At 38.5% G+C, this 141,908-nt stretch overlaps 10 protein-coding genes and 1 long non-coding RNA gene across 15 annotated transcripts in view; 5 read left to right on the top strand and 6 right to left on the bottom strand.

The window, feature by feature from the left end:
• LOC122828494 (procathepsin L-like) overlaps positions 1–4,531 on the top strand; it is a 7,349-nt gene extending 2,818 nt beyond the window's left edge. The window contains exons 4-8 of the mRNA XM_044112106.1: positions 86–238; positions 1,509–1,733; positions 1,821–1,986; positions 2,301–2,418; positions 3,524–4,531. Of these exons, the coding sequence (XP_043968041.1) occupies positions 86–238; positions 1,509–1,733; positions 1,821–1,986; positions 2,301–2,418; positions 3,524–3,623 (762 nt within the window). The 3' untranslated portion in view covers positions 3,624–4,531. The remainder of the gene's footprint in view (positions 1–85; positions 239–1,508; positions 1,734–1,820; positions 1,987–2,300; positions 2,419–3,523) is intronic.
• A 3-nt stretch (positions 4,532–4,534) lies between these two features.
• On the bottom strand, positions 4,535–14,418 carry fbp2 (fructose-1,6-bisphosphatase 2). The gene is made up of 7 exons (XM_044112104.1): positions 13,716–14,418; positions 12,190–12,352; positions 11,097–11,189; positions 9,503–9,643; positions 8,792–8,929; positions 5,230–5,349; positions 4,535–4,917 (listed from the first exon to the last, which is right to left on the bottom strand). Exons 1-7 carry the CDS (start codon positions 13,886–13,888, stop codon positions 4,732–4,734), a joined length of 1,014 nt encoding a protein of 337 aa, XP_043968039.1. The 5' UTR covers positions 13,889–14,418; the 3' UTR covers positions 4,535–4,731.
• A 959-nt stretch (positions 14,419–15,377) lies between these two features.
• LOC122828490 (E3 ubiquitin-protein ligase TRIM35-like) lies at positions 15,378–17,086 on the bottom strand. The gene has a single exon (XM_044112103.1). It carries the CDS (start codon positions 16,965–16,967, stop codon positions 15,762–15,764), a length of 1,206 nt encoding a protein of 401 aa, XP_043968038.1. The 5' UTR covers positions 16,968–17,086; the 3' UTR covers positions 15,378–15,761.
• Positions 17,087–24,427: 7,341 nt separating this feature from the next.
• LOC122828484 (zinc-binding protein A33-like) lies at positions 24,428–26,886 on the bottom strand. 2 transcript variants are annotated; one of them, XM_044112085.1, is made up of 2 exons: positions 26,585–26,886; positions 24,428–26,347 (listed from the first exon to the last, which is right to left on the bottom strand). In XM_044112085.1, exon 2 carries the CDS (start codon positions 26,273–26,275, stop codon positions 25,130–25,132), a length of 1,146 nt encoding a protein of 381 aa, XP_043968020.1. In that variant the 5' UTR covers positions 26,276–26,347; positions 26,585–26,886; the 3' UTR covers positions 24,428–25,129. The 2 variants fall into 2 exon arrangements, with proteins under 2 accessions (XP_043968020.1, XP_043968019.1); XM_044112084.1 differs by having other exon boundaries at positions 24,428–26,886.
• A 2,558-nt stretch (positions 26,887–29,444) lies between these two features.
• LOC122828483 (fructose-1,6-bisphosphatase 1-like) lies at positions 29,445–35,440 on the bottom strand. Its single transcript, XM_044112083.1, has 7 exons — positions 35,208–35,440; positions 33,768–33,930; positions 33,128–33,220; positions 32,019–32,159; positions 31,806–31,943; positions 31,614–31,733; positions 29,445–29,946 (listed from the first exon to the last, which is right to left on the bottom strand). Exons 1-7 carry the CDS (start codon positions 35,375–35,377, stop codon positions 29,755–29,757), a joined length of 1,017 nt encoding a protein of 338 aa, XP_043968018.1. The 5' UTR covers positions 35,378–35,440; the 3' UTR covers positions 29,445–29,754.
• Positions 35,441–38,114: 2,674 nt separating this feature from the next.
• Positions 38,115–84,926, top strand: kank1a (KN motif and ankyrin repeat domains 1a). Of its 3 annotated transcripts, XM_044112075.1 has the most exons (12): positions 38,115–38,714; positions 64,363–64,492; positions 73,425–75,983; positions 79,169–79,294; positions 80,088–80,196; positions 80,519–80,722; positions 81,420–81,507; positions 81,953–82,172; positions 82,871–83,013; positions 83,343–83,543; positions 84,129–84,227; positions 84,304–84,926. In XM_044112075.1, exons 2-12 carry the CDS (start codon positions 64,456–64,458, stop codon positions 84,364–84,366), a joined length of 3,849 nt encoding a protein of 1,282 aa, XP_043968010.1. In that variant the 5' UTR covers positions 38,115–38,714; positions 64,363–64,455; the 3' UTR covers positions 84,367–84,926. The 3 variants fall into 3 exon arrangements, with proteins under 3 accessions (XP_043968010.1, XP_043968011.1, XP_043968012.1); XM_044112076.1 differs by lacking the exons at positions 38,115–38,714; positions 64,363–64,492 and adding an exon at positions 61,947–61,987; XM_044112077.1 differs by lacking the exons at positions 38,115–38,714; positions 64,363–64,492 and adding an exon at positions 71,590–71,737.
• A 308-nt stretch (positions 84,927–85,234) lies between these two features.
• cfap157 (cilia and flagella associated protein 157) lies at positions 85,235–93,080 on the bottom strand. The gene is made up of 9 exons (XM_044112080.1): positions 92,892–93,080; positions 91,520–91,779; positions 90,086–90,239; positions 88,877–89,144; positions 88,688–88,809; positions 87,278–87,428; positions 86,979–87,109; positions 86,086–86,229; positions 85,235–85,937 (listed from the first exon to the last, which is right to left on the bottom strand). Exons 1-9 carry the CDS (start codon positions 93,032–93,034, stop codon positions 85,784–85,786), a joined length of 1,527 nt encoding a protein of 508 aa, XP_043968015.1. The 5' UTR covers positions 93,035–93,080; the 3' UTR covers positions 85,235–85,783.
• Positions 93,081–94,466: 1,386 nt separating this feature from the next.
• dmrt1 (doublesex and mab-3 related transcription factor 1) lies at positions 94,467–124,073 on the top strand. Of its 2 annotated transcripts, none has more exons than XM_044112082.1 (5): positions 94,467–94,754; positions 96,785–96,959; positions 101,432–101,592; positions 107,546–107,717; positions 122,895–124,073. In XM_044112082.1, exons 1-5 carry the CDS (start codon positions 94,530–94,532, stop codon positions 123,038–123,040), a joined length of 879 nt encoding a protein of 292 aa, XP_043968017.1. In that variant the 5' UTR covers positions 94,467–94,529; the 3' UTR covers positions 123,041–124,073. The 2 variants fall into 2 exon arrangements, with proteins under 2 accessions (XP_043968017.1, XP_043968016.1); XM_044112081.1 differs by having other exon boundaries at positions 107,543–107,717.
• Positions 124,074–132,418: 8,345 nt separating this feature from the next.
• Positions 132,419–135,889, top strand: dmrt3a (doublesex and mab-3 related transcription factor 3a). Its single transcript, XM_044112079.1, has 2 exons — positions 132,419–132,965; positions 134,635–135,889. The coding sequence occupies exons 1-2, from the start codon at positions 132,422–132,424 to the stop codon at positions 135,645–135,647; spliced, it is 1,557 nt and encodes a 518-aa protein (XP_043968014.1). The 5' UTR covers positions 132,419–132,421; the 3' UTR covers positions 135,648–135,889.
• Positions 135,890–137,567: 1,678 nt separating this feature from the next.
• On the bottom strand, positions 137,568–141,682 carry LOC122828478. Its single transcript, XR_006370237.1, has 3 exons — positions 141,628–141,682; positions 140,025–140,227; positions 137,568–138,144 (listed from the first exon to the last, which is right to left on the bottom strand). It is a non-coding gene; the product is annotated as an uncharacterized LOC122828478 (long non-coding RNA).
• Positions 140,488–141,908, top strand: part of dmrt2a (doublesex and mab-3 related transcription factor 2a) — a 13,096-nt gene continuing 11,675 nt past the window's right edge. The window contains exons 1-2 of the mRNA XM_044112074.1: positions 140,488–140,611; positions 141,670–141,908. The exon at positions 141,670–141,908 is cut by the window's right edge and continues 86 nt beyond it. The gene's annotated coding sequence lies outside the window, so the exon portion shown is untranslated. The remainder of the gene's footprint in view (positions 140,612–141,669) is intronic.

Below are 141,908 nucleotides of genomic sequence, written 5' to 3'. Positions count from 1 at the left end.
ATCTGAGCACACGTCCTTGAGGAACTCCAGGATAAAACTGCTTTCATGTGAAGATTGAACTGATCTGATGAAATGTTCTTCACAGACTAACGAGGAGTTCAGGCAGATGATGAACGGCTACAAACCCAGAGCAGAGAAAAAGGTCAAGGGGTCATTGTTCATGAAGCCCAACTTCCTGAATGTCCCATCTTCTGTGGACTGGAGGGAGTACGGCTACGTCACACCTGTCAAGTACCAGGTGACAGGATTTTCCCCTTTTCACTCCTCCAACGTTGGTAAAGTCAAAATATTTAGGGACTGGAAGTTCTGCCTTGATGACTGAGGGGTTTGTGTTTTATTTATTTAACACCCGTCTCAAGAACAAATTCATTTGAGTCTTTAACCAAATACAGTCAGAAAACACACAGGTTGTTTTAAAGATCTGAGAGTCATGAATTCCTCCTCCTTTCATCACATTGTATAACTTTTCTCTCCTTCCCCCATCGATGTACATCATCAGTAAGCTGAAAACCAGTTCAACCAGCTCTAAGGTAGAGTTAGAACACAGTAAACAACATCATATACCGTCATGGTGAAAGGAAACTGTTTCACAGGATCATAACACAAGAAGGAGAGTGGAAACCGTTTAAGATTCCTGCCATGCGTGGAGAGTGGAGGTTACAGCAAATTCAGCCCCAGATCAGTGGATGCAAAGAGCCGAAAGTCAAGATGAGCTCCTTCTGGAGGTTAAACGTCCAGAGACAAAGAAAGTGCTGCAATGGAAAAGCTTAGATTTAATTTAGTTTTATTTACATAGCGCCAACTCACAACACGTCATCTAAAGGTAGAAAAACAGTCTCTTCAATCCAATCATTGGGACTGAAATGGATTTGGGTTCAAGTTGACGACCCTCGTCATCCAAAAATGCAGTTAATAATTTAAAGGGTCAGTATTATGTCCCTATATATGAGCTTCCCATCATGTTAGAATCATTCCCTCCTCAGAAACAGACATGGAGTGTTGCTTTTATTCTTCCATTTATGTTTGAGAAATTATTTAATCTCCATTCAGCTGTACAAAACGCCGTGGTGGACCTAGCTCCGCCTTCGAGGCGCAGCTCCTCCCCCACTCAGCTCCTTCAGACTAGCCAGCTGCAATTAGCAAACACCTGATGGAACTACTTAACTCATTACAGGAGCTACATGAAAACTGTTGGTAAAGGGTTAATAGAGGAGCCGTGTTGTGGTGACTTCCTGAAAGCAAAGCTTCAGAAAGAGCAGGAGCTTCTTAAAGAGACAGATGTCCAATTTCAAGACATTAAATTAGGGAGTCCAATGTCTTTTTACTCATATTTGATTTATATACAGCATTTTTATGACAACCGAACCTTTGTGCCTGTAAAACACAGAATACCATCCCTTTAAGTTGGTTAGAAAGGGTTTTTTTATTTTATTTTTATCCTCTATCTCAAGAAGATGGAGTAAATGTCCAAGTTGCATTTCCTCAGTCCAGCTTTGTGGTGTCCTCAGGGCAGCTGTGGCTCCTGCTGGGCTTTCAGTGCCACCGGGGCCATGGAGGGCCAGCTCTACAGAATGACCGGCAGACTCGTGTCTCTGAGTGAGCAGAACCTGGTGGACTGTTCTCGACCTGAGGGGAACGAAGGCTGCAACGGTGGCTGGATGTACCAAGCCTTTCAGTACGTTATGGACAACGGAGGTCTCGACTCAGAGTCTTCCTACCCGTACATGGGAGAGGTGAGTTGGAAAAGTTACGATTAAAGCCTCCAAACTGCTTCTGTGCTTCAAAACAAGTTAACTGCTTTTCCTGTTTCCTAATTTTAGGACATGCAATGCCGCTATGATCCAAGTTACAGCGCCATCAGCCTCACCGGATACGCTGACGTTGTCAGTGGCAGCGAGGTGTCTCTGATGGAGGCCGTGGGCTCTGTGGGGCCAGTTTCCGTTGCCATTGACGCCGGTCATGCGTCTTTCCAGTTTTACCAGTCAGGTAGGTGTTGTTCTATAAAATATTAATATTTGTTTCAACTGTCAAGGTTAAACATGCAATACATAGTTCCCACAAGTCTGAACCAGAAGTGATCCACCGCCATCTTGGTAGGCAAGTGCAGTGCAAAGCACAGATCAAGCATGGCTTTGAGACCAGCTAAAAGAAAGTGTATGGACACTGTTGACCAAAGTGCAAGAGAAAGATACGTTAACAAAATGGCTGCTGTCGGGATCGACCCGTATGAGGCAGATAATGGAAACATGTCCAATCTCCTGAAGACTGCCAATAGTAAAATGACTGGATGTGTGTTTTAGGCATCTACAGTGAACCGGACTGCAGCAGTGTGGACCTGGACCACGGCGTGCTGGTGGTGGGCTACGGCACAGCGCAAAGTCGTCTTTCTGATGTAAATTACTGGATCGTCAAGAACAGGTAAAAGTTAACGGGATCCATAGCTTCGATTTCTGTCATTTAGAAAATACCAGTCAGTTTTTAAGTGATGACATATTCAATTGCATTTTATTTTATTTTGATTTAAACGATGTTCAACAAGCTGAACGGGGAATCCACACTGTGACGTCACACATCACAGCATATAACAATCTAGAGTCAGCACACAGCTTCAGTTGTTACAGCCAGAAACTAGCAGTCGGGCTTGAAATCACTCTGACCTGAACATGCAGAGCCACATAAAGACAGTTATGAAGTCAGCCTTCTATCACCTGATGAACATCTCCAGGATTAGAGGACTAATGTCCCAGTAAGATCTAGAGAAATTCATCCATGTGTTTATCTTTAGTCACAGGTTTGAATAAAAATCAAACCTGCAGCTGATCCAGAGCGCTGCTGCTGGCGTTCTGACTAAAACCAGGAAGTTACAGCACATCTCTCAGTTCTACATCACTCAGTTCTACATTACTCAGTTCTACATTACTCAGTTCTACAGTCCTTGCACTGAGAGAGCAGACTTTTAAACACTTTTGGAAGTTTATGAATCACTTAAAGACCTGCTGTAGTTGTATCCCTTCCAGGTCTTCTGGTTCTGCTCTACATCCAGAACCAGAACCAAAAATAGAGAAACAGCATTCAGCTTCTATGAACCACAAATCTGGAACAAACTTTCTGAGAACTGCAGAACAGCCGAAACACTGAGTTTCTTTAAATCTACACTTAAAGTCCAGCTGTATAAAGCTGCCATGGAATCCTAATAAATGAAACATTAATCAACATTTTTTATGTGTGCTGATAATTTTATCAATACACACCTGCTCCTGGTTTTCACAAGTGTCGACTAGATGATGCTTTTATGATGTAAAGCACTTTGAACTGTCTTGGTATTGAAATGTGCTTTACAGATAAACTTGATCGATTGATATAAACAATGAAATGAAATGCTCTTAATTCATCTTAATAATGAGATTCTGCTGAAGCTCATATTTAATCAAACGTGTGGTTCTGAAAACCTCAGAACATTAATAAGATAGTGTCACTGAAAAAGAGAAAGTGTTGAAACAAATCTGTGGATTTGTCTCTGCAGCTGGGGCACAAGCTGGGGTGACAACGGCTACATCTACATGTCTAAAGACAACGACAACAACTGCGGCATCGCCACCGCTGCCAGCTACCCTCTGGTCTGACGAGCATCCTCACATCGGAGCACGTTGCACTGCTGGTCTGTTTTCATGGCCTGAAAGTGGAAAATAAGTTCATAAAATCTTTAATACTTGATGATTGGGATTTTATTTGGTTTTACTGATATTTCTTTATTTGTTTTCAAAGTTATTAATTAGAAATTTGAGCGTGATTCTTTCTTTTCTCACCGACTTCTTTCCATCTATTTAATGTAATCAATAAAAGTTGTAAACCAACATAAGTCCAGACTGATGTTTCTTGATTGTTTTTATTAATAAAGCCATATCAGCTTTGTTCATCATGACAACATTAATTTATCCTGGTCAGAAACACATCAGTTTCTCATTGTTCTGGTTTGATTTGTAGATCTATGATCTAATTTTGAAACAGCTTCCTGAAGTCCAACAAGCCTTGGCACCAACTTTTACTAACAGATATGCATTTCTTTTAAAGCTGTAAGTGACACAGCAAAATGGAAAATTAAACAGAAAACAAAACTAAAGCAGGAGATTAATAACAAGAGGCATCATGTGACCAGGTAACAAAGTGACTGTCAATGATTTTTCTGTGCAGTTCAAAAGGCAGGTATGGTTTGTTTTTTGGGGGTTATACTTGTTAAAAAGCAAAAACCAACTCAGTTGAGAAACAGAAGTTAAAGAATTATTTTCAAACTTGAATGAAAACTGAGCTAACTGTCTCAATAACAGTACATTACAATGTTTGAGTACTTTATCCACCTCTGGGTAACACTAAGATAAATTTCAGTGATATTTATTGTAGTATTTGCTGCGGAACTATTAAAATTAGCTTAGCTAATGTAGCTATAAGAGAACAGAGTGTTTTATATAAAATAAAAAGAAAATAATCTTCAGAGAAATGCCTCATGGCAAAAAAAAAAAAAAAAAAAAAGCACCTAAACATGTAAAACCCAATTTTACTATTTAACATTGAGAACAATTAAATAATTGGAGTTTATCACAAGTCAGATTTAAAATATTGTTTACAAACATTTAATTTTATCCAAAAAGGGAAAAACAGTTTGAATCTTTCCAGTTATAAACCATCAGTTGATGGAAAACATCAAATCCAACACATTCAGCTCGGCTGCAGCTTTTATGAGAACTTCTTGACAAACGACAGGAATTCGTTGACGTCATCCGGCGAGCCGACCACGAAGGGAACCCGCTGGTGGAGCGACTCGGGCTGAACGTCCAGAATCCTCTGGGTGCCGGTGGTGGCGAGGCCGCCCGCCTGCTCCACCAGGAAGGCGATGGGGTTGCATTCATACAGCAGCCGCAGCTATAAGACAACACTTTTTATTTTTTAAAAAAGGTAAATACATCAACTCAGAAAGCTCTGAACAAAATACTAACAGGCAGCTCCTGTAAATTTTGTTTCATCGACAAATAAACAGAGTTATTAAAAACATTTCATGTATTTAATCGTTTAAGTGACAAACTATTTAAAAGCAGATTTGGGTGAACTAAAGTCTGCTTTTGAGTAAAAGTCAATGAACAGATCTTCTATTTTACTGAGTTAAAACAAAAGCATGGTAATTGAAATTCAGATTTTAACATTCATGATCTGTTGGTCATAAAGCTCAAATGTTACCTTTCCTTTGGGGCTCTTCTCGTTTGCAGGATACATGAAGATCCCTCCGTAGGTGATGGTTCGATGAACGTCTGACACCATGGATCCCACGTAACGGGCCCCATACGGGGAGCCTCCATCCTGCAGGAGCGACAGACACTCACTTCTGTTGTTAACCGATTTTTAAATAAATGGTTTGATGTAATTTATTGGAAAACAGGGTTGTTATGTGAAACAGTTTAATGCTAAAACTGTTTAAATTAGCCTGAAGTTTCATCTTGATTATCGAACTTCTATCAGATTGAAATTTATAAGATGTTTTATTTGCTTTTAAAGGAAACCTGTTAAGTAAAAACTACATTTTGAAAGTTTTATGTTTTATGTTAACACTTATCTAAACAAAAACAATCCAGTTTTTACAAGAAAAAAACTTTTGATTGATAAAGCGCCACTTTACACTAAATCGTCCAGTTGTTTTGTTTTCTCATGTTTGATCTTTTTGCTGTAACTTTAAAGGATAATCAGTAACCAGCAGAGGGGTCAGAGTTCACCTGCAGCCGATCTGGGTCACATTGAGCAAACAAACTCCACAGGGTCGGAGTGGAAACTCGTTTTTGTGGCTCTGCATGTTTCTGTTTTTCTCTGCAGAATGAAGCTGGCAGGCGATAAGTTTTCCTTTCATGTTCATGCGTTTGCTGACTCACCACAACACACACTCGTCACACACTCAGAGTGTGTGTTGACAACTCGGAGTGTGTGTTCGCAACTCGGAGTGTGTGTTCGCAACTCGGAGTGTGTGTTCGCAACTCGGAGTGTGTGTTCGCAACTCGGAGTGTGTGTTCGCAACTCGGAGTGTGTGTTCGCAACTCGGAGTGTGTGTTCGCAACTCGGAGTGTGTGTTCGCAACTCGGAGTGTGTGTTCGCAACTCGGAGTGTGTGTTCGCAACTCGGAGTGTGTGTTCGCAACTCGGAGTGTGTGTTCGCCACTCGGAGTGTGTGTTCACAACTCGGAGTGTGTGTTCCTCAATCCACACCTGAATGTACACAAAACTCACAAACACACTCTTATCTTTCGCTCTACACAACAAATAATCATAATCTGGCTTCTTGTGATTTTTATCCACCATTTTTTTATTTCTCCAGATAAAATTTGCAGCTACAGCTGAAACTTTCATCCTCCAACTTGTTTTAAACAAGTCAGGCAGGTGGAGAGCAGGAAGTAAAAGCTGTGGCGCTGCATTCGGTTTAATCCCCTGTGGCATCTGAGGCATGTTTACGTTGCTCCATAACCTCGTGATTTAAGTTTCAGTGAGGAGGGGGGGCTGCGGTTGAGGCTCCCAGCTGCTGTGTCACTGTTACGATCACGAGCGTTCAAACCTGTCGCACAACGTTTTCCTTTTATGCTCTAAAAATAACCCGAAGCAGGAAGAAACAAAACTTTCAGGCATCTAAAATAGTGAAATAGTGGCAGATTAAGAAAATAATCAGGCTGCTGTTTATTAAAATGTTTTTTATTTTTATCCTCAAGGCTGGAAACCTTCGCCAGAGTACGAGAAAAAATAAATAAAGTCGTAAAATTAGGAGAATTAAAAAATATGAGAATAAATTCATACGATTCCTGTTTTTATGCCTGTGCAGTGAGAAATATTATATTACATTAATATTAGAATAATAATTTGTTATTTCTCATATTATTGTGATTTATTTATAAAACCGACACTAAATACATAATATTAAAATAAAATGAAGAATTTTGATAATTTTTGTTTTCATTAATAAATATGAGAATAAACAGCAAAATATTAATAAAATATTAATATAATAGAAGAATACTTCACCCTAAAAAGCAGCATCACAGGTCACAACATGCGATGGCCATCATAACTGTTCAGAACTGATAATAAATAACATTTTATGACTTGATAATTATTTATACTCTGATATGTTTTGCGCTATGAGCATAAAAAAAGTCAAAAATCCCATAAAAACATTTTCATCTGCAGCAGTGTGATTATTTCCTTCATCTCTGCTCATCATGTTCAGTTTGAATCGTCCAGGTTTGTTTCTGCACGGCTGAATGGTTGCCATGGAGATTAGAGGATTTCTCAAACATGCATGAAATAGTCAAAGCAACACTGAAGATGTTAAAATGACTTGACAATGCATAAAATAAAACGCAGCAGGATTCACAGGACGATGAATCACATAGGAAATAAAAAATGAAGATTCAATCTTTTCCTCTCTGATTTATCAGTGATGAGCGTCACTGAAACGGACTCTGTCATCGTGTCTTTAACCCGGAGTGCTGAATAGACACCAGAGTTCCTGCAGCTTCCTGACCAAACGTCGCAGCAGCTGATGGTCACATGCTGACGCCCGGCTGGAATCTGTGATCGCTTGGTTTGGCCTGCGGCGCCCGACTAAACGCAGCAACTAACCCTGCAAAAACACCAAATATTATCAACTTACTGCTAAGTTTGTTTTGTCTCATTTCAGGTATATTTAGATATTTGCAGTAGAGACTAAAAATACTTGTTAAGATTTTGTATTTTGAAGTTTGTCCGTTAACGTGTCATAAAAACAAATTTCTCTGGACGATAAATTGTCCCAGAAGTTATTGCCATAAATGATAAAATTAGTTTTTTTTTAGACAATTTTCAATGAATATACATTTTAAAGAACACATTCTCCAAGATCAATAAACTTTAAATATTAATGAACATTTAACACTTTAGCTGGAAGACATTTTAAATATCCTAAATAAATAAATAGTTTTTGTAAACAAATTTGTCCTTTAAATAAAGTGATAGTTGAGACCAAAACAACAGACTGAAGATTTTTATCATCCAGTTTTTGATAGAAAGAGAGAAAATAGAAAAACAATAAATCATGAATTAATCAAACTAGAAATTATTGATCTAGTTTTAATTTATTATGTAATTAATTTATTTGTACTGCATGTTGTGACAGACCTATTTGTTGGACTTTCATGTCTCTAATTGCCAAAGTATAAATAAAGATTTTTGCTCTAGATGGTGTGAAGCTGTAATTATTCCTTTTCCCCTCTGGGTGTTTCTCTGCAGTCAGCTCTCTGTAAACTCATCCAGGCAGATCAAACGCTGCTCACATGATGAGCTTCTGATAAACTCTCAAGTTTTCCTTCTACTTTACAGCCTCATCAGAAGGAATCAGATTAAATCTGATGCATTATCTCAGGTTTCTGGCTCCGCTGCAAAAACACTAAATATTACCAAATACTGTCCGTTTAGTTTGGAAAGTCCAACAAGTCAAAAGTAACTCACAAGTAGCTTTTCAGCAAGAAATAAAATAATAAAAAAGTTCTAGTTTCACTGCCAGATTATTTCACTGCCAGATTATTTCATGATAATTTAATTTGTCATCAATATAAAGGATTTATTACTTAAAACAAACTCAGATTTCCTGCTGAAAAGTTACTTTTAAGTTAGTTTTGTGTTATTTTAAGTGAACCAAGATGTTTACAACAGAATAACCAGAAATACTTGGTGATATTTTGTGTTTTACAGATTATCAGAGGCTGCAGCTTTGAGAGGAAGCGTCTGACCTCGGGGTGTTTCTTGTGTTTGAGGTATTCGTTGATGGAGGGGTGGAAGTATTTGGCGTAGCCTTCGTTCAGACTGTAGATCTTTCCCTTCTGCTTGATCCGAACGTTCCTGTCAACCAGGATGAACTCACCGATGGCCTTCAAAGAGGAAAATGCTTAAACTCACTGAAATGTTCTGAAAAGATTTGATTTCTAAGATTAAAGCAAAAATATCTGTGTGGATTTCAAATTGTTGGTGTACACTGTAAAAACACAAAGTCTTACAAAGTAATTTTAGTGTAGTTTCTAGGGCAGATATCTTAAAACACTAGAAAAAGACAAAACTAACTTACAAAAGAACCTTTTATCCAACATGCTGGGGTTTATTTTGTTATAAGAGAAATAATCTGCCGGAGGAACTAATTATTTTTTCATGAATATTAAGGAATTATTTACTTAAATAAAACTCCTATTTGCAGAAAAGTTACTTGTAAGTTAGTTTAGTCTTATTTTAAGTGTACTAAGATGTTTGCATTAAAAACTACATCAAAAATACTCAGTCTAAACAAACAAGTGTTTTATTTGTCTTTTCCATCTTTCAACAGAGTTTGTTTGATGCCACTTTATAACAAATATTCCCAGTTGGAGATAAAAAAACACCAATTAGCTCAGGTCAAAGTTCAGGAGTTAACGGTGTCTGTTGGCAGCGGGGAGGAAAGTCGGCGGACTCACCGGGTCGAGCATGAAGAAGTTGAGGCCGGCGCCGGTGCTGAGGGCGACGAGCGTGGCGCTGCCGTAGAGCGCGTAGCCAGCGCACACGATGCTGTTCCCCTGCTGCAGGGCGTCCTGCTCTGTGGGCTCGCCTTCTGACGTCTGAGGAAAACAGAGTTCGCTACATTCAGCAACGAAGCTGAAACAATTAATCACGACTAATCGTTTACCAAAATAATCAACTATTTTAGTAATCAAGTAATTGATAACTGAACTGCAAAAACAAAAAATCTTATTTAGCAGTTTTGTTCTAGTTTCTAGTGTATTTGTCTTATTACACTTGAAATAAGACAAACTGACTTACAAGTGACTCTTAAGGAAGATATAAGAACTTTTTAGTACATAATTTATTAATATTGATGAAAATGTTTTGGTTTCACTGGAAGATTATTTTACTTCTAACATGGGGAAGTGAAATAATCTGAGAGTGGAAATAAACAGTTTGGTAAGATTTTCTGTTTTTGCAGTGTAAATAAATCCTGATGCTGATTGGACGGATTTTACATCCTTAGGTATAAAATAAAACAATTTAACTGATATTACATTGATTCTTCTCTTTCTTGTTGGATTAATTAATTAAAACACTAAAAAAACTAACTTAAAGGTTTGTTTTTAGTCAATTAGTTTTTCATATTGATAAAAAACTGGAAGATAATTTAACTTGGGGAAAATGTTATGTTCTCAGTGTTTTTGTTTAATAATTATTGACTAAAAACAAACTCACATATCTTCCTGAAAAGTAATTTGTAAGTTAGTTTTGTCTTTTTTCAAGTACATTAAGATATTTGCACAAGAAATAAAACAAAAATACTAGTTAAGATTTTTACAGTGTGGAGTATAAAGACTCACAAAAGGCTGTTTTCTTCCTCACTGAGCAGGAATTAAATGAAAACTATAGAAAAAATATTTTATTTAATTTTGTCTGCAAACATGTTCTACCCAGAACTCGTAAAGTGTCGTAGTTTTAGCTTCACTTTCTGTAATAAATTCTCCCATTAAGCACCTTTTCTATCTAATTATTAATCTGTTAATCCTATAAATAATCAATAGATCAGCCCTGCACTGTGTTCATGTTAATCAGGCACAAAGGAAGACATTTGTTTTAGCTGCAGATGCATCTTCTGCTACCAATAATCAAACGATCACAAAAGGAATCCTGTGCTGCTGCATTTCATTTGTTTACTTTCTTATTTTAAAATATTTTTTATTTTCGTGTTTTAATGTATTTCTGATAAAGCATTAAGTGAAAAATCAGGAGAATGCACCACTCAATTGATTGTTTAATCAATCAATTGTCTGAATAATCAATATCCAAAACAATTACCAGTTTGGTTTGAATAGTCAATCTTTAATTATTAATGTTTCCTTTTTAATCATTTAGACAATTTTTGATCCAGTGTTTCTTCTGCAGGGATTGTCAGATTAAAATGTTTCTCCTAACTTCAGATTAGTTAAACAGCACCGCCCTCTTGTGGCTGCAGCGTGTTACTGCAGTTTGTTATGGAATCAGTTTTCGATGAACTGATTTGTAGTTTTGGTAAACAGTGAGACTCACCCGTTTGTAGATGGCGAATATGGTGCCAATGGAGGCCAGGCAGTCGATGTTACTGGAGCCGTCCAGAGGGTCAAAGCAGACCACGTACTTTCCCTGAGTTCAAATGAATAAAACAGTTTTATCTTCAGGGTCTGAATGACCATCCTGAGAGAAATCCTTCAAACTGATGACCAGGATCAACTGCGGTGATGCTAATCGCTCATTCTCAGCTCGTTTCAGATGCTGGTCTAGTTCTGACGGTCCTGATCCGAAACTCGGGACCAAAGGTGAGGAATGGCACCTGGAAGAACCAGCCAATCACCAGCCTGACCTTCCAGCTGAAAATAAGCTTTCAAGCTCGAATATAGATAAGGCCACAAAAATATAAAAACAATAAAAACAAAACAATATTAATTTCTGCCAACAAATCAACATTTTCTGAAAATTTCCCACTTTTGTTCTACAAAGTTTTCTGAGTTTAACCTCAAAATGTCCTCATTTTTTCTAGCATATTTTCAACTTTTGAAAATCAGAAATTTCCTTGATTCTTTTCCTTGACATTTTCTTTAGGTCTTAAAATAAACTCTGACATTTCCAAGCTATTTTTCAAGAGGATTTCTGAGTTTAATCTCAAAATTTCAGATTTTTTTCTTGCAAATTCCAACTTCTGTAATTCAGAACTTTATAAATTTTTTATAAAACATTTTGAAGACCAACCACAGAATTTCAGATTTTTTTGGCAAATTTTCAACTCTTCAAACTGAAATAAAAATAAAAAAAATTCTAGAAGATTTTTTCAGATTAATCTCAGAAACATCTGAGTTTGTTTTTTTATTTTTGCAGAAATTTACTCCTTATTTTTTCATGTAAATTGGCCTTAATACATTGTCGTAGTCTGCAGTTCTAAAATAAAAATAAAAAACAATATTCACTTATGAAAAACATGTAAATAATGTTTCTGAGGTATTGCAAACAATGCCTCAGTGGAACATAAATTTCTCCTCATTGGTAAAACTTAAACTATTTATCTACGTTTTTAAATGTTATAAAAACTTTCAGTTTCAGGATTCCCAGCGGTTTAAAAGTGCGCTAGCCCTTTAAGAGCTTTGGTTACCCGTTTGTCCTTGGGGGTGACGATGAGCTCCTTGTTCTCCTCGGACACCATGCAGCAGGTGCTGTAGGACGCCTGCAGCATGTTGATGACCAGGTCGTTGGACAGGACGTCCAGCTTCTTCACGTCGTCGCCCGTCACGTTCACGGAGCCGGCCAGGCCCTGCCTGGAGCCGGCAGAGAAACAACAGAACCTTCAGACCAACGTCTCCTCCAACAAATCCACCTCTACGGTTTAGTCAGAGGACAGAGAAAAACAATAAGAGGAGAACATTCACACCAAAAACCTCAGAGGTTTTCTAGAGAAAGACAGGGACATTTCTGAGTTTTAAAAGACAAAAAATAAAAAATTTTTGAAACTTCAAATTTTTATTAGACAATTTCTGAAATTAATCTCAAAATTTCAGAAGTTTTTCTCAAAATTTTAAACTTTTCAAACTTTCAAATTTCTAGATTAACCTCAAATTGCTGAGATTTTTGGCTATTTTTCTAATCAAATATTACATAAAAACTTTTTGTGTTGCTTCTGCATTATATTTTATATTTTAATAAATGTTTTTATTGTTTTAGTGATTCCGTTTTGGAAAGGAGGAAAAATGGAGAATGAGGAAGAAAAAGAAGAAACTGCACAAAATCATACAAATTTAAAAAGAACTGGAGAAACATTGTTAAATCAGAAGAACATCTCAGCTGGAGGAAAATCAACCAAATGACTGAACTTCTTAATGTTAGAAGATTTAAAGAGGACCAAGCAACTGGCCTGGTATATTTTAGGTAAGTTAATCTTGAATTTCTGCACCATCCTAAACATTTGGTCAGGCTGACATTTTGAAAACGCTGTAAAACTTCCACTACTGAAAACCTGGCTGTGTCTCCATCAGTCCCCAAACAAAGAAGATTGAAAAGTTATTGCATCAATTTTTAGCAACTCAGAACGTTGACCAGTGGTGCGTAATGTTTTATTTCTCCAAGATAACGCAGATAAAGCCAATCCTAACCAAACAGGTTCTGCTCCACCGTGTTCCATCAGAACTGCTTAGGAAACGTTAAACCAGGAGGAGAGTCAGAGTTCGACTCCTGAATCGACTGGCAGGAAAATAAAATAAAACATTTGGTCCTTTAGAGGAATCAGCTCTGACTTTTTTACATATTTGTGGAAACTATCAGCCTGTCGTGACAAATAATCTGTAAAACTATTTAGTTCCTCTGCCTTCTCAGTGCTAATTAGAAATATCCAATCAGAGCCAGGGGGCGGGCCTTAGCGCTGTCAATCACTCCCTTTGCTGCTCACCTCTCTACAGTTTCTCCCGTCAGCAGAGCCTGTTCTGAATGCTAAAGCTAGTTAGCATTGCAGGTAAACAGTTTTCCTGAAAGTATCTAAACATTTTCCTGTTTTTCAAAGCAAGTTTAAAAATTTTCAAGCTCAGAAATTTCCTCTTTTTTACAGAAAATTTCTGAGCTTAATCTGAATATTTCTGAGTTTTTTGTCCTGGATTTACTCCTCGTTTTTCCAGACAGGTGTGAACTCACAGGTGGGCGAGGCCGGCCTTCCGCACCGCCGAGGAAATGGCTTTGATGGCGGTCAGCATGGCGGTGAGCAGCTGGGTCAGCTCCCCGGTGGCTCCTTTCGCCTGCCGGCCCGTTTCGATGATGAACCGGGTCAGGGTCCAGACGTCCGTATCGAAGGCAGACTGGTCCGACATGCTGGGTTCTGATCCGGTCCTGGGTTCTGATCCGGTCCTGGGTTCTGGTCCGGTCCTGGGTTCTGGTCCGGTCCTGGGTTCTGGTCCGGCGCTGGGTTCTGGTCCGGCGCTGGGTTCTGGTCCGGTCCTGGGTTCTGATCCGGTCCTGGGTTCTGGGTTCAGACAGAAGGTTCAGACGGAACCTTGGCAGGTCAGGCTGCGACTGGACCGCCTGGTCTGGCACCGCGTCGTCCTCATTCCGGGCCAGCGGTTCTATTTGTGAGCTCGGCCCGGCCCGGCGGTGTCGGGTGTCGGCTGCACAGCTTCAGGATATCTGAGAGAAACGGCAGGAAACCCGCTGCCTCCTGATTTATAAAACAATCTAACTGGTGATTTTATTTTACTTTAAATGTTTATTTTGATAAAACAATAAGAGCAGCTTTGCTCATCAATAAACTTTGCAGAATGTTGGATCATAAAACTGATATTTTCTTGGGTCCATAAAGGAGCAGAAACTGCGGCTCCTTTCAGCTTAAAGGTCAGAGAGCGTGAAGAACTCCAGATGACCTTTCAGCTAAAGGTCATCTGGAGCCTTTAGCATAAAGGTCGACGCCTCCTGCAGGATAAAGTATCATTTAACCTTCATGCATCATTTATTTATTTCAGAAATAAATCTTTATATGATGTTTTGTTGTTTCTATTGTGTAAAGTTAGTCAAAACTTAGCAGCAATAATTTGGGTTGTTTAGCCTGACATATGATAAAAAATATTTTCACAAAATATAACCTTGAAAAATAAACATCCATGTTTTTCTCTTTTTGATAAATAATCTAAATTACTGCTTTAATTTTTGATGGTGTAATTTCACTGTTACAGTTTTAAGCTCAGTGTTTTCTTCACTTCCTGTTTTATTTTGAAATTCTGAACTCTTTATAATTGTATAGATCAGCTAAGTGTTTTTACTTAACATTTTGTTTATTATATTCATCTGAGGCTCATTTTTCAATACAACAAAAAGTACAAGGATGTCTTAATAAACTTGAAATAAGAAAATAAATCAGATTATTTCACTTACAGGAAACATTTTCCCGGTTTGTGAAATTATTTACTACTTGAACTGGTATTTTTCCCTCTGATATTAAGAAATTGTTTATTTTAAAAAAGCTCCTATATCTTCCTGAAAAGTTGTTTCTCAGATAGTTTTATCTTATTTCAGGTTAACTGAGATTTGCACTAGAAACTGGACCAGAGATACCAGTACCTGGTTTTGTTTTTTGCTGAATGTCAGATTTTTGAGGGGAAAAGTGAAAACAAAAAAAGAAGAGTTGGATCATTTATTGATTATTATTGGTTATTGAAATAAATTAAATATTAGCATGAATTTCATTAACTTTAATAAAATATGGAACGATGAAAAGATTATTGAACAGAAAACTTCAATGACTTTTGAATATTATTTTATTGTCATATGAATATTTTCTGGTAATATTACAACTTCATTCTCATAATACTGTGACTTTAAAGATCCATTTAAGTAATCTGGCCTCTTTGTTTCCTTTCTGAATTTCTGCCAACAGTTTTTATAAGGAAGAGTTTGAAACATATTAAAAATAATCATCATTGGACTTTGCCATATTGATCAGAACAATTCCTGCAGGAGTTTGATGATCCAGAGATCAGAACATCGAGTCAGTGGACCGAGTTCTTCACTTTACTTTGTGATGTTTCACAGGAACCATGAACAGAGCTAGAGGTCCAAACTGAAGGATCCGGGCTGCAACAGAACCAGGAGACTCTGGAAGAGACTCAGAAGTCAAGAGCAGAATCAGGAGGTTTGTCTGCTATTCTCTTGACTCTGAACTCTTTCTTTGTGTCCTAACAAAACCCTTAACCTTCAAACATTTAAATCCTGATTGTTCAAAGTTCTTTCTTCCCATCTCTTCATCCTGATATAACAGTTACTGCTGTTGGAGTTCTGATGAACATCGATTTCTGATTCGATAATCCAGTCAGGATAATCTCCCACCTCCACCTCCCAGCTGTGTTTCCCTGAGCTGAAGCCCTCAGAACCAAAAACACTGGCATACATCATGTTTCTCTCTGGATTATCAGGAAGCTGCTGCCATGTTTCTCCACATCTCACTCTGGTCAGATCATCAGACAGGTAGAGAAATCCACTTGCAGTGTTTGGGTCCAGAATGACGGGACTGAACTTCACCTGGTCCTTCATCTTCTCCCAGACTCTGAAGGACAGGTTGCCCAGGTGTTTGGCCACATCTATCAGAGCTCCTGAGACCAGCTGTGGATCTGGCAGTGACCTCTGACCTCTGGCTCTGCTCTGAGTGGCTTTATAACTGCTGAGGAACGACACCTTGTCTTTCTGCAGCTCTTCTTCAACAGCAGAGATGCTGTCTGACAGAGAGGAGATCTGCTCCTCAATCCTCTTCATCTCTCTGCTGATAGTCTTCCTCTTCTGCTCCTCTTCCTCCCTCAGAGCTGCCAGTCTGGACTCCTCTTCCTCTCTCAGGAACTGGTGCAGCTTGTTGAACTCTGCTCTGATCCGTCTCTCTGTGGACAGCAGCTGCTTCTTGGAGTGTTGAATCACATCATGGTATGTTTTCTCCACTTGTTTGTGTTTGTTCCTCTTGTCCTGCAGAGACTCTAAGTCAGATTTCAGCTGCTGCTTCAGATCTCTGACTGCTTGTTCAACAGGAACCACTTTGTGACTCTGGTGGAGAGAAAACTCACAGACAGGACACACAGCTCTCTGCTCGTCTTCACAGAACAGTTTAGGGTCTTCTTGGTGTTTACTGCAGACCATCAGCCGCTTTTCTCCTGTTTCTGTCTCTGAAGATCCAGATTTCTGTCTTCCAGTAAAAGAATCAGCCAGTTCCTTCAGAGTGAAATGTATTCCTACATTATCCTTAGAAGATTTTCTTTTACAGATGGGACAGTTCTTGTTTCCAGTTTGTTCCCAGAATTTCTGCAGGCAGTTTGAACAGAAGCTGTGGTTGCAGCTCAGAGACACAGGATCTCTGAAAGTCTCTGAACAAACATGGCAGCTCAGGAAACGTTCAATCAGAGCAGTGTTTTCTGCCATTTTCTACAGAACCACTCCAGAACCAGAACTCACCAAGTCAAAGTTTCTGCAGCTTTTTCTTTAAGATCCAGTAAACCTTCGTGTTTCAGCTCAGATCTCCTCCCTGTAATGGCGTCTCAGCTACGTTCAACTCAGTTAAAATACTTTTATTTTGTCTCCATGACGTTTCCAGGTTGTTGTGTAACTCTTCCAGGTGAACTTTGTGCTTTTGTTTTACTGCAGTATAATTATATACTGCAATAATTATACTGCAGTAAAACAAAAGCACAAAGTTTGACACCTTGTTCTCCTTGTTCTGTTGATAAAAAGCTGCCTTACATTTTAATAAACAAAATGTTTTATAACTCGATAAGGAGCACAAATCATTTTCTGAATCACTACAAACAATAACCATAGAGTTGTTCTGTTCATGAATATTCAGCATAAAATATTTGAACACTTTTTATCTTCAGCTGTAAGTGAAAAGTTTAATTTTGGTAAAAAACTAAACAAGTTTTCATGTTTATTTTCAACAAAACTGTAAATAATTTAAAAATCATTTGTTGCTGATTTCATTCAGATCTGAAGCTGGTAGTTTGTCTAATTATCTCTTTTATTAAATCAATCTGATTCTCCCCTCCTGTTTTCTACATTCAGTCAGTTAAATATGTGAGCAGTGAACAAAGTTACATTCATGCTTTTATTGTTAATATTTAATACTGAATACTAACTTTTATTATCTACCAAAAGGTAAAGAAACAAAGTGAGTTTTAAAGCTTGTTATTTCAGTTTCCTATTTTATCTGATGATTTTTCTGCCAATCAGAGAAAATCTTTCATCCTTTCAGTTCTTATGATTTTATTATTTTTGTTAAAACTCCATAAAGTTTTTCTGATTGTCATCCAGAGATCTCACTGACTGACTTCAGTTTTGTTCATTGATTGGATTTTCCAGTCTGCTGGATCAGTGAAGTTTCGTTCAATAAAGTGATGAAAATTAGATTAATATCTGCAGTGACTGTTTGTCTCAGGCAGGTGGCGCTGTGAGGACATTGTTGATTCTTTTATTCCAATATCTTTGAGTTCAGGGAAATAAATAACTTCTATGAGACTTAATGGATTTAATTACATTAATATTAAACATTCAAATGAAGAAAGAATCTAAATAACTTTTTATCCTGAACATGTTCTGCTGACACTGAACTGGATGTTTAAATCTTTGGACTTTAAAAGATATCAGTTTTCATAAATAGATGAATAAAAGAAGTAACCGTCTTTCTGCTGTGAACCGTAACAGAAATCTTCCAATGTTTTTATAAAATGACATTTCAAAGTCTTTTCTTTCTATTCCTTATTAGATTCTGCTGCTCTAATAAGGACATATCTTCTGTATCTATATTTGCAGCTCTATATTAGTTATGAAAGTAACAGCAGATAAATTTAATCTAAAATAAGCAGAACTTTCTCAACTTATTCAGTAAATTAAATTATTACTGATTTTAGTTAAGTGAATTTAAGGTTTTATATTTTCAGATACAGACGACTGTAGAAGATATATTTTATTTGAGGATTCACATTAAAAATGACCCTGTTTAAAGGCTGGTACACATCTCCAAGGGTCAAAGGGCAAGAGGAAGGTCACTGGACAGGTCACCAATCCCTCACTTGGCTGATTTGTTTTTCTTGTTTGTTTTTTAGCCAAAATCACTTCTGGTATGCCCTAAATAATATTTTTACCAAAAGTGATTTTGGCTAAAATAAATAAATAAATAAATAAATAATAATTAAAAAAATAAAATCAGCCAAGTGAGGGATTGGTGACCTGTCCAGTGTGTCCCCTTTCTCTTATTTAATGAAAACAGGCATAAAAACTTGTAAATTGGAGGCCAAAATTTAAATTTAGATTTTATTTGTTTATTTCTTTTAAAATGTTTGACACAATTTTTAATAGACAGAAATATTAAATAACTATCAGAAACTGAAAGCTGAGGTTGTTCTGGAAAAAAGAGCAAAAATACAAACTCCATGCACATTTTTTGAGAATTTTACAGCCATAAAAATAAAAATAAAAATACCAAGTGGCCTTGTTATAATTATGGTCAAAAAGGGGTTATCAGAAAGATTTTCCAAAAAGAAAAATTTCCGTTTAACAGGAAGACTTCCAAACAAAGCCAACACTGAACCATTTATTTACATTTGATAATAGTTAGTTTAAGCAATGCCTCCTATTGGGGATCAATGTGGTGACAGTGATGAGGAAAATGTTCCCTTTAACAGAAAAACTTTCCAAAAAAGCTTGTGCAGAAGAAATGAAATCAAGATTAAATTTCAAGAGGCAAAAGCAGTTTCTGCATTTAAATTTAAATTGTTGAAGGTAAATTACATTTGTTTCAGTTATTGACTTATTAAAGTGTGGACCCCGTCTTTGAAATATGTAGATTAAATTTAAAACTAAATATGAAGTAGATACAAAAATAAAAAAGGTATGCATTTTCAAAAATAAATAAAAAAAACTATTTTCAACCAAAAGCATTTAATATACATCCAAAATATATTTATCTTAATGCTGCTCTGCTATGTCAACATAGCCACATTCAATTATCACTAAGACTATATAGGTATGCCATGAAGTTTTATTATAGTAATTTACTAATCTGAGTCCCTTCCTGCAGTCTGAATTGTATTTGCCAAATCCTTGGCAGCCATTTTTCTCTTACATCGCAACTGATTTTCAACCATAAATACCACAGCACAAAAAAAAACCCTAAATACAAAATGATCTACAATAACAGAATCCTTCTCAGCTCATTGACTCTCAGCAGAAAATCAAACCAAACCAGCAACGCTTGGGCCAAACGCTCAGGCCTTCTTCAGGGTTAGCATCAAACAGCGTTAGCATCAAACAGCGTTAGCATCATACAGCGTTAGCATCATACAGCGTTAGCATCATACAGCGTTAGCATCATACAGCGTTAGCATGGCATTAAACCCGCAGAACACATGGCGGGTCGAACAGAACCTTGACTTAACTTACCTTTGATGGGTCGGGCGGATCCCCCAGGCAGCTTGAAGCGGTCCTCAGCTTCATTATCGATCAGCTGCTAGTTCCAGACGCCATTTTCTCCCTCCTCAGATATTTCAGGGACGCCAGCAGCCAAACAAACTAACCGCCGCTGAAGCCCCACGGTCTCTCGGTCGCTCCTCCTCTGCTGCTCTGTTTAAACACAAAAAATGGCTTCAATAACTTAATCAGGGACAAAACAAACAACTTTGAATAAAGTTTCCGAAAAATAACTTACCAAATAACCAGCGCAGCTAATTCAAACATGGCGCTTCCGCTTCCTACTCGCCCTTAGTAGCTATGGACCTTACCAGAGGGGCCGCTTTTCATTGGCTGATGCTCATTCTACGTGGTCACGTGGGTGGCCGTCTCACAAACACACGCTTCTCGTTAGCTAAGTACAGCATAATAGCAGTTCTGATACAACTTCTACACCTTGAAGCCTGTCTGCTACACAGTCTTATGTTAGCTAAACAGATCAATATGCAATGTGTACTGTATCTGACACACACTAAAGATTTTATTTTAGCAGAAAAGGCTTTGGACTAAACTGTTACTCGTGTTAGCCACTCTAGCGCCAAGTACAGCTAGCCAATCAACCATCGCTGTGTTCAGGGAAGCGCTGATTAATAATCCAGAAATAAATATCAAGCCTGGAAACTTGATATTGTAACGGAGTGAATGTTTTGTTTTTAACGTAATCTTTGCTCGCCTTGCGGGGGCGCAGGCGGTTGCCACGGTAACAGGTGTGCTTAAACCACAAAGAGAGAGAGAGAGTAAAAAGGTACGAGTGGTTTTGAGTTTATCACCTGTTCGGGTTATTTTACTTTTGTTTACCTTTGCTGTGGCGCATTACAGCCGCTGTAGTTTCTAAACGTTGGACTAATTACGTCGTTCGTTTGTGACGGTCGCATCGTCATTCATAACAAACATCAAATAGAAAAAATAGATTTCATAAAATGTTAACAAACAAATGGCTTCTTTACCGTAACAGAGCTCTTTGGTTCCTCTTAACAGTCTGTAGCTTCTCATATTGAGGTCATCAAACCAAATTTCAGATCTACCGTAACTGACCGACTGACACCTGCTAACCTCAGGTTTGCAACCAGCTTGTGACTGAGAAACCAGTAACCTCCTCCCAGATGATGCCATGAACTTGTTATTTCCTCTGTCCATTGTAGTAGCTGATATATTGTGAAAATCAGGTAGAAATTATGCACTAATGGAGTCATGTTTACATAGAAATAATGCGCTACGAGGCTTTGCTTGTGAGACTTGCGGTCACGTGGGTCGGTTGTGGGCGGAGCTTGGTAAGGTCCATTCTCAGCAGGTCAAGTACATGGCGTCATATCACTTGGCCTCGATAACGGAGACGATTTCAGGCAGAGCCCCAAAAGTTTGGAGTCAATTAGGCTGGGTGTCCAAGAGAACTCGGCTTCTTAGGCGATTAGAAAAGATCATTTTCAATCCGGGTTCCAGAGTTTATGAATATCAGACCGCTGGTTTGATGACTCCCTGTAACTGGCGTCCTGTTTTTAAAAAATGATGACGTGGATGCCCCACCAAATTTCTATCAGGCATGACGCATGCGCCATAAATAAAAAAATTACAAATATAGAGCCATTCGGCTTGGTTACCAGATTTGACATTTTCCAGCCCAAGCACAATTTAAAACCCGTAAAACCTGCCCACAGATCAACCCCTAATAAAGCTAATGTAAATAGCACTATTCCTTGTTTATTCCCAAAATACTTTTAGAATAATTTAGTATTTAATCTTGTATATATATGTTACAGTGTATGATTGAAGAAAATAATTCTAAGTTTTTAAGATCTACACTTTTCAAAGAACAAGCCAGTTTATCTCTAATATAGTTTTAGAATAATTTAGAGAAACGGTGGTTTTATATATGTGCATATATAGGCTATAATTTATTTATTTTATTCCCTTAGGGACAAACTGGCTCATTCTTAGAAAAATGTACATTTTCCAAACTCCAGTTCTGACTCTTATGGAGAGTGAAGAATGCCAAATGACAAGTAAATTCTGAAATAATTATTTAAATGTATAATTAATTTATTCAAACTCTTCACTCTACATATATTCTGGATCGTTTGATCCACAAAGTTATGTTTATGGATAAAATAAGTTTATCCATAAACTGCTTATTAAAAAAAAAGTACAATCAGTCCTTCTGAAGTAGATTTTTCTTTATTTGTAATTAGTTTATAGAAATATGTCAGCAAATCTTAATTAAATGTTCAGTTTGGTTTTAGTTTCAATGCAAATCATGAACTTCCTGTCGTTTTGATGTTTGTGAACTAACTAAACTTTATTTCCTGGTCAGGATTTAGCGCTTTGCTGATCTTTTCCCACTTCAGCTGTGAAACAAAGACGCTGGGCCTCCAGTGAAACCAGTCAGATCCATTTTTCTGTCGACAGCAGCTCTGCATCCTGTGACGATTACAGTCCATTTATATCCGAGGGGTTGAGGTGTATCTGGTGAGACGGGCAGCAGCAAATGGTGTTGCAGTTTCTCAGAAAGTGGGAGCTGACAAAGATTAAACCTATTTTATTAAATACATTTCAAAATGTGTATTTGAAAGCTATATAAATATTTTTCTGGTGAATTAAATATTTAGTTTGGAAATCTTACCTTCATAAATTTTGACAGGTATGATGGGCCAAATTAAATCAAATTATTGCTGTATATTGTTTTACTGTGTAATTTTAGAAATGGCACCTCTAGCATACGATAAAGACATTTATGTGTGGAAAAAACATTCAGTTCAGTGTTTCTTGGTCAGCTGACATGTTCTCACTAAAATACCAGGGAGAGTCCAGGAAGCTGCACATTGAGGGTTTTGTCTTCGTATTTACATTTTTATTTGTGTTTGAAAGATAAACCACAGATTTTTGATGTTATTCCTGGTATCCTGTCTGATGTCAAATAATGTAAAACAGGCAGATATAAAAAAAACAATTTTCAACTGTTTCACACATTTAAGGGATGAATCTTTTTCTGGAGAAAGTTTCCTAGTTATTGAGAAACAACAAAACTGCCATTAGAAAAAATTTGAAAAAAATCTGCCTTTATCTGAAAACCACTGGTGAAAAGAAACAATTCAGAGGAATATTTCAGAAAATTAAACATTCATGACCATGTTTTATTTAGATGAATTAAACAACACTTTGTGAATTGAAGCGTTGGCTCAACATAAATTATATCTGGATTAATAAACTGCCTGCTGCGAATCATAACAAATAAAATCAAAGATCCATTTAAGTAATCTGGCCTCTTTGTTTCCTTTCTGAATTTCTGCCAACAGTTTTTATAAGGAAGAGTTTGAAACATACTAAAAATAATCATCATTGGACTTTGCCATATTGATCAGAACAATTCCTGCAGGAGTTTGATGATCCAGAGATCAGAACATCGAGTCAGTGGACCGAGTTGTTCACTTTACTTTGTGATGTTTCACAGGAACCATGAACAGGGCTAGAGGTCCAAACTGAAGGATCCGGGCTGCAGCAGAACCAGGAGACTCTGGAAGAGACTCAGAAGTCAAGAGCAGAATCAGGAGGTTTGTCTGCTCTTCTCTTGACTCTGAACTCTTTCTTTGTGTCCTAACAAAACCCTTAACCTTCAAACATTTAAATCCTGATTGTTCAAAGTTCTTTCTTCCCATCTCTTCATCCTGATATAACAGTTACTGCTGTTGGACTTTTGATGAACATCGATTTCTGATTCTGTGGTTTTGCTGACTGATCAGTGAGAGAAATAATAGATCAATCTCTGCAGTGTGCATCTGTCTCCAGCAGGTGGAGCTGTGAGGACATCATAACGTTTTCCTGCTCTTGTTTATCACAAAATCTTTCAAAGGGAATAATTTCTCCAAAACGTTGTTAGCAGAATAACAAGTTCAAATAATTTATACAAAGGAAATACCTGAAGACTGAAGGTTTTCCATCCTGCAGCAGGAAACAGTTCAGTTCAGTTCAGTGACTCTTTATCATCAGACATTTTCTCACTGAAATAAGAAGCAGAGCAGGAAGCTGCATATTGAGGGTTTAGTCTCAGTTTTTATATCTGTGTGAAAGATGAACCAGGTTTTTGATGTTATTCTCTGAATCCTGTCTGTGTGATATAATGAGAACAGGAAGATATCAGAAAAACGTTGTTAGCAACTGCTTCACACATTTAGATGGTGGATCTGTTCAGCAGAAAGTTTCTAGTGGCTCAGAAACAGCAGAACTTCTGTTAGGAAAAGTTCTGCATTTATCCAACATCTGGAATCAGAAATAAACTGAATCTGATAAATGTTTAGGAAATAAAACCTTTTGACAGTCAAAGCTTTTGATCAGCATAAATATCTGGACTAATATATCTAGATGTGTTCATAATGAAACATGAAACTCAGTGAAGCTCAGAGTTTTATTCAACATCCAAATTAAAATAAACATGTTAAAGCAAAGAATGAACTTTTAAAGTTAACAAAATGATTTTCAGCAACTGTTTGAATTTTATAGAAATCAGTTTTAGATTGAAGAACAGAAAAATTATAACAGAAAACAGAGAGAAAAGTAAATCTGAATATTTATTAATAAATGTTTTCCTGCAAAATAAATCATTAAACAATTAAAAAAAGACTAGAAAACCCAGTTAACAACTTGTAAAAATATTTGATCCTTTTTCTGAACTTCTAATAACATTTTTTTACAAAACACAGAAACAAACTAAAAATAATCATCTTTGTTGGAATTAAACAGAATAAGAAGAAATATTAAATGGTTGTGAGAATTTTGGATAAAGATTAATTAAATATTGTTAATAGTCTGAACATTAATTAACATTTTTTTATATTTTTCCATTCAATTGAAAAGAAAAATTGAAGACAGAAAAATCATAAAATTAACAATTTTCTACTAATTTCAGACAACAGAAAAATTTAAGATCAAGATATTTTATTGATTTATTTTTGTTAATTTCAAATAAAAGTTAAAAACCTTAAAATGATCAAGGATATTTATTAAAGATTAAAAAGGAAAGTTTGTTTGACTGCAAATAGAAACTTTGATTTTAAAATACAAAATGATTCAGAGAATTAAAACAACTTTGAACTTTAAACAGAAAAATCAGTTTCATAGATTTTGATCTCAGTTGTTTTGGCATCAGCAGCTTTTCCAACACTGAAATAAGCAAAGAGTTTCTCAGTGAAAGTGTCTCTGTGAGTGTAGATGTGACTCTTGTCTTCAGAGTCGTAGAAGGAAACCTCCCCTCTGTCATAATCCAGCTGGACTCTGAACCTCTGGAGACTTTTATTCACTGTCACAGTTTTACCAACACCATTAGTGTATTTTCCATCACCATGCCATAAACACCAGATTCCATATTTTGGTGAAGCATATCTCTTTCCCTTCCTGTCAACAGACTCTTTAACCAAACCAATATTCCAGACAGGATGATCTCCCACCTCCACCTCCCAGCTGTGTTTCCCTGAGCTGAAGCCCTCAGAACCAAAAACATTGGGGTACATCATGTTTCTCTCTGGATTATCAGGAAGCTGCTGCCATGTGTCTCCATTTCTCACTCTGGTCAGATCATCAGACAGGTGGATCCATCCATCTGCAGTGTTTGGGTCCAGAATGACGGGACTGAACTTCACCTGGTCCTTCATCTTCTCCCAGACTCTGAAGGACAGGTTGCCCAGGTGTTTGGCCACATCTATCAGAGCTCCTGAGACCAGCTGTGGATCTGGCAGTGACCTCTGACCTCTGGCTCTGCTCTGAGTGGCTTTATAACTGCTGAGGAACGACACCTTGTCTTTCTGCAGCTCTTCTTCAACAGCAGAGATGCTGTCTGACAGAGAGGAGATCTGCTCCTCAATCCTCTTCATCTCTCTGCTGATAGTCTTCCTCTTCTGCTCCTCTTCCTCCCTCAGAGCTGCCAGTCTGGACTCCTCTTCCTCTCTCAGGAACTGGTGCAGCTTGTTGAACTCTGCTCTGATCTGTCTCTCTGTGGACAGCAGCTGCTTCTTGGAGTGTTGAATCACATCATGGTATGTTTTCTCCACTTGTTTGTGTTTGTTCCTCTTGTCCTGCAGAGACTCTAAGTCAGATTTCAGCTGCTGCTTCAGATCTCTGACTGCTTGTTCAACAGGAACCACTTTGTGACTCTGGTGGAGAGAAAACTCACAGACAGGACACACAGCTCTCTGCTCGTCTTCACAGAACAGTTTAGGGTCTTCTTGGTGTTTACTGCAGACCATCAGCTGCTTTTCTCCTGTTTCTGTCTCTGAAGATCCAGATTTCTGTCTTCCAGTAAAAGAATCAGCCAGGTCCTTCAGAGAGAAATTTATTCCTATATTCGCCTTAGAAGATTTTCTTTTACAGATGGGACAGTTCTTGTTTCCAGTTTGTTCCCAGAATTTCTGCAGGCAGTTTGAACAGAAGCTGTGGTTGCAGCTCAGAGACACAGGATCTCTGAAAGTCTCTGAACAAATATGGCAGCTCAGGAAATGTTCAATCAGAGCTCTCTCTGCCATTTTCTACAGAACCACTCCAGAACCAGAACTCACCAAGTCAAAGTTTCTGCAGCTTTTTCTTTAAGATCCAGTAAACCTTCGTGTTTCAGCTCAGATCTCCTCCCTGTAATGGAGTCTCAGCTCCGTTCAACTCAGTTAAAATACTTTCATTTTCTCTCAGTGACGTTTCACAATTACCTGTTTGACCAGTCAAACAGGTAATTGTGTTCCAGGTGAACTTTGTGCTTTTGTTTTACTGCAGTTTAATTTCCTTGTTCTGCTGATAAAAAGCTGCCTTACATTTTAATAAAGAAAATTTTTTATAACTCTATTAGGAGCACTTCAATGTTTTTATAAAATGACATTTCAAAGTTTTTTCTTTCTAAAACATTTAATGTTGCAGTGAGAAACAAATGTCAACAAATAAATGACAACCTGGATGTAGGAACTTAAATAATCAGCTGACATTTGTCCTAATAAATCAAAACTTTATCAAGTCCTTATTAGACTCTGCTGGTCTAATAAAGACATATCTTCTGTATCTATATTTGCAGCTCTATATTAGTTATGAAAGTAACAGCAGATAAATTTAATCTAAAATAAGCAGAACTTTCTCATCTTCCATCTGACATCATGCTTTATAAAGATCTTTAATATTTTGTTGATATAAAATGCATTTTGTGGAAACATTTGCACATAATTGTGTTGAAACTTTTCCACAAATTGAATTCAATTATTTAATATAATTAAATTTAATTATTACTGATTTAGTTAAGTGAATTTAAGGTTTTATACTTTCAGATACGACTGATACATTTTATCTGAGGATTCACATTAAAAATTATCCTGTTTAAAGGTTTAGAGTTTCAAAATGCGACAGAAGTATTTATTGTGTCTGCAGTAAATATTTCAAAGACTAATCAAAAACTACCAATATATTTTCAAACTTCAGTATAAACTCTTTAATCTGCTGTAGTGATTTGAATAAAAGGAAGAAATTCACAACATTTAAGGCTGAATGAGTCTTCAGAGCTGCAGGTGTTTTATCAAGGAGGAAATTATTCCCCGACTTCTTAAAAACATTTCTGTTTCCTGGATTGGAGCATCTTCATGTAGAACCACGTTCCCCAAAATGAAAATGAAAAAATTGGAAACATTTTTTATTGGGGTGTGCATCAAATCCACCTGCATACAAAGAGAGAAACCTGTAAAACCTATTATTGATGAGCTGGAGTCGGGAGAGTTTCTATTGTGGTGAGGTTCTATTCTAACTTGGACAAAGAAAATTGACTGGCCAAGGCCAGAGATCACTTCAGTGAAATTTATTATGCTTTTCTTCAGGTGAACAAAGAGGAGAAGTGCAGAATATGTACACATGACGTTCAAGGCAGATTAAAACAGACAAACTGCAGTAGCTTCAGTGTAAGAGTCCGTCACCTTCAGTGTAACTTGTCAGGAGTCTAACTACAGACCGACTCCCTGCGGTGCAGAGCCCTGCATTTACTCTGGCTCCACCCACAGGAAGAACCAAACGGGAAAAAGAAACTAAATTACTTCAAACTCAACTAAACTCTTAGAGTATACACAGTAATTATAATAATTAATACTGAGGGGGAAAAAATTAGAAATAAACTTGTGATCAGAAATACAATACTAAATTTAACAGAAGACATTCAATACTTTCTCATGACGTCACTTTGTCAGATTAAAATGTTTCTCCCAACTTCAGATTAGTTAAACAGCACCGCCCTCTTGTGGCAGCAGCGTGTTACTGCAGTTTGTCATGGAATCAGAACTGATTTGTAGTTTTGGTAAACAGTGAGACTCACCCGTTTGTAGATGGTAAATATGGTGCCAATGGAGGCCAGGCAGTCGATGTTACTGGAGCCGTGCAGATCAGCCAAGTGAGCGATGGGTGACCTGTCCAGTGACCTTCCTCTTGCCCTTTGACCCCTGGAAATGTGTACCAGCACTCCTCTGAACCTGAAGTGTGCTAGATAAAGTAGGGATGGAAATTAAAATCACTTTTGGTAAAAAGTGATTTACACTTACTCTACTGCCAGCTGAATTCCTGGTATTGATCATTATTATATACATAAATGTTTAACCAAATTATTGGGACATTATCAACTTGTAAAACTCAGCCTAACCAATGTCCATCCTTTTCTGCTTTCTCACTCAAAATCTTACTGGGACACCTGAAAAAGCAGATGGCGACTCCAGCAGAGCGATTTGTCCCATGACTGAAGAGAATTTTATCTCCCCTTTGCTGCGACCAGAACTTCACATCAGATGCATCAGAATGAGTTTCCTGTAAAAAGGTGCAATGTGCTTGTTGTCCTTTACAAAACAAAAAAATGCTTTCTGTTTAAGTGAGTCTTTTAGTCGCCTTGTGTTAAAAGAAACTAAAGAAAAATCGTTTTTTTATCTGAAAAATAGAACACATGAACCCATGCACAAACGGTTTAGGAGAGTGAAAAAAAAACCTTGAGTGAGAGAACAGTCCTCTACCTTTTCATGTTCATTTCAGCTGCATCTCAGTTCTCAGCTGTAGAAGCATCCATGATGCGTTTGTCTTCGATGAAACCAAACGGGCCCCTGAAACCTGCAGCTTTGCCTTCTTTTCTTGCCTTTTCAATTTTTGGCCACAGTGATTGTCTTGCTTTCCAATCTGCTGGTGTCAAATCTTCAGAGAAGCAAACTCCTTCTTCTTTGCAAATGGGAGAAGTTTTAGTCATTGAAATAAGGCAAAACTTCCCACTGAGGGTCAAATTTGTAATATTCTGGAACTGCAGTCAGGAGCTGCATAAAAGTTGCTCCAAGGGCCATAAATGGCCCCTGCGCCACAGTTTGGACACCCCTGATCTTATGAAACTTGAATCTGCAAATGATGACAACACTGATTACATCTTCATATAATCAGTTTGGTTTATTTAAAATATTTTTTCCAAACATTTTTTATTTCACAAGATAACATCATCACTTTTGGTTCATCTGTTATATTTGGTCATTTGCATAATTAAAATGTATATTTTGGTTGATTAAGGCAGTTCTATGTAAAGTCTTCATTTCTGGTTTATTTTCCTGAAGCTTATGAACAACTCAAACATTGTGAGTTTGACTCATTAAAACCCGTTTTCACAGAGAAAATCTCCCGAATCTTTTTGGTCACAAAGAAAGGCACCACAGGTTTCTGTGCATGCAGCGCGTCGCCGCCGCCCGCCTCACTTCGCCGCGTGTTTCTTGCAGATGGCGATAAACTCCCGGACGTCGTCGGGGGAGCCCATGGCCACGGGGGCGCGCTGATGGATGCCGTCGGGCTGGATGTCCAGGATGTTCTCGAAGCCGGTGGTCGCCATGCCGCCCGCCTGCTCCATGATGAACGCCATCGGGTTTCCCTCGTACAGCAGCCGCAGCTTCGAGAAAACGGAAAGTTTAGCTTCCTGATGCTAAGAGATCAACGCTTCCCATTCAATACTGACGCACTGCAAAAACACAAAATCTGAGTATTTCTGTCTAGTCTCGAATATTACACCTGAAATAAGAAAAACTTGACTCAAGTAACTTTTCAGCAATAAACAGAAGTTTGTTTTAAGTTAAGAAAACCTTTATATTGATGAAAATGTACTTGTTACACTGACAGATTATTTCACTTATAACTAGAACGTTTTCATCAATATTAAGGAATTAATGATTTAAAATAAGCTCTTATTTATTTCTGAAATCTTACTTGTACGTTTTTGTCTTATTTCAAGAACCAAAATATTTACAAAAGAAAATAGAGCAAAAATAATTGTTAAATTCAAAGTTTAAAATAACTTTGAATGGTAAAATATGAAAAATATTTTTAAAAGTTCTGCTTTTTATGCTTTCTTATGAAAAGCATAAAAAAACCAAAAAAAAATTAAAATCCTTTAATTTTTTTAAAATTAAAGGATCGTTTTAAAAAAAAAGTTTATTGAAACACTGCAAAAATAAAATGTTGCCAAGTATCTTTAGTCTTTTTTCTAGTGCAAAAACCAGAGTACACTTGAATTAAAACAAAATTAACTTACAAGTTTTAAGTTAATAATTCCTTAATATTGATGAAAAAGTAGAATCTCCACTGGCAGTTTATTTCACTTATAGATGTTTTTTATGATTATTAAGTAATTATTGACTTAAAACAAGCTCCTATTTAATCACACATTAGTTTTGTCTTATTTCAAGTGAACTGAGATATTTGCATTAGTTTAAACCGGTACAAACATCTGGATCGTTTTCATTCTTTGAGTTTGGAAATACACACAAAGAAGATTTTTATTTCATTGATGTATGAAGAAAAAAAAAAGTCATTTTATATCTAATATTGTAACATCCATCAAATCAGCATCAGGATTTATTTACGCTGCAAAAACAAAATCTTACCAAGTATTTTTAGTCTACTTTCCATGAAAATACTTCTGTAAACATCAAATAAGACAAAACTAACTCAATTAACTTTTCAGTAAGTAAAATGAGTTTTACTTGCTGAAAAGTAAAACAATAATGAAAAAGTGCTAAATATAAGTGAAGTAATCTTATTTTGAAGGTACAGAATGTGTGCAACATCCAGCTTAGAGCAGAAATGTTGAAGTTCCTCCGCCGTTGCTGCAGCGTTTTAAAAAATGAAGAAGGAAGTTCAGAGTGAAGAAACAACGTTGTTCTGCTTGACATGTTGCTCAAGTCAGAGTCCAGACAAATTGTGCAAAAACTAATTGTTGTTGCCTACAAACCAAAGGTCTGGGTTGTTGTTCAAATGCGTATGAAAGTGCAAACGGACCGGAGACCGCTCCAAAGGCAGGAAGTGGACTACAGCGCAGGGCATTCTGGGTAACTACAACCAAACCAAAGTTCATATCACCCGACCCTGCTGGCAACAATATAAAATGATTAAAATATAGAAATCAACTGAACCTCAGAGAAACAAGGCAGGATGAAGTTAAAGAAAATCCTCAGTTGCTGCAGTAACAAAGACGTCATTCTAAGGCTTTTGCGTCGTCTTTAAAAGAGTTGTAACTCGTTTCATCAGGTCCAAATCTCTGAGTTTAATGCTGGATCTCACCTTTCCTTTGGGGCTTTTCACATTTCCTGGGTATAAAAAGATTCCTCCGTACATCAGCGTCCGGTGGACGTCGGCCACCATCGATCCGATGTAGCGCGCGCCGTACGGCTCACTGCCGTCCTACAAGGACATGAAGCGTTCACGGGTCACAGGAGGAAAATATAAATATTTCCTAAAAAACCTTCATGTTACCTCAGGGAACTTCTTCCTCTGCAGGTACTCTGTGACAGCCGGATCGAAATACTTAGCATAGCCTTCATTCAGACTGTAAATCTTCCCCCGTTTCTTGATTTTCACGTCGTGCTCAACGAGGATGAATTCACCGATGGCCTGAAGAAACGTGAAGAAGGCCGTCAGTGATTATAAACAGTGGACCTAAATGAGAGATCCTAAAGGAGTACCGACTGGGTCGAGCATGAAGCAGTTGACTCCCTGTCCGGTGGACAGAACGATCATGGTGGCGCTGCCGTAGAGCGCGTAGCCCGCCGCCACCAGGTTCCTGCCCGGCTGCAGAGCGTCCTTCTCAGACGGCTCCTCCTCTGTGGTCTGGGAATCACATTGTTTCAGTAACTTAAATTTAAATTATTAATATTATATGTTTTTGTTGCTTATATTTAAAGAGGACCTGTTGTGAAAAAATCACTTTGCAGGTTTTTATGCTTCCAACTGTTTCTAAAAAGAGCCCAAATGTTTAAAAATTTACTTGACAATAAGCTAATGTTTTTTTGGTGTCTGGAAAATGAGTTACCTAGCAACCCCAGCAGAGTTCTGCCCGTTACCTAGCAACCCCATCAGAGTTCTGCCCGTTACCTAGCAACCCCAGCAGAGTTCTGCCCGTTACCTAGCAACCCCAGCAGAGTTCTGCCCGTTACCTAGCAACCCCAGCAGAGTTCCGCCCGTTACCTAGCAACACCAGCAGAGTTCTGCCCGTTACCTAGCAACACCAGCAGAGTTCTGCCCGTTACCTAGCAACACCAGCAGAGTTCTGCCCGTTACCTAGCAACCCCAGCAGAGTTCCAGTGCATTTGGTCAGCTGGTTTTACCGCTGTATAATGTTTATTATTAACTTTCCATCCAGAAACTACTTGCTTCATTCTGCTGGTTGTCCAGGAGGCTCCACCTCTGCTGTTCAAAGATGTACGGTTGTTTGCAGCCTTTTTCACGTGCCAGTGTAAAATGTTGAGATTATTTTTTATTTAAAGAGACAAGAGGCCTTATAACAGCTTATTCAGAACTGAGCAGACTAAAATCTCATTATCTAATAATGATTGTGTCAAAAATGTGATGAATCTGTCTTGTATCGTCCATAGACCTATCCAAACCTGTTCAAGGAAACATAGCAGGCCACCTTTAAGATTACAAAACAAATATGTTAACTTAAATCCTTGCTTATATAGTAACTTATTTTTAGCTTGGCTCATAATTTAAACTAATCAAATGGAAGTTTGTTCTCTTCAGTTGATCTTTTTCTGAAAGAAGTGCATCAATGCAAGAGTTTAACGTTTTGCTGTTACCTTTCTGTAAATGCCAAATATCGTTCCAATGGAGACGAGACAGTCGATGTTTGAGGATCCATCCAGAGGATCAAAACAAACAATGTATTTCCCCTGAAAAAGAACCAGAAAAAACATTAAATGAATAGAATTAATTGTTTACTGCAGGATGATTTTATTTTATAGACCACATCTCAAATAGTTTCTTTTATTACGTCATAGTAAAAGCCGATTGTCATTGATCATCAATGTTCATAATAATATTTACTGAGATTTCAAAACCAAAGACAAGAAGTCAGAGGTTATTGTAAGTAAATAATTTCTAAATATTTATGAAAACTTTCTAGTTCCACTGGCAGATTATTTCACTTATACATAGTAAAAATGTTTAGTAATCAAGATTAAGGAATATCTGACTTAAAACAAGCTCTGATATCTTTCTGAAAAGTGACTTACTAGTTAGTTTTGTCTTATTTCACGTGGACTAAGATATTTGCTCTAGAAACTAGACCAAAAGTACTTTTGTGTTTTTGCAGTGCAGTTCTTCATTTTATATTTGCTTATTTTCTAAATGTAGTGAGAAGTAGTGATATTTGTTGCCTTTCTGCATTAATCAACAGTTAGTTTGTGTTAATATGTTTTATTGTACATAAATTCTTACCCGTTGTTCGGGCTCCACGATGATGGCCTCTTCGTTCTCTTCGGACACCAGAACGCAGGAGGTGAAAGACGACTTGAGCATGTTGATGACCAGGTCATTGGACAGGATGTCCAGCTTCTTCACCTGGTCACCCGTCACGTTGGTGCTACCTGCAATCCCATAACTGATAAAGACACACAGAGAACAGAAACAGTGAGCAGAGCTGGAGGAAACGGTTACTTCACATCCTTTGCTGCAATTATTACTGCTGAACGTCTCACAATCTGCAGTAAACTGAATACAGTCATAGATTTCAGTGTCTTAGACTGAAACATAAAAATAATCATGGTGCACCACAAGGTTTGGTGTTGGGACTTTTGCTTATTTATTAATGATTTACCAGAATATTTTCCAGCAAAGCTAACCTGCCAGATGTATGCAGATGATGTTTTGTGAAAAAAACAAAAACTAAAAACAATACAATTCAAATATCTAGGGATGATCTGCTGTCGTTTTAAACAAGTGATGCAAATTATGAAAAGAACAAAATTTAACATTTACTTAAGTACCTTTTTTGGAGAAAAAAAAACAACTTAGTTTACTTTTTTCTTTACTACACTGCAGTTTTTACTTTTACTTGAGTAATTCTTTAATAAAGTATCTCTAGTCTTAGTTGAATAAAATTTCTGGATTTTCTACCCACTGAATGAAAAACAAACATGTTTTAACCGAACAGACGCAGACAATCACCAGCAGCTTTTGTTAAAGTTTCATAAGTGTTTATTAAAAAAAACTAATTTATTTTGCCTGTTTTGTTTTTACTTATATGAATTATTGTCACTTTGGTCCTTGAAATACCAAAATTTCCACTTAAATTTATATTTTGGTCCATCAGATGAAGCAATTTTTAAATATTACATGATTGATCATGTGAAGTTACTACTGGAGTAGACTTTTTTAACCACATACTCTTCTACTCTTACTTAATGTCTTGCACAGGTTTTTACTGTCACTTTAGTAGAAACATGTTGAACTATTGCGACTCTTACTTGTGTGCATTTTCTGTGTACTCCGCCCACCTCCATTAAGAGTTTTTGTCCCATTTTTTAAAATAAAACTGAACTTGCAACAGAACAGGAGGTTCTTTGTTTCTTTCAAATAGAAGAAAATTAAATGTTTGTGGCTGAAGTTTCATTTCTAGCTCGTTACTGAGGAAAATATTTTCATATGCATGGATTTGGTGTCTTGAAAAAGGCAGATTGGAGCCGTGAATGTGTGTGCGGGTTGCCTGGAGGTACGCGCTTTCTGATTGGTGCATAAACAACCTGAATCTCCTGCTCAGCCAGTGTGTCAACGTGGATGTGAATGCAGCAAACAAAAGCAGACAAAAAAGCTGCACAAGGCGCAAAATGTGCGGTAGTTTTTACAGATGAAACTGCGCGTTTGACTCGGTGAACTCACAGATGGGCGATCCCAGCTTTGCGCACCGCGGTGGAGATGGCCTTCACCGCCGTGCCCAGCGAGTTGAGCAGCGTGGTCAGCTCCCCGGTGCCCTTCGCCTTCCTGCCCTCCTCCATCACGAAGCGGGTCATGGTGACCACGTTGGTGTCGAAGGTTCCCCGGTCAGACATGGTGGCAGGCGGTCCTCCTGTGGTCCGGGAGCAGAAGTTGGAGGAAATGCTCCAGGACTTAAATGCGCTGCGAGGCGGAACCAGGCGGAGGGAGTGAGAGATGCGGGGCCAATCCGGGGCTGCGTGAGAGGTGTGGCCGCGGTGGGAACACTAACCCGCATTGTGCAAAACTTTCTGGAAGTCACAAACCGATAAACTATCAGCAGAGGAGTGTGACTGGAACAAAAGAAGCGGCGCAAGTTTGGCTGCAAGAGTCTTTTGCAAGAGACCTAAAATTTATACAAAAATGTGTGTGTGTGTGTGTGTGTGTGTGTGTGTGTGTGTGTGTGTGTGTGTGTGTGTGTGTGTGTGTGTGTGTGTGTGTGTGTGTGTGTGTGTGTGTGTGTGTGTTTGTTTGTTTCTGATACCTTGAGGGGACACACATGTTTGCGCATCTATCTTTGTGGGGACTTTCCATTGACTTCCATTCATTTCTACAGCCTAAACCTTATCCTAACTCTATCCATTACATACCTAACTCTAACCAAAACTCAATTCACACCTTAGTCCTAAATCTGATCCCTGACCCAAAAACAGTGTTTCCCCTTGTGGGAACCAGGCTTCGGTCCCCACAAGGAGCCGTGGGTCCCCAACGTAGGATATGTCAGGAAAATTGTGTGTGTGCGTGTGTGTGTGTGTGTGTGTGTGTGTGTGTATCTTTTTCCTTTTATGTATTTGTTAAAATTGTCAGTATAATACCAGACAGATAATTTATGAAAAGCTCGATCTCCTCCATCCTGTGCTACTATTGCCATCTAAAACAACCAATCAGAGCCAGGAGGAGGGCCTTAGCGCTGTCAGTCATCCTAGTGTACACTGCTAAATGTGCTGCAGGGAGAAACAATTTAACATTACAGGAAAAGCGTTCATCTGTGGCCAGAGTTGGGTAACCAGTTAAATGTACTGTTAGAAATATTTTACTACAATGTACTTTTTACTTTTACCTGAGTAATCTTATTATGAAATATCTCTACTTTTACTAGAGTAAAACGTCGGGATTTTTAAACATGTTTTAACCAGAAATTCACCAGAAACAGACACACACCTGCAGTTTTTGTTAAAGTTTCCTAAGTTTTGTACTAGAAGAAACTGATTTGGAAAAATGTCTTTTGAATGAACAGCAGAGGAAATAGTAAAACAATCCCAATTTATTGAGCCAATAATTCAAATTTCTTATTTTGCTAAAAAGTTTATTATGATAAATGATAAACGATACGATAAATGCCCACTGCTAAGCTCTTCAGACTTTCCGTGACGGCTCTTGATAAGTTTGGTTAAAAATGGTAAAGAGTCAATAAATGTTTTTAGATATAAATATTTTAAAATAGTAGGAGTTTTTCAGCTTATTTCATGGAATAATTGCACAAGATTTCATTACAGGACAGCCGTAAAAGTGCCAGAAATATTATTTAAATCAGGGATCTGTCACATAATTTTTATGTGACAGAATGTGATAAAACTACTCATTAACAAACTGTTAAAATATTATTAAATAATTGTCTCTACATTCAATGAGTATTTCTTAAAGTTGATCATATTTTCACATTGATGTACGTTGCTATTACACAGATTGTAGCATCCAGTCAATTTTGAGAATGCCAACTGATGGTTGAATTATGATTTATTAAAGTCATAATAAATCATAATTTTCATGAACATAAAAGCTAGACAAGAACAATTAATAGTAATTACGATCGTTTTCACTGTTATTATGCATCCATTATATAAATTTTTTCAATTAATACAAGCAGTCAGATTTTTCTGTCACCATTTCAAGTTACTCAAATAAACTTCAATCCCAGTTACTCACCTTGTCCTCTTATTGCCTGAAGCTATAATTGAGTTGCTTCTTGTCCTTTTTAATGATTATTGCAGTTAACCTTTGCAGACAGAACTGCATTCCATTACCATAATTACCTTAAGGAAGTTACCAAATTAAAAGCATATAACAATAAACAAAAATAACTTTACTCGGTTGGCCTTTACAAGTCTATAGGGCCATGTAAAAACACATGGAGGACCGGATTTGGCCCCTGGGCCATAAATTTGACACGTGATCAAACAAATTTTAAAATCCAACCTTAGAAAATTCAAAATGCAGTGTTTTTATAACAATTTTAGTGAAAAAACATCCATACATCCCAATCAACCCAGCCTTTCTGTAAATGTTATTTCCGTCCCCCAACCAGTTAAACAATTTAATTTGAACAAAAAAACTTAAATACAAACACGATGTGATTTTTGACGTTAGTACAAAATCAAAACTTAAAATGTTGGGGAAAGGATCAATATCATTGTGTTTTTAAGTTTTACCTTCGTCAAACGAAGGTGAAATAAAATCTACACAAGATGGCGCCCTTCATCCAGTTCACTTCAGTTCGGAACCATCTGCTTTCGAGGCTTTAGTAGTCTGGATTCAGAATTTATCTCTAATATAACCAGCATATAATGTTTAATGTATGTGAACCTAAACAACATTTACTTGAATGGGATGTTTTTATTATTTTTATTTTTTATTTTTATGGGATAATGGGGAAAAAACATAAAAATTAGTTTCAGGAGGGAATTTAGTCCCGGTCAGTAAAATCTATTAACATTGATATCAATCCGCCAAAACTGATCCGTTCGAACTTGGAAATAAGTTTAACGTTTTGGGAACTATATTACATTGCGGAGGAGAAACGTATCCTACGTTGGCCTTGTTGCCAGGTAATCGAAAGTAGTGAAAAGTCATTTTCTTTGGGTTGTTCAATTCAGTTGTGTTTTTGTTTCACAAAATGTATTAGATCGTCTGTTAAACAACAATATCTTGCACAGGAGTTAATTTAGCTTAAACGTTACAAGTTATCGAAAGGAACGCATCACTTGGTTGACGCGGAGTTATTTAGCAGTTAAACCGGGGGGATATTAAATAGTCCAGTTAAGCTCTTCATTACTTCAGGGCCAGTCAGTAAAAGTAGGCCATGCTGTCGACAGGTAAGCTACACCTGCGTTACTGACTGACTGACCTTCATTACGCCCATCGTACTCAGCCGAGCAGCCACTGCGCATGAGCGTGGCTCACCTCGCTTCTGAGCCGACCGACCCACCGACCGGAGCGGACAGTACAAAGAAGCTGCTGGTTCTGCTGCAGACGGGATCCAGACCCACCGGGATAAACTTTAACTTTGGGTCGAGTTTGTGGGAATTTATTGTTCCACTGATTGAGGAGCTGGTGATTATAAACGGCCGGAGGAGTTAGCGAGGAGTTGAATTCAATCCGAAGAAGAAGAGCAGCCTGGGAGACACTTGGCGTCTGGTGAGTTGGAAGTCGATTTATTTTGGTGAATGCATGTTAATTTTTAAAATTTAAGGCAGTGTTGTCGTGTTTTAGTCTGCGACTAATTTGGTTTAATTACATTAAAGTTCAATTTCTGGTCAACGTGGTCGTGCTGCGAGCAGAGCAGACAATCTCATGAAGCGCTGCTGCGGGTAAAGCAGGATTATGTTTAAAGTCATATGGTGTTTGTCGCTGATTGAACAAATTATCCTGCAGGTGCCATGCAAATGTTTTCCAGCTACGGCTCAATGGGCTGAACTTTGAGCTGCAAAGGCAGGAAACTCGTCTTTACTCCTTGGAGAGACAAGTTTTTGGATTTTCTCTCTAGAGATGCACCGATCGGTTTTTTTCTGGTACCGATTTTCTGTCTAACCAACTAAAACCGATAGTGAATTTTTTTCTCTCCATTTTAATTATTTTGTTAACAAATGAAAGTGGCATCAGTTTCTTACAGTGTGTTAGCATTTAGTTAATGAATGTATGGAGAGTGAAAAGGGACAAAATTCTTATAAATACACCTTTTAAATCATTCATTAAAAGTACCAACTAACATGTGTTTAGTTGCTTATAATAGCTAGTACAGATAATTAATTAACTCGGCCATCAAAGTCAACTTTGACAGATGATTTCATGGTGGAACAGGAACTACAAAATATTTAAATGCATATTTTATTAATTATAATGGTTTCCAAAAAGTATTAAAACATTTATTTTATAGTACATTTAATGAATGATATATTTATGTAATTTTGCCCCTTCTGGGCTTCCATAGTGGTTAAACAGAAAAGCAGCTAAATTGACAGAACATTTTTATTTTTTTTGGTTCTTGTATATTGAAATAAGCAAAAAATGTCAAACACCAACTAAATATGTAGTTATTTGAGCTCTTTTTGTTCCAAATACCATAGATTTTGTTTAACTTGAATTTTATTGCACAGTAAAATATTTCTACTATATGATACATATTTTGTCAATTGTAAACCAAAAATGTGTTCGCTTTGCATCGTTTCTAAAGGAAATGTTTGTACGTAAATCCTAAATTTAAGGTATGAACAACTTTATATGTTTCTGTATGAAATCAGTTTATATTTATCTACTTACCTTTAAGTCCAAGTGAAAATGAAGGAACTTGAATAAATGGATCAAAGTGCTGTTTGTTGTTTTGTAGACTGAAAATGGAAAGTTTTTAGTTTTGATGCATCTGGACATTTTGATCTCTGGCTTATTGATTCTCTGCTCTTAAGTACACAGAGCTCCTCTAATTTAATCAGCTTGATAGTAACTATTTACATTTACTCTATTACATTTACTTGAATATCCTTTTTGGAAAAAAAAGATTATTTCTACTACGCTGTAGTTTTTGCTTTTACTTCAGTAATTTTATTAAGTATTTCTGCTCTTGTTTGAGTAAAAGTTTAGGATTTTCTGCCCACTGAGTGAAAAACAAACATGTTTTAACCAAAAACCCACCAGAGATGCACCTGAAGTTTTTGTTTTTGTTTTAAAATACGAAAATTTCCACTGAACTATATATTTTGGTTTGTGTGATGATGTAAATTTTAAATATCCAATGACTGATTGGTACTTGAGTAGATTTATTATTTTTTTTTACCAAATACTTTTTTACTTTTACTTGAGTACAAATATGTTGAAGTAGTGCTACTCTTACTTATTATGTATAATTTGTGGGTTCTCTACCGCTAGTGATTTAATGTTGTCATCTTTAATCCTGAATGTCTTGAAAACCACAATCAGTTCTCACCTGAATCCCAAAGAATGCCAAAGTTTCTTTTCTTTCGGCGCCCTCGTTTTCTCTGCCTCCTCCTCACATTCTTTAATACAGTGCAGGGATTGACCCTCGTACAAAAGCTCCTTTATGGGGCGCTGAAGGCGACTGTCATCGACTTTAAAATGTTGCACATGGCTGTAAAGGAAGCTGCGGCTGCTGGTATCTCTCCAGCGAACTGCTCCGTCTCTCTGACAGCGGTTGTGACGCAGACCTTGATGGTGGTCTCCATTGTTCTGCTGGACCACTGGGGTCAACCAAAGGGCTCCTCATCTCCTCTCCAGCTCAGAAGCTTTCCCACTTTTCTCCTTCAGGGATGATCCTCTGAATTGATATGGGAGCGGGGGAGAATATGAGCATTGTGAAAGCGGACTAAAGGAATTCTGCGGCTTTCAGTGTGCCGCTGTTGGCATCTACCTGAACTCGATTCTCTACACCAGAGAATAAGAAGCACAGATTTCCAGCAGAGCTTTTATCTCCGAGGCTGAAAGCATTCTTCCAGCATAAAAGTGGCTTCGGTTACTGAGCTGACATTTTGTCTGTTTTCATCATCCACTTCTGTTCTTGTGTTAAATTGATCTGCAGTCAAATTTGGGAAACAAAATCTTAACTTTATGAGTATTAATTTTTATGCTGGAAGCTGCAGGATGTAACTCTTATAAAAATGTTTTTGTGATGTTGTGACAGGAGGGTGTGTTAGAAAATTGAGCTCCTCTGTCGTCTTCCTGAAACAACCAGTCAGAGCCAGGGGGCGTGTCTTAGCGCTGTCAATCACCTCCTTGCTTTTTGCTATGCTGCAGCTAGCCTAGCCTGTTGTTAACTCCCACCTGCAGGTGGCAGTATGTCTGTCAGTTTAATGGTTTTTATCAACACTTTCTGCAACAACCGACCCAAAATGAAACTGAGCTTCACACGCTGCTTTAGATGATCAAATCATATGTTGGATTTGGAAGTTCGTGAGAGATGTTTCACTCTTTTTGTTTGTAGCATTCATCGTGTCTGTAGTGGAGCCAGTTTAGGGCCAAATGTTGAGCCTGGCGTCGGCGTTTGCATCAGGCTTGGTGGCGTTTGGAGTCGACCTCTCCAGCTGACATATGGCCGCCTCTCTTTTCTCACTTCAGTGAGACGACCCTCCTGTCCACAGCTTCAAAGCCGAGTCTCCCCCTCCTCCCATCGCCTCCCTGTGATTAGTCTCCCATTCCTCCGGTTTCTGGTTTGGACTAAATGACTTCCCTCCACACAGCTCCTGTTGCTTTGCCTTTCTCACTTGTTTTGGAGTTTTTAAAGAACCCTCTCTGCTGAACTGCTTCTAATTTTAGTCTCTGGGTTTGCTTTGTAATCCCAGTTTTGGTTGAACATCTGCTCATACCTCTGCCATGTTTTTGTTCTTGTTGCATATTTTTGTGCTGAAAATTCTATTTTTGCTTTTTTGTGCAACTTAAGCATGTTGTTTCTTGCAACCTTGTATTTCTCCCCACTGGAAGCACACTTACTGGTTTGACTGGAGGTGAAGGGAGTTGTTGCAGCTGCGTTGGTTTGAAAGTGTGGGATGAAAACCCACATGAGCCTCGAGGACTGCCCTGTTATTACATGATCGTGTTAGAAGTTAACCCACAAATATAAAATGTTGTTGTTTGGAGCAGCGCGAATAGGAAATGGCATTAAGTAGCCTCTCGGCTTGAACTGTAGAGAACCTCGGATATCGGTATGCACAAAACAGATTTAAAATGGAGAACTTGCTGCATTCAACACAAAAAGAGAAGTCAAGCTTGTGGGAATCCTCCTAAGAGATTTCCAGTAGCCTGGGCCAGCTGCCAGCGCGGCACCACACTGTTCGCTAATTTGAAAGGAAGTCATTACTGGGGCGATCAAAGCTCTGGCTGAACTGTTTACAAAATCTCTTGAGTCAGTTTTTTTTTTTTTTCTGGACTTATAAGTTTAACAGAATCACACCAGAACAACGAATGAACTAGAAGGATCTGTTAAGTGGATTTGTCTTTAATTACAAACTTCATATAGATTGCTTTAGCCGAAGCTGCAATCAGACATGATTGTAACCAATCAGCAACTTGGCACATGAGCTAAGTTTAGCCCTTTAGCCTTTTGTTTGGGTTGCAAAATGCTGCTGGTTCTCTTCAAGAAATTGTTTTACTTTATCGTTGATTGTTTGCAACTGATTTGCATTTTAAGTTTAGAATAATTCACTAAAACCACAAAAAATGAACTTCCATTTATAAGAATTGTTGAATAATTATCTAAATGTTTCATTAGTTTATTGAAAGTGAAAAATAAATACAAAACATTTTTTCTTTTAGATATAAAATTAATTTTGACCCTGATGTCTGATTGGTTGCTTCAAACAGGAAGTCAGGACAACTTCTTCTAAGCTAGCGATGACAGGGAAGTTGATATTTTCACTGGAAGAGTGATTATAATTTTAATAAATTGTTTTTCGGGTGAGTAATTCCAGCGTCTGTATCTGTAATTTGGTCTGAAAGTGCTAATCAGTTCGCCAGAGAGAGTCAGTCGGCGTTAGCTAGTTAGCTAGTGGGTGGAGCTAACGTTGATCCTGTGATCTGTGGCAGCTTCCTCCATGTTATTAAAGGTAAATAGTGAAATGGAGGCTGGAGTTGCTCACCTGGAGTTTGTAGCAATTAAATTACAACAATTTATGGAAGTTATTTCCACACATCCAGTGAAAATATAAACCTCAGAGTTCCTGCGGACTTGGAGAAATTGTCTCGATTTACTGTTTGAAGCAGCCAATCAGACGTCAGGGTCGGCGCTAAGCCCGCCCACTGAGTTTGATGGGTGAAGTTGACAGTTTAATTTAATTCATGATGCATATAATTATATATTTATTAAATTATTTGTATGTTTTTCATCAACAACATCTAAATAATTCAGAAGTTATTTATTTATCGTCTGATTCATTCCTGAGTGCTGCAGTTTGCGTGAGGAGAAAAACTGTTGCGGTGAACATGAATGAGTCGAGGGAATCGCTCTCTGCAGCTCGGATTAACCCCGATTAAACCTTGAAGTGTGTTTCAAAAAGATGTTTTGTTTCCTGGTATGTTAATCTCTTTTCTTTCAGTAATTCTTCCGCTTAGTGTTTGTGCATTCTTCTTTTCCCTCTGTAATAAGGACGATTATCACAGTTCACTGAAATTTGAATTTTCAACTTATTTGGAGGATCATGGGTCTTGGCAAGTTTTGATTTATTTATTATTACACCAACTATGAAAATGACTGTTTGTAGAGAATGTTATGCTTTCACTTACATTGGAGTCGAGAAAATACAGAAAAGGACTCTAGGTGGCACTAGAGTATCTGCCCTTTGTCTACGGAGAAAAAAACGTGCCCTTCTGAGATTTTTATTTTTTTTTTAATAATGTGTAGCAAATTAAAGGCTGGTTGCGATTTACTGTTTTCATCACTCTATAATATTTTTTATTTTTGTTAATCCTAAGAATTTCATAAAACGCACAAAAGTGCATACTTGTTTTGAGATTTGTAATGTTTTTGTTCACTAATGCATATTGGTGTCATCTTTTGCAATCAGCAGATGTTGGAAAGTAAACTTAAAGTTTTATCACAATATTTTTGTTATTTAGGTCTGTCACAATAAAAAATTTGCTGGACGATAAATTGTGGAAGAATTTATTGTGATAAACGATTATTATTGTTTTGAGACCATTTTCAAAGTAAAGGTAAAACATGCCATTTATAATGCGCTTCTTTCAGAGAAAACGGTAAAAACTAACAATCCCAACAGCATGGACAGTCTTGATTAATTGGAGTTTATGGTAATAATCATAAATCAACATTCTTATTATGATAAATTTATCATGATAAATGATACGATAAATCTAGGCTTCAAATGAATGAAATTGTTGTGTTTTGTTTGGACAATCTCTTCCAATGAAAGACAACAAGGACAAAGTTTCTTTTGTTGTTGTTTGTGTTTGTTTGTTTTTTCAGTGAATTGTCTGTCATTATCAAATTGTGTTGGAGGTTCAGTCAAAAATCCGGTGCCTTTACTTCCTACTTGAGCACCTGCCCCAAAAATGTGTGTGAAGGTAATTACCTGGTGGAAAGACGACTTAATGCTGGATGAGGCTTGATGGGACGGATTGTTTTGACATTTTCAGGAGAATGGGAGGAGTGGAAGAAAAACTGTGGTCAAACAGGGAGCTGAAAGGTGCTCAATTATCTACTTTACACAGATTTCAGGTGGAGACCTTAGACTTTCCCAAGTCTAAGGTTTGACTATGTTTACATTTGTTACAAATTACAAGCATCATTATTTAAGGGAGGTGCCAAAAGAAAACAAAAAAATTAAAAACAAAAATCCAAATGATCCATCTTTTGGTGCTACAGTAGAAATATTTGCTAGAAATGTAAAGATATTTGTGCTATTATGACGATAAATACAGTTTTTGGTCGTATTTTTGATCAAATTTCAGTAAACTCAGAGTTACTCATAAAAAATGGAGGAATCTGTTTGTGTGAATTTTCCCGATTGCAGAGTTGTGAAAACTGGAGGGACTGTCTGGGCATCAGAGCCATTTGGTTTTGTGGCGCCACATGGCTCTTTGGCCTTGTTCCTGTTCATCTACTGTCGATTAAAGGCCACAGAAACCTGTAATAAATGCCTCTGGAGGTTCAGGCATGTGCTGCACATGTTAACCAGAAAACACCACAAAGTTATGGACAAAACAAACCAGCTAAACATTCCCCCGTATCTTTTCTAAACAGCAGCTGGCATGCACGGTGTGTCAGTTTATGGAAACATCTCATTTGTCACAGTTCCCTCACAAATATGGCTGTGAGTTTCAGGCATGCTGTCTGAAATGTAACTGTTTTTAAACAGGAATCCAGCTTGTTTCCTGCAGGTCAAACAGAACGAGGCCAGTCTAGAGTGAACTTGGTGCTGAAATGATGGTGATAATCCTCCAGGTATGCAGACATGCACAGACTTTGCTTGTCAAGTTTAGGCATTGCACAGAACGGCTCGGCGTCTTTCAGGCCAAACGCTGCAGTCTGTTTCAGAAGAGCTAAAAATCTTCACTTGGTGTGACAGTTTTTTTCCACTTTGTTTACTTTGTGAGGTGTAAACTGCAGCACGTCTATGTAGAGCCAAAACTACTGTGTGTGAAGATTCTTGGTGATTTATGGGGCATAAAGTTGTAACTTGGTGTCCTGTAGAGCTCCGTAAACACAAAGTCTGTCACTTTCAGAGCAAACGGCTTTTGGGAGTTTTTACACCTGATAGTCTGGTAGATTGGGTTTGATTGGGCACCAAAGTTGAAACATTTTCAACTGGTGAGGTTCACTTTCACACTGCACTGTTAAATGAACCAAAATCTTTAATAACCTGTTCCCCTCCTCACCTGTGGGGGCGCTGCATCAAGAACAACCGAAGGAAACAAAAACCTCTGAAGACTCTGAGCACAACTTTCTTCTTCACAAAAACAAAAATGCAGTAGAGTCAGATTTTAACGGTTGTAGAAAATCTTTTGTCTTTGGTTAAAAAAAAAAAACAAGCCATTTTTTCCACTAGTGCTGAATTCATGTGTTTGTTTTGGTTTTGTTAACCCAGAATGCTTTGCATTGTAGTCCTCTTCCTGCTTTTGGAGCGGTCTCTGGTCCGTTTATGGTTCTCGTGCATTGAATCCGCCCCGAGTTCATTTCAACCGAGTCAGGACTTCAGAGTTCACTTTTTGATCCGCATCAGTTTGATTATCTGTTCACACCAAAACAACAAACCCAAAATTACCAACTTTAAATGCCAATTGAGAGTTTATCTGTGAAAACATTATTTGGGGTTTAGTTACTCTTTAAAGTAGGACTTTTAATAATTTTTTCAGTTTTTATCCATGAAAGGCTCATTAATGCAGTCGTATTGGAGCTGTGTCATCTGTGCTCTGCACTGTTTACGGTACAGAAAGCCTCACAGCCGTGTGGCCCATAGTTACCCGCCTCCTCATGTTACAGCCTCCCTCTCTTGCACGCTGGTATTGTCAGGTTACTGCGTGTTTCTGTGAGGTTCGTGTCAGGAGGCGCTCCGGCGTCCCCCACGTTAATCCCTCGTCCCGTCAGTCAGAGTGAGACGCAGACTCAAAGCTTTGAGCTCTTCACACCTGAGGGAGGTGAGTCTGAATTGTTTTAGGCTACTTTTTACCAAAGATGTCCTTTAGGTTAATGTTCTAGATTCCCCATCAATGAGACCAATTATACCAGTACTCTATTTTTAACTGAATACATATAAATAATGTTTTCAGCATAATAACCTCGAGTTGTAATAGAAGTGCAGGAAATAATGTAAGTGTAAAGGAGTGTTTGATTCCAATATGTCTGATTTATTATGCATTCATCATCTGCATCTATATAGCATACTAGGGTTGTGTGCAAAACTTTGTCAATAATCCACCAATAGTGAAAAAACTATTTTGCAGTTGTGGTTTTTCCATTAAATAAGAAACTTACAACATTTTAGGGCCATTGTAGACAGAAAAAAAGAGAAGGTGGAAAAATGATCAAATTCTGTCAAAAAAACTCAGCAGTTCAAGCTGCTTGGTGTTAAAATAGGTGTAGTTATGGTTTTTAGGTGGAGTCTCAAGTATTTGTTGATTTTTAAATATTCATGGTCCCTAAAACTTCACACTTTTTAAAGTTTTAGGATGTAAAATCATTTCAAAAATTGAACAGGATTCTTTTACTGCTGACTGAATTTTAAAAAAAGGTTTTATTTCTTGATCTTGGTTGAATTGGACCTAAAATGCATCAAACTTTACAACCTGATTCTGTACCGAGCCGTGGTTTCAGTTCTCCCGTTTGTCTGCATGTGGAAAAACGATCAACAAACGTAGACCAGCTTCACTTTGTGGCGCTGATTTAGTTTAATGTGTGAGCTGCAGAGTGAGGAAGTCATTCTGCACACATTTGACATCCTAGTGGAAGTAATTAACTGGATATCTGGAACAACAAACTTTGGAAAGGATTGCTGCCATCTGTTAAAGACATCAAACGGGTCACGACAGAACCAACAGGACACGCTCCACTGCAGAACTTTATGCCACAGCGTTTCACTTCCACTGAAATTTAGTGACTTTTTCTTATAATTAAGCATCTGAAGCCACAGCTGGTTCAGCTATTAGAGGTTTAACAAAAAAAATATTTATAATTACTATTATTCAGAATCAATTTAAAATGTCCCAAAATCAATTTGAAATCAAATTTTCTGGCGGCCATCTTGTAACTACGTGGGGCGTTTGACGTCGCCACTTCCAGAAAACACCAAGACAAAGTATGAAACCCCTTTCATGTTATTGTTTACATCCTGACATTTTGTGGATGTGCTCAACGCTGGCGGCCAAAAAGACGATTGTTTCGCTCGCCATCGGTAGCCGCGCTGCTGCAGGTTAACAAGATGAAACTTGGAGACGTGGGTCCGTTACAGGACGTCACTGGGACAAATATTGATAAAAAAATATTGAAATCACTCGCTCTTTTTTTTTTTTTTACTTGCTCTTTGTGTCGGCTACGCTGCGTTGCCATAGCAACTAACAACAACGCTGCCAATGTATCAGGATTTGGTAGCAAAAACACAGAACAGAACATTTGGTCTGTTAAGATTTCATGTTTTTTAGCTTGATGTTTATTTTGCGATTATTAATAAGCGATCAATTAGCTACAGCGGCTGTAGCTAATCTATTGGGGGGCCGGCCCCAAATAAAAATCTGCTTGGGGCCCCAGAGAGGCTCTGACCGGCCCTGTGGAAGCGCCGTCCCTCAGTGAACAGCAGCAGTAAATTATTTCCTCTGGTGGTTAGCAGAGATTTGTTTACCACAGAGATTGACTGGTAAAAGCTGCTGCTGCACCGAGCTGCAGTTCAGCTCAACATCAGATCAGTTATGATGGGGAAATAAAAAACACTCCAGCTGAATGTGATGATGGGATAAATATGGAGAGATCAAAGTCTGGGCTGAAGCTTTTTGTTGGTGGAAAACCTTTTTATTTTCTTCCATATTTGTGGTTTCTCTGTTTATGACTTTGAGCTGTGGTGAACTCGTAATGCCCGACATCCTCTCCGGTTTCAGTTTCCGCGATGTGAAAGACGGGTCGCCATGGTAACGCTGTCCACAGGTCGGTCCTGCTCAGCCTCCTTGCTGCTGCAGCCTCCTTGCTGCTGCAGCCTCCTTGCTGCTGCAGCCTCCTTGCTGCTGCAGCCTCCTTGCTGCTGCAGCCTCCTTGCTGCTGCAGCCTCCTTGCTGCTGCAGCCTCCTTGCTGCTGCAGCCTCCCTGCTGCTGCAGCCTCCCTGCTGCTGCAGCCTCCCTGCTGCTGCAGCCTCCCTGCTGCTGCAGCCTCCCTGCTGCTGCAGCCTCCCTGCTGCTGCAGCCTCCCTGCTGCTGCAGCCTCCCTGCTGCTGCAGCCTCCCTGCTGCTGCAGCCTCCCTGCTGCTGCAGCCTCCCTGCTGCTGCAGCCTCCCTGCTGCTGCAGCCTCCCTGTCCTGTCTTGGTTTTTTGCATATTCAGTGACATCTGCCAGCAAAGCTTTCTCCGATTGTTCCCGTCCCTCTGGTGAGGCTGAAATAATGGGCCGGCTCGGGTCGCCACTCAAGTCAATATTTGTTCATGGAGAGCGGCTGCTGTGCAGGAGGCGGCTCTGTTTTAGTGACGCTCTGTGATGTTTGCTTTAAAAAAACACTGAGAACATTCAGAAAGCAGAGCTACGCTTAGACATGACAGTTAGAGGATGCTTTCGCTTCCAGTTTATATTATTATTATATTGTTTTTTTCCTACTCAAAATCACATTTTGGTTTTAGATTAATGGCGACTATAGACAGTAATTGGTAATAAACTGGTGTTTTGCCATCTAAATGGAAGTTTCACTTTTAGAGGCGTCAACATGCTATTAATTTCTTATTAAAGCTGTAAAATGAAATATTTGCTGCATTAACTTATAAAACAGTTGAAATAAGTTAGTAACTGCTTAAGTTTACCCACAGATTTCTCAAACAGAGTTTGCTGGTTTAACTCCTTCAATCCTCCGTTGCAGTGAAGCAAAACAAGTTCAGATCTTCGCTGCTGCTGAATTTATCTGACTAAACTCTCCAAATGCAAAACCAGCAGCGACGAATCATTCTGACTAAACTGTAAAAATAGTTTTTCTTTTCTCCCTCGCGCCGAGTCACTTTTATAAAAAAAGATGATGCAGAAAACGTCCCAGAATGTCGCGGGAGCTAATCTGTTGTTTTGGTGGAAGTGGAGGTTCTGGCAGCCAGAATGCAGCCAGAATGCAACCACAGTGTTTCCACTGGAATGCTGCAGCCATTGTGGAGCGGGACGACGCGGAGCGGGACGACGCCCACCAGCGAGGCAGCACAGTACAATCTGCTGCATTACAGCTGATAGGCTGCTGTTTCCGTGGCCTGTGACCTGCGGCGGCGAGCCGAGGCCAACCTAATGAAAAGGATGACACGGACATCGTTAGTTAGTCCCAGGGTTATTGTGGCTCAGTGGTGGCTGGGAATTTAAAATTCACTTGGGGACATTTTATTTCCTGGATTTAGAAAAAGATCTGGATTAGACTGAAATCTAATGGAGCAGCAACTAACGATTAATAAAACGATAGATTATTACCATTAATCAGATAAAACATCTGGCACATTTAATAATGTGAATATACTTACTTTATTCAGTATTAAAAGTACCTGGAAATTGAAATCATTTATTTGCGTTTTTCAACAAGAAATATTTTATAGCTAAAATTCAATAACATCCCATTCCTTTATTGTTGGCCTGGTTGTTTAAAAATATCTTCGCTTTCTGCTTGACTTAACATCTGGACACTGTGGAGCTGATCTGTTGGTTATTTTTGGGTTAATAAATGTATAGCAAAGGTGCTAAATACGAAACTTTTCTGTTTTTACAGAAGTTGAGGCTAAAGCTAAATAGCTACTTGATGAATGCGGGTCGACCGTATTTACAGACGATGAACGGTTTTTTAATCTTAAATGTAAAACATTTTAGTGCAGTTTTGGTTTAGTTGCTGCTCTGTTTGTTCTTTCACCAAATGGCCTTTGAGTCTTTAGACTCCAGTTAGCGATTAATCGATTATTAAATTAACAGGATTATTTCAATGATTGTTTAATCTGAATAATCGTTCAGTCCTAAAAGAAATCTGCATTAGACTTGTTTTTGTTAACAGTTTAAAGCTGAGGAGGCTGAAACTAAAGATTATTTTAGTAAATGATTGTTCTGTAGATTATTTGATTAATTGGATAAAAGGATTTGTACCAAAGGATGCAGCTATAAAATGCCATCATCAACGTTTGGGAAGCTCAGGCCATATTTTGGATTAACCAATTTAATAATTGAATATAAAGGGAGATTTTTTAAAAAGATTAATTGATAAAATCTTGACGATGCTTTAAATTTTTGATTAATCACAATTAATTTGATTAATAGTTTCAGCCCTAAGAGCTAATAAAGTTGTAGGCGGCAGAAAAAGAAGCAGAATTAAAATAAAGAAGGTTTATTTTTCCCTGCACACTTTTCATCTCCCCTCTGACTGGAACAAATCATTTAGTTAATGGGATTAGCCCTCCCTCCCTTCCTTCCTCACTTGTCTTCTTTCTTTTCTGAAGATCATTCTTGAGTTCCTCTTTTCTTTCTTCTCTCCTGGATAAAAACCAAGTGCTTTGGTTCAATGAAAGGAGCTGAGAGGGAAAAACTGAATTAATGGGGAGTAAATTGAGCTTCATTCACCCCGTTTGGCCTTTCATGTGAACTCGTTTCAAAATCAGTTTTCTGTTTTTCTAAAAGCTAAACAAACCGCTAATCTCTGTAACTTTGCTGAATCGTTATCACAGAGAAACCAGGAAGAAATGACGCAGTTCTGCAGATTTCTGAAACCCGCAGGGACAACAAGCTCTTCCTTTCTCTTTTCTTTTGCTCTTTCTTCCCTCTTTTGCTATTTTTTAGCTTTCTATATTTTTTGTTACTGTTTTGCTTTATTTTTTTGCTCCTTTGCTTCTTTTAGGTTTCTATCTTTTACTTCCTTCCTTTCCTCTTTCTTTCCATTTCTCTTTAGCTCTTTTATTTTGCTCACTTTCTTTCTTACACTTTGCTCTCTATCTTTCTTTTGCTTTTTGTCTTTCTGTTGCTCTCTGTTTTGCTGAGCTGATAGTTCACTCTTTCTGCTCTTCCTTTCTTTTGCTCTTTTTTTTGTCTTTTTGGAAGAACATTAACTGGAAGATGAATCCATTTTCTCTTTTTCCCTAAAAGCTAAACAAACGTCCTGATCTGTTGTATTCTGGTTCCGCCGCCGTTCTCCAGATTACCGGGCCTGATGTTCGGTCGGCGTCGCTGAAGCCTGTGAATCGGGCCGAATCGATGATGTCACCAGTTATAGGCGGGAGGGTCGTGACCTCTGCATGATAAACAATGAGGCCAGCTGAGGCAGAGCCGGGGTCAGCGAGGGGTCAGCTGCTCGGCTGATGGACACAAATTTATTTTGAATTGCATAGAAATGTGCAATTCAGGGCTTCATTATTGGATTTTTTTTTTCTTAATTCTGCATAGAAAAATGACAAATGAATATGGAAAAAGTTGAATTTTCAATTCCATTATATCAAACATAAAGTTGCAGGGATTTCTGTATCTATTCTATATTTGAGTTCAGTGTTGATTTCTGGTTTCATTACTTTTGAAAATGAAACATTTTCTATGAAAGAGTCTTTCCCTCTTTCTTTTGCCTTTTCTTTTCTTTCCTGCTTGGTGCTCATGTTTAACCGTCATCAACTGGAAACGATGAAACGAGACCCTCCAGGTTGAGGCGGTTGCTTTCTGCTCAGCGTTTTAGTTGCAGCCTCTTGTCCTCCCCTCCTTCCTGGTGGGAGTGCAATCAGTGACGAGTTGAGATGTTTATCGAAGCGAAGCGGTGTAGTAATTCAGATAACATCTGCAGTGGAAAACGTGTTTCATAATCTGCTTGTCGGCCTCTGAGTGTCGCAGGTGTTTCTGGAAATGGACCAAGACAGACGGCGCCCCCTGTCCTCAGATTAAATAAAAATATTTAGGGAGTCCTGATTGATTTATGCTTTAGTTTCCATCCAGGCCTGAATAACAACGTCTCTTACTTCACTTTGAATGTTACGTTTATTAAGCTGCAGCAGGTTTCTCTGATGGATGCAACAACAAATTTTTCTGGTGATAAATTGTCCCAGATGTTACCATAATAAATTATATTATTGTTTTTAAGATCATTTTCAAGTAATATAATGGTAATGGCATAATAATGAAAGACTTTCTCAAAGATTGATAAACTTTAAATTCTAATGAACATTTAACACTGAAACTCAGACATTTTAAATGTATAAAATTAACAAAACAACCAATAAAATGAATTATGAAGTCTGTCCTTCCATAAAAGGTTTAGTTTTTGGAAGAGAAAAATAAATTATACAAGTAGAAATTATTGAACTTATTTGATTGCTTATCACAGCGGGATTAAACGTGGCGTTTAATTAGTATTTTTAGTTTAAATATAAAGACGTGATGGGGAATAAAGTTTTGAGGTCTTGGATTTCATGAAGACTTTATTTGTTGCCTTCAGGTACAAACATCCTGGTTGCACTGTTGGGTTACATGCTTGCGTGACGACTTGCTCCTAAACAATGCCTTCCGTGCATTTTGGTCATTATGGTTCCCAGAAGGGACTGCGAGGCTTTTCGCATTCATGAAACCTCGCCGCCGCCATTCCCACCGCACGTTCGCCTCTCCCTGGCGGTAATCCAACACGCCGTGACTCATTACCAGCAGAAATGGACCAGCAGCACCAGAGTTTGGGGGGTGGGCTGAACAGCAACGACAACAAAAGTCTAATCAATGCAGACGAGGTTTGGAGGCTCCCAAAACATTCCTGACATACTTATCTGTTCGGCCGGCAGGAAGTCTGCGTAGACCGCCGATAACGTCCTCAAAGCGAAGTTTTAACTTCCTCTTTAGGTGCTTTCATTTGTTTTGTTCACCCTGCAGCCCAGTTTAATTAGCTTGTCGTTTTTTGTCCTGCCGCTGTTGCAGGAAGACGGAGCGTCTCTTAAAGGTCAGCAGAATGGGATCGCTTGGCACAAAGCAAACATGGAAGCACTTAAGGAGGGGGGATTTCTCCCACAATGCCTGACAAGACAACAGGAAGCTTCAGGAACAGGATAATCAATGAAGCACACACAAACAATTAATCAGATTAATCGAGATTAATCAAATTCTTCAAGGAAAGAAAATTGAACGATGTTACATGAGAAACGGAGCAAAAGGTTTGAGCAAAGGTTTTCCAGCCACAGGTTAATTTACTAGTCAATTATTGAAATCATTAATTCAGTAATTGATTAATTGCTAACTGGAGTATACTGTCAAAAAAAGGCCATTTGGTGGTTAAAAAAACCCCAAAACGTCTCTTCAGGTTCCCTGAAGGAATTCTATGCAATAAAATGTTTATTGTCTTATTTTAAAAAGACTTTATATGAATTATTGCATCTTTAAATGTATTTATAATATTGTATAAAAAGCTAAAGTAGTTAAATGAGAAATCTGTAGAATGTGTAATTTTTAAAATCCAATTAATTGTCAGAGCAATCGATTAATCGATTCCTAAAAGAATCGTTGGTTGCAGCCAATGAGCTTCCAGAACCTTTTTTTTTAGAAGAATGTAACTATAAACTATTTGTGGGTGTGAGGAATGTATATTGTGTCATGTACTTAAGTTTATTTGAGTTTATAACTTGACGATTAATCAAATTACTAAATTATTTGATTATTTAAATTGATTAATTGCAATTAATCTGATATATACGGTTTAGCTTAAAGGTAAACTGAAACTTGTTTTTCTGCTATAAATTGAGGAGGATTAATTATAAACACATAATGTGGTTTAGGAACTCATTTCATACTTATCTTCTGTATTGTTGGATATTCTGCTGAATCCACAGTTCTGCTGCAAATTTGACCTCAAAAGAACCAACAGAACCGAGTTTTGGCTGCAGAGTAATTTCTTTTCAGTATAACAAGCAAACTGCTGGGATGCTTTTGAGTTCGGTTTGCATTGTTTCCCCGTGAGAGTGACTCCCCCGCATGAGGTGGAGAGGTTGGTGTTCACCAGCCCGTAGCTCCTGTACGCCTTAGTGACTCCACTCAGGGGCTAAACAAATAAGTGGCTCCAGCCTGTCCTCGGTCAAGTGTGGGGTCGAACAGACCGGGCTGCAGGGGGGAGGCTGTTGTTTATGTGTCTCTTTCTGGGAAGAGGAAGAAAGAGGGGGGAACGGAGGAGTAAGTTAATGAAACACATTAAAAAGTGTTTGATTCTTACTGAGAACCTTTCCATTGACCCTGGCAGTCTGTCTCCTCTAGGGGGCGATGTTATGTAGCAGAAGAGAGACGCCAAGTCTGTCAGAGAGGAAAACATCTTAAATCTCAGTTCAGGAGAATCTTATTCAGCAGATTAGCTCTTTAAAGTGAGTAAGGTTTTCTGTCCTTTGAGGATTGGAGTCATAATGAGGTAGAACCCTGAAAATAAGGCCCAATTTCCAGACTTTAAATTAAACAGTGAAATTTCTTTCAAGTCAAGACTGAAAGTAACACAGTTACTTGATTGTGCTATAAAATATCACTTTGTGCCTGGAAAACACAAAACACTGCCTCTTTAAAGAAAGATGCTGAGCTTTGCTTTAGTTGCAGGCAGGTAGAAATAAAGTGATTATTTCTGATGTTTTGTTCCTGTTCGTAAATCTTGAACCAAATTCTTTCTAGTGATGTGAATCCTCTGGGGAGCAGCTGTCAGGATAAAACACAGAACCAGATAAAGAACATTCTTTAAACAGCGGACTGCTCTCCTACCCGGCATGGAAAACGACTGAACGTCAGCCGCTTTAACGTGTTGGTAAACAGAGTTACGGTTGCAATCTGCTGTTAGCTTGTCGTGCTCATCAGAAAATCTGAAATTATTAACAGCTTCTGTACAAAAAAGTGTTAAATTTTTACATTGATTGTGCTGCAGGGGTTTGCAAAAGTCTCTGAAGCCTCCTGGATCAAAAGTTTTCAAGTCACCAAGAAGTTTGAACCAATTTGTTGAATTGAGTAAAACCAACCTGCAGAACCCACAAAGACCCAGAGACATATTATTTATTTCAGGGGTAGGAATGTTTTCCCATCTCACGGTACAATTGAAAATCAAATAGTCAAAACTGTTCTGTTGTGATTTTTGCTTTAATTTATGTGCAAAGGATCCCAATTTTCTGCTGCAGTCTGCTTTGCAAGGTGGAACGTCAAACATTCATCAAAGTGTCGCTTTTATTAGATTTTAAACGTTAATCCATGCTTGGAAAGAATTACTCCCTCTGTGCATCCTCCATTTTGTTTTTACAAAATCCCTCCGTGGATGATGACGTTGGATGTTTTAGGCATCTGACAACCTTTTTGTGTCATTCAGTGAAGAATCGTTCAAAGCGTTGGGTAAATCTTGTCGCCAGTGTAAACAAATACCGGGGAGTGGAAGTGGACCAGTTAAAGCAAAATATCCAGTGTGTCTGAATTCAGGGTCAGCATCTTTCAAAGGACCCGGTCCTTTGAAAGAGTGGGTTGCTAGGTAACCAAAGAGTGGGTTGCTAGGTAACCAAAGAGTGGGTTGCTAGGTAACCAAAGAGTGGGTTGCTAGGTAACCAAAGAGTGGGTTGCTAGGTAACCAAAGAGTGGGTTGCTAGGTAACCAAAGAGTGGGTTGCTAGGTAACCAAAGAGTGAGTGAATGAAGTGCTTAGCTAGATGTGAATGTTCAGCGGCTAAAGTCGATCTTCTGCCTACATCTCCCAGAATGCTGTGCGGTTCTGGATCAGAGTTGAGTGAATATTGTCAGATGTATTATCTATTGATATTGATCAGGTGTTTACCGTGATCCATATTATTGATTTATTGTCCAGCTCTGTCATAAACGGCATCATCAAAACTTCACAGAAATCCAGAAACATGGAGGAAAACAAAGCTGCTTTTCCAGTTTACGAACCGCATTTTAAACTGGTTTTTACACGTTTCCAAAGCTGCTGCCTGATTTATGGTGCAGACTCCAAATTCAGCTGAATTTGGGTTTGTCTGTCTCACAGATGGTTTGGACTTCAGCGATGGTCCGAATTCTTTTATTTAAGACATTAAAGGATTGAAAATAAAAAAGTATTAATAATAAGAGCTGGAAATGTAACTGGGGAGATGTTGTTAGATCCCCATAATTTCTATTCACTTTAACCTGATCAGTCTGTTGCTGGAGTTTTGTGGCTGCAGCAGAGAAACAACAGCAGGAAGTTTAATAACTTGATCAGAGAGTAAAAGCTGAAGGTTGACTCATCATCTGACGGCTTGTGCTGCCAAACTGTTTTCAGAGATCAAGTGTTTTTATTTGAGGTTTGAAACACTTCTTTTAATTTAAAAAACATTCTGCAGACAGTTTATGACTTTGATTTCAGAAATGGCTGCAGTGAAATGTGTTTGTGCAGCGATTTGAGTCGAAACGGAGAAGTAACTGTGCTGAGCCGGTAAATGTCTGAAACTGTGAGCCAGCAGTTCCCATGTCAAATTTATGGAGGAATCAGATTTAAAAACAACTGAAGATGAAACGATAAGAACCAGACAGGAATAAAAGCATAAAGTTTGTCTTAACATTCTGTTAAAACTGGAAAGTTAAGAATAAAACATCTAAAACGTGAAGAGTGTTTAGAAAATAACACAGCTTGCCAAACGACCTGCTGGTGGAACAAAGTGGTGGCAGCATCATGCTGTGTGGGCGACATTCCTTAGCAGGGTTGGAGCTAAAAGCAATCCTGCATTAAAACCCACAGAAGCTGCATTTTACACCCATTACCAGATCAGTATTTTTATACTTTCCTGTGGAACGTGACTCCAAGTTATTCTCTGAAAACTCACAAATTCTTTATTTTTTTGTTTCATATCTAAAATACCTGAAAGAAAATGCAGTTTGGGAAACGGAAACATCTCCACTCAATGCTACTGGCTGCTAATCAGGAAGCGCCGTTCAGTTTCCTTGATGCTGATTGGCTGAAATAAGTAAAACTGTAGATGTTGGCTTGAGGTTTCGATCAAAACGTGATAATGGACCAGTCAAAGCCCAAACCTTAACCCAACAGAGAATCTGCTTGTGGCAACATTTGAGAATTGATTGTAGTTTTGTAGATGCTGTCAAGTCTAAACGTATCAGGTATTTTATAAGGAAAGATGTGAGGAGAGTCTGGTAGAGACGTACATAAAAACATTTACAAGTAACTTTTCAACAGGAAATACAAACTTTTCATAAATTATAAATTCACTTGCAACATTAATTTTTTTTCTGTTTTAGGTGAAAACAATCTGCCAGCTGTACTTTTTGTATCAACAATTATTGACTAAAAGCAAGATAACTGAAAAGTTATGTAAGGTGTAGTAAGACATTTGCAGCAGAAACTAGACAAGATGCTTGGTAACATTTTGTGTTTTTTCCATTTTGAGTTTTGTCTTTGAAATTGAAACGCTTCCTGTTAGTGTTTTATCTTCCTAAACTTTGTCTCTGATTAACTCCTCAGTTTTTGCCGTCGACTTCCTTTCTCTCCTTGGGAAGATTCTTCCTTCCTGAAGGTGTAAATGAGAAATATAAGATCAAATATTTTGGTGGTTTTTAGATAAATGAAAGCAGAAGCTCAGACAGGACAAGCTGTAGGTCGGAGGCAAACAACCCTGAGGGGTTTGACCTCTTGACCTGTCCTCTGCTCTCTATAAAACTGCATCAAACATCTTTTCTAATCTGGTCCATATGTTTAATATCCTCCGTTTTATTCTGACTGGGTAGCATTTAATCAAAGTTTCAGGCTTGTTTTATACGTCTAAACTTTTTCTAAATGCGGTAGTTTTCTACATCCTGCTGTCACCCGCTCTCCTCAATCTGCTTTTTATGCAACATTTAAGCTGAAACAGTTTTAACTTTAGGCTTTTTTCCTCCATTAAAGCGGCAGCCTCAGACTTTATTAGGGGAAAACCAGACCTGCTGAATATTCAGCGCTGTGTTTGCTACATTTGCTGTTTACTGAGCGTCACAAAGCAGAGCTCTGTCTTTCCCTCAGTGGAAAGTCTGAAATGGTGCGAATGGTTTCAGTTCTGCTCATTTTGGGACTTAAATATAGACTCACTAGGTGAGATTTATACATAAATAAATTATTTTCTAATGGCTGTTTTTGCTTGTTTAGTGACATAAACACAATATTTTTGTTCTTGTATTTGATTTGTGTCGTTTTTCATCTCGGTCACCTGAAGTCGGGCGTCTTACAGGAATCCAGACAGACCTGAGCAACAGGCCACCTGTCTTGTTGCTGCGCGCTGAAATTTATGTTCTGGTTTAATTTTTGTTCATCAGCTTCAGGCGAACCAAACGAGTTGTTCAGGTTTGACCCAATTTCTACACAATGTTTTCACACCTGACGCCTTCAGTGCTCCTTAAATAATAATAGTTATATGTTTTATACATAAAGCGCTTTTCGTGGCACTCAAACACGCTGCCTAGTAACAAAGATTAAAAACAAGATGGACAGCAACAAAGAAATATGAAAATATTAAATAAACAGAACAGATTTAGTTTCTCCCGTTGGTTCGGATCTTCAGTACGTTTTACATTTCCAGCTGATAAGGTTCACTTTCACACTGCATTGAGCCAAACGAGCCAAATGAGCGACCTGTTCCCCTCCTCGCCTGTGGGGGCGCTGCACCAAGAACAATGGAAAGAAACGACATGAAAACAGAAAGTTTTGAGTGCAGCTTCTTTCCTAAGAAAATGTAACAAAAAATGAATTTTAGTGGTTGTAGATTTCTCTCTTGTCTTTGTTAAAAGACCACCAGTCATTTCTCCCACTAGCTCTGGACTAGCTTGTTTGTTTTGGTTGTATTTACCCAGAATGCCCTGTGCTGTAGTCCACTTCCTGCTTTTGGAGCAGTCCGGTCCACTTGATGTTCACATGCATTCGAACTGAACCAGAGTTCACTTCATCCAAATGTAGGTTTGTAGAATTTGCTGTTTTTATCCACATCAGAGTTTGATTCATCATCAAAAGCCACTTTATAGACGAACAGAGTTTTATTAAAGCGGACTGAGCAGAGCTGGTGTGATTGAACCTCTTTTGGTTGTTTTTTACTTTTAGAAACGGTGGCAATCAATTTCTGCTTTTATCCTTTTAGACCTAATGGATTATTTCTCTCACCAAGTTGGAAACAAACCCAGAAGCAACTTTTCATGTTATTTATTCCCAAACAAACAGCAGTTTTCTTTGCCGTCTTCCTCTGCATGTCTGGCTGCGTCTCGCGTGGTTCTGGAGGAATTTGGGCCCCCTGTGCTTCATGGTGTTGCTTCATTCGCTGAGGCTTGTGGGTTTCTGTTTCTAGCTCTGTCAGGGTCCCACCACAGCATTTCCAGTGAAACCAGTTCTGAAAGAGAGAGGAATTAAATTTCCCCAACGCTGATGCACAACAATCTGTGTTCTTTCAATGGCAAACAAAACTAACAAAAAACGTAAATATCTTGTTTTTCACATTTTCAATTTTAGTTGTGGATAAAAAATTTTGATTTTAATACTTTATTTCTTGTGGTTACGTAACCCGTAAATTGTTCTGCATACAAATTAAATGCAAGATTGCAAAATCTTGGCATCAATTTCCCAGAATGGTTGGCTAAATGTCTGCAGTCTGCAGGAAATGTTCAGTAAATAGAAACAGAAAAACACTTTGCTATCCTGCAGTGGAGAAAGTCGGGTGTGACGGCAGATCAGTGACCTGAAGGGATGTAAGTTCAGACAAAGATAAAAGTCTTTAAATTTAAAAATAAAAAGGGAAACTGAGAATAACATAGTTTACAGTGGGAGCAGAACAACAACCTAAAATACTGAGCAGTTATCAAAAATATTCTGGTGCAAAGGAATGTGAAGCTGAGCAGGATAACACTGTAAAAACTTTTAATGGTTTATAATTTAAAAAGATTATATATTACAAAATATTTGTATAAAAATGTGTAAAACATTAAAAACTGTATAAAATATTTTCTTTTTAAAATGTTATTACAAAGATTTTATATATTAGTTTTTTTTTTTAATGCACAGATAAACACAGAGTGCAGACAGTTTTGCACCACAGCCTGCAGAAAACAGATTATATTTGCACAAAACACGATGCATTCAAACATTCTATTTACAGTTTGGAAATAAAAATGTGCAAATAAACACAGTTTGTTGGGAAATAGTGATGGTCTGAGGGCGGATCTATAACACGGCCTCTTTCTGCAATAAAAACAAAAAAATAAATGCAATGTACAAAAGAAACAACCATAATGTTGTGAAATGTTTGTTTTTAGTTCTCATTTCTTGGTAATCTGTTTTCCCCTTTTAGAGTTAAATTAATCTGTCATGTAACCAATGATCTCAGATTATTTGGCGCCGTCAGTCGTTTGTTTTCAGATATTTTGCTGAATATTCAGCAGCAGCACCGATTCTGCCCCTCCCTCTGAATCCAATCAGTGATTGCAGTGGAAAATCCTCCCGTTACTTTCTGCTCATTAGCAGGATGGGAGAACTCGTGCGATTCGCCCGGCTCGGTCCGACCCAGACGGCCTGAACGCGCTCGCTGCTTCCTCTTATAGGACGCAGATCGTTTGGCTGTCATCTGAGGAAGTTTTCTAATCTTAGCTGTGAAACCAATCTGTCCTCCTCAGAGGACGGTGGGACGAGCAGAAGCCTGCAGCCCGTTTCTACCTGCAATAGAATGAGAGCTAAAGGTAAGAGCAGCCAGCAGGGTTTGGGTTTGATTCCAGCTGAGGTTGAAGCTGAAGGTGTTTGTGACTTTTTCCTGCTTCCTGATCACTGAAGATCTTTAAACTGCAGCGTTGCTTGGCTTAATAAACTGCAGCAACACAGCTGACCCACTGGATTCACTTCTTATGGCTGCAGCGATATTTCTGTTTTTATTCTGGTTTTCAGACACATTTATGGTTTTTCTCATAATTTGTAATAAAAGCAGAAACCTCTTTTCTGCAGATAATCCATTAGAATATGTCACTGATTGACAGCATATTCATCAATCTCATCTATTTGAGATTCAGTGTATTTTGTATGCAAACATTGAACATTTGCACATTATCAATTGGATTACATCATAAAACATTTCTGACAACATTTAAGACTATAAAACCTGGATTGTCTGTTTGTAAATTTCCAGCATTTGCAGGTTATCCACTGTAAAACATGGATTTGTTTTATTTTTTTGTATGCAAACTTCTATCAATGTAACGGTGATCGATTTGCAAAATGAATTTTTTCCTCCCTGGATCTGAGGATTTCCTGCTGCTTTTCTCAGGTTCTAGCAGCTCATGGAACAGAACACAGGGGAGATGTTTGGTCAGTTTTAGCTTGTGTGTGTGTGTGTGTGTGTGTGTGTGTGTGTGTGTGTGTGTGTGTGTGTGTGTGTGTGTGTGTGTGTGAGTGTCATTAACCAGCATGGAGTTGGCTTTCTCATTTTATCCTGAACTGACTTAACTAGGATGCACCGATAAATTCTGACAGATTTCCTTAGTTTTGGCGATTGGATGAATCTATTAGTGATGGGACTGATGATTCTATGAACTGAATCCTCAGGATCAGTTCAGTTCAAAGAGCTGTTCAAATGATTCACTTCTGAAAATGAACAGTTTTTTCAAGAAAAAGCCATTTTATTCCTAATGTAGTTTAATATTAAGTGAAGTTCATAAAAAAGATAAATCCCCTGTATTCATTTTTTTTAAAGTAGTATCTTCTTGCAGAAAAAATTAATTTTCACAATATTTCAAAATACAAATGTCAAATACTCATGTAGATTTGTGTTGTGCTTTTATAACATTTTAGTGCAATTGGTAATTTACTGTCACTATAAATGTTGTTGGCGATAAATTATCGCGATAAATGATAATATCGTTGTTTATTGAGACCATTTTCAGTAATATGATAGTAAAGGCACAATAATTCAAGAATGCATTCTCCAAAATCAATAAACTTTAAATTCTAATAAACATTTAACACTGGAAGACATTTTAAATATCCACAATAAACAAAACAACAAATAAAATGAAGTCTCTGGAAACAAACGAGTTGACATCAAAACATTTTTATCATCCAGTTTTTGGTAGAAAGAGAAAAATTACAAATCATGCAAATGGAAATTATTGATTTCTTTAATTGATTTATTGGTTGTTTTCTGTTTGTGTGGGTTGTTCTACTTGGTTAAAAGAATCCAAATTTGATAAAACTGGATAGAAATGAACAAATAATCTAATTGTTTCTGATCACGTCTGCTTTGATCTCCGTCAGACCCGATTATGTGCTGCAGAAATCCTCGTTTCATTTTAAGTTTTGCTTTTATTCTTTCAGAATGAATAAATTTTCTTTTTTTTTTCTTTTTTTAACTGAGCGACCCAGCAGGAGGTCGCGGCGCTCAGAAACATAACCGCAGTCTATTTGGGTGCTGGTGACGCTCGGTTCATGTGTCTGAATCGGGTCTATTATTGAACGACCTCCAGGCCCGGCCCGGCCCGGCCCGGCCCGCTGCCGGAGCTGCGCCGCTTTATTTGGGTTCCTCCTGTAAACACAGAAACCTGAGCTGCAGCTGGGTGACGGTTCCTGGACCAGGTGGCTGACTGGTCACTCACTCCGTCGTATCTGTTGATCTCCAGTGACGACCTTTGACCTCTGATCACATTTTACTTGATTTCTGGAGTCCAGAAGTATTAATGCTCCACATGATGAGCTTTAGCTAAAACATATGCAGCACACAGCTCTCCTGTGACGTCACACTTCCTGGAACTTTGTAGCTGACGGCCATTTTGGTAGGCAGTTGCTATGACGACGGTAAACACAGGCTTAAAACCAGCTCTCACCTTTTTCCTAACTTATAAACAATAAAAGTGTATAACAACCATTACTCAATTACTGTATCTGGATACTCTTCCCACCTCTGATACTAAAATAAATATATTCACCGAGTTGTTTGACACCAAATTTGTTTGATTTTGTGGAAATGGGGGGCTGTTGACCTCTGACCTCTGGAAGTTTTGTTTATGAAAATCCTTTTAAAGCGGTGGCGCCACAAATGAAAATTATTGCTATACAAACTTTTGACATCAATCTTGTTAAATGTGGGTAATGTGTGGCGTCCGGTTGACCTTCTGACCTTTAACCTTTCATTCTCTTCAAAGCAAAAGCAGCAGAAACAATTAAAACGTCGTGGAGATGATCGACTCCCGTTGTGTCTGATTTAAAGACGGTGGAGGGAAAATTCACTCTGGTCTGTTTTAGACGCATCGGCGTGTTTTTGTTGTAAATTGTAAATTTAAATTGTAAATTTGTGTTGTAAATATGTTTTTCTTTTTGAATGTTAAAACGATTCCTCTGAAAAGTCTTCAGAGCCTGTTGGCACCTCAGTTACTCTGAGCGCTGGTGGCGTTCTGTTTGAGCACGAGAGTGATTGACAGCGCTAAGACCCGCCTCCTGCCTCTGATTGGTCGTTTCTGACTGGGTGGTGCATTTCTGCAAAAGTTCTGGGAGAGGACAGAGGAACTCTCTTATTTTTATACTGTCACTACATCGTAATCATTTCATAAATATGTAAAAAAACAAACATTTTATAAAAGGTACATACTGCAGCTTTAATGGCTTTAACTTGGCTCCTCTAAAACTGATTTTGTAGATCAAACGAAGCCAACTGTATGTCATTTTTGACCTTTTTTATGTTTTTGTGTCAGTTTGCAGGTTGCATGGCAGTCTGGACTTGATGCATGTCAGTTGCATGACTGCAGAGGGTCTGGTTGTGGGACTGAGATCACGCAGCTGCACCCATGGCTCAAACGGTGCAGGTAAACGGCAACGGCCCAGGTAAACTCACCTTTTCTAACATTGACAAACCTTTTATCTGCTGCAAACCTTTCGGTCTGTGATGGTTTTTATGAAAGTGATGCAGCTGCAGGCATGTTGCTGTTGATTAGGCTTCTAAGTTTCCACATCAGTGACAGTGTGAGCTTTTCTCACCTAATCCGGGGCTGAAGCAATCACAAAGGAAAAGTACATCAGCTTTGGTTTTGAACCCACAACAGAACCAGGTGGTGGGAAAACAGCGAAGTTCAATAACATTAGATTAAGAGTCAGCTGCATGCTCCTTTATTTCAGGTTTCAGTTTAACAGGTGAAACTTGTAAATTTCACATAAAGAACAAATGTCTTAAGGATCTAACTATACTGATTAGAGCAGCTAAGACAGAGGAGGACTGGGACAACGCCGAAGGGCAAAATGAGGACATTTCTGCCAGAAAAATAGAAATTTTGAGATGATTCATAGAATTTGTCCAGAAAAATCAAGAAGATTTCTGAGTCTGAAAAGTAAAAAACTTGCCAGTAAAATCTCAGTTTTAGGTTAGTTGTTCAGTTCTTAGTCTGTTCAGAGTTTGACCAAAGATTGTTTCCTGCCTCCGCTTTGATTTATTAATTGCAGATTTTTATTCAAATAATTCTATTTTAATGATTTTAATTTCATGGGTTAAACCTATTTAGGTTTGTGTTGGTCAGTTTCAGGATTTATAAACTAGCATGAAGTTCTTTTTACCTACAAAGATGAAGGTTAATATCAGTAAACTTTACGAACAATAAATAAGTGATTACTGTACTTTAATGACTGAAAATTAGAGCTGAACATGTTCAGAAACCTGAATATGTTGAGGCAAACTAGCATTTCTACAGAAATCAACAATTTTAGGTGAACTTAAACCGTTTTCTCTTGTAAACGTGAGTCAGATTTTAAATCGGATCAATTTAAAATTCAGTGTGTTTGCTCTTCTGATGATTGTCTGACAGTAACAGGAATGTTAAATATTATCAGGGTAGCTGCTGGGTTGTGTTTGTGGGATGCAGAACGGATTCCTCCACCTCGCTGTGAAATATCGGCTGTCAGCGGAGCCTCTGCTCCCAACACACCTGCAGACGACTCGCATTCCTGCGAAGCCCAACAGGATCGAGGGAAGAGTTTCTCCGCTAAATCCCTGCAGGAATGTGCAGAACGCTGAAGCTTCTGGTTTTTTCAAAGGCAAAAAAAAAAAAAACAACACCTAAAGTTTGATTAAAAATGACAAAATGGTGGAGGAGAAAGCTGGGAATGTTTTTACCTTTTGCTGCTAAATGGTAAAAATGTTTCAGTTGGTTTCTACCGTTGCTTTTAGTCGTTAATATAATGAACTAAATCTAAAATGTTCGCCTGATGTGAAAAAGAAAACTACGCAGTTCTTTGCCATCAATGGTCAACCAGATAATGTAACAATGTCAGGAAAACCTTTAAGAAATGAACATTGAGGGAGAGGGGAGGACGTTAGCTATGCTAGCTTGAGTTTGACAACATGAACATGGAGATCTGCTGCAGGATTTAGTGTTTCAGTTGAGTTAAAAATTATTAACTTATCTTACTGAAAAATGATTGGTAAGTTGGTTTTGTCTTTTTTCCAGTGTACTGAGATATTTCCACTAGAAACTAAACCAAATCTACTTGGTAGCATTTTGTATTTCTGCAGGGTAGCTGCATTTGGGAGCTAATATTTCCTATAAATGTTGTTTGTTGATCTGAGGTGATCACTGCTTGTTGTTGGTTTAGAAATCCAGCTGCCTGGTTTCTCAATGTGACCAGAAAACCCAGAGAAGTGACGTTTCCATCGACGTCCTTAAACTCTGAGGCGGTTCTGTTGCTGCGGCTGTGAAAGGCTCCTCATGGCACCATTCACCCACTTTCCTGTTGTGAGTTTGTGTTGCTGCTGCAGGGTTGTAATGATGTGTGCCGGACTCTAAACAGGATGATTGTTTGACTCACTGCTGCTGGCGGCGGTCTCTGTCCAGCTGATGAATTGATGAAGCTCCGGGTTGTTTTAGTCTGACTGAAGCTTTGTGTTTTAATCGGATCTGAAATGGACTCACAGGGAAGAGAGCGACGTCTCTGTGTGGATTTCTGACCGATTTAAAGCAGAACGGCAAAAGTAAATGAGGTGGATTAGCTAAAAAAGGTATTTGCTTAATCCCGATTCTAGTTTACCAGAATTCAGAATTGATTTTGGAAAAATAAAACTAATCTGCTGTCCTTCGGCCTCCATCTTGTAACGATGCAGGACGTTCTGGAACGAACGCAGAAATCACCAAAACAGAGGAAGCGGCAAAAATGAAAGAGGAATTTAACGGCTTTGTTTCTGCAGGTGACATAAATATGTGATGTTTATCCGACGCACTGATGAGTTAAACACATTTTTTATGCTTTTCACTAAATAACAACAGAAACTGTCATATGGCTAAATGGGAAAAGCCTGGAGGACGTCTGCAGAAAGGTGGCGCTCTCTCTCTCCAACGCTTCATAAAAACAAAACAAAGGTTTCAGGAAGGGAGCAATTCCATCTAAGCATGGACTTAAAATTTAATAAAAGTGAAACTTTAATGTCTCCATTTGTCAAACCAGACTGAAGCAGATCTATAAATTAAACATAAATTATTTTTAATTATTGTTTCACTGAAAAAACTCAAAATTGTACAAAGAATTTCTGGTCCAGTTTCCAGTGCAAATATTTATAAATAATATCTCTTATTTTAATAAAAAAAAAAACCCTACTCATTCCATTGGCAGATTATTTCACTAAAAACACGGGAAATGTTTTATGAGTTAAAATTATTATATGTGCAAATCATTGGCTTTAAACAAGCTCATATATCTTTCTGAAAAGTTATTTCTCAGTTAGTTTTCTTGTGTTTTTGCAGTGTTTAATTGAATCATGTGATTGTTTCTGCTGCTCAGACGTTGATTTGATAAATTAAGTTGAATTCATAAAGTCACACATCATGTGAAACTTTTCACTTTGTAATAATTTCAGAGTTTGGCTCAGAGAAATTTATGGAAACTGGTTGATGCAGATCGACAGGGAGCGACCAATGTAGTCTTTATTTTACTGCCCTTTACTTTCTAACACTGTAAAAACGAAACTCAGCGGTTTAAAGTTTAGTTGCTTTCCACCCGACTCTTCATGTTTGCAGTGAAGTGACTTCATGCGATGTTCTGTTTATATACGACCTTATCTGGAGAACTGCAGCTGGTTTAGATGTTAAACACAGAAATCGTCTGTAAAACAGAACAAATTTATTCTGTTTTCTCTTGGTTTTGTTCTCTGAACCACCTACAACAAACAGACTGCTCCTAAATGAGCCAAAAGTTTGCTTTTCTGGACCATCTCTGAGTGAAACACTGAGATGTTCTCGTTTTTCAACGTTCCCTCCAGCCGGCTTCATGGTGTTCAGCATTAAGCTGCAGCTTTTGGCCCAGATCTGCGACTTCCTGCAGAATCCCAGCTGTTTCTTCCAGATTTAAAGTGATTCTCTGTCCTTCGTTTAAAATTATCCCGTTGTTTTCAGAGGAGGGCTTCCTGTTTGTTGTTCTGCAGTGAAAGGCGTTGATCAAACAGACTCTCGTTTTTATTTTTTTAAATGTTTTTGCATGTAATTAGGCGTGCGGGCAGAGGCAGGAAATGCCAGCCTGAATGCGTCTCTCGCGCTGTGGGGACAAAATCAGCAGAATTAAAGAGTGACCAGATTTGAGACGCGTCGTTCTGAGAAAGTAAAGTTCCAAACATAAAAATGTTTTCTCTTCTTTGGAGCAAACGCCACCAACCCACCCAGATAATTACACCAACTTAATGATGTCTGGACCTCTTTTTATTGCAGCAGGAAAGATTATTTCAAGCATTTAGAAACACCCATCAGTGCTGAAGTCCAAACTGTGCTCAGTTCAAGATTAAGTTGTTTTAACACCCAGCAGTCCAGTAAACTCTGTTTAATTTGGGACCAAAACTGCAACATGTTACATTTTCAGCTGCTGTGGTTCTTTCACACTTTGAAAAACTTGTTCCCCTCCTGGCCTGTGGGGGCGCTGCACCAAGAACCACTGAGGGAAACGACACATAGACCTCTGACCACACTGAGGGCAACTTCCTTCTTCACCAAACGTAAACAAAATGCTGTTAGATTTTAGTGTTGGAGGATTTCTCTTTTGTCTAAAAGACTACAAACCATTTCTCTCGCTAGCGCTAGCCTTGTGCGTTCGTTTGCGTGTTTTTACCCAGAATGCCCTGCGCTGTAGCACACTTCCTCTCAGGGTTTATGCAGATCTCAATTCTGTTGTTTTCCAGGCACAAAATGTCATTTTATAGCACAATGAAGTACCAATGTTACCATCAGTTGCTGTAAAAATGCTGTTTATATTGAATTTGACTTTTTAATTTAAAGTTTTGAAATTGGGCCTCTGTCTCTTTAAGAAGCTCCTCCTCTTTGAAAGCACTGAATCGTAGATTTAAATGTTTTTGTTTTAAAGCCTCGTATAAATACTTTGAAGAAATAAGAACCCTAAATTTATTCTGTGGCTGATGTTGAAAAGCTTTTATGGGCTTTAAACTTCAACGTTAAACACAACCAGAGCAAAATAAACAAACGTCTGCTTGTATATTTTTACCTTGAGGATCAACCTGGAACCAAAGAGAAATAACAGAAGAAAGGAGAAACATCTGAGCTGCTGAAGTTTTTTAAACAGCAGCTGATAAAAAAAAGCTTCCTGCTGCCACATCCAGGGAAAACTTGGACGTTTTCCTGAGATGTGATGTTCTGCACATGTTGGGAAATGTGGAAGTGGCTGAAAAACGTTTAGTATGAGCAGTTGCTGTGTGGGCCGGCTCGGTAACGAGAGGGAAAAACCTGCAATAAAACGACTGCCACCAGTCAGCGTGTGGTTTCTGTCGGGCTGCAAGCGGATCGCTGCAGCTTCAAAACCTGGAAATCCTGCATCAAACACACAGATAGCAGCTGATCAATAACAATTAATCACTTTGTCTTGAGTTTTATTATTATTTTATGATTTACAGAAAACATTTATTTCCCTTTATGCACTGTAAAGGTCTGAAGAACACAAAATCGTACCAAGTATCTTTGGTCTAGTTTAAATATCTCAGTTTTGTCTTATTTTAAGTGAACTAAAGTTCAGCAAGATATAAGAACTTATTTTAGGTAAATAATTTCTTAATATTGATGAAAAGTGATAAATTATTTCACTTACAGTAAGATAAAAATGTCTTGTTAGTGAAATAATCTACTTTCCTAATTTTAATGAATTATTACTTTTGTTTCTTGGTTAGTTTTGTCTTATTCCAAGTGTGATCAGATATTTGCACTAGAAACTAGAACAGAAATATTTGGTAAAATTTTGTATTTTGCAGTGACTTGAAATAAGAAAAAACTTAAAATGAACTTGTTTGAAGTCAATAATTCCTAAATGTTGATGAAAAAGAACTAGTTCTTTTGGCAGATAAACTCACTTATAACAAGATATTTTTCACATGCTATAAGTGAAAAAATTATTTTCAGGTAATTCATGAATTACATTCATGAATTGCAGTAAAACCTGATTCTACATCTTGCTGGAAAGTAAGATGTTCGTTTAAATTAGTGAGTTTTGTCAGATTTCAAGGCTACCAAGACATTTGCAGTGGAAACCAGAAATGCTCTGTAAGAGTTTGTTTTTACAGTGTAGATTTATTTCAATGGGGGTTTTGTTGTTGAGTTCCTTAGATACTTGCAGAGTTTGGTCACTCTGGTGGAGCTCTGCTTGGGAAAGTTTATCTGCAGGAAGCCTCACGTCTTGAGCAAACAGTCAGGATTCAGGCAGAGGAACTTTAAAGACCAGAAAACACAGAAAACTCTGCAAAACGCTTTTATTTGGCTCATTTAATGCTGGATTTAGCTCTTTAAGTGGAACGGAGCATCGATGAGAAAGTGGTCCGGCAGGCTGACAGCAGAGCAGCTGTTGGCGACTGCAGGAGGCCTCCAGTCGTCCCCTGGTGATGAGGTCATCGCTCAGCTGTTCGAGGTCTCTCTTGGTACGGCGACACGACGAACCCCACCGCCCCGTTAACGTCAGCGCTCGTGACCCAGGCAGTCGACACCAGACTGTGACTCTGCAGCCTCACAGCGGATCATTCATGCTCCAAAACAAACAGGACACGGTTTCTTTTTTTAAAGGGTCGGGCTGCAGGAAGCACAGCGAGGCCTTCGTCTCAGAGGAGAGAAAACGGCTTAAAGTCCAGATATTTAAATTATTTAATGTCAATCTATTTGCTTTTAATAATTTAACTTTAGTGAAGTAAGTATGAAACGGGTGTTTAACGGCGTCTAACTGCTTTTAGCACAATTTGAACACAACAATAGTTTTTTTCAGCGTCCATTGGATCGGTTTATGAAGCATAAATCAACAACCAAAGAGCCGAGAGAAACGGCTTCATCGTCCGTCACTGCCAGCGGATGCAGTTTGTGCATCAGCCATGTTGGGGTGACTTCCTGAAGGGGCAGTTTTAGAAAGAGCAGGAGCTTCTTAAAGAGACAGGTGCCCAATTTCAAGGCTTTAAATTATAAACTCAAATTTTGTCCAAGTCATATTTAGCAAATGCAGCGTTTTATAACAAGGTGACAGTCGTTTGAATATTCTATAAAATGCCATTATGTGCCTAGAAAATGTATAAAACTGCACCTGTTAAAATCCCAGCTAAAGATGAACAATTAGCTGATTTCAGAAGTAAAGAACATTTAATTTCCCTTTAGACATGTTGTTTTGATATGCAGATATTTGAATATGATCAATCTTGTTGAAAGTATACTGATAAACAAACTTTTTAAAACTGAATCTTTCTTCTAAACCTAAACATTTCGTTATGCACCTGGTCTTGAATCGGACCGATCCTGTTTGGAGAAAGTTTGCGCTGCAGAGTAAACCAGAGCACAAAGTTTGACATGTACATTAGCTGATCTGTTTGTGTGGAGAACAGACTGTTATTGTGGAGAGCTCCCCTCCCCTGCGCCAGAGAACCGGACTCTTATTTGGGAAGGGAAGCAGAGGCGCGCCGGATTGGGTGAAGCAGCTGTCCAATGGTGCTGCAGAGCCGCGCTGCGCGACTTCACTGCAACTTATTTTCCTCCTCTTTTGGAGAGAGGAATGAGAAGGGAAGCGGCCTGCTCTGGGCTCTGCCTGCTGACTGAACCAGAAGAATAGCGAGCGCGTTGTTGGTCTGAGGTGAGTGAAGCCGTAGCAGCGGGATTAAACCCCCATAATCCTCTGTTTCAGCCGAATGGGCGGACTGGGAGCACTGGGAGGAAGAACAGGGCTGTTTATTTCCAGCCTGTGTTTTCTTTAGCTGGGCTGAGTTCCAGGCATACCAAGAACAAGACGCTGTATTTAGTCGGGTTGAACGCGCGGCCCGGAAAGCTGGCGGAGCCGCTCCGTGTTGGAGCTTGAACTTTGCTCCGATTGATCCGTCTTCGCTGTTTGCGCTCGGCGCGGGTCGTGAAATGTTGACGGTAGGATGGATTTTGGACCAGAACATGTTGACTCTGTAAACAAGCTGCTGAACTGCGTTACCTGTTGAGTTTCCTCCGTCAGATCTGCATGGATCTGAACCGGGTTCAAGCAGAATGATCCCAGCGCTGATGGACGTGTTTGTACTTGCAGGCAGATTATGGTGATTGTTGCTGACCAGATACACTTTTTACAATCACAGCTCTACTTATGTCCGGGTACTTCAGAAATGGAAAATATTTACATGTTTGCTGCTGCTGTTACTCCCATAAAGGATTTCATACCAACTGTTGAATTATGAAATCACCACAAAAGTGGTAAAATTTCCTTTAAAAGTTAAAGTTGATATTTTTGGGGTCATTTTTTACCATTTTACATAAATTATGACGGATTAATTCTCTTCATTAAACCAAGTTAACTCTGACTGACCCGTCTGGTGGACGGTATTTATTGGCATTTTATTTATTCTGAGGATTACTCTGGAGCTTTCCATAAAAATTCTGCTTTTTATAATAATAAAAAAGGATTCTTCTTAAAATCGGGACTGAAATATAACAGAATGTCTTCACTCAGAGGCTTCATCAGTTGCGCTGTAATACAGACAGCTACAGGAGATCCTTCCTGTCCACCATCGACATCCACAACTCGTTAAAGAAGATTGTAAAATAAATAAAAATATTTAACTTAATAAAGTGTTTTTGAATTAAATAACATTTTTTTTCTTGCATTAAATGTAAAGAATATTTTAAAAATGACTTGTTAAATGTCAAAGTGAGTTCAGAATATTTCCCTGGTGGTGGGAGATGAAGAAACTTCTGGCCTGATTTGATACCTGGAGACATTCTGGTATAAAAGGTCCAGCAGAGATTTCTGCTAACTCTGGAGCTCATTTCTCATTTTCAGCTCTGAAAACGTTCAGTGCGCCAGGCTTCCCTTAAATTAAGTTTTCCTGGATAAATTCCAAAGCGCTAATTTACTTGGCTGATTTGTAAACTTTCGGTTAGATAAAGTTCAACAGCTGAAATTTTATCAACTGATAAAAATTCAAGTATTAAATAAAATAAAACCCTCACAAGATAACAGGCCATAGCTGAGAGCATTATAGGACTATAATGTAAAAATTAAATTGGTCCTCCAGTTTTGTTGTCTTTCTGGGGCAGATGTAATTTGAGTTGAAGTTAGCGCATTAGCATCAGTTTCTAGTAAATTCTATGCTGATGTGGCATTTTAGCATTAACATCTGCTAAAAACTAAGTTGATGTACAATTTTAACATCAGTGGAACTATTGTTTACTAGTGGTTTGGGGTTGGCTCAACTAACTGTTTCTGCTGATGAATTATTAATGTTGAGCTTTTTTAAAATGTTTTGAGAAAAGCTGAAACGTGTCTCTGTCATCTCTTCCAGAAAAAGCACAAACATGCTCGGGCGCCAGAGATGAGAAAGACTCCTACTACGTGGAAACTCCTTACGGCTTCCAGTTAGACCTGGATTTCCTCAAATATGTCGACGACATCGAGAGGGGCAACACCATTAAGAAGCTGAGCGTCCAGAGGAAACCCAAAGCGGCCAGGCCTCTGGCAACCCCTCGGGGCGGCACTGCGGGGGGCGGCGCTCTGCCTGAATGGACCTCCACGGACTCCCTGTCCTCCTCCAACAGCGACGGCAAGCAGTCTCCGGTCTTTTTCACCTCGCGGCACCCGGACGCCGCTCCGTTGACCCCCACCCTCCCCAGGGCGACCGGTGACGTCCCTTTGGGTCAATCCTACTTGGCTGAGCAGAAGCTGCTTCTTCCGCCGCCCTCACCCAGGTTTGCTCCTCGCCACAACCCCCAAGTGGAAAAGACGCTCATGGAGACCCGCCGTCGTCTCGAGCAGGAGCGCCTGCTGGTGCAAGCGCACAACGAGCCTCTGATTCCCCGCCGTCGCCTCGCCAGCTTTGGTGGAACGGGCTCCAGCAGCTCCCTGTCGTCTTACTCTACGACATCTGGCTCTGTCGCGACGAGCCAGATCTCCCCCAGCACCCACCAGCCTCTACCCATCAACGGCTTTTCTAATGGGGAGTATAACCCCTACTACTCGCAGTCCAGAGGCAGCTCCATCCGCCACAGCCCCATGAGCTCAGGCGTCGCCACGCCGGTGACCAACGTCAGCCCGTTGCACCTGCAGCAGATCCGAGAGCAGATGGTCGTGGCCCTGAAGAGGCTAAAAGAGCTGGAGGAGCAGGTCAAATCCATTCCTATCCTACAGGTGAAGATTGCTGTTCTGCAGGAGGAGAAACGACAGCTGGCCGCTCAGACTAAGAACCAAGGTCTCAGTGGCTTCCGCAAGCGTTCCTACAGTGTGGGCAGTGCTGACCAAATGGAGAACTCCGGATCCATCCAGAAGGAGACGGAGCTGCGCATCATTGAGCCCGAGGCGCAGGAGCAGAGCGCCCAGCGGCTGGAGGAGTTCAGGCGACTGGCTGCTGAGGTCCAGGCTCTGGAGAAGACGACCAAGGAGAATAACGTTGCTGAAGTTCAGCCGCAAAACCTACAAAAACAAGTCCTCCAGAAGTCAATCGGTGTAGTCACCGATGAAAACATGAACAATCTTTTGGGTTTGCTAAGCAAACCACAAAAAGACAGTCGTCTCCGGGATGTAGGCGTGGTGACGGAGCGGCTGGAGACGCGGAGCGCTGGAGTTATTGTGACGGAGGCCATGCTGGGCGTGAGCAGTGAAGCTGACAAGGAGATCGAGCTCCAACAGCAAACCATCGAAGCTCTGAAGGAGAAGATCTACCGCCTGGAGGTCCAGCTCAAAGAAACCACCCATGAGATGGAGATGGGGAAGCTCAAACTGGAGCTCCAAGCAGCTGGAGGGTCAAACAAGAAGAAGGCCGACAAGGGCCTGATGGTGAGGCCGGAGATGTACAACGTCTCGGTGGAAGCCAAAGTCCAGATGTGCAGCCTGGGGGTGGGCGAGCATCTGGAGTTCAGCCTGCAGACCCAGACGGTGGGAGTGTCCTGCCAGCCCAGCGCGCGCAGCGTTGCCAGCGGACCCGACCTCCCAATGGACCAGTGGGTGGTGCATCAACGAGTGGAGACCAGGCACCAGCAGGTTGGCATGGAGCCGAGTGTTTCTGAAGTGGGAGTAAACACTGAGGAGTCGGACGGACTGGACCTCTGCAGAACCGCGGCGGAGCCGATCAAGCAGTCCAGATCGGTCGGCTGCGGGGATTGCTCGGTGGACGTCAACGTCACTCCTGTGAAGACGTTTGTGTCGCGAGGAACCGACCCGGATGTTGTCAGTAAGATGGACTCCGCCATTATGGCTGCTCCGGACTCGGCGTCACAGCAAACCGGAACCGACACAGAATACGAGAGCAGGTCCACAAACACGAGAACGGCCGAGGTGACGGACTCGTTCACGGACATGGAGCGGAGCAGCTGCGACAAGCAGACCAACACGGCGCCGCCCGGGACCAGGACCGTTGCTGCTGGGGAGGGGCTCGTCAAAGACGCCCCAACGACGGCAAAGACGCGGTCGGTCGCTGTCGGAACCACCAGCGACATCGGGTCGCTTCCCAGCAAACCAAACCCGACCAGAATCAAAGAGTGTGGAGTCGGCCCGGTTAGCATCCACGACAATTTCCTGATTGGTCTGAAAACCAGGAACATCGCATGTGGTCCTTCTCATCCTCCCGACTCGGCCCCAAGCAAAGAGGAGACCGGAGCCACCGCTGCAGCGCCGCCACCAGGGGGCGTCGGACTGGACCACTACATAGAGAGGGTGCAGAAGCTGCTGCAGGAGCAGCAGATGCTGCTGGCGGAGAACTACAGCGAGCTGGCGGACGCCTTCGGCCAGCCCCAGTCCCAGTTCGGGTCCATCAACAGCCAGCTGGTCAGCACGCTGTCGTCCATCAACTCGGTGATGAAGTACAGCAGCGCGGAGAACATCCTGGCGCTGCACTCGGACTCCTGCAGAGGTGAGGATGTTTCACATTCTCCTGACTTCAGTTTCCAAACAAAGCATTCCTCTCCCTCCCAGAGCGCTTCAGCAACATGTGGCTCGGCTGATGATTGGCTCACTGTCATGCCAGGCAATTAAGGCATAGTTTCAAGGGCAGACAACTGAAAACACACACACACACACACACACACAACCAAAATGTGACTTAAACGGCTCCATTACAGGCCTGGTGAGGCTCTAAATATATTTTACATTTACAAGATGACAGGATTCTTTCTTATTAGTATTTTATTTCCTTAAGTGCAGAAATAAATAAATATGCTTCATATTAAAGTTATTCATAAATAAATAAATGTGGCTGAATATTTTCTACCACAGAGACTTGTAGTAACGTTCATCAACACCTCAAATATCTTCGTATCTTAGTGGGATTTTTTGGCCTCTCAACCATCACAAATTCTGCTGGATGATATTTTGTCTCAGAAATTATTGTAATAAGCAAAAAATATTGTCATTTTGAGACCATTTTGAATTAATAATAAACTAATTAATAGTGACATTAATGCAAGTGCACCCACACAGAGATAAAAAAAATTGTTAATTTCTCAAGATCATTTAACTCTGAATTAGGAAAACATTTGAAATATCCAGAATAAATGATCAAAACACCTGAAGCAACAATAATTCAAATCTAATATGAAGTAACTAAATCTGCATTTGAAAAAATAATTATTCATCTTAGACAACGAAACAGGCAAAGGTGTCAGGTAGTGTGAACTACTTGTTGATGTCAAACTTATTTATAAAGCACTTTAAAAACGTGTAAAACTGTAAAACTGTAGAACGATGATACAATCGTTCTTGTTTTCACTCCATTCTGGGTGTCAAATGTTTGCAGCGTTTCTCAAAACGATTCAGTTTATTTTGAGTATTTAAAACATCTTCCTGTTCCAGAGTTAAATGTTCATTAGAATTGAAAGTTTATTGATCTTTGAGAATGTATTTCTGATATCATCTCTGTTATCAGGGTTTCTCCAGTATTATAAACCTGGCTCTGTGTTTTGTTGTTTTTATTTATTTTTTTCTGCACTAGTATAGCAAAGACAGGGTAAACTAGGTTCATATATAACAAAACATAAATAATCTTTAGCAGACAATTATCTAAAGATAACTGCAGAAAAACTATTTCTATTTAATTCGCTGCTGTAATTTATTTTGTTGTTGATTTCCTGACAACTTTTAACATAATTTTAAGAAAACAAAACCCCAGTGGGGTAACTGGTGTCTCACCCTAGCACCTCTACCACCACGCTTAGCTGGACTTCATAGGGAAATCCTGCATTATTTTACTGTAAAATGGTCTTAATACAACAATATTATTGTTTATTGCGATAAATTCTGGGACAGTTTATCGTCCAGCGAAAGAGACGAGCCTCGATTTGAGTCACATTTGTGGAAAATGATCTGATTTGGGTTTCATTCGGCTGCTGTGTGAACGCAGCCTGTGGTGATTCTGATCAGCCCATAAAGTCTCTGCATGAAGCCGCTGCTACATCAGCTTTTCATGATGCCATCTGATCCCGCTCAGAACAATTTGTTTGGGTTTTTCTCTCCAGAATAACAATCTTCCCAACATGAATGTTTGCGCAGCGAGGAGATAACATTAGATGGATTGTTCTGGTCGTGTTCAGACGAGGCCTAAAGATAATCCAGATCGGATCAGACAGACCAAAGTTATCCCTGACCCTAAAAAAATGCAGGGAGGTTTTGGACCGGACCCAGCGCTGAGCTCACTGCTGCAGGGCCTGCAGGGCCGGCCGGCGGCGCCGCGCCCCTCGCTCCTCGCTCCTCGCTCTCCTGTTTGAGTTTGGTTGTTTTTGTGGGCCGCCTCGCCTTGGCTAACACCTCCACATTGATGCTGATTCATGACTCCCTGTGCGTTACGTAACCATCATTCCTCCTGACCGGGTTCTGCAGTTTCTGGGCTTTCTGTGGAGCTCTGAGTGACTAACCAGTTCCCTCTAAAGCAAACAAGTTCACCAGATTTAACAGCTCTGGACGTAAAAAAGCTGTAATTCAAACGGTTTTATTAACTGCTGCAGTTTCTTAACAACGGCATAGAAATAATAAAATATAATCGGTTTTATTTTGTTTTTAGTCACTTAGTCTAGACAAATGTTTTACTTATTGTTCCCAGCAGTAAAGATGCAAAAAAAGCCTTAGCAGTAGCACTCTGGTAGCTAAAAGTGTGACAGTTTTCAGTTTGTTCTAACATATTTTAATGGTAAAAAAACTAAATCTAATGAAATTTTTCCACAAAACAAACCCTGTTTTTAAATGAATAAGTGTTTTATCTTTGGACAAAACCATTAATCTGTGTTAAATGTAATCTAAATGCTAAAGATGTTTTAAAATGATGCCAGAGAAAAAGCTAAATACACTGCAAAAATACAAAATCTTACCAAGTATTTTTTAAATAGTTTCTACTGCAAAACTCTTAGTAGAGATGGAAGTACAAGTAACATTTTAGCAACATATAGTTAAATTTTCCTTAATATTGTTGAAAATGTTCTAGTTTTGTTGGGATAAAAATTATTTCACCAATAACATGGAAAAATGTTTTACTATAAGTTTAATAATCTGCCGATGGAACTAGTTTATTTTTATTAATGTTAAGGAATTATTGACATAAAATAAACCCCTGCATGATGCTGAAAAGTTACTTGTAAGTTGGTTTTGTCTCATTTTTAGTGTAATATGATATTTTCACTAGAAACTAGTTAAAAAACTTGGTAAGGATTTGTTTTTGCAGTGTAAATATGTGGGAAAGCAGCTCATTCTAACTGTTGAGTACGGTGGAGGATCTGTGATGCTGTGGGTCCGTTTCTCTGAATACATCAGAAAAATGTGATGATTTTATTATAAAAATCATCCAGAATTTGGTAGAAAAGAGAATCAATAAATCATCAAATGATTGAGCCAGTTTTAATTGATTAGGCGATCAGTTGATTTATTTATACTATTTATATAAATAAATATTTATATATATATATATATTTATATAAATGCTGTTTTGTTTTGCATGTGATTTTGTTTGGTTTAATCTTCCTCTGTGTTCAGCTGCAACATCTGAGCGATTAAAAACCAGATGTTTTCATCTTTAGTCAGGATCAGTTTCTGAAGTTTCTGTCTCTCGTTCAGAGCGCAGCCTGATGCTGCCGCTACCAGCTGCTGAAGCTGCGGATCGTCCTGAAAACTCGCCGCAGCAGATCAGCGCCGCGGAGCAGAAGAGCCGCATGGACCTGCAGATGTCTACGGCGCTGCACGGTATCCGTCCATCCGTCTGTTTTCATACAGTGTAAATGTATCTATTAATTAATGGATTAATGGTTGGTAACGGCGCCCTCTGGAGGTTTGAGGCTAAAGCGTGTTGACCTTTGACCCGAGCGTAAAAATCTGATAATCAGCCAATCAGAGCAGGGGATCCTCTCAGTCATCTTGCACACACACACACACCTCACATCAGCTGAAGTGTGTGTGTTTTATCAATCAGATGGGTTTTTGCTCCTGGAGGCTCAGATTAGATTACAGATTACAGCAGCTCTAATCTCACCTCACTGTAATCTGAAGATAAACAAAAGATGAGGAAGAACAAACATCACCTGGTCTCACACACACACACACACACACACCTGTCAGAACATGGGAAACGAGTCCAATGACTGCTACTGAACACACACACACACACACACACACACACTACAGACAAACACACACGCTGGGTTCATGTTGTAACTTGATGCTCCACACTTGCAGACTCTGCTGATCCCTGTCAGCAGAAAAGAGGGAAAACACAAGAGAAGATAATCTCCTCTCTCTCTCTCTCTCTCTCTCTCCATCTCTGATTCTCTCTCTCTCTCTCTCTCCATCTCTGTTTTTGAAGTTTTGATTCTTCAACCTGATTCCTACAAAAAGAGAAAAAAACTAGTCAGATTATTTGCTTTATTAAGAGTTCAAGCTTGATTTATTGTTGAGTCAACATTTTGAGTAACTTTAGTTTTAAAAACTGTATATTTTTATATACAATCTGGTCTAAAGGATTGTGTTTTCCTCGCTGCAGGTCAGCCAGGAAGTCAGAACACCCTGAAGTCCATCATGAAGAAGAAAGATGGCCGCCCCGACGCCAACGGCACCAAGAAGAACCTGCAGTTTGTTGGCGTCAACGGAGGGTAAGCGAAACGTTCAGCTGTTTCCTTTTGATAGAGTTGGAGAGTAACATTTAATCTGTTCCATTTACTGGAGTAACATTCTAGAAAAAAATTACTTTTAGGAGTGTTTTTACTTAAGTAATTTTATTCTGAAGTATTTCTACTCGTTTTTTTCTTGAGGAATTTCTTGGATGGCTACTTTTTCCTCTTACTTGAGTAAAAATATGTTGAAGTATATTTTTATCTTCAGTAATCTGCCCACCTCTGCGTGTTGATCCTCTTTTCTCTTAAACTCACATCCAGGTAATGAAATCTGATCTTTTTTCGCCCCCTTGTGGTTTAGATATGAAACTACATCAAGCGACGAGTCCAGCTCTGAGGACAGCAGCTCTTCTGGGTCCGAGGAAGAGGAGGGGGACGAAGAGAAGGAGGAAGAGCACCAGGAAGTGGGAGGAAGGAGAATCGGGGAGGAGTTTCAGAACGAGGGAGCCGAGGATGAGGATAAGAAGGACGAAGAGGAAGGTTCAGAGAACGAGAAGAGAGAGAGGTCAGCCAAGGAAAATATAAATTTCTTTTATGATGGGACACGACTGACCACAACAGTTTGATCGATTATTTCTGATCGAATACACAAACTTCTGAATTTTCCTGTTCGTTAATGTCAGTGAAACTAAAAAGTCCCGCCATTTTCAGTCTGTAAACGCATCAACCAACAGGAAACCTGAACCACTTTGAGGCTGAAATGTCTTGACGCATAAATGGTGGTAATTTTGTTATTCTTTAATTTTCTGTTGGATTTTTGGTTAAATAATCTGAAAGAAATTTTTCCCATTTTCTGTGTTTTAGTCCTGAAAAATCTGGTGCATCTCTACCTGTTTTCAATATTTAAGTGTCTTTTTTTTCACTACGACTCCATAATTTTTTTTTTTGCTGGACTTGTCAACTTCGTCTCTTTCAAAAACTCGTTTACTTTCATTTCTGCTGAAGATTTATTAATTTTAGTGACATTAGATTGTGATTATATTACTAAGACTTAAGCAGCTCATGAAGTTAGCATAAAAACTGATTGCGCCCTCAAACATCAACATAAAAAATCTGCTCTGTTTTTCTGATTAATGAAGTCAAACAGTAATATGTTGCTGAAATAATCTACCTTCAGGTGTTGATCAGTCATAATTCAGAAAGTAGGATGTAAACACATAATCCATGTAGGTGTTTATGAACCGTTTTCTTGAGTTTTGCAGGTATGAGCTGAGTGAGAAGATGTTGGCAGCGTGCGACGTTCTCAAAACTCACCTCAGCGACTCGAAGGCTGTGAGCAGCAAAGATCTGGTGAGAAACTTTCATTTCTACCATCAGTTTTTATCAGGTTTTCAATTATTTATCCACAAGAATAAAGTGAAATGTTACGTTAAAATTTGAGATTAAGTTCCACAGCACATCTGCATGTTAAGTTTGTCAAAGTCAAGCTAGCATAACTGACTTACTTCCCTCTCCATCTTTATTTCTTGATTAAAACTTTTTCTTCACCTTATCTTGCTGTGATAGAGTTGACAACCAGCAGCAAAGCACTTTTTCATTTACACATCATGCTTATATTTAAGATTTAGCATGTTATATTGATAACAGCTAAAACCAATGCTAGTCAGCGTTTTGCCCTCTAGCAGGGATACGGGGCGGGTTCTGGTGCACGCAACATTGCACTGCAACTGGTCCATATGAATAAAGTTGATAGATTGACATGGAACCGGGTCAGTAACCCGTCCTGCCTCCACAGAGAGCCAGCCTCAACACGGTGCAGCATGAGTGGTTCCGCGCTTCCAGCCAGAAGGCGGCGCTGGCGCCGATGGTGGAGGACTACCTGCGTGCCTTCGAGGCCGTCTCTATGGACGTGCTGCGCCACGTCGTCAACATGGCCGACGGCAACGGCAACACGGCGCTGCACTACAGCGTTTCTCATTCCAACTTCCAGGTGGTGAAGAAGCTGCTGGACGCAGGTGAGAGTTGAAACGTTTCACATCCACAGATCTTAGCAGAAGTAAGATTTTATAAACGCCTTCAGTTTAAAGACATTCAAAAACGATCTGTTGCTGCATTTCCATTATAATTGTGTGTAAAACGTTAATATTCCATGAAGGTCGATAAAACACAATTTCCAAATTGTGATGCTTCCATTAAATAAGAAACAATTAAAATAAGTTTATTCACGTGATGAATCATTAAAAACCTTTGACGCTTCTTGATCCTCCAACCACTTCCTGTCTTCTTCTTCTTCGTGGTTTCTGCCAGTAGCAACATCCAGTTGCTGGTCACGGGACGCATGTGATGTGAAAAAAGTGTTTCCACTGCAGATAAAAATTTTATGAAGGAAGTAAATTAAAAAGAGCAGAACTTGTAGAAATTGTTTATTGGAGCATTGACTTGTGCACAGCAGTCTGAACCCAGAGGTGGGATTGTGATGTGATGCTTCACTGACTTAATTTCATAATTATCACAATTTTTAGTCTTTCATTACTTCCTGATTTACAACATCTGGTTTCTCGTTTCTCCTGGTGCAGAATTATTACGCATCTTTCACATCGATAAAAGTCAGATAAAATGTGACATGACTGTTCAGTGTGTGTGTGTGTGTGTGTGTGTGTGTGTGTGTGTGTGTGTGTGTGTGTGTGTGTGTGTGTGTGCGCGCGCGCTTCAGACGTGTGCAACGTGAACCAGCAGAACAAGGCCGGCTACACGCCCATCATGCTCGCCGCTCTGGCTGCCGTGGAAACGGCGAAGGACATGTCCATCGTGGAGGAGCTCTTCAGCAAGGGAGACGTGAACGCTCGCGCCAGTCAGGTGGGTCACTGGAGGTCATGACCTTTGAGAAGGACCCCCCCCCACCCTGCACATCTTATTCAGATTAAACAAAGTTGGTGCCAAATGTTTGTGCAGCACAAACATTTGGGTGTCCTGTTATAATTAAGATAAAAAAAAGTTTCCAGAGGTCACCAAAGTTGACCTTTGTTAAGTTTGCACTGGTTTGTGAAGCTAAAATCTCTGTAGCCCGGACGATTGACACAAAGTGAATTTGATTTTGTAAATATAGGAGGGTTGGTTGACCTTTAGGAACATTTATTAATGACGCAGCAGCAGGTGGGTTTAAAACCCTGTTTGTCGTCCTGCAGGCCGGTCAGACGGGGCTGATGCTCGCCGTCAGTCACGGCCGGATGGACATGGTCCGGGCGCTGCTGGCCCACGGAGCCGACGTCAACGTCCAGGATGACGAGGGCTCCACGGCGCTGATGTGCGCCAGCGAACACGGCCACGTCGAGATCGTCAAACTGCTGCTGGGCCAGGCGGGCTGCGACGCCACGCTCAGTGACAGCGTGAGTTAAACTCCACCCAGTACCCAAAGTCTGCAGAGAATTAAAACACACAAAAGTTCTGACCCGGAACCTTCGCGTTGTGTTTCTGGTACGCCTGTAAATCTGATGCACCAGTGACATTAGCCAACAGCGATGGACGATAAAGCTGCTTCTCACGGCTCACCGGAGTTGATTTCTGCTTCTAAAAACGATCTGATTGCTTATTTTGTTGATTAAAATGTAATTAGTTACAGCCTCAGTAAAATCCTTCTAGTGCTACCTCAATTAGCAGATTATTTCACTTATAACATGGGAAAAATGTCTTACTTTTTATTAAAGTTAAGAAATTAAAACGTTATCCTATAACTTGCTGAAACGTTAGTTGGTTTTGTCTGATTTGGAGTGAACTAAGATATTTACACTAGAAACTAGACTAAAAAATATTTTGTTTTTACAGTAAAAACATCCACAGCTGAATGTTTAGGGTTGAATCTGAATGTTTAAAATATGACAATATCCTAATTTTCTTGCACAGTTCAGAATGTTTCAGACTGATGAGTGTTTTAATTTTAGTATTTTTAAATATCTCTGTGTTCCTCCCTGTAGGATGGGAGTAACGCTCTGTCCATCGCCCTGGAAGCCGGACACAAAGACATCGCCATGCTGCTTTACGCCCACGTCAACTTCTCCAAAGCCCAGTCGCCTGTGAGTTTCTGTTTCCACGGTTACAGGACGACCTGTGGCTGACTCGCTGACCCCTCCGTGTCGCCGTGTCTTTCAGGGAACGCCTCGACTCGGCAGGAAAACTTCGCCCAGCCCGACGCGGAGGGGAATGTTCGACTGAACCCTGACCCCAACCAACGCTGCGCTGCTATTGGTTCTCACAAAATAGCCCCTCCCCCTTTATTCCCGACAACCAATGAGATTCCTGTTTTTTTTTTCTTTTTCTATTTATCTACGTATTTTCTTTCCACCTCGATGAGCCCAAAGTGCCCTTTAAATATGAATGTAATTTCAGATTGTGCCTAAAATGTCTCGTTTGTTTTCTTCTCTAAGCTCAGATAATCATTTAAATCCACGTTTTCATATCTGAGTGGAGATATTCCCGTCATCCCAGCCTCAAACAAACCGCTAATAACCCAACTGTACTTTTAAATACTTCCTAAAACTCCTCAACAATCCATGAAGTTCTATATTTATCAGAGTATAGTTTTTAATGCCGATATGTATTTCATTGTACATACGATGGTCACAGAGTCTAGTTTCTCACCAGTTTGTCTCGTCTGTAATATAAACGTCATGCTCTGGTGTTCGTTAAGGTGCCGACTTTCATCTTCACATGAGAACTGAAGTGCCTGAAACGTTGCCTTTAACCATGATTATTCATTAAAGAATTAAAATCTGCATGTTTGTTTTGAATTATTGCATTATCAACTCTGTGAACATATATTATTCATATTATTTAATCTTTCTTTTCTCTCCTGTAAAGTCTGATTGGGCTGAAATTCCTGCACTGCACCAGTAGATGGCGATAATAGATCCAACTTAAAGATCCTGATCATATCTGAAGCATTTCTGGTGTAAATGTTTCTGTTTCCCGTTTCTGTATTTAATTGTTTCATAATTTTTGATGGACAGTAAACAAAACAAGACGCATCCAGGAGAAAAAATTAACTGTTTCAGGGAGAAAAACTCAAGTCATGTTGATTTTCTTTTAAAGTTCTTTATTACAAATGATTTACAAGATAAACTTTTCATCTAAAAACTGGAACTAAAATCTGTTTGAAAATATGTTCAGGTAATTAGTTTGATGTATGAAGTTTACTTATTTTAAAGGCTAATCTTGGTGCTGGATAATAAATCAATAGCAATATAAATTGCCATTAAAATGTGATCGATAGATAAAACTTTTATCTATTGATGATCAGTGAATTGATATATATCAATAATCTTATTAATGTTGCATACTATGTAATATCCATAACATTTCATTAGTTTCCCTACATGATTCAGCTAAAAACATTAAATTAATTTACTTTTGGTATCAGATGTTATAAATCATTCCAGCATAAACAAAAATTCAAAGAAATTATTATGAAACCAAATTATGATTAAATGCTCTCAATGGGTGAATTTAAGACGTTTTGGAGAAGAGCAGCCCTCTAAAACACGTTTAAGAAAATCACTTTGTACAGAAATATTTTCACTAAATAAATCCTACAGATGTAGGTCTGAATCTCAACAGAGGGAGCGATCTCTGTTTAAATATATTTTTCTGTTATGATTAAATCTTTTCTTGTGTTTTTCGGATTTATTTGAAGAAAGTTTTGGCTGTTGGACGGTTTGGACGTCGGAAATCCCACAGATGAATGAGAAAAGTTCACAGAGCTGGAGCTCTTCTGAATGGTGGGCCTCCTGAGTCAAAGAGGAGACCAATTAAACATGTGAGAATCATTTTAATTTAAAGTTTGAAATAAGCTTTTAAAAAGTCCTAAAGTATTAAAGGTTCCTGAAAATTAAAACAAACCCCAGTCTCCCACTGACTCGTTTTGTTTGAACAAACCTGTGCAAAGGAAGGAGGCTGCTGCACGATGCAGCTCCCGACCTGCAGAGGGCGCCTCTGGGTTTCGGTCCGGGTCGGGAAACCAGGCAGGAATCGTGGGTTCTGTGACGGGACGGCTGGGACTGGAAACTCCGACTTTCTGCTCTGTTCAGACACAAACGGCGACGAAATTCACTCTGGAAAACTTTCAGGTTTTTATCCCAGAAAAAAGAAACATTTTTATTAAGAACGAGGATCCGTCCTGACTGCGCAAATCAGTTTGTCAGAAGAAATTGGTGAAGTTTTGCTGCTGTGAAGAGAATCATGATTCATCTACAGTGGATTTTGATATATTTTTTGCATATTTGTTGAAACTACCAGCATGTCATTTGTTATGACACAGATAATCTGAGTTCCTCTGCTTTCTGCCAGTGCTAAGTAGGAACAACCAATCAGAGCCTGGAGGCGGGTCTTAGCGCTGTCAATCATCCTCCATGTGATTGCCAAAGCTAGTTAGCTGAGTAACCGTTGACAGAGGATAAAGAATTTGTCTGGTTAGCTGTTTTTCTGCAGTTAGCACATCTAGCAATGAGTACAGCAAGATGACTGACAGCGCTAAGCCCCGCCTCCTGGCTATAATTGGTTGTTTTGGTGCATTTCTTAAGAGGGTAATACCAGCTCAGGGAGGAGGTGGAGGAGATCAGTCTTTTCACAGATTATCTGTCTCGTATTAAGCTGTCAACATGGTGACAGTTCAACAAATATGTTAAAAAAGAAAAAACATTTTTAATAAAAGTTACACACTGTGGCTTTAAAAAACATCAACCTGTCAAGTTGCAGAGATCAAACGTTGGAGTTTCTACCTGCTGTGTGTAGCTGCAGGTTAAAGCATGCAGTAAAGCGTGTGTTGTTACCGTGGCGACCCGCTCAGCCTCTCTGCAGAGGAACAGCTTCCAGTTTGTCTGTCCAGAACCTCCTGCAGGTTCTGCAGCAGCCGCCTCCACTGGGGGGCGCCGTCCACCTCCTGCTGCTCTGCTGGAGCCTCCTGATGGAAACAAAACTGTTAACCTGCCAGGTTTGGATCATTTATCATTATTATTCTCTTTATTTTGTATTTTTTGTCAACAGGTGAACAGAGATGGACCATAATTGATCCAGGTTTTTATTCAGTACCAGGAGTTCTGGTTGGTTCTGTAAATCCTGACTCTGGTACCTTCAGGGCCTGTCGGAGAGTGTTGGCCGCCTCCTGCAGGATGCTCTTCATCCTGCTCCTCCTCTTCCTCTCCTCTGCCAGCTTCACCTGAAGCTGATTCCTCTCCGATCGGCGCCGGCTCCACTCTGCAGACAGAGCGGCCCGGTCCAGTCTGAAAACAGAACCCAGCTCTTCCATTACTGTCAGATTATGTAACTTATAACAAGATATATTTCTCTTCATATAAAATAATTAATCTGCCAGTGGAACTAGAACTTTTTCATCATTACTAAGGAATTATTGACTTAAAACAAGCTCATATATCTTTCTGAAAAGTTACTTGAGTCAATTTTGTCTCATTTCAGGTGTTTTAATATATTTACAAGAAAAATTAGACCGAAAATTCTTGGTAAGATTTTGTGTTTTTGCAGTGTACAGAGATTAATTAGACAAAAACGGATGTTTTAACATCTTTTTCTCTTAATTAAGATGATTTTCTGCTAATGTTTAATGATTACATCAGAACAATATAACAATTATTTTTAAAAACAGAAAAGTATATTTAATATATACTTTTAACTCTCAAAAGTTACTTTTAATCTGACAAACGAAACTCGTCGACATTTATATTGTAATTTAATTAATTTGACAATTAGACCAAATTTAACTCTAAACTTGTATAAATCAGCACCACCACAGCCTGGAGATTAAGTTAAAACTGTAAATATTTATAATTTCTCTGACAAGGAAGTTAATAATCATAAAAGCAAAACATAACTTTAGAAAGGAAAGTTAAAGGCAGATTATTTCCCTTATAACAATAAAATGTCTTCTTAAAAGTGGAATATCTTGCCAGTGGAAGTTTTTATTAATATTGAGAATTAATTTATTTATAACAAGCTCCTAATTCTTGAAGAAAAGTTCCTTGTAAGTTAGTTTTGTGTCATTTGAAGTGTAAAAAGATATTTCCACTAGAAACTAGACCAAAGTACTTTGTGATATTTTGTTTTTGCAGTGAAGTGATTTCAGTAAATGATATTGTTGTTTATAGACCATTTTAAAGAAATATAATGGTAATAATAGCATAATAATGCAACAACAAATTATCAAAGACCAATAAACTTTAAATTCTGATGAACATTTAAGACTGGAACTGGAAGACAATTTAAACATCTAAAATACTTAAACAAAACAACAGCAGAAACAACAAATAAAAATAATTATAAAGACTGTAAACAAAATGATCCTTCAATAATTGGTTTAGTTGAGACCAAAACACCAGACTGAAGACTGATCATCCAGTTTTTGGTAAAAAGAAAACCAACAAATCATATAAATGGAAATTATTGAGTTTGCTTTCATTTATCATGTGGTTAATTGATTAATTGATTAATTGCGATAGGCCTCGTCAGCAGTGGAGTGGATTCTGACCTGAGTGCCTCCATGTCAGCCAGGACTCCAGCCTGCTCCGCCTGAATCCGCTCCAGCTGCTGCCGCTTCTCCCTGTCGTCCTGCTGCAGCCGCTGCAGCTCTCCTGTGAGCTGCTGTACGTCCTGAAGGAGAGCAGAGCTGCACTGCTGAGGTCCGAACAGGAAGCCGCTGCAGAACCCTCCCTCTCACCTTCTGACGCAGGCAGCTGGCCCGCGCCGCGCGCCGCAGCGTTTCCTCCAGGATGTCCGTGTCGATGCTGAGCTGCTTCTTCCTCTCCCTCAGCGCCGCGTTTTCCCGTTGCAGGGAGCGGCTCACCACCGACAGCTGGCCCAGGAGGCTCTGCAGCTCCGAGTTCTCCTGCAGAACGGACCGGGTCGCCTCAGGGAGCTTCTGCTCCACCAGATGCTGGACCTGCGCAGACATGGCCGCCACTTCTCCCTCCAACTCCTCTTCTAACCTTTTAACCAGGTCAGAAGAGGAGTTGGAGGAAACAATGAGACAGAAACGTTAAAAAATGTTGGACGTTATTGACATTTTGTTTGTTATGAAGGGCAGTATTATGTGTTTTCCAGACTAAAATAGCATAACCAAGTAATGTTAACTTTATTTGTTATATATCAAATACACTGCAAAACACAAAACCTTACCAAGTATATATGTTTGAGTTTCTAGCTCCAGTATTTTATACACTTGAAATAAGACAAAGCTAACTCACAGGAAACATTTCAGCAAGAAAGAGGAGTTTGTTCTAACTCAATAATTCCTTAAATTTGGGACAGAAGAACTGGTTCCACTGGTAGATTATTTCACTTACAAGACAGTTTAACTTTTTCATCAAGATTAAGAAATTATTTACTTAAAACAAACGCCCAATTTTGGCAGAAGAGTTACTTGTAAATTAGTTTGGTCTTATTTCAACTGTACCAAGATATTTGCATTATAAATTAGATCAAAAATACTTGATAAGATTTGTTATTTTTGCAATGGTGTTAAATTGGGAAACTTTACTTCCCAACTTAAAGCCTTCACATTGCTCTAAACTGGCTCCTCCATCAACCCTGTAAACACGTTTTTTCCAGCGTTGCTCTGAGGAGTAGCTCCTATAATGAGCTCAGCTGTTCCACCAGGTGTTTGCTAATTGCTGCTGGCTAGTCTGAAGGAGCTGAAGGAGAGGCTAAGTCCACCCAGGCGTTTTGCAAGCTGAATTGTTGCCATGAAGATTAAAGGATTTCTCAAACAAGCATGAAAGAATAAAGGCAAAACTCTAAAAGCAGTTGAAAGTGTCCAGATGTGGATGTGAATACTTTTGCAAAGCGCTGTAGTTTAGACTGATCAAGGGAGAACAAACCACAGGATTTTATCTTTAAAAGTGTTTCATGTGATTTGCTGCATCTTAACCTCCTCTTCTCCAGCTGCGCCTTCATTTCCAGGTTGCGGATCTCATCTTTGTGTTCTTCTTTCTGACGTTCGAGCTCCTTCTCCAGATTCTCCATGTTGGTCATCAACACGTCCTTCTGCCTCTGAAATTCTTCCAGATCACAAAGTTTCCCCGCTGGCAGGAAAGGAAGAGAGAAAGTTAGTAAAGTTTTGGTTAGAGACGCAATAATCTGACATTAATATCTGTTTTGGTCCCGAACAAATTCTAGATTGGTTATTGGTGACAGTGTGCCTGATCAATCAGGGCAGCTCTAGTCAGTCTACTTCTATGCTTTATTTATTTTATATTATATTTAGAATTCCTGATTTTACCTTCTGAACCATTTGAAATGAGGTTTTGTCAGTTTATTGGCTGTTGAACGCCTCGTTGCTCTGACTGAACTAATTAAAGATGTTTTATGATATTTGACCAAACTTGTGAAGCTTTTGGTGTATTTAAGTGCGCTGTACTGGTGCAGAGTTATCAAATAAAAGTGTAATTCAGTATATTTATGTTGGCATTTGAAAAAAAAAGAAACGTTTTAAGTCAGTTCAGTTCAAATCTCAGATATGAGAAGTGAATCGATGCATCCCTAGCATTGGTTCACGTTTCTTATTTTACTGATTAGTTAATTAAAATAATTTATGACTATGTTTTTAGGTAACTGTGTGGTTATGACTGTGTGTCACAGCAATTATAGTCCCACAAATACAAATACTGCTCTTAAAAAACATTCCCATTTCTGACACCAGTCACATGAAGAATGTAAATTGTATCACTAAACAGCAGACAGTAACAGCATTGAAATATGTTTTAATTGTATTTTCAAATGTATTGATATTTATTGATGTATTAACAATCCCACCATGTGGACAGTTCTGTGGGCTTTTAACATCATCAGTTGGAATTTTGTGTGACAAAAATAAATCAAAGTTCTTGTCATCACATAAATTTATCATGATAAATAAATGATAAATTCCAGTAAACTGAACTGCTGTTTAGACTTTGGTTTTAGGACTTATTTTATTCATCTGTTTTTGTTTATGTTTGCTTTGATTAATTGATCTTGGATTGAAAAAAATCAATGTTTATGGAAGATAAAGAAGTTTGCGCCCATTTCTTGTAGCGTTAGTCTCATTCTGCACAAATGTTGAACCAAACCTCACAACAAAACTCATAAAAGCTGCTTTTCTTAAAAAATTCATTTTTAAAAAACTGCTCATTTCTGCACAACATAAGCACTGACCTTCACAAAATGAAACTTCGCTACATTTTCCCAGATTAATCGGAACAGAACAGAACATGACCCTGAATTATCTCGCGGACACAGAGGGGAAATCACCAGAGAGAAGACGGATTCTGCCAACACCACCACGGCATTCTTGCAGATTCCCACAGGGAGTGAAAAGTCTCACCGAGCGCCGCGTTTTTTTCCTCCAGCTTATCGATTTGGGCCTGCAGCTCCTGCCTGAGCTGGCCCTGCTCCAGCTGCAGGGAACGCTTTTCCTGGACGGAGGTGTGACGCTCTCCGTCCAGCCGCTCCCGCAGCTCGGCCAGCTCCCCCTCCTTCTCTGAAAGGGAGTGCTTCACGTACGCTGTGATGTCCTTCTTGTCCACACACTGGGAGATTAGGATGTTGTTCTGCTTCTGAAGTTCATCACATTTAATTTGAAACCTGACAAAACAGATTAAACCCCAATAAGAGACTGCTTTGTTTTAAAAAGTTCCATTAACTGCCCATTTTACAAGGTGTTGCTTCTTTTTTTCCAACGGCCCCCAGCATCACAGGCTCCGCTCACACTGCACACTGAAGTGACACAAAACCAATTTATCCACTCAACCTAACAATACAGATTGGGTTTTTACAAATGCGACCCAGTCCACTTTTGGTGCATTCACAGTTTCATTTCATTTATAGAATAGATTAAAATAGACTTTATTGCTTAATAGCTGACAAGCTACTCCAAGGTTTTACATGTCAATAATATAAATATAATCACAAGCTATAAAATTTAGAAAATATATATTTACCTTAGAGTGATGTAAGTAATTCAAATATGACAATAATAAAAAAAAAAGTAAATAAAATAACAAGGTTTTTGAAAACAAGTAATCAGTAGGAAAATAGTTGCATTAATTTTTAACCTTTTGGTTACTTCTCTGATTATAAAAATATAAGCAAATCTGGCAGAGTATCTGTTTTACAAAAGTAATTTTCTGCTTCACAAAGATCAAATCACAACTACTTTACTTGACTGGCATGTTCTCTTGTGTTTCCCATTTTGAACAAAACCCAACACAAACAGTAGTCATTAAATATTGTCCAGGAGAAACAGGGAGTTTGAAGAATAAATTTCAAAACCTTGAAATTATATTTCCTCAGACTGAAAATAATTGTAAAACTGCAGATTTTGTTACAAATAATTTTGTAATTTTCTTCCCATTTATTAAATTTACTTTGAAACAGTATTTACAGAAGTTTAAGATTTTTTTCTTAAACCTTTTGCAGATGTTTATTTTCAGATTATGTTCAAATAATTATGTAAACCACCAAACGTAATGATTGACTGAAGGCAAACTGAAGAGCTTGGAATTGATTTAGATATTAGAACTCCAAATTATAGTGTAAACGGTTGTTTTGTATGTATATTAAGTCAATTGTCCTTCTAAATAAGCTAAATTCAAACTAACATTAAAAGACACAAACACATAAAAACGTCTGGAAAGTAGATACAGCTTCACTATCCAGTTTAAAACATAATCATGTGCGTTGTTTTCTTGTGTTACCTTTCTAGCTCCTCGTTCAAATATCTGATTTGAATCAGATATAATCTCTTTTCTTTTTCGTCGAAACCAGCTTTAGTTGTGACACTTGCGGAGTTGAGTTTTTCCTTGTTTTCGCCGCTTTTTCTCTCCTTCTTTCTGGGCATTGTGTCGGTTAAATATTAGCTAAAACCTTCCAATCCTGTTGAGCAAATAAACTCCACCGTTGCTAGGCGACGCTGCCTTCAGGGACCCCTGGTAAAGTCAGCTTCATCCTGGTTTTAGCTAGACGCAATCGACTATTTCATTGAAAATATATTGGGTTTTTTAAAAATATATATTTATACTTTCCAAAAATCTTTATGAGGCTATTTGTTATTACAAAAGCGTTTTTCAAACTATATTTTTGTCTTCTTAACTCAGTCTAAATATAGTTTTTAGTGACCATGTTATGTTCAGGAAACACCAGTCATTTCCAAATGAATATCCCAACTGTTCAGTACTGTGTCTGAAAGTCAAATTCTCTTTAGGGGGTTTTCCGTTTTCCTCTTTGAATATTTTGTCGAGTTGATCCAGACTGCTGTGTGTTTTTCTCATTTTACTCTATTCTCTCTTCATCTCTCCCAACATGTTTTGTAGTGTTTAGGTCTGTGGACTAAGATTTGGTCAATTCTGGGCAATAAAAACAGCATTTACATAAATAGGATCTGAGTCAGGGCAGGTTGCTTGAAAATTTTAGAGTATTTTGTTATTAATAAATCTTCAATTACATCTCCTCCTTGGATTTAATTGTCATCCTCAGCTAATACTTACATGTAATGTGTATATCTATGTGTTAGAACAAAGTAATTACTTTCAGTAGTATTAACTGTTCACTGTATTTTAAATTGCTATCCAAATGACACATCAGGCTCAGACAGAAAATAATATTAAAACATCAAAGTTTGTGTACAAACAAAACGTCTCACTTCAACATAAATTGTAGGTCTATGTCTCATTTAATTTAGAACATGTTTACATTTTACATACAGAAAATCAAAGGCAACCCTGAATATTTTCTTTATAAACCTGACATAGAAAAACAAGAGGCTTCCTCAAATTTACATAAGTGTGACGTTGTAAGTAATTTAAATGACAAAATATTAAACAAATAAAGTAAAAACAAGAATGCATGTAGAAATAATAATAATAATAGTAAATAATAACAGTACATTCCATTCAGTGAATTTACTCAGTTTTCACTCAAGTAAAAGTAAAAAGTACGGTGCAGTGAAACTAAGTCCTTTTTCCCAAAAATGGTTATTTGAGTAAATGTAACTACCACCCTCTGCTGTTTGTACACAATTAATGTTTTTTTAAACTAGTACTGGAGTTATTTGTAACCCGTCCTCTTAACAATTACAAGTTTCAACTTGTGTTGAAACTATATGAGCGTCAGTTTCTGAAATGAGTGATATAGAAAATAAAGAACATTTTCAGATTATTCTAGTTCTTTTATTATTATCATTATTCTTATTTCATAGCTCCTCTCCGAGCTTGTTCATGGGAGGGGCTGTGATCTCAAATCCGGGCACCAGTATAAAACTGACCCAGTGAACTCCTGCAGAATCTAAACACTGTAACACTTTGACCGTCCCAGTTAGCCGAGCCTCTGGAGACAACATGCCCGCCGTCATGAGCAGAATCCGGCCGATAAAGCCAGAGGAATCCAGACCGCAGTCTCCCTCCAAAGCCCGCAAGTCGCCCAGGATGCCCAAATGTTCCCGCTGCAGAAACCACGGCTTCTTCTCTGCCCTGAAGGGCCACAAGCGCTTCTGCAACTGGAGGGACTGCCAGTGTGCCAAATGCAACCTGATTGCCCAAAGACAGCGCGTCATGGCGGCGCAGGTAACCGTTACTTCTACCGTCAGCCGGCCGTTAACGACTCCCGAAACAGTCCCTCAATTTTACTCTTTAAATGTAATTATATTGATGTAAAATCACGTTATTATCACCTTTATTGTGTTTTTAATGCAAATTAAACGCGAACATTTCAGATGTAATGCATGTTTTTACCGACATGTATTAGCATGATTTTAAACCAGGAAGCTAGCCTTTAACGGCCGCGATGCTACATTTTACTCACAAAAAACTGGAAAGTAACAAAAACAAATCAGCTACTTTGTATATTTTTTTAATGAATTTAGCAAGCAACTTTCTAACATGTTTAAGTAACAATGATTAGTAATTTTTTGTTTGCTAATATGTTTTGGTATTTAATTGGTGTTTTAGAAACAATCGGTTTGTATGTCAGGGGTGTTCAAGGTGCGGCCTGCGGACCATTTGCGACCCGTTGACTAATTTTGTGGTCAATGCAGAGATTTCTTTTTAAATAAAATAATTTTATAATTAACATCTTAGAATGTTAAGATGATTAAAGTATTAATCTTTTAATAATTATTTTTTTGTAAACTGGGCCATAAATATACACTGCTAGTGGCTCAATTAAATTTCCATTTAGTTGAGTCATCAGCTGCTAAATATGGCAAATATTTTTTTAAAAGAGACTCAAATCCACTCTTATTGCTAAGAATAGACCAAAAAACAAAAATCAGTCAACCCACACAAAAAAAATGCAAACTATAGGTGTTTCTTTTAATTGGAACGAACAAACAGGGACTATTTTTTTACTAAAATATTCCTTGAAGAGCTTATACTTTGTATGCTTTTTCACTTTGATGATTTTGTGGAAAAAAGTTCAGATGCCACCGTTGTATGGCAACACAGATTATTTAATTTGAAAGTACTAAATATTTAAAGTAACAGCAATGTTTGTAAAAAAAACCATTTAAAAAGTCACATTATAAGATCAAAGATACTAAAATTCACAATCAAATGTTCAAAACTGTATATATTGGTTAACTTATATAAAGATTTTATCACAGTTATTTTGTTACTGTGGCAATGCTTTTTTAAGTGTATCAAAGACGAGTTGTGCTTATATTTTACACATATTACAAGATTATTACAAAGCAACATGTTGTAAATAATCCATTCATCATTAATGATTATAACACATTTCTAATGACTCGCCTTAATCAGCTTTAGAACCAAAAATTACTCTTAAGACAAATAAACAATCAGTTAATTTTAATAGCAAAGATTCAATTATATGGATAATTTCCCTTTTTTCTTATGGAAATTTACACCAAGAGCTCCATTCAGAAATACATCCCACACATTTTGCTGGACGATAAATTGTTCCAGAAGTTAATGCAATAAACAATAATGTTGTTTTGAGACCATTTCAAAGTAATATGATTAATGAGGCATTCTCCAAAATCTATGAACTTTAAATTCTAATGAACATTTAACACTGGAGCTGGAGGACATTTTAAATATCCAAGACAACAAAAACAGTAAATAAAATGAGCTATGGGTCTGTAAACAAAATTGCCCATCTAAATAAAGAGCTGGTTGAGACTGAAGACTTTTATCATCCAGTTTTTGGTAGAAGGAGAAAAGCAATAAACCAGGCAAGTTGAAATGATTGAGTTTTTTAAATTTATTGTGGGATTAATTGATTTATTGCAACACATCTAACTACAGTGCTTACTTTTTACCACTCCAAATCTTTGCTACAGCAGTTTTTAAATCAAAAACAGACTGACACACCAGCAACCTTTAATTTCCCATTCAGATAAATAAAAAAACAGTAATTGAATTTCTAAAATTTCCTCTCAGTTTGTAATCAATGTTTTCAATGGGGAAATAATGTACCTTTGATTTTTATTTCCTGACTTATCTAAAGTGAGCTTTTAAAATAAGTGTTAGGAGAACTGATGTTACAATATAATACACATTATATTGAAATATAATTAGAAATGAAGGTAACATTTCTAACCAGGTGGTTTCTAATCAATCCTTTCCCCGTTCAGGTTGCTCTGAGGAGGCAGCAGGCCCAGGAGGAGGAGCTGGGCATCAGTGCCCCCGTCAATCTGTCCGGCCCCGATGTGATGGTGAAAAACGAAGCTGCTGCCGACTGCCTCTTCTCTGTGGAGGGCCGATCCAGTCCATCGACCAACTTCAGCCACTCATCCCTTGCTGTGTCAGGTGAGCATCTGTGTTATCAGTTACTGTTTCTGGATTACTTATAATAAAGAATCAAATGATGCTTATTCTGGTGAGGGAAGAAGTAAAGCCTGCTGGCCCGCCAGGCTGATAATACACTGGAGGAAACCTTGTTGTTATGTTCACGTTTGTGGTGGTAGGACAGAAAAGGCTTCTGATAGCGTTTAATGGTTGCTATGGAGACGTGATAACCCTTATAATGTCACTCCCTAACAGTGAACTTCACTTTTTGTGGTGGCAAGATAAACTGAACTCATTTTCCAGCCTTTATCTGGTGGTATCCCGTCATATTTCAACCCCAGGGAAACAAACTATTCAGAAGTTCTAAAGGTTTTGATCCCATTAAAAATAAAAATATATGCTGCATTTAAATGTATTTTAAAGGACTCATTAGGGGTGTCAATATCTGTGGCAGCACTGATTGTGTTCAAAAATATGTTGGAAAAGAAACATTACAGGTAATGTGTTGAATTAAAAAAGAGGGCTGACAATACAGCTGGAACACTTTAATATTCCTATTTTTAATAGAAATATTATATAAAAAACTGGTGGGTTTTTACTGTGTAGACCCAGTAGTGTGGTAATGTGACTTTCGCTCTCGTTTTAATGCCATTACTGCACCAAAATAAAATAATGTACATTCCCTTTCCTGAAACTCTGCTGCAGCACCATTTATGGTTGAATTGAATTAATAATAGAATTGTAAATATTATCTCAGAGGGAAAAAAAAGATCACAGATTAGGTATAAACACCAGGCAATGTTTTATTGTTTCAAAATCCTCTGGGGAAAAAAAGGGAAGGTTGCTGACTCAGCTTGTTATTAGAACAATAATAGCGGTTCCACTCGCTTGTTCTGTATCGGCCATTTGACTGTGCAGAACCCACAGGTGACAAAAACAACTGGATTCTATGAATGAGGGGAAGCAGAAGGAAAAGCTTTCTCATAATAACAACCTAATCGAGAAGCAGCTCTTCTGAATTCAGTTATTGCAACTTAAAAGTGAATTACTTCGTTTTCATAGTTCCCTTTTTGACATTCTCATCTGAGTTCACTGCATGGACTTTCACCATGATGTCAAGCTTTTTAAGGATTTTAATTGTTATCAATTTTGTCAGACGGGTCTTATTGAAGTGGTTTCTGGATTGAGAACAGGAGTGGTAATCAGATAAACCATACTTGATATCAAACCTTTTCCTAGTAGAAAAAGTTAAATGTATGTACCAGGTCTGGACAATAAATCAATCACAATACTGATTGCGATAGATACGTGATCAATATCAATAGATAATATGTCTGATAGAATATTCAGTATTAAATATATAGAATATTCACTGAACTCTGTTCCAGAACTGCACAGCATTCTGGGAGATGTAGGCTCAATCGGTGAGCTAAACAAGGTTGGTGGCATCAGCTAACCGACTCACTCTTTGGTTACCTAGCAACTCTCTCTTTGGTTGCCTAGCAACAACCTGTTGAGTAACTTGTGCAGCAGCAGTTTAAGATCCCACCAACTTGTCTCAAACGGGTTTATAGCAGATCTTTCACTTTAAACACGTGGAAGCCTCTATATCGTTTTCTGTGAAAAAATTGCTCATATTTCAAAATAAAAGGAGCTATTACTGCCTCTAACTTTCTTGCTAAGCTTTCGCCTAAACATAGACCTCTAACGACAACCAAAACATTCGGGACTGTGCAGCTAAAATCATTGAATCAGGCCTGGAGAAGGTGACCGTTAAATTAAATTGGCTACATGTTTAAGATTGAAAGCTCACAGGTGAGCCAAAAGCTAGAACTACTGACAGCATAGTAACAGAGATAAATGGTAGAAGAGCAGGTATTGGAATGGAAAACAACATGCTAACAAACCTATAAATGCTAACAAACCTATAAATGCTAACAAACCTATAAATGCTAACAGACCTGGAAAGGCTAACAGCAGTGTTAACCGCTAAGAGAATTTTGGAAGTGTGTCTTTACATTTACAGATCTTCAGATCTTTTTATATAATACATCTACCAAGATAGAATAATAATAAGCATATATATAGTTATGCAAAAAATATTCACACCTCTGGAATATTTAATAAGCTCAGCAAGCAGACTGCAGCCACTGGGCTCCGTTCTCCTCCAGTTGCGTCACGCAAACCACGCGCTTTTTCTTAGAAGAGCTTTTTGGTTGATTTAACACTTCAAAACATTTGCTAGCTAATTAGAGACCAAATAATTTGACCTCAGGAAATATTCTACCACTTAAAAGAACTTTAGATATGCACTTTAAAAATAAAAAAGTGAAAACTGGATAGAACAGCAAAAGTCACGCCAGCAGCATGGCAGAATTTCAGATATTTAAAACAAAAAAAGAATCAGTTATTGTTGCTATCAACTGATATGAAACGTTTATATCGTGATCCATTTTTCAGACATATCGTCAAGACCTAATATGTGCATGAATCACCATATTGATTGTCATTGCGTTGCAAACTTATGTAAATGTTTTTGCTTATTTCAGGTTTGGCTATATAAAGCCGCTATCATTTGTATGTTTCCTTGCTTTAGTCATTAAAAAAAAAAACAAGTCAACATTTTTGGGAGAAAATGTATCAAAATTAGTACCAAGTTGGTGTTTGTCTTTGATAAAATCCTGGCAAGCTAAATAGTGTTATTTCAGCTATAATTACATGCATGTCGGTCAGAAAGCCTCTAATCTCTGAGGCACCTGCTGACTCAGTTCTTCTCTCGCTCCCGGCCTGCAGCAGTAAACAGTTTTTCCATTGTTGACTTTATCCTAGTAGGAGGCTCGTTAGCAGGGAACGTATGATATGGACCTGTCATGTGATGAAGGTCAAGGCTGCTAACGCTTCGTTTCTCCCTGCTTTGCTGTGTGAAAAAAAGTCAACTTTGTCCTCAGAACAGTGAGAGCGGGCTGTGCTGGAAAGAGGAGTGAAGCACTCATTGATACGGTGATGACAAGATTGGCTTCGGAGCGGGGACAAAAGACTTAATATCTGAGGATTCAGGGATGCACAGTGTCTTCATTGTGCAAAACCAAAAGATCGTGGTCTGCCTGAGAGGAATGTGGCCTTGCTGATAAGGAGAGCACAACAGATAGCCAGTAATTATCTTGAACTTTTCATCCTGGAAGAATTATCCATCACACAGGTCCATCTCCATCTGAATGTCACTGAAAAGTTCAGTCATTTAGTGATGCAGTTCATTTCTCCTTTGGATGATTACAATTTATTGTAAATCAACACCCTAAGATTAATTTCTGACTTCCTAATACAAATGAAAGGAAAGTTGAGTGGAAGAAAGAAATGTTTAGTAGAAAGAGATGCAGAGATTACAGGAATAACTGCAGGATTTGGTGCTAAATTCCTTGTGTTTAAAAAACACACTTTAATTACCTTTATTACTCATAGTGATAAAAATGTGCCATGACTCTTTGGAAAAAGATTGTTTTGATGTTTGAAGCAGAAAAAAAGTATATTTTTTCCACGAATAGTTCTGCCAGACCTCCACACAGCTTGCTTTCTGGAGTGGTAGAAATACTGAATTTCTGTTAATATTATGCACTTTATTTTATGTTTTCTAAATATATCTCTTGTTTTTGTTTTCTATATTATCCACTATTAACACCAATCTGTTGAAGCATCTTATTCTCTTGTATGCTATTTGATATACAGCTAAATAAATAATATTAACAGAAATATTGTTCACTCTTAGAAAGCTGCTGACTTAGAAATATTCATATAATTTCCTGAGGAAGATGTCTAGAAAATGTGCATGTATGTGTTTTTTGTGCAAAATGCAAACTAATTTTATATTATATTTAATATTGCTATTTAATAAAACCTTACAGAAACAATTTTAAAACATTTTTTATCTCTAAAGACTTCATTGAAAACCAGCTATATCGGTCGATTTATTTGGTTTTCTTTGTGTTTTTTAAGTGCGGGTTCTCCAACATTTCTCCAGTAAAAAAATATTTTTATTGGTCTTGTGTATTATTTTGATGATCTTATTTAAATTTTGTTTTTTCAAAGATTATGCATCAGTTATAAATCACCAAAATTAACAGAAACAAATGCTTGAAATAAATTTTCACTATGTGTAATAAGTCTATCTTTCTAGCTAAATTCCTCCTCTAATTAAACTTTCAGACGATATTCTCATTGGGACAGGGCTACATATTTTAAAGTAAATATAACTGTTAACACTACCAGCAGATGGCGCTGTTTAGTCTTGGTTTAAAAAAGACGCTCAGGAAAAAACGTCTACTAGAGAAAACATTTCATCCAGGTGGAGTTGAAATAACACCCTCTGAGTGTTTAGAGCTGAAAAATAATTATGTCAAAGAATATAAAAAAATAAATCTTTACTTTAGTTTACATGATAGAAATACAAATTACAGGTTAAATACTTTATTTGAGACAACCTTTTTTTTTTTTTCCAGGAAGTCGCTCTTCAGCGTCCTCCAGTCCCTCCTCTTCCTCTGTTAGGCCTCACGCTGAGGGAGCTTCTGACCTCCTGCTGGAAACCTCCTATTACAACTTCTACCAGCAGTCACGCTACCCCCCCTACTATACCAATCTGTACAACTACCCACAGTACCAGGTAACACACAACATGAGAAACATGTCAAGTCAAATAATCTGCCAAGGCAACTAGAACTTTTTCATCAAAATTAAGGAATTATTGATATAAATGAGTTCAGAGTATCTGAAGTTTCATCACAGCCTATTAAAAAGAAAATATTTGGAACAGAACTTTGTATGCTGTTTTCTTAAGTTAAAGGCTACTTCATTTGTAGGCAGTCTTTGAAAACTTGCATTAAAAATGATCTACATCCAGACATCTAAAGTAAAACAACGTAAAATTACAACAGGTAGAAGAAGAACAACAAGGAAGCAAATATAGTTCAGTCAATCAGAAGAGACCATTTGGAGAAGTCATAGATATTCACATGAGGTTTAAAGCTGTTAATGAAGTCATCTGTGCAACCGATTGCTCCCACCAGTTCAGTCTAGTCCGCTTTACTCAAACTCCAGTTCATTTGTTTAGAAAGTCCGGTTTGCTTGTGGAGTTGTGAATGAATAATCGAATTCTGATGCGGATTATAAAAGTTCTGGAAAGAGAAATCGTCCAACAGCTAAAATCTGACACCACTCCATTTTTGTTTACATTTTGTGGAAAAGTAAGTTGCGATCAATGTCTTCTTCAGTGGTTTTTGTGTTGTTTCCTTTTGTGGTTCTTGGTGCAGCGCCCCCACAGGCGAGAAAGAGAACAGGTTTTCCTAAAGGTTTGGACCGTCTGACCCACTGCAGTGTGAAAGAGAACCACAGCAGCTGAAAATGTAACAAATGTTGCAATTTTGTCCCCAATTGAACCGAGTCCACCTACCGGGGTATCAGATGGGTTAACACCCTAAAACGTGTCATGAAGGGGCTCATGGGAAAAAGCCTTGCAAGGGCCCAGTAAAGAACAGAAGAGTAAGAGGTCCAGGCAGACTGAGCTCGTTTCTTTGGCTCAAGGGACGGTTAACGTTCTGATTTTTATAATTTTACCATTAAAGCTCACAGTGACTCAGCTTTGGGTGGAGAAATGTTTACAAGGCTGGACTTTAGTTTGTTGTGATCAGTTCATTTAATGAATCCCTGAGTTTTTCTGCTTGGTTGGACCAAATGTTATTTGATTCTAATAGTTCGCAGTATGGCCTCAACATTACAATACTAGGAGATTATTATTTGGTTAAACAAATAATACAACAACAGAAAAATAAATGGAATTAGGAATATTTGGAGTTATTGGTTACTTTTCTGTCATTATCTGTCAAATCAAACAGCCTTCTTCCACACATTGTGGTATGTAACGGAAATAAATCATTACATAGACTAACATTAATGTGCCACTGTTTCCCTGCGTTTGTCCTAGAAAGTAGAATTGGCATTATGTCTCCTTTAATGCCTCTAAAGGTGCTCGTCATGGTTAGCACGATGAAATATTTGAATCTTTTTACATTTTTATTTGTGGTGTTATTGGTGAACCAAGTGGTTGCAGCTACATTTGAAATATTCAACACTGCTGACCTCCTGTGTCCGAAAATAAAGGCAGATCATTTTTAATTTACTCAGAATATACTTCCATAATTTAAACATTATACTTTAGGTTAGTACAAATAGTAATGGTTTCAAAGCGCAGTTAAACTCAGTTTTCATCTGGCTGCTAGCCGTTTGGTCCCTCCTCCAGCTGTGTGTACATGCACTGATTTATACTGGAATGTATCTCTGTTGTGTCCAAAGGAAATGAGATTATGCATGAAGCAGATTATAACTATAACTCTCCCCTGATCCCTGACGATGTGGTTTGGTTTTTTTATGAAGATCACTTTTCCCACCTCTCTCTGCCTCCCTCCGGTTTCCCCCAGTAGCAACATCTAGTTTTGGGGTCACTGCCTCTGCCACCCTGCAGAGGCTAAATTGCAAAGGTTAATGGTATTGTCTGTCGGCAGAAGAACAAACCGCCATGCTTCAGCGCTTGAGGAAGAAAGTGAGCACATTAATGCTAATCAGTTAGCGCTCTTTAGCATAATTTAGCCATCCTCCTTTGTGATTTATGATTTTTTTTGGCAGGCTGTCGGGTTGAAGGGGTTACGTGATGCGATTCTCTAAATTTACTGGCCACTCTTTTTGTAATTCCAGAGTTTATTATTTGTGGATTCTATTAATGCCACAAACACACAGTGGGAAGGAGAATGATGGCTTTTTTTTTTTTACTTTTATTGTTTTTTCTTAAAAATAGTCTGTTTATTTGGCCATATTTCAGTTTTATTAAACTTCAAGCATCATTCTTGAGATACACTGCTAAGATTTTATGTTTTATATTTTCAGGACAAATTATTTCATAAAACACAGTTTCATATCTTCTCTTACTAGTCAAAGATTAGGTGAGTTTCTGTTGTCATTTTTATTCTTTTATTATCTAGTAAAAGTGAACATTTCATCTGTTTATTCAGTTTTACTGCTATGTTCTTACTTCATACAGTTCATAGTAAAGATATTCATACCACCTGAACTTTTGGAAATGTATTTAAGCTATATCTGGTGAAATTAATGACTTTTTAAAGACACAAAGTTGCACATTGTAAAGTGAAGGATGAATTACAAAAACATATTAATGTAGCAAACCCTGCATTCATGTTCATGCCCTTTGACCCCTACAGCAGTTTTTATTTATAGTTATATAGAAATTAATTGTTTTTGTTGACAAATAGATGCTAAATTAGGCTATATTCAAATTAGATTAATTTGAATATAGCATATGCACATAGAGTATATAAATTTAGGTATGATGCATATTAGCTACATTAGCCATAATTGACCTCATGAAGTAATCTAATTTTGGAGTTTGAAGTATGCAGATTATATTTTTGTTGCTATTTCTAATCAACAAGCACATCACCCTGAATACATCAATCCCGTCACAAATCCTGACAGCACACTTTGACTGGTCAAAATTGAATTATAATTTTAAATTTGTAATTTTTTTTGCAAAATATTGACTCTTGGGAGTTGAACACGAAACCTCATTACGTTTTTCAGTGTTTTATTTCTCAAAGTTTTATAAAACCAGGTATCATTTACCTTCTGCCTCACAGTTTTGCTCTACTTTGTGTTGGGCTGTGAAATAAGATCCATGTAAGTAATCTTTGGTAAGTGAACTTGACGTCCCAGCTAATCCCTTTCCAACGTGGAGCCCCAGAGGAAACATTGTGGTTGTTATCAGCGTAAGGCCATCTCCCTCCTCTGCTCTGCTCTGCTCTCGGTGCTTGGCTGCCATGCAGGTGGATGGTGATAAAATAAGGGTGGCAAAGAGCTTCCAGACAGAAGATGGTGCCAGATAAGAAGACAGGCACTGTCAGGGCGGTAATAAGCCCCCCGAGACTCAACAAGTCAGCTTATAAGCACCGCTGTAGATGTGTGGAAACTTTCATTATTAGGAAGTTGCAGTGCTGCACTGTTGTAGATTATTAGTTAAATGCAAAAGTACAAAACAGTAGATCTTCTTGTACTTATACACAGTGCGTAACAAAATTACTCTCAACTCAATACTGTAGGTGTTCTAAGGCCCATTCACACCAACTGTTTAGTTCACTTTAATCGGACTTTGCCTAGAAAGTCTGGTTTGTTTTTGAACGTGTGAATCCAACATCCAGCTCTGATGTGGGCCAAAAAAACTGAACTCTGGTCTGCCTAAAACCCTCAGGCTCGGTTCGGTTAATATGAACTCTGGTTTGGTTTGAATACATACTACAAGCCCAGGGCATTCTGGGTAAATACAAAAACAAATGTATGAGTAGCTTAATTGCTCTAATGGGTAAAATGGCTTGTGGTCTTTAACTAAAGACAAAAATAAATCCTACAATACACACAACGTGCACTCTCGTTCGGTTCAGTGAACTCTGGTGAGGTTTGAATGCATTTGTTAACATCAAAGGAACTGGAGACCGCTCCAAAAGCAGGATACGCAGGGCATTCTGGGTAAATATCACCAAAATAAATACCCTACTCTAGCAATAGAGGGAGAAATGACTCGTCATTTACATTTTGTGAAGAAGGAAGGTGCTATTAGTGTCTTCAGAGGTTTTCAGGTTGTTTCCTTCTCGCTGCAGCGCCCCCACAGGCAAGGAGGGGAACAGGTTGCTCAAAGGCTTTGGTTTGATTGACAGTGCAGTAGGAAAGAAAACCGCTTCTGTCCACAGTTTGCACAGAAGCATAAAGACGGCAAGCCTAAGGACCAATTTATACAGTTTATATGTTATTAAAAAAAGATTTATGCTCGCAGTTACATTTTTTAATTTAACCTTTATTTTTCCAGGATAAAAAATCATTGAGATTAAAAATCTTTTTTTCAAGGAAGTCCTGGCCAACAGGCAGCAAAAAATACATCAGCATCAAAATAACGCACTTTACATACGACACTGAATATTTCATTTAGGCCAAATCCACACACTGGATCTAGATATTTACCATCTATGTTAACCAGAAAAAAAGCCTTTTGTGTCAACTCTTGCTAAGACAGTTTAGTCCTGTGCTGTATGTTTGCTGGGAGCCATAAGCTTAGTGCACTTTGAAGACTCCATTCCAATCTCTGTTGTATTTTTCACGGCCCAATACAAGACCGGAGTGTAGCTTAAATAACAGTTTATAAAGCTGTCGCAGAGCTGATGGTGTGGACAATACGGGTGACAGATTACAGGCTGACAGAAATCAAATTCCATAAAAATGAAATTGAAAACCCTCAGTGAGGCGGCCTTGCTGCTGAGTAGACAGCTCGTCTGAAAGTTTTCAGAGGTCTGGAGAAAGCCGCCGGGCGTTGCAGCTCGTTCCTGCAGCTAAGGATCATTTCCTGTTTGCTTCCTAATGCGTTGCTTATGAATGTCTGGAGCTGAATCAGGTCATATAGTGGTAGCAACAATTATCACAGATATATATGAATATAGTGTGACATTCTTGCATGTAAGTTGTTTTTGAAATGTGTGTAATTTATGTTTAATCTGCAGCTGCTTTTGAAGAAAGGAATGGGCCTGTGCAGGCTTTTGCTACAGCGTTTACATTAAAACGTTTGTGCACGGATTTTGTTTGCTCTCTCTGTGTTTTTGTAACATTTTTGTTGCAGTTAATCTGCGCCTTTGCACGGACCTCGAACTGACAGAGAACAAGCTGTTCTCTGTTAGAATGGAAATGAGAAAGAATTGATTATCGTTTTATCAAAAATGTAAATGTAACCTCAGACAAACTCCTAAAAAGTTAATATGAGCTGGTTTTCTTTCTTAGTATTTTTTTTTCTTGTTTACTGTACATATAAAGACACCCAGAAGTCTAAAATTCAAGAGAGAAAGACACGCCTCAACCTCAAAATCCAGTATGACTGCACTTTGTTTAAAAAGGTTTATTTGCACTTCAAGGAGTTTATATTGTATAAATATTTTCCATAAACAAATAGAAGAACCCTCACTTGTGTACATGTATATTTACTGTTTGAATGCTTGAAGGTATATGTTGCATTAGCTTGTAAGGCACAAATGTGCACACACCTTTTATGATAATGTTGAAAAGACACAAGTTCGCAATTGCATTTTTTCTGTTTGATAAGAAATGCAATTAAAATAGCAGGTTTAACACGAGTATGTTCAGCTTTTACCTAAAGGGTGGGACAGTTCAACCAAAAATTTAAATGATGAGGGACTAAAAAGAACTCTATTTACTGTAACAGCCTGATTGACATGCTTTGGTAGAAACTGGTTTCCTCTGAAAATCTTTAGTTTTACACTTTACTTATTGTGAAAATAGCTAACTTTGAGTTGTTTTCCTGCGGTAGCAGCACCGACACTGAAGAGTGTGGCTTGCTAGTGCTGATATAAGCTGTGTTCACCAACTGGAAACAGATTTTGAGTCACAGATCAGGCCAGGTCAATGTGAACATTTTGGCCAGTTTTACAGTGCACATCTCATTCCTGTGTATTCTACCTATAAATGTGACATTTTTGTTGTTTTCTTGTTTAAAGCAGATGCCCCATGGGGACGGCCGCCTCCCGAGCCACGGCGTGTCCCCCCAGTACCGGATGCACTCTTATTACCCCGGGACCACCTACCTGACCCAGGGTCTGGGCTCCACCACCTGTGTGCCACCCTTCGTCAGCCTGGAGGAGAACAACAGCTGCTCTGAGACCATGGCAGGCTGTGAGCAACACAGAAACACTCCAACACACACTCTTATCGGCCCCATAAACTTTTACCCAGACTTTATCAACAGAACATCCAAGGGAGGACTGCATTCAAGTCGAGAGTGTCATAAAATTTCATTTTCACTTGCACTAAACTTTACTGCAAATCCAGTACTTTCCGTGTATGCAGGATCTCATCAATAAATTTTAAGGCTTTGCTTTACTGCTTTAATCAGCTAAATGCTTTAAAATACAACAGAAAATGTATTAAAATATGATTCAGGTGAATTATTGGGAGTTAGAAAGGGGACTAGGATATAAACTGTGCAGACCTGTTCAAGAAGTCCCAAACAGTGCAGCTTTGTTTCTTTTCACCGTGTTTACAGATGAAGCAGATTTGATCTCTGATTTGTGCAGCAGTAGATTTCTTTCCAGAACTCAGATGAGAATCTCAGCACAGCGTTGCTGGTTGCCTGGAGTTTATGCCTTCCTTATTACCGGGGAATGTGGGTGAATCAGATTATGTGCGTTGCTTATCATCTTCAGTAAAGTGTTTTTTGGAAATATCTAAAGAATGCAGATAAGTACATAATAAGAGTGAGATTACTGATGGAAAGCAAAGTGGCAGCAAAACCTGAGATTTCAGGGACCAATTTGTCCAGGATGGAAAATCTGTTTCTGACTATTTCAATTATTTTTCTTCAGCAAATCTTCCTGCTCTTTACATCTTAAAATGATTTCAAAAGTGTTGTTGTGAAATAATCAGTTTTAGGCGACTTGCTTTAATAACCTATAAGTACATTCTAACTTATGTAAATTATAATTTTTGAATACTCAAAATTCCAAAATGTCCTGGATGTTCTGTCATCCAGGACATTTTGGAATATCGTTTCTGTTGCCCGCATGTTGAGCTGTTAGCATGTCATACAGTCATGAGTAAGTCTTCAGCCAGAGGCCTTTTCATACTTGTTGTAAGACTGACTGCTACTGGAGGTTCTTATTGCTCACAGCATCAGCATCAATAATAACCTTTTGAAGATGCTTGTCTGATACGTGTTGCCTTAACTACTTTAATGTCTGTTTTACTGATGATGACACGTTGTCTGTTTGTGGATATTATTGAATATTCTCACTCACTTTCAATCTAAGTTAATGCAAAACAAAATTTTGTTGTCAGGGTCGGGTTTGTTAAAGAAACTAGATCTGAAATTATTTCTGATATGTTAATATGTTTTAATCAGGTTTCTGTCCGACATCCTGGTCTGTGGGTTTAAAGAGAAGGAAGGTTGATGAGCAGAACCCAGAAATAATAACATGTAGTATCAGAGTGACAATATTTGATTTAAAATTCCTCTGAAGTCCCTTTCATTTTCAATATGTGTTATTTATTGATCATGGCTTTATCAGCCTAATTTGTTATTGTTCTCTCTGATGTTTCTCTTGAGCTAATGCATTTTTGGCATTTGGTGGGACATTGTTATGCTAGGAACCCAGTTTTTTCTGTATCTGTGTTTTTCTCATAGTAATATCTAATTTCTCATGAGAGGGACACAGAGAAAGTGCGGCAGAATCACAGCATCAGCCGTGGTTTTCCTGAAAGGGAGCGATGACACCACCAGCATCGTAAAGCTTAGGACCCCCACATCTGGCCTTGTAGTGCTGTTTGTTTACCACCTCCAGCTGCCCCTCTGCTGTGAGGGTCCCATGTCAGCTCCACCCTGAAGCGCCATGCTCCATTACAAGAAAACAACAATCTCAGCCGGTGGTCCCACTTTTAGTGTCAGTTCACCTTTAAAAAAAAAAAAAGGCCGTATTTATTCCCATAGCCTATTAGAGGTTTTCAGGTTCCATCCTGGATCTTAAATTCAGATTTTTACCAAGCAGGTTGTTTATAAGCAGATCTGACCATCATCCTTTATACTGCAGGACTGAAGCTAACACGAAGAGCCTCCTCTTAGCTTAACAAACATAGTTTGCAGTTGCAGGATTCTGAAATGTGCGTCCAGCACACGGATCCCTGGGATCTGTTTTAATACCATGTCACACCTTCACATCAGGCCTAATTATATTCATCTTTTTTATTTTATCTCTCAAAATAAAACAGTAAAAACAAAAACAATACTTACAAGTTACTGAGATTCCAATTTGTCAGAACTACATGCACAATAAAAGATATTTAAGGATACACAATTGTGGTAGGAGTTGATTAATTGAGTTAATTGTAATTAATTAATAATTTTTTTAGAAAACTATTTATTGACGAATTAGAAAGCCTCTTTTGCTGCTAAATTATTGGATAAACAGATTTGAGCTCAAAAGCAAATATATTTATTGTTTTTAAAATCTTATTCAGCCATCAGATTGATACAAAGTGTTTTTCAATTTTCCGGTGTTTCTTTAGAAAAGTGGACTGTGGACGCTGACATTAGCGTTAGCATCTGTGCATGTTTAGCATTGAGATGCTATTATAGCCTTGAATAGCTTTGCTGACAGTCTAACTCCTTTTAGCACAACTTTAACACAACAATAATCTTTTCCGGCATCCATCAGATCATTTTTAGAACCATAAATTAAAACCGAGTGGCTCAAGAGAAGCGCGTTTGTTGGCCATCGCTGTTGTTTCTGGGTGTAGCTCGTGCGTTAGCAGCTGCGTTTCAATTGACCTTAAAATTGCACAACTTGGAATTACGACAATATGGAAACACTGCAATTTTGAAAATGCATTTTTTGGATAAAAGTTTCTGCGCTGGGATGAGGTGGTGTATTTTTTTCAGCCATATCAAAATAAATGTATTTAGCAAAACTGTAATGGTAAAGTTTTTTTTGCATCACGAGCATCAGGTTGTTACTCCTGTCAGAAACAACAAAGAAGACGACAGGAAGTGGTAGGAGGATGACAGCTTGTTTGCTCTCAGCATCGCACGGTTCATAAGAAGTTGTGCATCATTCAAACACATTGAGTTCACAGCTCTTCGGTAAAATGGCCGACTATAATTTCCAGAAAAATGCCTTTGACGTAGCCGCTCCCAAGTAGGCGGGGCTTGTCGCTCCAACACCTGAATAAGACGCCAATCTCTGCCCTGATTGGCTGAATTATGGATATATCTGTAACTGTTTACATCGGTCGCCGCCTTTATTTTTAATGACTTATTAACGTGAGTTTAATTTAATTTCTTATTTAATTGAAACATTGCAACTGCAAAATTGAGTTTTTTAGACATTGGCAGAATAGCGACAAATATTTGCGAACATTTGTAATGGAGAAGCCGGTGTTGTTACAGAAGGCAGCGTGCGGCGGGACGCTGAGGTGAAGTAAAACGATGTTTGGTTGGGATCAGACGGAGGAAACGTTCCTGTGATCTTCCTTCCCTCCCTTCCCTCACGACGCCTGGCAGATTTATCTCCCTCCCTGGATAAGGCTAATCATTTGGCCAAATACAGAGATCCAAATAACCTTCAAGTGTGCCACGCTGTCCTTTCCCCTCCCCTCCTCACCTCTTCCTCCTCCTCCTCGCTCTTCCTCCCCCCCTCTCGCTGTCTCCGCAAAATTGCCTTCTGGAGTTAGTGAGCGGGAACAGTTAAGATTTACAAACAATGATGAAGCTTGTCATGCGTCTTTCTCCATCCGTCACGGCGGTGCGGGCGGAGCCGTGGGCAGAGCCATCCCGGTGTTCTTCATAAAAGCCAGCTCGCTGTGAAATACGCCCCCGGCCGGCCTGTTTACTGCCCCGCGCTCGTCAGCAGCCGCGCCGCTGTAAATCGCCGGCCGGGAGGTGACAGTGCAGTCCATCAAACTCCCCTCCCCTCTCAACATCTCATCTCACGTCGCCTCCACTCCCACCCACCCACTCAGTACAAATATACACATACACAGAGACATCCACAGTGTTTCTCCACAAACAGCCGCCTCACGATGAGCTGCCCACCAGAGTTATGGTCGCCTCAGACTCATAGGTGACATTTTTCTGTCCTTGTCCCGACCAACAGAATTTAGAAGTTGGTTATCTCTCAGCACAGCAACTTTTCCTTTACTTTTCTAAAAGCGGATTCAGCCCACAGTCAGACGTGATGATGGAGCGCCGCTCGGCCGGCTATACGTTTGTCTGTGTTGTTATATTGGTGTCAGCACAGCGCCTACTGTAATTTAAATGCAAATCAGATTGTTGAGGTATTGCAGATTTTCATCCTGCTAATCGATAGACCTGTGTGAGCCCATTAAGTTAGAAATCCATTACTATCTTTCTAGATGATATTCTATTGATTTTCCTCACTTCAATCTATATCCTACTGTACACCAGCGTGAGTTACTGCGTAAAAAGTCTGTCGTTTCAGGTTGTCAGCCTCCCTCTGAAGAATAAGCAAAGAAAAAAAAACAACAAAACAACCAAGAAGCTGCCGCCGCTGCGTTTCTTTGTTTCGTGTGTAAAATGGCTTTTAGCTGCTTTCAGGTCAGATTATTTACCGTCTCAAACCTTCGGCTCACACTCATTCTGAGATGCCACAAAGGCCGCTCACTCTTCAGGATTTATTTAACCTAAACCAATCAGAAATCGGTTCCTCGCCGCAAAGAGGTGACCTTTTCAAAGTAAGCACTGTTTCATGTCATGTAGCCAGAGTTCATTGCTGATTGGTTCAGAACGTCACCAACTTTAACACATTTACTCTGTGGATTCATAGCTAGAGGTGAAACCAACAGGACACTGCAAAAACACAAAATCTTACCAAGTACTTTTGGTCTAATTTATAGTACAAACATCTTAGTAAGCTTGAAATAATACAAAACTAGCTTACAAATAACTTTTCTGAGAGATATAGGAGCTTATTTTAAGTGTATAAATCCTTAATTTTTATTGAAAAGTGCTAGTTCCACTGGCAAATTATTTCAGTTATAAAATGGGTAAAATGTCATAAGTAAAATTATCTGCCAGTGGAACTAAAACTTTCTCATCAATATGTAGAAATTACTGACTTAAAAAAAGCTCCTATATCCTTCACTAAATTTATTGTTGGTTAGTTTTGTCTTATTTCAAACTTTCTTAGATATTTACACTATAAATTAGACCAAAAATACTTGGTAAGATTTTGTGGTTTTGCAGTGGAGGACAAGTTTGAAAATTACATTTAAAGCTGCAGTTTATAACTTTTATAAAAATATGTTTTTATAAGTATTTATTTAAACTGTCCCCATGTTGTGACAGTTTAAAATCCCTTCCACCTCCTCCCTGAGCTTCTATTACCATCTGAAGAAATGTACCAAAAACAACCAATCAGAGCAAGGAGGCGGGTCTTAGCGCTGCCAATCACAATTAGGGATGCATGATATATCAGCGCTAACATCAGAATCGACTGATTTTAGTTATTTTTTAACATATTGGTATCAGTCCAATAAATAAAACTGCAATGAGACAAAATGTGGGAAAAGTTCTAGATGTTCAAAATGCTCTCCTGACATTTTTACAGTCATTTTCCCCCAAAGGCTTTTGTGCATTACATTACATTATTCTACATGTTCCAGACCTTTCATATTAAATATAGACATAAAAAAATATTAAATTTTCATCTTGTTGCTGTCTGTTTCTGGTCACTTCTTTCTAAAGGTGTTAAAACGGTAAACAAATATATATAATATTAATAAATATTGTTATTAGCCATAACAAAATCGGATATCTGATATCGATAATAGCCCCAAGTTACATCCCTACTTTGTAATATCAGTTTTTGACATGATCCAATAGTAAATAGTACAAAAATAACTTCTTTTTGTCAAAAGTCCTTTTATGAAATTAGGTTTCACACATTGCTATGATTTAGCTGTTTTTCTAACTTAAAGTCACCTGAAAGGAGTTTACAGGAAACAGATCCAGTTTTATTTACTTTTCATTCAGTCCACTTTCATTAGATTCATATTAAAACTCAATTACAACCTGACAAATCTGCCAGTTTAGTCCATGTTAAGTCAGTAAATGAGAATGTTTCTCTGAGCTGAAGGGATGTTTGACTGGAGGCCCCTGGGAACCTGGTAGCTCTTATTTCAGCGTTTCTCCTGGTTCTTGATTACAGAATAAAACTCCTGTGAGAGCTGTCAAGCCGTCCTCCCCGGCCCGTGGTGCTGCTAAGTGCCCTGATAGCCTCCGGGGCTAAATACCAGTATAATTGTCTGCTCAGGGCACAAGCACCACAGTAATGTGTTGTACAACACCACCATTAACACTGGCCTGGGGCTGTGGAGACATTAAAAGGCCAGGGCTGTGTAGTTTATGTCCTCTTATCCTCACTCTCTATTTCTTTTTCTGACTCTCTCTCTCACACACACACACACGCACACACACACCCCGTCCTGCTGGCTTAAAGTGAAATGAAATGGGTTTGTCGAATGCAGTTGAATCTGAACCTGAAGTCTCAGCATCTGATAAGAACGTCCAACATTTCCCTGGTTTGGAGGTTTTACAGGAGGAAAACTGAAAGAGATTAAATTTCTGCTCAACAGAAACTTATTTGACCTGCAGTTTGTTACAGAAATACTTTATTGATTTTAGGGAAATATTAACTCATATAACTCATATTAATTCATATTTTTTATAGAGTTATTATAAATGTGTTGGCTGTTGGCAGGAAAGAGCTCCTGTAGCAGTCTGTATTACAGCAAATTTGAAGAAGCCTCTGTCTGAAGACGCTGTCATGAAGAGGATGGTCGAGGTTGTCCATAATTTTCATGGTCTTAGGAAAGTTTCAGGAAATAGTTTGTCTTAGACTCAATGTAACGAGTGCGTTTTGTGAACATTGGTAATCTTTGCCTTCAGTCGTCTTTAATTAAAGTGACGTTGGTTTTGGTTTGGGGCGCGATAAGATGCAAAACATGGAGATATCATCTATCCAGCCTCCTTTTCTGGTGGTCTCCCTGTTTAATGTGTTGCAGACATAAATAGGAAGTCACCAATCACATGGCAGCACCTCCTTTAGGCCCCTTTTACACAGAGGAGAAACGTAGCATTTCTGTTTATAAACTGGAAAACGGTTCCTCTGACAGGAACAGTTTTTTTTAAAACAATCTCTCTAAAGGAGAGTGGAGGTTTTTGTGGATGCCCCCTGCAGGTGTGAAAGCTGTTGGGTTTCCTGGATGCATGCAAGCAGAAAACAACAAAACGGATGAAACTTACGTAACCTGCACATCCGAATACATGCTAAAATCACAGCGCCATCTGGTGGCCTGGCATGAATACCAAAAATGCCTGAATACAAAGGTTTCAGCTGTAAAGGTTTCGGCTACAAAAAAAAAACAACCAATTAATTGTGTTGAAATTTTTAATGTGTTCTAAATGAATGTGTTAAAGTCCCAGCACGAGTAATTACAGAATATTTTTTCCTGTTTTTCAGGTTAGTTTATTTTTTATTTTAAAGTAAAACGCTGCAGACTACATCCAGCTCTGACTGAATATGGTTGTTTTGTCTCTGAAAACAATAAAAGAAAAATTGCTTTAGATTCCACAAAATTTATTTATTTTTATTGTTTACTTTTGTCAAAAATAAAAGTTGACGATTTTAAATTTAATCTGTTTAGTTTAAAATATTTTACTTTAAACTCTTAAAATATATCTATATTAAACTATTATTTGTTTTTTTCTTTTATGATTTTTTTCATGTATGTGCTTTTTCTGGTAAAATGTCTGAGATTTTAGAAAAGTGTTATATAAATAAATTATATTATTATTATTCCAGATTTAGCAGACAGTTCTTCCTCAGGATTTTCTGATAAAACAAACTTAGTAACGTTTTACTCTCCTCAGCCTCCTGGTGTTGGTGAGCGTTGGTAAATGATGTTTCCATGGCCGCTCTCTGAAACAGTTGAACGACTTGAATAAACACGTCTGACAGCTTTACCGCGGCGATATATTTCACTCTTCCTGTGTCCTTTACTTTGGCATTTTTCTTACGCTGTCGACTCACAATTAATCTCTTGTTTAAAGCGCAATGATAGAGAAGTCACGCAAACATCGATCGGCCGCCTCAGCTCATTATTGCATATCCATAACTCTTGGATGGATCCCGTCACAACGCCGGCGACCCTCCGACGTGCCATTTTGCGAGCTGATGGGGCACAGTAGCCGAAATGGAGATTTAGCGCGGAGACGGCGGCGGCGTCACGCCTCTCTGGCGGTCGTCCTGGCCGGGGACAGATTGGTTAACAATGCAGGAGCAAAGGGTCGTCTCTGCTTAATTAGCCTTTGACCTTAGCGCCTGATGCCTTCTGTCAAACTGCGTCGGTCCTCCGCTCACATCGGCTCCACTGCAAACCAATAATGAGCCTCTAAGTGTTTCTTTAAACATCTTAATTGCTTCAAAAGCGGCTCCGTCCCTTTAAACTACTGTCTCAATGCTTCTCAGGTTGACGAGACGAGAGAGAGTAATTTATGGAAGATTTAACAGCAGACAGTAAAATGAATAGTCCGTAATAATGGCAATGCTAAAGCTTTTATTGACCTGGTTGAGTTCACTGATTAGAGTGTTTGATGTGGCTTAAAATTAGAAGCAGCTCAAGCATCAGAGTTCTGCTGATCAAAACAAAAACATTGAGTTTTTTTTAAAAAGGAAGAAAAGTTGTGAGCAAAACATGTTTCCTAAATGTGTAAGACTCAAATAAGAATCACCTCTGTGCTTATTTTTATTTACACATGGAGAAGATCAGAGGCGGCCATGTTTATTGACACCGGAAAATCCACACCGCACCTTTCAGGTCTTTATGCATAAAACGCTCAAAACGTTTTTTTTTTCTTTAACTTTCCGATTACAAGCCACTTTCTGTTCTATCACAGAAAATCCCTGTAAGGATTTTAAAAATCATAAGAGATATCCAGATAAAGCTTAACTTTAAAAGAAAACAGATTTATAAAAGTTTATTAAAATACTGCAAAACACAAAATCTTACCAAGTTTTTTTGGTTTAGTTTCTAATGCAAATATCTTATTACACCTCAAATAAGGCCAAACTAACAGGTAACTTTTTTAACAAGAAATAGGAGCTTGTTAAGTAAATAATCTCTTAATATTGATGAAAAAGTTCAGGTTTTATTGGCAGATTAATTCTCTTATGAGAAAAATGTCTTGTTCTTATCAGAGTTGGACAGCAACTAGTTATGTTTACTCGACTATTTGTTTTGAAAAAATTTACTTTTAGGAGTATTTTTATTATACTTTACTTTTTACATTTACTTGAGTAATTTTATTATGAAGTATTTTACTGGTAGAAAATTTCTGAATTTTCTACCCACTGAATGAAAACAAAAATGTTTTTACTAAAAATTCACCACACACAGACACACACCGGCAGTTTTTATTGAAAGAAACTGATTTTGAAAAAATTACTTTATTTTTTTGTTACTTTGAATTACTGTCATTTTTATTCTTAAAATTTCCTTGTAACTTTATATTTTGGTCGGTCTGATGACATAATTTTTAAATATTACATGATTGATAACCTGATCAGTACTTGAATAGACTTTTTACTAAATAGTTTTTACTCTTACTTGAGTAATTTCTTTGATGGATACTTTTTACTTTTACTTTTGAGTAAAAATATGTTAAGGTAGTGCTGATCTTACTTGAGTCCAGTTTTTGGCTACTCTGCTCACATCTGCTCATCAAATTACTGACTTTGGCTGTATCCTGCTGGAAAGTTAGTTTTTCCTTATTTAAAGTGTTTTAAAGTATTTTTACAGGAGCTACTCAGTGAGTTCAGTATGTTTTCAGTGTGTTAGAGTCAGAGGTTCAGTATGTTTTCAGTGTGTTAGAGTCAGAGGTTCAGTATGTTTTCGGTGTGTTGGAGTCAGAGGTTCAGTATGTTTTCGGTGTGTTAGAGTCAGAGGTTCAGTATGTTTTCGGTGTGTTAGAGTCAGAGGTTCAGTATGTTTTCGGTGTGTTAGAGTCAGAGGTTCAGTATGTTTTCGGTGTTAGAGTCAGATGTTCAGTATGTTTTCGTGTGTGGAGTCAGAGGTTCAGTATGTTTTCGGTGTGTTAGAGTCAGAGGTTCAGTATGTTTTCAGTGTGTTGGAGTCAGAGGTTCAGTATGTTTTCAGTGTGTTAGAGTCAGAGGTTCAGTATGTTTTCAGTGTGTTGGAGTCGGAGGTTCAGTATGTTTTCCGTGTGTTAGAGTCAGAGGTTCAGTATGTTTTCGGTGTGTTAGAGTCAGAGGTTCAGTATGTTTTCGGTGTGTTAGAGTCAGAGGTTCAGTATGTTTTCAGTGTGTTAGAGTCAGAGGTTCAGTATGTTTTCAGTGTGTTGGAGTCAGAGGTTCAGTATGTTTTCGGTGTGTTGGAGTCAGAGGTTCAGTATGTTTTCGGTGTGTTAGAGTCAGAGGTTCAGTATGTTTTCGGTGTGTTAGAGTCAGAGGTTCAGTATGTTTTCGGTGTGTTAGAGTCAGAGGTTCAGTATGTTTTCAGTGTGTTGGAGTCAGAGGTTCAGTATGTTTTCAGTGTGTTGGAGTCAGAGGTTCAGTATGTTTTCAGTGTGTTGGAGTCGGAGGTTCAGTATGTTTTCCGTGTGTTGGAGTCAGAGGTTCAGTATGTTTTCCGTGTGTTAGAGTCAGAGGTTCAGTATGTTTTCGGTGTGTTAGAGTCAGAGGTTCAGTATGTTTTCAGTGTGTTGGAGTCAGAGGTTCAGTATGTTTTCAGTGTGTTGGAGTCAGAGGTTCAGTATGTTTTCAGTGTGTTGGAGTCGGAGGTTCAGTATGTTTTCCGTGTGTTGGAGTCGGAGGTTCAGTATGTTTTCCGTGTGTTGGAGTCAGAGGTTCAGTATGTTTTCGGTGTGTTGGAGTCAGAGGTTCAGTATGTTTTCGGTGTGTTGGAGTCAGAGGTTCAGTATGTTTTTGGTGTGTTGGAGTCAGAGGTTCAGTATGTTTTTGGTGTGTTAGAGTCAGAGGTTCAGTATGTTTTCAGTGTGTTAGAGTCGGAGGTTCAGTATGTTTTCAGTGTGTTAGAGTCAGAAGTTCAGTATGTTTTCAGTGTGTTAGAGTCAGAGGTTCAGTATGTTTTCGGTGTGTTAGAGTCAGAGGTTCAGTATGTTTTCAGTGTGTTAGAGTCAGAAGTTCAGTATGTTTTTGGTGTGTTAGAGTCAGAGGTTCAGTATGTTTTCAGTGTGTTAGAGTCGGAGGTTCAGTATGTTTTCAGTGTGTTAGAGTCAGAGGTTCAGTATGTTTTCAGTGTGTTAGAGTCAGAGGTTCAGTATGTTTTCCGTGTGTTGGAGTCGGAGGTTCAGTATGTTTTCCGTGTGTTGGAGTCAGAGGTTCAGTATGTTTTTGGTGTGTTGGAGTCAGAAGTGTTCTGCTGAGCGATCTGGGCCTGCAGGGTGAAGGTCTGCCTGCCGAACGTCGCCTGACTGCGTTCGCTGTTTAAAGCCCGGCCGCCCGTCTGCTCTTTGGCTCCGTTTTCTGGGCCATTAAGTCCTGCAGCCGCTCCGATGGCGTGATGAGCAGCCACAGACGGGAGCGTCCATCTTTACAAGCTGGACACACATGGGTCCAACCGGGCCTGCTTTTTTTTTAGACACACCTCGTATCATTTTAATGGCTGCCATTTAATCTCCGGGCAACCTTGTCATGTGACAGGCAACTCTTCATCCCTGCGATTTCATTTTTTCTCCTTCATAACAGCCTCACTAAACGCTGCCGGCCCTGAACACCTCCCTCACATTCACACAGGTGAAGAACCATTCTTCTGTCTCTTCCAGAACGTCTCACAGTTTCTTTCTCTAAATCAGGGGGCCAATCTGCGGCCCCGGGGCCATTTGTGGCCCTTTCACTGAATTTGTGCTGCAATTCAAGAATGATGCAAATTTGACTCATTTTATTTGAAATGAGGTAAAATTATTTCCGACATGATTTTCTTAAAATAGAAAATGTTAAGTGCATCACAGAGTATTTGTCTTTGTATAACTGAGACTTTACAACAAGTACAACCACGTTTATCAAGACACTTCCAATAAAAAGATGCTCTTATTTGATTTCGCTAACTGTACCAAACATTTTGAGAAAAATTGGCCCGTCTCAATTAATCAACTGATCAATTAATCACATGACACATTAAACCAAACTCATTGATTTCCCTCTGCATCACATTGTTTTTCTATTTTCTCTCTTTTGACAAACTGGAGGATAAAAGTCTGCTGTTTAGGTTTCAACTGAACGTTTTTTTAAGGATACTTTTATTTACAGAGACTTCATAATTTATTTTATTTGTTGTTTCTGTTGTTTTTGTTTCTTTATTTTGGATATTTAAAATGTTCCTGTGTTAAATGTTCATTAGACTGTCTTCTTCCTTTATTACATATTATTACCTATCATTTATCACAACAATAATACTATCGTTTATCGCAATAACAGAAATGTTTTATCAGGACAGACCTAGACTCAGATCCTGTTCTTAAACTGAGATTAAATTTATTTAATCAAACTAAAAGCAAATTGAAAACTAAATGCTTTTACTACAAAAATGTACCATTTTCTAAGTTTTATTTTAGTTTTTTTAGTTTTATTTTCACCATTTTTAACTCGTGACCATAAGTTTGCTTACCTAAATTCAAATCGATTATTTTCAAAGCTAAAATCAGAAGCACAGAGTGACATTTTCCACACTGTCTCTTCATATTTAGCGCTACTAAGATATGTTATATTTGATCTGTGTCTTGGCAGATTTCTGTGTTTACTTAAGCGTTATCTCGTTGGATCGGTACGGGTGGTGAGTGTGGAGTATGAAAGCCACAGAGCGCTTATCCTCTCTGGATCAGACTGAATTACCATCTACTCTCACATCTGGGCTTTTGTTCCCCTCCCGTTTTCTGGCAGCAGCAGAAATGATTACACCTTCATTGAAACCCTCCCTCCTTTTCCCAACAGGACAAGTGGGAGGTTTAAAAAGCTTCCTTTTGTTAGTCCACACAAAGACAGTTTAATACTTTATAAACCTTATATATATAGTGCTGAGTGACTGCGAGAAGGGCAGAAGTTCATTCCAGATACAAAACGTTCTCAGGTGAAGTTTGTCTTGTTACAAACTGCCTCCTGAATGGTTTGTGGGATTTGTAAATCAATACATTCAGGTTTTATTTCCATTTCACACAACGTTCCGACACTTTCACATTCAGAATTGTTTCTATTTCTACCGGTAGACAAACATTTTTGATGTATTATGATGATAAATACACTCAAACTCAAAACTCGATTTTGTATTTTCCAAAGTTTTCACAGCGTACCAACCAGCCGTCGTCTGTTCCTGACCGTCGGCGTCGCGTTGGATTCGTTTCAGGAGGTTCATAATCGAACTCTGATGCAGACCAAAAGAGCAAACCAGGTCTTGGTTTGGTTGAAGTGAATGTGAGCGACAAGCAGAGCGGAGACTGCTCCAAAAGCAGGAAGTGGTTGACAGCACAGGGAATTCTGGGTAAATACGACCAAAACAGACGCGCTAACAAGCGCTAGCGAGGAAATTGGCTCCTGAAATCCTACAACCACTGAAATCTGATGCTACTCCATTATTGTTTACGTTTTGTGAAGAAGGAAGTTGCGTTCAGTGTCTTCTTCAGAGGTTTTTGTGTCGTTTCATTCAGTGATTTTTGGTGCAGTGCCCCTACAGGCAAAGAGGGGAACAGGTTGCTCAAAGGGTTTGGTTGGTTTGACTCAGAGCTGTGGGAAAATGGAAGAAATTTTGATCCCAATCAAACAGAGTCTACTGGACTATCAGGTTTGAAAGCATCCTTGGAGGAACCAGTCATTAAGAGCTACGATTTGACTGGAAGGAATCCAGAGAACTCACTATTTCTAGATTCTGTTCTCCATGTTCTGAGAAAAACAGATTTTATTGTTTGTTTTGTGTTAATTAGCATCCTTTTCTTACAGTAAACTGAATAGATGACAATTACTTTGAATCATCGGATGTCAAAAAAATCCCCCTGATGGGACAAACGAAAGCTGGATTTTTTCTCCTGAAAACGTTGGGTATGAAATGAGTTCGCTGCAATAAGTGAGACACAGATGAACTAACAATCAGCTGACAGTTGGTTAGTAAACCAACAGGCCTCCACTGCTAATTGAGAACAAGGCTTTCTGCTGTTTCAGTGGTTTAATTATGCAGCAGGGCAGAGGATAGGCGGACGACGCCAAGAACACGTGTCGTGATTTAACGTCCCTGCGGAAACGAACACGTCCGCTCGGTTCCAGCCTTTAATGGCGTCGTAGATTTCCTGCTGATGAACGGAGGCAGAATTAACAGTGAGCGTGCTAATTCACCACGCTGCTGTTACTGCTGTACAAACAGAGCGGCGAGGAACAAAAGCTACTCCAACATTAGTGTTAACGATCGAGCTGTCAGTTCTGAACTGGTGACAAACTGCAGACGAGCAAAACTCGGAGTCCGAAACCAATCAGGAAGTTAATGAGGAGAAAAATTACTCCTGTTTTCCTTCCCAGCTCTGCTGAGGAGAGGAGAGCAGGAAAAGCTACTACGACTGGACGAATTTCATTTGTGTCATCTGACAGGGATCCTTCAAAATAAACATACAGATTATCTGTAGATATTCTGTGAGATAAAGTAGCTAATAAAAATGACATTTCACACATTCTTCTTCATCGCAAATGAAGAAGAATAATATCTGAAATATTATTAAATATTTCAGATATTTAATAATATTTAGAAAAGAAATGCAAACAAACAGGTGTAGATTTGGAGAATACACAGATACAGCAGCAATATGCTTAACGACAAAGAATAATAGAAAGGGTCACAAATCCCCCTTCAAAATAAAAGTTTGCATAAATTAAAAGGTTTTTGCTGCATCTTAAAAGATTCAACAGAAGTTGAAGGAGTATTACTATTTAAAATAATTTTAGGTTTACATCATATTATAATGTTCTCTCACTAAAAACAGAAATGTTCTTCTTTCATGCATGTTTGAGAAATCCATAAATCTCCACGGCAAAACACCTGGGTGGACGTGGCCCCGCCTTCTAGATGCAGCTCCTCCCCCGCTGAGCTCCTTCAGACTAGCCATGAGCAATTAGCAAACACCTGCTGAACTCGTGTTAGAGCTACATCACCTAAATCCATCCACACTTTAAAAGAGGAAAATGAACGCAGATAATCTGAATAAATATGAAATATTGAAGTGAAATTTGTTCTGGAAATGAACTCTGACTGTGTTTCTCCCCGCAGCGTTTTCACCCACCAGCTACGACTCGACCATGACCTGCCGCTCCATGAGCGCTCTGGTTCTAAACGATGACAAGGCTGAGTGTGAGGCCGGCGGCCAGGCGGCCAGCTTCACCGTCGACACCATCAGCGGCGACACCAGCAACTAGAAAAACTAGAAGAAAAGAAGAAGAATGCCACGAAAAGTTCTCGCCTGAACTGAAAACTGTTCAGCTGTTAAAGCAGATTTTTGTTCCTGATTTCTGTTCTGCTCTGAGTCTCTGTTTGTAACCGAAGGGAGTTAATCATCCAAAAACTGACTTTATTTTTTTATGATTCCTAATTAGAAAAAAAATCAAGACTGAATTAGATCACACAAAATAAAATACAGTGTTCTCAAACGTTTACACACCTGTTACGCCTTGACGTATTATTTCAAAACATTTTACACCTTAAGGTGGAATATATGTGGAATTTCCTTAAAGAACATTTATTATCACAACAGAAAAATTGTAAACAACACTGCAAAAATACAAAATCTTACGCATTTTTGGTTTGTTTCCTAATGCAAATGTCTTATAACAGTTATATAGGAGCTTGTTTTTAGTCAACTGGTCCTTAATATTGATTTTAAAAAATAAACTGGTTTCAAATATTACATGTTATTTGACTTATAACATGTAATATTTACCATATGATAAGCGATATAGCTGGAACTTTTTTTCATCATTGTTATGAAATTATTGACTCAAAACAAGCTCATATTTCTTGCTGTATAGTTACTTATTAGTTTTGTCTCATTTTGAATGCATTAAGATATTTGAATTAGAAGCTGGACAAAAATACTTGGTAAGATTTTGTGTTTTTGCAGTCTGGACGTTTTCTCTGATCCAAACCTGGTAAAGACATTCTGAGGGTTTAGTGCTTCATTATATGTGGAAAAAGTTAAAGGATTTATAATTTGTTTCCAACAGAGACCTGCGACTTTAACAGGTGTGTAGACTTTAGGATCGCTGTATTGGTCAAGTTTGTATTTTTTGATAAACAACATTCTGAAACACTGGAATCAAGGTTTTATTTCTTTAAATTAAGTAATGAAATTTGGTTAATTGGACTTATTGTGTGCATTAATTTCACATTTTACACAATATAAATAATGCAACTTTTACTTTGGTGTATTTTTGTTTAATCCAGTGGGTTAATTTTCTCTGTTTAAGGATTGTTTTTTTTCTGCTTTGTTGAGCAGTTTTTCGTTTATTTTCATTTTATAATAAACAAGATTTGTATTAATCACTCTGAACGGTTTGGAGCGGAGGAGTTTTTTTTTTTTAGTTGTAATTTGCCAATCAGCCTCTAGATGCCGCTGGATCTTACTGTATTCTCCCTTTCTGACATATTTTTTGATTTTCCCAAATCAGATACGATGTTGTTATTCCAACAGAATCACATCAGGTGCAAATAAATCTCATTAACCTCAAATCTGTGAAATTTATTTTAACAATTTTTTAATTTTGTACAAAAAAATTAAGATTTTTTTTTTCTGAACAGCAGTGTGATAAATGTTGAGAAGCAGTCCAAGTTGTTTTCCTGGTTTAGAAATGTTTGTCTCCAGGTTTAAAAAAAGCAAAGCGAAGCGGCGGGTCGTAAATCCCGTTGCTCTTCTCTCTGTGGGCGTGTGATGAGCGCCGGATGCTTATTTATGGCCTCGTTTATTCCTCTGGATTTGCATGTGTATTGTATATTTAACCCCTTCTCAGCAGAGGTGTTGGTGCCGCACGCGGGTTATTGTTTACAATTTTTTACCCACTTTGGGACGACCTTGTAGAGTGAGCTGAAGCATCGCTCAATAACACAACATTTATGGAGGAATGTTATGTTTGCAGCCTCACATCTGGCTGAAAACTTTGGAAAATATATTTAAAATAAGGATTTTTATTTTTATTTTAGCAAACCAGTGAAAATGGTTCAAATGGTTTACATTTGAATCATTGCTAACATATTAGCATGTTTAAAGCCTTAGAAAGCATTAGTCTTTTAATGTATTGGTAGAATTTATCTGAAAGTTTTTAAATCTCAGACCTTAAAAAATGAAGAGCAGTTTAAACATTTAATACGTTATTCAGTCCATTTTTGCTCATTTGGAATAAGGTTGATTTTTGGTGAACTATTGGAGTTGATTTAGCCAGTTTTAATTTTCCTCAACATTTTCTGTCATTTTAATGAGTTTTCCAGTTTGCTTGAAGAGAAACAGATTCTCCATTATTCTTAAAGAGCCAATATCGTGTTTTCCAGGCATATAGTGTCAAATTATGGTACAATCAAGTAACTGTTACCTTCAGTTGTTGTAGAAATGATTTATATATCAAATATGACTTAAAAGAAATTTGACTTCCTGATTTAACGTCTTGAAATTGGGCATCTGTTTCTTTAAAAAGCCTTCTGAAACGTCGCCCTCACAAAGTCATCACAACACTATAATTTTTCATTTTTATTACTCCAAATTCACCTGTTTGTTGCTAAAAATCTTAATCTTAGTCTTATTTGAGCAAAGCAGACGGTTCTAATTAAAGTTAAACCTCACATTTACATTTGTGTCATAATTTCCAAACAAGCAGTTAGCATGTAGATATTTTCTGATGAAAGTGGAGATAAATTCAAGTAAACCAAGCACTCAAAGGAAAACCAGTCAAACCGAGTAGCTGCTAGTGAAGAAGGAGTTTAAGTTATTGGAAACAAAAAGGCAATGGTGTACACACATCTGCTAATAGCAAAAAGGGCTAATTTTTCACTTTAGCTAATTTGAAAACGTTTAGCGGAAAAATGCTGGAGCACTTATTTGCTTGATTGTGTTGTAAACTTTTAGTTGAATAATGTCTCCATTTATTTTGAAGCTTTTGGTTCAGTTAAAAAATCTTCAAGTAGTTGGACGTTTATATGCGCGCTCTTATTTTGAAGGGAGTAAAGTCTGTTTACAGAGCAGTTCCGTTTCCTCTGCTCACTTGCTCTTTTCTGATCACTATTTCATCAAAAAATATACACAAACAAAATAAAACAGCGACAGCAAAGAACAAGATATAAGCATTACTACTAGAGCATTTAAATTATTATGTCGAAATTGCAGTCATTCAAGGATAGATATAATTTGAATTTAAGTTAGCACTTTAGCATTAGCGTCCGATAGCGTTAGCATAGCTAATGTTTATGTTTAGTGTTAACTTGAGCTAGTAGAAAAATTTAACTAAAATATCCTGTGGTTACAGTTGTTTTTTCAGAAACTCAACTCCGTATTATTTGCAGAAAATTCGCTTATTGAAGCTTTTATTCATAAATTATGTCTAAAATATTCAAAAGAAGACATTTGCAGCTCAGTCGGTTTTCACTGTTCATATTATATTTAGGTATATTTAAACTAATAAAATAGGCAGTTATAAGGGTTTTTGAAAAAGTAATTTAAGAAAGTAAAACAACTTTAATTTATTTTAACAAGAAGTCCTAATTAAAGTGGTTACCACTGTAAAGTGTCAAACTGACCAATTCTCACTAAATATGTAATCTGAGGGTTTTAGTTTTTTTCTTGGATTAGCTACCTGAAATGGATGTAAGTGAAACTCTGCTTTTCTAGTCTAAATTTATCAGGATTCATTTCCAACGCGTTGGCCACAGACGTAATTTGGAGCTTTCATGTTTACGTCGCTACAAGTTTTAGTGGAATAAAAGTGCTGCGAAGTGATGAAGTGTAAATGCGAAGTCGTCCTGGGGACAACATAAAACCAGACAAAGAAAATTACTTGTATTTTCTTTTCCAGCACGGTGTTCATTGGATTCTGCCCCATCTGCTGTAATCAATAACATGACCGTCTTGTTTTTTTATGAAACGCACTTACTCTTAATTTCATCCACCAGTGGTTTTAGAGAGAAGAATGTGGAGTTACCTATAAGGCTTTGACATTATAAATCACCTCTTGAGACCAGATTGTACGGCAGTATCGATTGATCCTGATATATCACTGAAATTTACTGTCACTTCTGTTTTCAATTAAAGATACAATCAGTCAGATAATGACTTAATTGGATTTTACAGAAGATTGAGTTTTATCGCCCTGTGCTTTACGAGTTTAGTTAAGGAAGGCCGTTTTATCACCGCTGCCGCTGACTTGTCCTTCTGTAGCTGCCGGCCCGTGTACAGCGGCGGGAAGAAAGTGTCACAGGGTCGCTTTTCCTTGAGCTGCCTCGGCCTCCATGAATCACGGCTTCCGGTAATAGATAAAATCAGGCCGGATCGCGGCTGGCAGAGTGATGGCGGCTCGTTACAGACAGGAAGTCTGCAAAGCTCAGAGGTGAAGGAGGAAATATTTAAAAAGCTGCAGAGGCGAGTTTTAAAGACACTCAGAGATTCGTGGCAGAATCAGGCAGAAAATCTGATTTTAATGCTTTATTTTAGCACATTTCTGGATTTTATCTCGACACAAGGAGTTAATTTTGTTTCTTGAGAAACAAAAGCAGAGATTGGCAGTAAACATTTTTATCTATTTGAGTAACTTTTTAAAAAGTTACTCAAAAAAACTTTACTTAATTTTTACTATTAGACGTTAAAAAGCAACTTAAATAAAAAGAAAATGATTTTAAAAAAAGTTCCTTTGGCAGATTACTTCTCTTATGGGAAAAATGTCTTGTGATTAGAGCTGAGTAGTAACTAGTTACATTAACCTTTTTGAAATAATTTACTTTTAAGAGTATTTTTACTACACTTTTTACTTTTATTTGAGTAATTTTATTATAAAGTAGCGCTGCTCTTAACTGGAGTCAAATTTCTGGATTTTCTACTCACTAAATGAAAAACAAACATGTTTTAACCCAACGTTTCTCAATTCCGGTCCTCAGCCTCCTGCCCTACATGTTTCAGGTGTTTTCCTTCTGTCACACACCTGGATTGAATCTATGGGTGATTAACAGGTTTCTGCAGCACTTGATGTTCATGCAATGATTAGAATCAGCTGTTCTGGAATAGAGACGCATCTAAAACATGCAGAGCAGGAGGCCTGAGGACTGGAACTGAGAAGCACTGTTTACACTCAGACACACACCTGCAGTTTTGTTAAAGATTTTTACTGAAAGAAACGGATTTGGAAAAAATTGTTTTGTCTGATATTGTAATTTTCTGTTACTTAGGTAAATTATTGTCATTTTTATCCTTAAAATACCAAAATTTCTACTGAAATTTATATTTTGATCTGTTTGAGGATGTCGTTTTTAAATATTAAATGATTGATAATTTGATTAATGAAGTAGATTTTTACCAAATGCTTTTTTACTTGAGTAACTTCTTGGATGGTACTTCTTACTTTCACTTGAGTAAAATATGTTGAAGTAGTGCTACTTTTACTCTGACCTTAAATACATTAAATGACTTTAATAGAAATAAATCATTAAGGTAAAATCGGGAATTTAACTCCGATTACTGAATAAAGCCGAGTTAAGACGCGTCAGTGACTGTTTTTCTGGCTGCAGGCCAGAAAAGAATGACTGATCTCTCTTTAATCCAGATGTCAACCCAGTTCCTCTGAATGGGTTTGGGGATTTTAAATCAGCCTGTCCGTGACAGGAGTCCTGCGTGGCGGCGACGCCCCCAATCAGCCGCTCATAATGAGCCGAGGTCAGCTCCTCCTGGGCCGGCTGGAGGAGGTCCGCTCGACCCGGCAGTCATTAAAACACAATAACTGTCCGGACGCGTCTTCACGCTGCGGAACCGAACTTTGAATTACTGTTTGTATTAAATATTAAAACTCAAAAGCACCGATACATAGCTCTCCTGTGACGTCACACTTCCGGAAAACTTTGTAACTGACGGCCAACTTGGCAGCCAGTTGCTAAGGAGTTGCCATGACAACAATAAACAAGCCATAAGCTCTCTCCTCGTTCCCAACATAAAAAAATATAAGAACATTAAAACTATTACACAAATACATTTTCTCTGTGTAACATTAAGAGACTCAAAAAGGTGATTTTCTGAAAGAGAGACATACAAACCCAGAACTCCTCAACTGGTTTTAGCTTCACCCTCTTCAAATTCTAATTGTTTTATTTCTTAACTCAAACATAACGGAGATTTCAGGAAAATCCCCAACATCACATCAGCCATCAGGTTCTGCAGAACCCGTTTTTCACTCCCATCAGGTGCATCTAAAACACGCAGACACACTGAGGTAAACGGAAAACGATGCTGCTGTGTGTTTCTGTCTCTTCTGTTCATTTCTTCACCTTTTACCCACCAGCAGCAACATCCCACCGCAACATGCACTGATGCATCATGGGAACTCCCTCAGATCCCATCACAACGTCACTTCTAGCTGGCATGATGCACCAGATGTTTCCTTAACTCTGTCATAAAATCAGAGGATCATCTACTCACTAAGTCAAAGAAATATTTATTGAACTTCAATGCGTGAGTTAGTGAAAAATAAACTTTTTATTAGTCGGGCAGTTGTATGTTTTCCAAGCACGTTGTGCCATTTTATTGCAAAATCCAGAAACTGTTACCTTCAGTTGTTAGAAAATGCTTTAAATATCAAATATGAGTTAAAAGAAATTTGATTTTGTAATATAACACCTTGAAATTGGACCTCTGTCTCTTTAAGAAACCTCACCTTCATAACAACATGGCTCCTCTTTTAACCGTTTAACAACGTTTTTACCAGCGTTGCTCTGAGCAGCAACTAATGGGCTCAGCTTACCCACCAGGTGTTTGCTAACTGCTGCTGGCTAGTCTGAAGGAGCTGAGCGGGGGAGGAGCTGTGTCTTGAAGGCGGAGCTAGGTCCACTCAGGCATTTTGGGCAGCTGAATGGTTGCCATGGAGATTAAAGGATTCCTCAAACATGAAAGAGTAAGAGCAACACTCCAGGTCTGTTTGGATGAGTGAATAACACTAGAAATTATGTAAAGGTAAAAATCATGATACCGCCCCTTTAACTTTGTCACATATCCGATGGTTTTTATCACTGAAGAAAAAGAAAAAGGCGGGAGTGGGAACCTTTTCCCAGAATGCATCACAATGAGGACGTGAGGAGCTCAGATGGAGAAACCTGTTAGTTGATTTTTATTTGTGTGTAATATTTAATGCATTATTTATGTTTTTCAAGATTTTTAGTTTTAAGTGACAGTTGCTGGTGATGGAAAATTACCACATGTTAAAAAGGAAAAAGAGCAACAAAACAATCAATTTTTTTATTTTACCAATAATTTTAGGGTAAACAACAACTTTCATGTTTTTATTTTAATTTTATGCAGAATATAATATCTAATAGTGAATTTCAAAATCTTTAATTTCAGGTGAAGTCAATTTCACAAGTTGACCTTTTATTAATTTTATCTAGAGCTGCAACTAACAATTATTTTAGTAATCAATTATTGTATTGAATTTTCTGACAGTTGATCAATTAATCGGATTAAAATTTACCTTTTTAGATTTTTTCAAACACTAGATTATTTTCTATGCAATAGTAGATATACATGAAAATAAACAAATAAATCAAATGGGGTTTTTTTAAATAAGAAAATAATTGACTAAGATTCAACAAAATACCTTTCAGTTAGAAATCTAAAAATGCAAATTTCTTTTTTAGGGTTTTGGCTTAATTGCTGCTCTGGTTGTTTTGTTCTTTCAGACATTTTTTTAGTCTAGAATCCATCAACTACTAAATTAGTTGATGATCAATCCGATTAATCGTTTCAGCCGTTTGTGTTTCTTTCTCTTTTTTCTGTTCGTTTCTCCTTTTCCGGTTTAACTGCGCTCTAATTTCCGGTGGCTGTTGTTTATTTCGCTCCAGGCGCAGTAATGATCCCTACACGGGTTTAAATAACTGCGCAGAGCATAAAACACGGACATCCTTGCAGCGTGCACAACCTGCAGCGCATCAAATTAAAGGGAAGCTCATCAGCGCGGTGTAAACTTTTATTCCGGTTTGTGTTTTCCCCCAACATGAATAAATTTATTGTGCGTTCGCCCCACAAGCCTCCGGTACTTTAACTCCCACAAATCTAGTCGGCCGGCACAAACTGCAAAGCCACTCTAGTCACCTTGAAATTTCCTCTGCTATTTTCCAATTAAAAGCTTAATAGCCCTGGAGACGGGCTCCATGCGGTGAAGTTTACCGGGCTCTTATTCTGTGCGAGGCGCGCCGCTCGGATCCCATTATTTGCTTGAATAAACCTTTTTTACGGTCAGAAATGGGCCCCGGCTTTGTCCGGTGTTATGTTTCAATGCCCTCTATTAGTCCGGCGGAGGGGACATATCAGCGTCCTCAGCGTAGTTCCCAAAGGCCCTTTTATACACGCGGAGAGCTAATCATCTAAGTTATGCACGACAGTGTAAAAGGTGCGAAAGCCATGCGCATGCGTGCTCTCTGTTTTGTTTGTTTGGATTAATTTTTAGCGCCCTGAAGGCAACGAAGCAGGAAATGAAATGAGTCAGCTTCAGAGAAACAAAAGCGATGTTTGCTAACAAAGAAAGTTTTAAAATAACTGTGTAGACTTCAAGTTGTGATGTTTATATTAAAGACCAGAATTTTTTTTTAAAGAAATTTGAAGATATTCCATAAAAAAGTCTAAAATGTCTCAACTAGTTGAATTTTCCACTGATCATATTTACACAAATAATGGATTCAGTGAAATAACCATTCTTAGATTTTTGACATTAATATTCAATTTATTAGAAAAATGCCTTTAGATTTTTGTGAAAACACAAAATATAAATTGCCATATTTTAAAAAAATGTTTGAATTTGTAAAGTTGTAAATAAATAATTAATACAGTCTAGATTTTCTCTAAAAAATGTAAAAAATAAATATTTTCTATGATGCTGATAGGGGGGCCCACCCAGGGAAAAGCTGACTGGAGAAGCACCTCTGTTTGTGAACAGAAGGATGTAATCTTTAAATTCAGCTTTCATTGTATTTGTTGGATAAATATGAAGGATAAATCTGCTTCTGGAGATGATGATGCAAGGAAGGATTCTTCATGCAATCAAGAAAGTTATGTACAACCATCATTAGACAGAGCATCTTCAGTCAGAGGCTTCTTCAAATTTCCTGTAATACAGACTGTTGCAGAAAATTTTTCCTGCCAACAGCCATAACTATCGACAATAACTCTTTGAAGAATCTGAATTAATATGAGTTACAGCAACATTTAATTTCCCTTTGGGATCAATGAGATATTTTTGAATTTACAGCATCAGAATAATTACCAACTCCTTACCAATGTTGGAGTCGCTGAAAACTAAAAATATAAAAAATAAAAACAAAAAACTGAAAATGCTAAAATACGAACAGAAGAAATGTGAGTATTATAATGTATTTATTTTTAAACAGGTTAATTTTCTAATTTACTGGTGTGACGCTAATGATAGTTAGCTACAGGAATGATAACATATGGTGTTTACATACTGGTTTGAGGGGCCCCCAAATAAAAATCCGGCTCAGGGCCCCAAACAGTCTCGGACCGGCCCTGCTGGCCTGGATATGTTTTGCAGCGTTTGGTTACTCGTGTCAGTGTGATGCGACTCTGCGCTGTCAGTGGATCCTCCGCTCCCAGCCAACTCCTCTTGTCCTCATCCTGTCATGCGTGCACTTCCGGCTCCATCTCCCTGACCGATCACCGCAAACCTCCCGCAGATGTTCTTGCGCGCACAGGAAAACCCGCCGGCAGAATGAACGGTTACGGATCCCCGTACCTGTACATGGGGGCCCCGGTGTCGCAGCCCCGCGCCCCGCTCCAGAGGACGCCCAAGTGCGCCCGGTGCCGGAACCACGGCGTCCTGTCGTGGCTGAAGGGACACAAGCGCTACTGCCGCTTCAAGGATTGCACCTGCGAGAAGTGCATCCTCATCATCGAGCGGCAGCGCGTCATGGCGGCGCAGGTGGCGCTGCGCCGCCAGCAGGCCAACGAGAGCCTGGAGAGCCTCATCCCGGAGTCCCTCAGGGTGCTGCCGGGCATCGGCATGAGCGGGGCCGGCGACGGGTGCCAGGGAGCCCCGCCGGCGAGGAGCGAGGAGCTGGAGCTGAGGTGGAGCGGCGCGGAGCCTCCGCAAACACGCACAGGTAACCAGCCGCAGAAAACCCGCAAATCTGAATTTAAATGTTGGTTTTTAAAAAGTTGATCCGGTTATAATACCACAAAAACTCGATAGGAGCAGAAAAACACCTTTAACCCACAAAATTCAGAGTTTTAGATCATTAAAGAAAAATGAACATCAGGATTAAAGTGGGCAAATATTGATGATTTAAATGTTTATTTACTACTAGTAATAGTACTACTGTACAGATAATACTGAACAGATAATAATCAATAACCATCGAAAATGTGGAAAGAACAAAATAACTTCTGAACTTCTTTTAACATGTTTTTAATTTACAAATGAAGGAAACAATTCAGAAATAAATGTTGTAACTCGCGCTAATTCAAATTCTTCAGTTATTACAAAGTTCAGTTTATTTATTTACATTTAACCGCCTGATCACAGGAAATGAGTCGGATGTTCAATTATTACTCAGCGATGATTGAAAAGTTTCTAAGATTACAAACCTAAACAGGTTTTATGAGATAAAATATCAGAAGTAACGGAGCGCTTCTAAACAAAATGATAAATATGAATATGAGTTTTGATCGTTTAGAAAAACTGGGGGAACGACGAGTTATAGACTAACCTCATTGATGATTATTAGAACTATCTAACAACAATTAAGGATTTCTTTTTATTTATTTAAAATTTCTATTAAAAAACAGTATAACTAATATATCAAAATGCAACAACTTAAAGCCATTATTTATATGCATTATGTCTAATGTTACTAAGAGCTCAAATTGTAAATAACACAAAAAATCAGGTAAATTAAACAGAAATAATGCTGGTCCAGTTTGTCTGTATTTTTTCTTCTTCTGCATGACTGACAAATCTCTGCTGTTGCTTGGTAACAATGTTATCTGATGATGACGTAATGCAGCTGGAGTTAAGATGGATCCGATTACTTAATCTGTCATCTGAATTTTGCTCCTTTTAGTAACTTTAAAAAATCTGCAAGGTTGAGAACATTTTTTTATTTGATTAAATTATTCAACGAGACAAAAATGTCGAAAAATTCAATGTAACTGTAGCAGTTTAGAAATAAAACACGCAACTTTTTAATTACACCCGAGAGAATAACAGAATATTTTATTTGCACCTATAAACAAATCAAAAACAGTGAGACATATAAGAAAAGCAGTTTAATCAGGCCATTTCCTGTTTCAAATATTAATAAATTTCTAATGTTATATAGAAAAAAGGAGATTTACGAAAACAAAATCTGAGAATAAAAACGTGCAACGCAGAAAAAATCAAGATTTTTCTGAACTTTCTTCTGGTTTTTTTGTTTATTTGTTTTTAGAAAATTATCAACTTTTCAAACACAGAAAATTCTCATTTTTCCTTGACATTTATCAGATTAATGTCAAAATTTCGACTTGCAGACTCAGAACGTTTAAAGTTTTTTCTAGAAGATTTGCAACGAATCAAACAATATCTGAGATTAACGTGAAAATGTAATATTTTTTCAAGCATCTTTTTAGACTTTTCTAAGAAATTGCCTCTTTTTTTGGCTGAAATTTGCACTTCTTAAGAAATTACATTTTCTCTGATATTCAAGCTGTTTTTTTCAGAGCATGCGCAGTCCTGTCTTATTCCAGCTGATTTCTGTTTTCCTTCATGTCTTCTGAATGTTTGGGTGACAGACGCTGCGGATGATGGACAAGACGAGGCGTCGGGAGGTGAGAACACCGGCAGCTCCAGTGACAAGGAGCCGGACCCGGCCAGCTCCCCGGAAGGATCCAAGCCCAGTTCCTGCTACACCCCGGAGCCTCCGGAGGCCGCCCCGCAGCCCGACAACAGCCGCTACAGCCTCCCCAAAGCCGGCGGCGCCGACAAGGAGGACAAGGCCGAGAGTCCGCAGCGACACCCGTCCGCTTCCGGGGAGCCGAACCTGCTGATCGAGGGCCTGTCCGGGTCCATCAGCCTGCCGCTCAGCCTGCGGGCCAACCGGCCCCCGCTGGAGGTCCTCAAGAAGATCTTCCCCACGCACAAGCCGCCGGTGCTGGAGCTCATCCTGCGGGGCTGCGGCGGGGATCTGGTCGGAGCCATCGAGGTGCTGCTGTCCAGCCGGAACCCGGACGGGAGCGCTCACCCTCACACGGAGCCCCACCCGGTATCGGACGGCCTGGTTCTGCCGCAGAACGGACACCTGTTCGAGCACGCGTTGGGCTCCTACCACCCGGTGTCCTCCTCCGCCAAGTGGTCCGTGGGCTCCGCCTTCCGGGTCCCGGACTCCCTGCGGTTCGGCTCGGACTCTGCGTCGGGCGCGCTGGGTGTCCCGCTGCAGCACCCGTCCTTCCCGCAGCCCGCGCGCTACCCGCTCATGCTGCGCAGTTCGCTCACGCGCAGCCAGAGCGGCCCGTTCGTGCACAACGACGTGACCCTGTGGAACACCGTGGCGCTGCAGCAGCAGTACCAGCTGCGCTCCGCCGCGCAGTACGTCTCCCCCTTCGGCCCGGCGGCGCCCGCGGGCGCCAGCGCCTCGGTGTTCCGCGGCTCCCCGATCATCCCGTCCAGAGCCGCCGAGGAGCCGCGCATCAGCATCCAGGAGGAGAGCTGCACGCTGGGCCCCAAGGCGGGCCTCTACTCCCCGGAGGAGGACTATGAAGAGCGCTCCGACTCCGCAGACTCCCGCATCCTGAACGCATCCACCTGAGGCGTTGACCCGTTAAGGAACAAAAAACCCCAAAAAACAAACAAAACAAAACAAAAAAACGCGCCGATGTGAACGGACGCAGAAATGTTTCTGTTGTTTAAACTGTTTGAACAACACAGAAGAAATGACTTGACCAAAACTGGATGAATGTAAGAGACTGAGCTTTTTCCTGTCAGCATGTTTCTCTGATCAACACTGCATGTCCAAAACGCCAAATAAACCTGATCAGCTTCATTTCTGTAGAGTTTGTCAGGCTCTTCTTTTCAATCCAAGCAAAATTTACTCAAATGTTGCTATTTATTTATTATTTTCATACATTTACGAACCTTTACAATAAATGAGGATGGAGCTCCATGTCTTTAAAAACATTGACTTAATTTGTTTCAAGTCAAACTGACTTTAACTTGATTACTTGAAACAAATTAATAAACTTTTTAAAGTTGGATCATGTTTTCTTTTTTCAGTGCAACTAAATTGTCAGACATGAGTTTAAAAGGGATAAACAAAATAGTGAAAGGTTCATAAGTTTCCATGATCTCTCTCATCAGACTGATTCATTGGGATTTATCTGGATTATTATTATTATTATTATTATCTTCTCATTTTGACACAACTGGAATAATTCTGCAATTAATTAGATCTGTGCAATTTAGTGTTGTACAAACTTTTCATGTTTTTCATATTTTTCAACATTTGATTTATGATTTTCCACTTTTTGGGACAAAAATAAGAAACAGAACAGAAATATTCTTTTACTGTCTCATGATGAAAACAGCAAAGTGACAGGTAATAGATTCACACAAAGGTAGGAATATAATTATAAAAAAACGGAATAAAGAACGACACATATAGTATAGTTGGGTCAACATTGCAACATAAATGCTGTGCAGTTATTAAAAATAAAAACAGTGATCCAGAGGAATGTGGTTAATTTAAGAAATGTACAAAATGTTGATGCATTAGAGCATTAAAATGATACTAAACTGTTTAACAGTGGAGATCCGTTCAGCATAAAATTCAGTCAACAATCTTATGTGTATCTGTATTTTGGAAATATTTGTGCAGCGCAGTCCTTATGTCGCTTTTTCCTCCAAGTCTCTTTTGTTTTGGCTTCTTAAAAACGTGTTAAATGCTGCCATCAAGCGGCGAAACAGAGAAATACAAGAGATTTGGCGTTAGGATACAAACGAGCCATTTCTTTCTCCCAAGTCGTTTCTTTCAGTAACAGAAGATTTGAAGGACAAAAACCATCTTTTCTTGACTAATTTAGTTAATAATCTGGTACATAAACTAGCAGACGACAGGGGACTCAAACTCCAGTCCTGTAACTTTTAGATGAGCCTCTGCTGCACCTGAATAGGATAATTAGGTCATTAAGGCTCTGGAGAACTGATCTACACAAGGAGGAGGTAATTAAGCCATTTCTTTCTCCCAAGTCGTTTCTTTCAGTAACAGAAGATTTGAAGGACAAAAACCATCTTTTTTGACTAATTTAGTTAATAATCTGGTACATAAACTAGCAGATAAACCAATTATTGAGTTAAAGTCTACACAGCAAATCCAGCAGGCCCAAATGAACTGTCAGATTTGATTTCAACACTTTTAAAGTGTCTATATGGGTCCACACCAGAAAGTGTTCATTTAACTCTTTTTGGAGAGTTTGGTACCTTAACTCTAATTAATATCAAATATAAAATCTGCTGGAGTTAATCATTTAACACTTACTAATACTAATTCAGTGTCAGATCTTCATATTAACTCTCAGAGCATTTTTTTTTAAACTTCATAAGAATTATGTGTAATTAACATTAAATAGGTATTTTATTGTTTTAAACTTTTAAAATTTATTTGGAAAATAAACATTTAATAAAGAGGCAATGATTTTCTCAAATGCATTTATTTCAAAACGTGCATCATAATTACAAAACATATTACAACATGGAGTAATGTGCATGTTTCACATGTCGCTTTCTTTCACATATTGCTTATCAAAAGGTATGATATATCAGCTGTGCAATACAAAATGCAGGATGGTCAATACATTTTCTTCATTACAATATGCATGAAATTGTTCAAAGTACACAGAGGAGAAAGTAAAGCAATCAGTTCATCTAACATGACAGAGTAAATGTTCTTTTAACAGGTAGATTGTTGGATATTACAGTACATAACAGACCAACCAGGTATATTCAGATCCATCACTTCTTACATTGTTTCTGTTTCTGTTGATAAGACACTGAGTCTCTCTGCTCTCCCCCAAACAGCCACTCACTAACAGATTGTCTTTGGGTTGTTGGGCCGTTGATGAAGTTTAGCTGGGAACATCACCGAGTTCCTCTACTGCACTGGACAGTCTTCAACAAGCCTCAAATACAGAAATGTGGCGTTTCAGAGATATTAACACTTACATAATCCCTTTTGGAGCTTGAATCTTTGAAGATTCCATGGAGGGTCCTTGATGCTGACGACTGGCGATTCATCCGCAACCATACTGGTCCTAAAAAATAGAACAAGGCAACAAGAGGATTAAAACATGCTGCAAAAATGTATATAAAACACAACAGCAGGAATAATGTTTTAAACATGAAAAAGCCTCGTCCTTTCTGATGAATCAGGTCCTGTTTATCGTTCACAGTCTGCCACCTAGTGGGCGGACTGGGACTTCCTGCTTCCCTCTGGAAATATTAAAACTTTATTCAGTCTGTTTGTGATTTCCAGGACAGAGAACTGGTTATGGAGATGATCTGAAGCCCAGACCAGAACAGAAACATAAAAAAAAAATCAAAAACGTTTAAAGTTCAGAAGCTAAATTTCAAAGTGGTGAAATGATTTAAGAATGCAGATCGGCTGTGGTCCACAGAGTGTGTGACAGTTTCCTGCCAGCTGTCCGGCACGTCCTCCTGTTTGTTGCACGTTAGGCAATGAGAGGTCAAGGGGTCAGAGATAAATGCTGTCCCGCTTGTTTAGCGTTCAGCTACATGTGTCGTCTGTCCGTCAGAGGCTAATTAACGTAGCAGCGACCCGCTGCACCACCACACCGAGTAACAACAGCTCTGGTTACAGCGGGATGAGATGCTGTCGGTCCGTCAGGCCGCAGAGTTACATCAAAACTACAAGAAACCAGAGCAAAACTTATGCAGAATTACAAGAAACCACAAGGAAACCACAAAAAACTACAAGAAATGACACTAAACTAGAGAAACTAAAGCAATACTACAAAAAACTAAAACAAAATTACAAGAAACCACAAAATAACATGGAGCATGAGAGACTTTATTGGATCAGCTGATCTGATGGATGGATGGATGGATGGATGGATGGATGGATGCAGTAACCAAAAACTGTTCTCAAGTAGGAGTAGAAATACTTCAACATATTTTACTCAAGTAAAAGTAAAAAGTATCTGTCCAAGAAATTATTCAAGAGTAAAAAAGAATTCGATAAAAAAAAAATCTACTCAAGTACTAAATAACTGATTAACTGATTGATCATTGATCATTTAATGATTTAAAAAATTACATCAGACGGATCAAAATATAAAGTTGAGTGTTAATGTTGGTATTTTAAGGTGCAAAATGACAATAATTAATATAAATAATAATATCAGGCAGAAGAAAATGTTTCTAAATCAGTTTATTTCAATAAAAAAACTTATGAAACTTTAACAAAAGCTGCAGCTGTGAGTCTGTCAGGTTTTTCATTCAGTGGGTAGAAAATCCAAAAATTAAAACTAAAAAGTACAAAAAAACACTTTTTCAAAAAAGCTACTCAAGTAAATGTAATTGAGGAAATGCAACCAGTTGCCTCCCAACTCTTCAAATTGAGCAATTCCACCATCAATGGAAACGCAGCCAGTGGCGGCCATCTTGAATTTTTCTGTGGCTGACGTTTGAAGCCCCTGTAAACATCTGTGTCTAGTAAAAGGTTTTGTGTTTCTTTTCCGTTTGTCCCTCCATAAAACCCGCCTTCATTTCATAGATTCTTTAATTACATTTACTCAGAAACATTTAATTACATAAGATTTTTGAAAAATATACTTTTTAAGTACTTTACTTTTAAGTAGTGCTACTCTTACTTGAGTATAATTTTTGGTTACACTATCCACTTCCGCTCACAACTTTCTAATGATAAATAATAAGGCAGCATTTCTCCAGTTAGAAAAAGAAATGAAACTTTTCTTCCAATCCAAGATGTGGAACATTTTTGAAACTCCTCCAGGATTTCAGGGGGTTCTTCTCCGAAAAAAGACCAGAGATCACCATGTGATCCAGTGGAACCTGTTAGATTAACTCCTTGAAACCTGGAGCTGCAGAGCGGATGTTTGGCATACCTTGAGCAGACCGTTAAAAAGCGCCTGACACAGACAACACTTTTCACCTGGACGCCCCGGCTCCGCTCGGATCTTCTTCTCCGGCCGTCCGGCTCTGCTACTTCAAAGCATTCCTGGTGTGGAACCGGCAGCCCGGGGTGGCCCGCTCCTAACCTCCGCAGTAAATTAAGGAGAAGAGGCGAATAAAGCTGCACCTGCAGGCCTGACGTCTTCACCTCCTGCACATGGAGGAGCAGTTAGGAGTCATCATCTGGAGGAAAACACGCTGTTTAGAGCCCGCACTGTCGGGCCAGAGGAATGTCAAAGGGAAATAATATATTTGTTAAACACTCAACATCTGTGAAGTTACTAAAAATAATCGGCCTTTTGTGTTCATGCTGTCAAAAAAATCCAAAGAGAGACATTTATTCAGCATATGTTGGTTCATTTTTATTGGTTTACTTGAAAATCCTAATAAAAAAACAACACCTTTTTCTCTTTAAAACGCAGTCCACCCGTGACGCAAACCCAAAATGCCTCCACGTTCTCCTTTTCACGTCACGCGGGTCATTAATTTCCCCGCCGTGGACAAAAGCTTGGAGGCCTGTCGTGACTTCTCTCAAGGTCCGTTCCCACAGCAGTCAGTCGACTCTGGGTAAATAACTGCTTGTCTTCTTTAATCCTTCAGTAAATCTTACTTAAAGTCAGCAAAATGCAAACAAAGGGAAATTATGTTGTCCTTAAGAGCCTCACGTCACAAGCAGCGATACCAGAGCAGGAAAAGTTTGTGGCTCTCAGATAAATCGGTGAATATATCTGGATTAGATTAATCTTGATGGATTTAGGATTAGTTTTAAGATAGAATCAGCTGGAAATATCCGAGGTTGGCTCTTTGTATTTGCGCTCCATGCTGACTTACTGTTTTTGCTTTTTAATCACTTGTGGGATTGTTGTGAAAACATTACAGTCGTCCTCTGTAGTGCCTGCCAGGAGGACAAACTTCAACCTGCAGTTTGTTTCACAATAGCTGCGTTTCTATTACAAACGTGTGCCAAACTTAGTCAATATTCAACTGGTGTAGAAAACCCCCCCATAATTTTGCAACTGACGTGTTTCCATTAAATAATAAACGTAATTAAAATTACTGTGGATAAGTTTATTGTCATGGTAAGTCATTAAATAACTATTTAACTACTACTTCCGGTCATTTACTTTATAATCTGGTTGTTGATCATGTGTCTTGTATGAAGGGAAAGAAATGCTTCCATAGCAGTTTACAAAATAAACCAATTTTATTTATTTATTCTTACAAAACTGTGTTTTAAAAAGATATTTCAAACAACAGTAGGGTCTATAATTAATTCATTTTATGTTAATTTGGCTAAAATATAAAACACATATATATCTCTATCTCTTTTTATGTGTAGCTATAGCTTGGTGCTTTTGGGGCCCTCTTGTGGTGAAGCAGCTTATCTCGTATACGCCTTGGTCCGGCACTGTGTAGACCCCTGCTAGCTCATGATTAGCTTTCTTTGTGGTTACAGGGATAACTTTATGCACCAATGTTGAATTAAGGTCCTACATAGCAGCTACTAACATTGTAAAACAAGTATCATTTCCACTTTTCAGAAAGACTTGTTCATATTATTACTATTTTCAGTAAAACATTACCTTAGAAGAAATCAAATTACAGTTGACCGTTACCATCTCCAGCCGTTAGGAGGACTCTCTTCCATCCCGCCCCGTGAGACTACAGCGCAATCCTATTGGCTGGGACCTGCGTTGGAACCAGCCAATCAGAGCGCGGGAAGCCCAAGCCCAGCGCGGTTCATAGGAGTGTCACTCCAGTGTTTCGGCTCCAGAAGAAAGTTGGACGTGTTCGCGGTGCGACCCTCATTCATCCGCTCAATTAACATCTAATTAGCCTTCAAAGCTGGAGCCGGGGCGGCGTG

The sequence above is a fragment of the Gambusia affinis genome, linkage group LG03 (assembly GCF_019740435.1).
Source record: "Gambusia affinis linkage group LG03, SWU_Gaff_1.0, whole genome shotgun sequence".
NCBI lineage: Eukaryota > Metazoa > Chordata > Actinopteri > Cyprinodontiformes > Poeciliidae > Gambusia > Gambusia affinis.
This window is presented reverse-complemented; position numbering and strand designations above follow the sequence as displayed.

Excerpts from the sequence above, each read along its gene's own strand:
- fbp2 (XM_044112104.1), bottom strand. The coding sequence starts at position 13,888 with ATGTCGGACCAGTCTGCCTTCGATACGGACGTCTGGACCCTGACCCGG. Across the intron at positions 5,350-8,791 it reads AACACAAGAAACACCCCGAG|GATGGAGGCTCCCCGTATGG; the intron begins GTCAGACGCTTC and ends TCGCTCCTGCAG. Across the intron at positions 4,918-5,229 it reads AGAAGAGCCCCAAAGGAAAG|CTGCGGCTGCTGTATGAATG; the intron begins GTAACATTTGAG and ends GTTGTCTTATAG.
- LOC122828490 (XM_044112103.1), bottom strand. The coding sequence starts at position 16,967 with ATGGCAGAAAACACTGCTCTGATTGAACGTTTCCTGAGCTGCCATGTT.
- LOC122828484 (XM_044112084.1), bottom strand. The coding sequence starts at position 26,551 with ATGGCAGAGAGAGCTCTGATTGAACATTTCCTGAGCTGCCATATTTGT.
- LOC122828483 (XM_044112083.1), bottom strand. The coding sequence starts at position 35,377 with ATGTCTGACCGGGGAACCTTCGACACCAACGTGGTCACCATGACCCGC. Across the intron at positions 33,221-33,767 it reads TCGTGGAGCCCGAACAACGG|GGGAAATACATTGTTTGTTT; the intron begins GTAAGAATTTAT and ends GTTCTTTTTCAG. Across the intron at positions 31,944-32,018 it reads ACTGCTTCATGCTCGACCCA|GCCATCGGTGAATTCATCCT; the intron begins GTCGGTACTCCT and ends ACGTTTCTTCAG.
- kank1a (XM_044112075.1), top strand. The coding sequence starts at position 64,456 with ATGGCTCAAACGGTGCAGGTAAACGGCAACGGCCCAG. Across the intron at positions 80,197-80,518 it reads TTTGTTGGCGTCAACGGAGG|ATATGAAACTACATCAAGCG; the intron begins GTAAGCGAAACG and ends CTTGTGGTTTAG. Across the intron at positions 81,508-81,952 it reads CTGTGAGCAGCAAAGATCTG|AGAGCCAGCCTCAACACGGT; the intron begins GTGAGAAACTTT and ends CTGCCTCCACAG.
- cfap157 (XM_044112080.1), bottom strand. The coding sequence starts at position 93,034 with ATGCCCAGAAAGAAGGAGAGAAAAAGCGGCGAAAACAAGGAAAAACTC. Across the intron at positions 89,145-90,085 it reads GCGCAGCTGGAGAAGAGGAG|GTTAGAAGAGGAGTTGGAGG; the intron begins GTTAAGATGCAG and ends CCTGGTTAAAAG. Across the intron at positions 87,429-88,687 it reads GCTGACATGGAGGCACTCAG|ACTGGACCGGGCCGCTCTGT; the intron begins GTCAGAATCCAC and ends TTCTGTTTTCAG.
- dmrt1 (XM_044112081.1), top strand. The coding sequence starts at position 94,530 with ATGCCCGCCGTCATGAGCAGAATCCGGCCGATAAAGCCAGAGGAATCC. Across the intron at positions 94,755-96,784 it reads AGCGCGTCATGGCGGCGCAG|GTTGCTCTGAGGAGGCAGCA; the intron begins GTAACCGTTACT and ends TTCCCCGTTCAG. Across the intron at positions 107,718-122,894 it reads CTCTGAGACCATGGCAGGCT|CGTTTTCACCCACCAGCTAC; the intron begins GTGAGCAACACA and ends TTCTCCCCGCAG.
- dmrt3a (XM_044112079.1), top strand. The coding sequence starts at position 132,422 with ATGCGACTCTGCGCTGTCAGTGGATCCTCCGCTCCCAGCCAACTCCTC. Across the intron at positions 132,966-134,634 it reads GCCTCCGCAAACACGCACAG|ACGCTGCGGATGATGGACAA; the intron begins GTAACCAGCCGC and ends TTTGGGTGACAG.